Genomic DNA, 144,179 nt, shown 5'->3' with positions numbered 1-144,179 from the left:
CTCAATTGGCAAAAGATAAGTACATGAATCTAACCTACCATGTGAATCAAAAAACACCCCCTTTGGGAAGAATCTGTCTCCCATTTACCTGCCCCCTCCCTGGTCTGCACTGTGTCCCAGACCAGCTTCAGCAACTGCCACATCCCCTGGGCTAGAAGTAGGACCCATGGCATGTCCTGAGCCATTCTCCTGGCTTTGGAGAGGGAACAAATTAACAAATGGGAAAAAATAATCTGCTAGTTTCCCTAAGCCAGGAAATCAAGGCAGGCACAGCCCTTTTGCCTGGGCACAGGCATAAGGGGTCCATGGACTTTGAATGCCTTTCACCCCTGCAGAGACCTTTGTAGGCCCATTTAAACAACCTAGGCCCTCATTAGCACAGTACAACAGGGTATATACCTGAAGCCTATTTTCAGTTGTATCAGCTATAAGGTGGAGTGGCAGATTCATGATGTTTGACACTGCTCTGCCCATTAAGCAGAATCCTCACACACCCACATCAGGAGCCTGAGGACTGGTGGCTCCATCCATGCCTCCTAGCCACCCATGACAGGGGTCCAAGAACAAGTGATGCCTCCTGTTCCTGACACCCAACAGCATTGGGCACCCATAGTCCAAGTGCAAAACCCACTCACTTACACCCTCAAGGGAACAGGGACACACTTTCTTCAAAGGCACGGGCTGCCGTCAGCCCCTCGTCTTGATCAGTGTGTGACCCCCTACTGCAGCCAGATACCTGTGACTACTCCAATCACCCCTGCTCGACTAGAACTGTAGGAGGGAGCCTGCACCACACTCTTTGTGACTGACTACATGGACACCTGAGCTGAATCCATACAAGAAAACTAAACAGACTCCTGGGCTCACATACCTAGTAACAGCTCTAACCACCTGAGGACAGGACATGAGAGCTTCAAAGGTGCCAATAATCAAACTAGCTCACACAACCAGCCTATTTGGGCATATCAAAGCAAAACAAAACAAGAAGCTAGGAGGCAGTAAGCAAACATAAAATAAATAAACAATAACTTATTTATGGCTCAGAGACAACAGTCAGTATCAAATTACATAAAGATGCAGACCATGATGGCTTCAGCAAGTGGCCAAAACAAAGAATAAAGAAACTTTCTGGAGGAAGATAAATTTTGGAATTACTGGAGGTAGAATTCAAAAGATTAATATACAGAGTTCTTCAAGAGAGCAGGAAGAAGATTAGGCAAAGTGCAGAACAAGCAAAGGAACACACAAACAAAGCAATAGAAGAACTTAAGAAGGTTGTACAAGAGCATAATGATAAATTTAACAGTCTGCAAGAATCCGTAGAGAGACAGCAAACAGAAAAACAAAAGATTAACAATAAAATTTCAGAATTAGACAACTCAATAGAAAGTCATAGAAGAATTGAGACAATGGAAGTCAGAATTAGTGAAACTGAAGATAAAACACTTGACATCAACTCATTTGAGAAAAAATCAAATAAAATAATTTTAGAAATGAAGAAACTTTAAGAATCATCTGAGACTCTATCAAAAGGAATAACCTACGAGTGATTGGAGTACCAGAACAGAATAACAGAGAATACAAAGAGAATTGTTGAAGATTTGTTGGCAGAAAACTTCCCTGATATTGTGAAAGAACCCCACACAATGTAGACCCCAAAAGAAAGGCACCAAGACTATTATAATCAAACTTGCCAAAACCAAAGATAAAGAGAGAATTTTAAGGCTACCTAAGGATAAACAAAAAGTCATCTACAAAGAAGAGTCAATAAGACTAAGCTCTGACTACTCAGCAGAAATTATGCAGGCAATGGGATTACACGTATAAAGCCTTGATGGAAAAAAGTTGCCAGCCAAGAATTTATATAAGCAGCAAAACTGTCTCTCAAATGTGGTGGCAAAATTAGGGCATTTCCAGACAAATGAAGATTAGGGAATTTGTAAAAACCAAACCAAAATTACAAGAAATACTAAAGGGGGTCCTCTGGTTAGAAAATCAATAACATCAGATAAAATCCCAAGACTAGAACACAGGACAGAACAATCAAATATCAACCAAGATAGGCAAGTCACAAATAAATCAAAGCTAAGACACTGAAAATAGGGAAACAGAGATGCCAGTATACAAAAGATAACAACATTAAAACAAAAAAGAGGAACTGAAGAATGTGGTCATAGATCTTTCATATGGAGAGAAAGTAAAGGTGATATAAAGAAATAAAAGATAGTTTTAAACTTAGAAAAGTAGGGGTAAATATTAAGGTAACCACAAATGAAACTACACATCAAAATAAAAAACAAGAAAGGCATAAAGACTCAAAATACAAAATCAACAACAATGAAAAGAAACTACATAAAGTAAAATGACTCAGTGCAGAAAATTAAGTGGAACAAAGAAACTGTCAACAACACACACACACACACACACACAAAAAACCCTCAAATGGCAGCACGAAACTCGTACCTGTCAAAAACTATGCTTCATATAATGGATTAAATTCACCAATAAAGAGACGAAGAGTGGCACAATGGATTAAAAAGATACAGTCCATCCATATGCTGCCTACAAGACACACACTAGACTTAAAGATATAAACTAAAACCAAAAGGATGGAAAAAATATATCACACAAACAACAATCAAAAAAGAGCAGGAGTGCCAATATTAAACTCTGACAAAATAGACTTTAATGTAAAATCCACCATGAAGGATAAGGAAGGACACTATATAATGATTAAAAGGTCAGTACACCAGGAGGACATAACCATAATAAGTTTTTACACACCTAACGGCAGGGCTCCAAAATACGTAAAAGAAACTCTAGCAGCATTGAAAAGAGAAATACACAGCTCCACAATAGTAGGAGACTTCAACACACCACTTTTGATAAAGGATAGAACATCCAGAAAGAAACTGAAAAAAGACATGGAAGATCTAAATGCCACAATCAACCGACTTGATCTCATAGCCATATACAGAACACTCCACCCAACAGCAGGCAAGTATACTTTGTTTTCCAACACACATGGAACATTCTCCAGAATAGACCAAATACTAGGTCATGAGGCAAGCCTTAACAGAATCCAAACCATTGAAATATTACAAAGCATCTTCTCTGACCTTAAAGCCATAAAAGTAGAAATCAATGACAGAAAAAGCAAGGAAAAGAAACCAAACACATGGAAACTGAACAACACCTTGCTCAAAAACTACTGGTTATAAAAAGAAATTAAGGACAGAATAAAGAAATTCACAGAATCAAATGAGAATGAAAATACATCCTACCAGAACCTTTGGGACACAGCAACAGCAAGGCTCAGAGGTCAATTTATAGCAATAAGTGCACATATCCAAAAAGAAGAAAGAGCCCAAATCAAAACATTAACCCTACAACTCAAACAAATAGAGAGCAGCAAAAGAAGCCCTTGGGCACCAGAAGAAAGCAAACAGTTAAAATTAGAGCAAAATTAAATAAAATATAGAATAGAAAAACAACTGAAAGACCAAACAAGACCAAAAACTGATTCTTTGAGAAGTTCAACAAAATCAATAAACCATTGGCCATACTGAAAAAAGAAAAACAGGAGAGGAAGCAAATAACCCAAATAAGAAATGAGATGGGGGATATCACAACAGACTCAACTGAAATTAAAATAATCATAACAGAATACTATGAAAAATTATACACTAACAATTTTGAAAGCCTAGAGAAAATGGACAAATTTCTAGAAACACCCTACCTATCTAAATTAACACAAATAGAGGTAGAACAACTAAATAAAACTATAACAAAAGAAGAGATTGTAAAGGTAATTAAAAAACTCCCACCAAAAAAAAAGGCCTTGCCCTGATGGCTTCACTGGAAAATTCTACCAAACTTTTGGAGAAGGGCTAACACAGTACTACTAAAACTATTTCAGAGCATAGAAAAGGATGGAATACTCCCAAATTCATTCTATGAAGCCAGCATAACCCTGACACCAAAACCAGGTAAAGACACCAAAAAAAAAAAAAAAAAGAAAATTACAGACCAATATCCCTCATGAACATAGACACAAAAATCCTCAACAAAAGTCTAGCCAATAGAATTCAACAACTTATCAAAAAAATATTTCACCATGACCAAGTCAGATTCATACCAGGTATTGACAGCTGGTTCAACATTAAAGAAGCAATCAATGTAATCCATCACATAAATACAACAAAAGATGAGAACCGCATGATCTCACCAATTGGTACAGAAAAAGCTTTTGACAAAGTCCAACACCCACTCATGATAAAAATTCTCAGCAAAATAAGAATAGAAAGGAAATTCCTCAGCATAATAAAGGGTATTTATGTAAAGCCAACAGGCAACATCGTCCTAAATGGAGAAAGTCTGAAAGCATTCCACTTGAGAACGCAAACCAGACAAGGAAGCCATTTATCACCACTCTTATTCAACATTGTGCTGGAGGTCCTAGCCAGAGCAATTAGACTAGAAAAAGAAAGAAAGGGCATCCAAATTGGTAAGGAAGAAGTAAAAGTATCTTTTTTTTGCAGATGATATGATCTTATACACAGAAAACCCAAAAAAATCCACAAGAAAACTACTGGGTTCCAGCAAAGTATCAGAATACAAGGTAAATGTACAAAAATCAGTTGGATTCCTCTACACCAACAAAGAGAACATTGAGGAGGAAATCACCAAATCGATACCATTTATAATAGCCCCCAAGAAGATAAAATACTTAGGAATAAATCTAACCAGAGATGTAAAGGACCTATACAAAGAAAACTACAAGACACTACTGCAAGAAACTAAGAGACCTACATCAGTGGAAAAACATACCTTGCTCATGGGTTGGAAGACTCAAAATTGTGGACAATGTCAATTTTACCCAAAGCGATCTACAGATACAACACAATCCTGATCCAAATTCCAACGGCATTTTTTAACGAGAGGGAGAAACAAATCACCAACTTCATATGGAAAGGGAAGAGTACCCGGATAAGTAAAGCATTACTGAAGAAGAAGAACAAAGTGGGAGGCCTCACACTACCTGATTTTAGAACTTATTATACTGCCAAAGTAGTCAAAACAGCCTGGTACTGGTACAACAACAGATACATAAAACAATGGAACAGAATTGAGAATCCACATGTAAACTCATCTACCTATGAAACCCCACTGCTGTCAAGTCGATACCTATGAGCAGCTGATATTTGACAAAGTCAATTAAGTAGGGAAAAGACAGTCTCTTTAAAAAATGATGCTGGCCTAACTAGATATCCATCTGCAAAAAAAGGAAACAAGACCCATATCTCACACCATGCACAAAAACTAATTCAAAGTGGATCAAAGACCTAAATATAAAATCTAAAACAATAAAGATCATGGAAGAAAAAATAGGGACAACACTAAACCCATTGCCATTGAGTCAATTCTGATGCATAGCCACCCTACAGGACAGAGGAGACTGTCCCACAGGGTTTCCAAGGAGCAAACTGCCAACCTTTTGGTTAGCAGCCGTAGTGCTTAACCACTATGCCACCAGGGTTCCCAGGGACAACACTAGGAGCATGGCATAAACAGAATATAAAACATAACTAACATTGCACAAACACCAGAAGAGAAAGTAGTTAGTTGGGAGCTCCTAAAAATCAAACATTTATTTGACTTCACCAAAAGAATAAAAAGACAACCTACAGACTGGAAAAAAAATTTTGCCTACGACATCCAATCAGTGTCTAATCTCTAAAATCTACAACCCAAAAAAATCTACAAGATACTGCAAAACCTCAACAACAAAAAGACAAATAACCCAATTTAAAAATGGGCAAAGGATATGAACAGGTACTTCACCAAAGAAGACATTCAGGCTGCTAACAGATACGTGAGGAAATGCTCACGATCATTACCCATTAGAGAAACACAAATCTAAACTACAATGAGATACCAACTACAATGAGATACCATCTCACCTCAACAAGGCTGGCATTAATCCAAAAAAAAACACAAAATAATAAATATTGGAGAGGTTGTAGAGAGACTGGAACACTTATACACTGCTGGCAGGAATATAAAATGGTACAACCAGTTTGGAAATCGATTTGGCATGTCTTTAAAGCTAGAAATAGAAGTACCATACGATCCAGCAATACCACTCCTTGAAATACATCCTAGAGAAATAAGAGCCATCACACAAATAGATACATGCACACCCATGTTCAAAAAGATGGAAACAACCTAGGTGCCCACCAGCAAATGAATGGGTAAACAAATTATGGTATATCCACACAATGGAACACTACTCAACGATAAAGAACAATGATGAATCCGAGAAACATATCATAACATGGATACATCTGGAAGGCATTATATTGAGTGAAATTAGTATCAAAAGGACAAATATTGTATGAGACCACTATTATGAGAGCTCAAGATAAGGTTTAAACGCCGACGAAAAACTTTCTTTGATGGTTACAAGGGTGGGGAGGGAGGGAGAGGGGTATTCACTAACTAGATAGTTGATAAGAATTATCTTAGGTGAAGGGAAGGACAACACACAATACAGGGGAAGTCAGCACAACTGAACTAAACCAAAAGCTAAGAAATTTCCTGAATACAACCAAACACTTCGGGGGACAGAGTAACAGGGTCGGGGATCTGGGGACCATAGTTTCAGGGAACATTTAGGTCAATTGGCATAACAAAGTTTATTAAGAAAATATTCTCCATTCCCCCTTTGATGAGTGGCATCTGGGGTCTTAAAAGCTAGTGAGTGGCCATCTAAGATACATCAATTAGTCTCAACCCACCTGGAGCAAAGGAAAATGAAGAACACCAAAGACACAAGGAAAATATTAGCCCAAGAGACAGAAAGGGCCACATAAACCAGAGACTCTATCAGCCTGAGACCAGAAGAACTGGATGGTACCCGGCTACCACCAATGACCGCCCTGACAGGTTACACATGGGAGAGTCCCTGACGGAGCAAGAGAACTCAAATTCTAGTAAAAAGACCAGACTTAATGGTATGAGACTGGAGGAACCCTGGAAGACATAGCCCCCAGAATCTCTGTTAACCCATAACTAAAACCATTCCCAAAGCGAACTCTTCAGATAAAGATTAGACTGGTCTATAAGACATAAAGAAATCCTGGTGGCGTAGTGGCTAAGTGCTACGGCTGCTAACCAAAGGGTCAGCAGTTTGACTCCGCCCGGCGCTCCTTGGAAACTCAATGGGGCAGTTCTACTCTGTCCTATAGGGTCGCTATGAGTAGGAATTGACTTGACAGCACTGGGTTTGTTTTGTTTTGTTTTGTTTTGTTTTGTTTTGTTTCATAAGACATAAAATGATACTCGTGAAGAATGTGCTTCCTAGTTCAAGTAGATAAAAAGATGAGACTAAATGGGTGGCTCCTGTCCAGAGGTGAGATGAGAAGGCAGAAAGGGACAGGGGCTGGTTGAATAAAAAAAATGGACACGGGAAATCCGGTGTGGAAATAAGGAGTGTGCTGTCCATTATAGGGAGAGCAACTAGGGTCTCATAACAATGTGTGTATAAATTTTTGTATGAGAAATTAATTTGAGCTGTAAACTTTCACTTAAAGCACAATTCAAAAAAAAAAGTCCAAACTAAATAAAAAATGTACCCAGAGAAGCCTTGCCCCTGTATGTTCCCCATCCACTCCACCAGAGGTAACCCTTTATCCACTTCTTGTTTATCTTTCCAATGTTTCTTTATATAAATACAAGCACAAATGAATATATGTTCTCATTTCCTCTCTTTCTTCCACAAAAGACATGTTACTATTTATTAAAAGTCCTGTACCCTGCTTTTTTCACTTAACAAAATAGCCTAGGTGTCTCTACATATCCTTACATGGAGATTTTCCCCCATCTTACCACTACATAATTTTCCACTAGGGAGATGTACTATCACTTATTCATCCAGCTCCCTGCTGACAGACATCGGGTTGTTTCCAGCCTTTCGCTATTATAAACAGTGTGGTAATGAATGACTCTGTACACGTGTAATTTCATACTTGTACAGGTGTGACTATAGGATAGATTCCAGAACTGGGATATTTGTGATGTTGGTTGATATTGACTTAGTCGCTTCCATAGAGTTATTCCATTTTACACCCCTGCCAGCAGGGGCGGAGGGTGCATGTTTGCTCATAACTTTGCCAACACTGTGTTTTGTCAAGATTTAGGATTTTGTCCAAAGTTGAGAGATGAGAAATGGGCTCTTTTAGAGTAGTTTTAATTTGCATTTCTTTCATTATGAATGGATCGAGCATCTATTCAAACAGTGAAGAACAATTTGCATTTCTCTTTCGTGAACTCAAGGTTCATGTCCTTTGCCCATTTTTCTACTGGGTTATGAATCTTGTTCTTCTCAATGTCTAATTCTTTTTATATTAGAGAGATTAGCTCTTTGAGATTTGAGTTGCGAATACTTTTTCCTCAGCTCATTTGCCTTTTGACTCTTCTTATGGTATCTTTTTTTTTTTTTTGACATGCAGATTTTTTTAAAAATTTGTTTATAGTCAAATTAACCCATCTTTCATGGCTTCTAGATTTTGAATCATAGTTAGAAAGGCAATCCCCACTTTAAGATGATTTCTGTGTGTCTTTGTAGTATTTTTATGTTTGGGTCTTTTTTTTTTTTTTAATTTAAATCTCCATTTGAAGATTTTCCTAAAAAAAAAAATCTTTTTTTTTTTTTAATGATACTAAGTATGGAGCCAAATTTATCTTTTTCCAATAATGGCCATTCTGTTGTCCCATTATCCTTTATTAAAAATCCCATCTTTATCATGTGGATTTGAGATACCATCTGTATCATTTGCTAATTTCTATATATCTTTGGCTCTACAGCAGTGCTGCTCTTGCGTTTCATTAGTCTATCTACCCGTGCCAACACCACACTGCTTAAATTCCTGAGGCCATGTAATGTGTGTACGTTATCCGATAGGGCTGATCTTCCCACATCACTCTTCGCTTTTTGGGAAATTCTGGGGGATTTTGCTTGTTTATTTTTCTGTACAAACTTAGAAATACCTTGTCTAGTTCCAGGAAAAAAAAAACTGTTGACATATTTATTAAGGTGCTGTTAAATGTATAATTTATAGAGAAAATACTGACATCTTTATAATATTGGGTCTTCCCATCTAAGAGCCTGGGCGGCAGGGGTGAGAAAGGAAAGAAGAGAGAATCAGTTCCAGCTGCCAAGCTTTTGGAGGCTGAGGCAGTTGTGTGATGGAGGCGATGTGGTCATTGTTAAGTCAGACCAGGCTCCCCCACCCACTCCTGCTTCAACAGTACTTGAAGTGGCCAAAGTTTGCCCAATTGTTTCAAGTTCATTTCTGTATTTGAGACTTTTTGAGAGGACATGAGGAACATTGAGGAAGTTTAGCAGTACATGCTGATCTAATTTCATAATCCCCTGAAGATCCAATTTAGGACTAGGATTGCACAATATCGTTGAGGGGGAGGGACACAAAACAAGATACATGTAAATTTAGTGAGCACTTCCTAGAGGCTAAGGCTGGAGAGGGAAGTTGTTATTGTTGTTAACTGTCATCCACTTGGCCCCTGACTCATGGCAACCTCACGAACAATGGAATGAAATGCTGCTGGTCTTGCATCATCACCATGATCAGTTGCAGATCAGACTGTTGTGACCCATAGGGTTTTCACCAGCTGTATTTTGGAGGTAGATTGCCAGGTCTTTCTTCCTAGTCTGTCTTAGCCTGGAACCTCTGCTGAAGCCTTTCAGCATCATTGTTGTTTGCGGTTGAGTCGATTCCGACTCATAGTACCGTAGCAACATGCAAAACACCAATGACAGATGGGTCGTGGCTACACGTGAGGTGCAAGGAACCCAGGTCTCCCACATGGGAGGTGAAAATTCTACCACTGAACCACCAGTACTCCCAGGTTTACGCAAGGTATAGATTCTCAGACACCCCAGCACATGTAGCTGAGTTCAGCAGTTTGCAACAGCTTCATGCAAGCGGTGGAGCTCTATGACATTGACACCAAAGGGGGCAAGCAAAATGGGTTTCAAGTTTTAAAGGTTATAGAGAGAGGCATTTTTGGATACCAGTGATGGCTCTCAGCAAAACGGCGAGATCCAAGAAATTTCCCTTTGTCTCCCATCCCCCGGATATATGAGCCCCATGTTAGCTTTAGTATCCATCTCATTCCAGCCACACCAAACAGCTCTAGTTTTCCAGAGGCAGCAGTCTATCTCGCTTGTCTGTGCATTTGCACATGCCCTTCCCTCTGACATTCCCCCTTCCCTGCCTGGCACCTCTTGCCTAGTTTTTCAGGCTCAGCTCAAGCACCCCACCACCACCACCACAAAGCCACCCTGACCCTGTACCCTGACAGTCACACTTAGCAACCTCCTTAGAGCCCCCAGGGCTGTGCCCATTACTCTGCCACATCAGATACATGTCAGACCTTTCCCATTAGGTTCTGAGCTTCTCCAGACCAAGGACTTCATCCGCATTTCAGTGCTGGGCACATAGAATACATCTAAAATGTGTTTATAAAAATGAATGCACAAACAAAGCAATAAGCAGGCAGGCCTGGGTTCAAATCCCATTCTCCCACCTCCACCACCACTACCACCTCTTACCACAACTAAGTGGCCTTGGACAAGTTATTAAACCTCCCTTAGCCTCAATTTCCACACTTGTGAAAGAGCAAAAAAACTAACACCTCCTCACACGACTGTTAAAGGAAATAAGCAAGGTAACAGGTGTAGAATGCCTGGCCCAGTATCTGGGGCCTGGGAAGCCCTCAATTAATGTAAGCTAAAAAAAAAAATTTAGTTCATGGGGTTTAAAGCTTGAGTTTTTCACTGGATGTTTGCATTTTAGCCAAAGGATGCCACCTGGCTCAGGCTGGCACGGGCATTTCCTATAAGGAGAGCCCTTTCTACAGCACTCTGTCCCTTCTCAGTATTGTTCCTCCTCCAGTTGTGGCCAGAGTTCATTGCCAAGTCCTGCCTCTGCAGATGGACTCAAGAGTTTCCTGAACGAGCAGCTGCCTGAGTAATAGAGAATGCCTGAGTGTGTGTTCAGGAAGATTTCGTGTCCCTGTTAGCACCCCAGTGGCCCACAGAGCCCAGCAGGGCAGAAAGCACGATCCCAGCAGAGTGGGCTTTCTGCAGCATTCGTCAGAAATGCTTAGTGAGCAGCAGCCCCAACTTCCATAAGGTCCCATCGAAAAACCGCTGACAAGGGCCCGATTATGTAACTGAGACGACAAATACTTAGCACAAACGTTGCCCAACAGGAGTTGAAGAAACACCCCCTAAGGCCTGAGTCATTCTCTAGAATGAGACAGCACAGAGGGCTATTTGCATGAACCCAAGTTTTGAGGAAGGAATTTCCCCTCTAGATCAGACTTTATTTAAAATTTTCAGAGAAGAGCCTGATTGAGGACCCAAGGAGAAGAGGATAGACCAGGGCTTGGGGCTCTTTCCAGGGTAGTTGCCAAGTCTTTCCTCCCTCTCTGGGAAGGGTGTGGGGAGAAGGCCGAGGTGTGAGATTACGGACAGCCATCACCCACACGCTGGACAGGAAAGCTTAGGCTGCTGACCTGGCCTCATCAGGACTTTTGGGAGGTAGATCCTCTCGGTGTCCTCAGGGGCCAGCACATAGTACCAGTGGCCATCAGATTGATTCCTGCTCACGGTGACCCCGTGTTGTGTGTCAGAGTAGAACTGTGCTCCATAGGGTTTTCAATAGCTGATTTTTCAGGATTAGATTGCCAGGCCTTATTTTGGAGGCACCTCTGGGTGGACTTTAATCTCCAATCTTTAATGCACATTAACTGCACCATAATAGACTCTGGGTATGTTATCGAGTGGATAAATATGTTTCCCTGCATCTCAGGCTCCTGGCCATCAAGAGCTTTCCAGAAGACCAGGAGAAGTAGGCCATCCGGGCAGAGGGGAGGCTGGCAGGCGGGACACTTCCCCTATCCTATGTCCACCTGCCGGTGCCTCCTTGACTGAGTAGCATCTCCCAGGCCTTTTTTGTCTTACAGCCCTGGGAGCTGAGACTTTCTCTCTAGGGAGAGATGTATCTCTTCTCACTAAGGGTTAACACCCGACTCTCTTGGCAACGTAGAGTGAGTTACCGCATAGATTATAAATTGGTGAGGACTTCATAAAGAGATGCTGAATAAATAGGTTGTGCTTTAAAGGCCCTTAAACGTAGATTTAATTTTACACTGCGATTCGCCTTTGGAAAATTGCTAAATGCAAATCCATGCTCGTGTCTGCGTGCCTGCTCAGAACGGATGTGTGTGTACACATGATACAGCTTCAGAGGCAAACTTCAGAGCACTGCTCTCTGCACGCTGTCCTCCCCCCAACCATGCCACTAATACCGTCTTTGGCAGCACTGCCTGTCGGAGCTTTTGACTCTGAACCCAGCCCCAGAGACAAATCAAGGCCCTCAAAGTCAGCCCCCAGTCTCCCTGATGCCAACACATCCCGTAAGCCATGAGCAAAGGCGGCCTCACTAAAAGGCCATGCCCCACCAGCTTCTGCAGGCTGTGTGGTATGGGCTCGCTCAGCCCTTCTTCAGAGCAGACTTCAGAGATGGTGCCAACTTCCAGATACAGTCCCTTCTGGCACTCCTGCTAACACAGGGCCAAGAGTATGGAACCGGGAGTCCAGGCTGCCGGTCTGATCCCAGCTCTGCCGCGAACTGGCAGAGGGATCTCGAACCCATCACTTAATCTCTCTGGCCCTCAAGCTTCTCACATAGCATGCAGATGAAAATACCTGCACAGCCTACTCACATAGTCCCTTCAAGGATGAAATGAGATAATGGCTGTGAAATAGCACTTTGAAAGCATCAAGCTCTATGCCTGCACCACAGGGTAATTACTACAACCTGGGGCTGGCCTGGCTCTCCCGCTATCGTCACTGTTGCTGCTCTAGGGAGCTCTCAGTAGCCACATGCTTCTGAGGGCCAGTGTCCTTGTCCAGGCTCACAAGATGCCCCTGGTGAGCATCTCTGCTGACAGCCAGGTGGAGCAGCACGAGGGGAGGTTGACTTGTTTGATGTCAGGAGCCAAGGTTCCTGGCCTGACTCGGGTACAACCCAGCAGTGCAGCCTGGGGCCATTGCTGCACCTGCCTCGATTTCTCAAACAAGGAGGAATTGACCCCAATTTCTGCAACCGTAAAATGGAGAGTCAGACCACTCAATTTCAAGACCCCCTCCCAGATCTATGTGCAGCAAGGCTAGGAACCAGACTGAGAGTTGCCTGCACCTTCTCGCCAGTGAGACTCAGCCATTTATTCAGAGTCAAAGTGCTAAGCGGTCAAGATTAAATAAGAGGAGGGTCAAGTGAGGAGCTTACATTTACATTAGATAGCAAGACACAGGAGCCACATGCTGTCACTGGCCGGGGACTTTCTTTAGCTCATCGTAAAGTAGCCAGTACTTGCTGAGCACTTACTATGGGCCAAGTGCTCTGTTACATGCTTCACTGGCATGGTCTCATTTAATCGTCCACAGCCCAATGAGGTAGAAGTCATGGCTTCCACTTTATAAATAAGGCAACTGAGGGCCAGGGAGGTGAAGTGGCTTGTGCAAGTTCACGCAGCTGTTAAGTGACAGAGCCAGGACAAGAATGCACAATCTGCTGTATTCCAAAGTCCATGCCCTTGAGCACTAAGAGGCTCACTGCCTGGAGTGGGCAAAGAAGGGCTCATGAAAGAGATATTTAATTAGTCATTTGTTTACACCCTCACCCCACATAACTCTGAAAAGGTTTAAAGATGTGCTTTTAATAAAGGTGTGCAATAAGGTAAAATACCAAATTGTACAAGAATGAAACCCGTGGAGTAGACAGAGAAGACACATAATCATGCCTGAAACCTAAATTAAAATGCTTTCTTTCACCATTTGTTCATTCGTGCATCTCTTCATTTAACATTTATTAATTTATTGAGTTTATCATACCGGTTGCCATCGAGTTGACATTGACTCATGGCTACCCTGTGTGTATCAGAGTAGAACTGTGCTCCATAGGGTCTTCAAAGGCTGATTTTTCAAAGTAGATTGCCATGCCTTTCTTCTGAGGCACCTTCGAGTGAACTCAAATCTCCAACTTTTTGGTTAGCAGCCAAATGCATGAACCGTTTGCACTACCCAAGGACTCCAAGTATATCATAAATTCCAGATACAGAGTGTTGCTCTGTGCTGGGTGCGCTGGGCCAAAAGACCCACACTCTGACCACAAGGAACTTAAAGTTGTGTGTGTGTGTGTGTGTGTGTGTTGGGAGAAATGGAATGAGACGATCAGCCTGTTAGTGTCCTGATGGGTGATCAGAAGCATTGACATGGAACCCTTCCCCAGATTTGGGGAGTTACAGGAGGCTTCCTTGAGGCATGTGTAAAAGAAGGTTGGGTGGAACAAGTATTTCAGGCATTACAGCTCCTGAGCACAAAACTTAATTGAGTTTTCTGGTCACCAAAACAAAAAGGGGAAATACAATTTGTTTCATAGTGGGCTAACATCAAGGAAGGCTGTTTTTCCTGCACCAAAGTCTAAGATCACATCTACCTTTATGTAAGGGACATTGCCTATAATGGACAATGACTTCTAGAATGGGTTTGTAGCCAATGCAGAGACCTTCATCAAGTGGCTGTGACTTATAGCAATCCTCCAGTAGAACCAAGAGTAAAATACTAGAATGTCCTCCAGTGAACACGTTTCTACAAGGAGTTGAACTAGTGCAGCCCATCTACGTGCTTCCCAATTCTCAAGCTTGGTTCAACAACTGAATGAGACGAGTGTAGGAGTAAGCAGTGAGCCTATGCCTTAGGAAAAGGGAAATAAAAAAGAACCTTCATTTTTTTATTACGCACGAAGACCTATGCTAGGCACTTTATGCACATCACCTGATTTAATACCCATAACCCTTTGAAGTAAATGTCATTTAACCCCATTTTATGGGTGACAAATTGAGACTTATAGAAGAAGTTAAGTGGCTTTCCAAGGTCACACTGCTAGAGCTTATTGAAGGACCTGAAAATTGAGCTGGTCTGCATTGACACAGCCCATCTTCTCGAGTTGGCCTTCCACAGCTCTAACCGATTTCCATCTTTTGCATATTTCCTGAGCTGCCTGCCCATCACCTGGTTCAAACCACTCATTTGGGAGGGGAATAAACTGAGAGATACAGAAAGTAAGTGACCTGTACCAAGACTTGCTTTCCTGGCTCCCAGGCAGACATTCTCCCTCACACTTTTCCCCAAGGGCCTAGTAGAAGACGTTGCTCATCCTGGGGGAGCCACCAGCCAAAAGGCCCCAACTAACAATTACTTCTCAGGTGGTGAAGAGCTCATTAGCACTCCTCAGTGCCTTAGCCTGCCCTCAAGGACACTCCACTTCAGTACATGCCATGCACAGAACTCTCCAAAGGATGAATACATCCTGGAGCCCATCCAATGGGATTTGGTGTTAGAAAGTTCATCCATCTCTTACAATGAGGCAATCTCCAGCATGTGGAGGGAAGCCAGACCCAAGGAAGGAGCCAAGAAAGGTAAGAAGGAAAAGTGACAGAGAAAAGCTGTCCTCCAGCCTTCTCTGTGAATGCTTCTCTTTCTGGCCACTCTTCCTGTGATTTCTCTCTGAGTTCATATGCAAAGTTAATGGCTTTTTTTTTTTTAAGCCCAAACGAAGGAGTTAGAGAAATCCTTTACAAGTTGCAAATTACCCCAAGAAGAAGGCCATAATGGGGGCCACTGAGGGAAATGGCCAGGAGTTCGCAGGTTTTCTATGGGGTCTAAGGCAGGAGCCAGCAGAAAGAGCAACACCCCTGACCCTCTGGACCCTCTGTCAGGCCCACTCGTGGCTCAGGGGGTCACTTTCAGAGCACAAGCAGCTGGAACAATGCAGGGCCAAGCCGAGGGGACACCACTATATGGTTCAGTCACTTTTAAGCACTCTTCCCTTTAATTTGTTAGTCAACCAGCTTCCCACAAAGGAACTCAAGGTTTGGTTCAGAGGATTTTAAAAGAGTGAACAATTCCATTCACCCTTGATGTTTTGTCAGGGAGAAATACAGGCCTTCTGTGTGTGTGTGTGTGTGTGTGTGTGTGTATACATATACATGTATCTCCACCACTCATCTGTCAGTTTGTCATTCTCATGGATTGAATTGTGATCCCCCAAAATATGTGTCAACTTGGTTAGACCATGATTCCCAGTGTCTTCCATTTTGTGATAGATTTAATTTTCCTGTGTTGTAAATGCTAATCTCTGTTTGTGGTTAATGAGGTAAGATTAGACATAACATCCTTACTCAGGGTGCATCCCTGATCCAATGTAAAGTGAGTTTCCCTGGGGTGTGGCCTGTATCATTTTTTATCTTACGAGAGAATAAAGGAAAGGGAAGCAAACAGAGATCTGGAGATCTCTTACCACCAAGAAAGCAGTGCACGGCACAAAGAGGGTCTTTTGGACCTGAGGTTCCTGTGCTGAGAAGCTCCTAGACCAAAGGAAGATTGATGACAAGGACCTTCCTCCAGAGCCAACAGAGAGAGAAAGCCTTCCCCTGGAGGTGACACCCTGAACTTAGACTTCTAGCCTACTAGACAGTGACAGGACAAATTTCTCTTTGTTAAAGCCATCCACGTGTGGTATTTCTGCTATAGCAGCACTAGATAACTAAGACAGTCCTATGTGGTGGCTTTTGTGTTGCTGTGATGCTGGAAGCTATGCCACCAGTATTTCAAATACCAGAGGGTCACCCATGGTAGACAGATTTCAGTGGAGTTTCCAGCAAAGAGACATCTAGCAGCCTACTTCTGAAAAAAACTGGCCAGAGAAAATCTTATGAATAGCAGCAAAATATTGTCTGATACAGAGCCAGAAGATGAGGCCCTCAGGTTGGAAGGCACTCAAAATATGACTGGGGAAGAGTTGCGTTCTCAAAGTAGAGTCAACCTTAATGACATGTATGGAGTAAAGCTTTTGGGACCTTCATTTGCTGATATGGTACAACTCAAAATGAGAAGAAACAGCTGCAAATGTCTATGAATAATTGGAACACAGAATGTATGAAGTACGAATCTAGGAAAATGGAAGTTGTCAAAAATGAAAAATTGATATTCTAGGCATTAGTAAACTGAAATGGACTGGTATTGGCCATTTTGAATCTGACAATCATATGGTCTTCTATTTCAGGAATGACACATTGAAGAAGAACGACATCCCATTCACCGTCAAAAAGGTCTATCCTGAAGTGCAACACTATTGGTGATAGGATAACATCCATACGTCTGCAAGGAAGACCAGTTAATATGACTGTTATTCAAATTTACTCACCAACCACTGAGGCCAAAGATGAAGAAATTGAAGATTTTTACCAACTTCCACAGTCTGAAATTTATCAAACATGCAATCAAGATGCATCAATAATTACCAGTGATTGAAATGCAAAAGTTAGAAACAAAGGACAAGTAGTTGGAAAATGTTGCCTCAGTGATAGAAACAATACTAGAGATCACATGATAGAATTTTGCAAGACCAATGACTTATTCATTGCAAATACCTTTCTTCAACAACATAAACAGCAACTTCACACATGGACCTCACCAGATGGTATAAACGGGAATCAAATTGACTACATCTCTGGAAAGTGACAATGGAGAAGCTCGATATCATCAGTCACAAGGCCAGGGGCTGACTGTGTAACAGACCATCAATTGCTCATAGGCAAGTTCAAGTTGAAGCTAAAGAAAATTAAAACAAGTCCACGGGAGCCAAAGTACAACCCTGAGTATATCCCACCTAAATTTAGAGACCATTTCAATAATAGATTTGACTCATTGAACACTAATGACTGGAGACTAGACGAGTTGTGGGATGACATCAAGGACATCATACATGAAGAAAGGAAAAGGCCATTAAAAAGACGGGAAAGAAAGAAAAGACCAAAATGAATGTTAGCAGAGACCCTGAAACTTGCTCTGAAACATAGAGGAGCCAAAGCGAACAGAAGCCATGATGAAGTAAAAGAGCTGAACAGAAGATTTCAAAGGGTGGATCAAGAAGACAGTAAAGTATTATAATGAAATGTGTGAAAAAGTGGAACTAGAAAACAAAAAGAGAAGAACACACTAGGCATTTCTCAAGCTGAAAGAACTGAAGAAAACATTCAAGCCTCGAGTTGCAATACTGAAGGATTCTATGAGCAAAATATTGAACAATCCAGGGAGTTTCAAAAAAAGATAGAAGGAATACACAGAATTACCGTACCAAAAAGAACTGATCGACGTTCAATCACTTAAGGAGGTAGCATATGATCAAGAACTGATGGTAAAGAAGGAAGAAGTCCAAGCTGCACTGAAGGCATTGGTGAAAAACAAGGCTCCAGGAATTGATAGCATACCAATTGAGATATTTCAACAAACGGATGCAATGCTGGAAGCTCTCACTTATCTGTGCCAAGAAATTTGAAAGACAGCTAGCTGGCCGACTGACTGGAAGAGATCCACATTTGTACCCATTCCAATGAAAGGTCATTCAAAAGAATGCCAAAGTTATCAAACAGTATCATTAATATCACATGCAAGCAAAATTTTTCTGCAAATCATTCAAATTGGTTGCAGCAGTGCATAGACAGGAATCTGCCAGAAATTCAAGTCAGATTCAGAAGAGGATATGGAAGAAGGGATATCACTGTTGATGTCAGATGGATCTTGGGTGAAAGAAAAGAATACCAGAAAGATGTTTACGTATGTTTTATTGACTACACAGAGGCATTTGACTGTGTGGATCATAACAAATTGGTTAGCACTGCAAAGAATGGGAATTCCAGAACATTTATTTGTGCTCACATGGAACCTGTACATAGACCAAGAGGCAGTCATTTGAACAGAACAAGGGAATACTGCAGGGTTTAAAATCAAGAAAGGTGTGCATCAGGGTTGAATCCTTTCACCATACTTGTTCAGTCTGTATGCTAAGCAAATAATCCAAGAAGCTGGACTGTATGACGAAGAACACAGTATCAGGATTGGAGGAAGACTCATTAACAACCTACGATATGCAGATGACACAACTTTGCTTGTTGAGAGTGAAGATGATTTGAAGCACTTACTGATGAAGATCAAAGACTACAGCCTTCAGTATAGATTACACCTCAACATAAAGAAAACAAAAAAATCCTCATAACTGGACAAATAAACAACATCATGATAAAGAGAGAAAAGATTGAAGTTGTCAAGGATTTCATTTTACTTGGATCAACAATCAATACCCATGGAAGCAGCAGTCAAGAAATCAAACGATGTATTTATTGCATTGGGCAAAACTGCTGCAAAAGACCTCTTTAAAGTGTTAAAAAGCAAAGATATCACCTTGAAGACTAAGGTGCACCTGACCCAAGCCATGGTATTTTCAGTCGCCTCATATGCATGCAAAAGCTGGACAATTAATAAGGAAGACCAAAGAAGAGTTGATGCCTTCGAATTATGGTGTCGGCGAAGAATACTGAATATACTGTGGACTGCCAGAAGAACAAACAAAATCTGTCTTGGAAGAAGTACCCCCAGACTACTCCTTAGAAGAGAGGATGTGAAGACTTCATCTCATGTGTGTTGGATATGTTATCGGGGGGAATAGTCCTTGGAGAAAGACATCATGCTTGGTAAAGTGAAGGCTCAGAAAAAAAGAGGAAGATCCTCAAAGAGATGGATTGACACAGTGGCTGCAACAATGGGCTCAGACATAGCAATGATTGTGAGGATGGCGCAGGACCAAGCAGTGTTTTGTCCTGTTGTACACAGAGTTGCTAGGAGTCAGAATCCACTCGATGGCAACGGGCTTGGTTTTTGGATATACATGTATACTACCATTGTCCCCTCAGTGCAGAATGGAAGTTTAGGAAACAGAAAATGCATCAGGCCCACTCAGTCATAAGACCCAGTGTGGCTGAAGTGTTCAAATCCATGAGAGTAGGTTGTAGACTCAATCTCCCCAGAGAGCATATATCACAGTATCATGCACACACTAATGATTTTTAAAGCACACGATTGTTAGGAAATTTAGAAAACTTAAGCCTCTGGGCTTACCATTCCTGGTCTCTCCCTTTTCCCTTGCCTTAAAAAGTCAGCAGCTCTGTTGCTCCTGACAAGAAGCCAAGGAGCTTGAAATTTCACTCAGCTTTGTTTTTTCTCTGACCCCTGACCTCTGGCTCCTGGCAATGCCCCACTCCCCCTACCCCCCATCCTATCATGGATAGCAGGGGAAGATAGTTATCATAAAGGAGGTTCACCCAAGTAGGATTTTTACGAAGTTATGTTTTTTCACCCAGGCACATTGGAATCTTTCAATTTTATCATCCCCCTGAGATTGTATCTATTTCCTTTCCATTTCAAAAGGCAGCTGTTAATCTCAGTTATAATGGCCTGGTGACCTCTAACAAGCTCTTCAGCCCTCTGCTGATGGCCTTTCTCAATCACATACCTGAACAAGTAAGCCTTGATTTTCCCCTTTTTTATTATCATTATCTCTTTCCTAGTAAATAAAACCAACCTGCTCCCCTTCTTCTCACTCTCAAATCGAGGCTCTTCTTTAAACCCTCCAAACTCAGACTTGAGCATTGGGTAGAATTTTCCAGGCTAATTTTCCAGCTTATTTACCAAGACAACTGGCTGCAATGCATCGCAAGCACAAGCTCTTGGTGCAAATTCAGAAAGAGACTCATAGACGTATGGTATTTTTGAGCTGGAACATCATTTTTTTTTTTTTTTTTAACTAGGAGGGTGAGGCTGGATAAAGCAGAACAAGCAATTATTTGGAGGAACAGGATGGAGAAATCCAGATGACTGCCAGCTTGATTATAAGATAAGCTTCCTGCAGAGGAACTCAACTGAACTTACTGAGGCAGATGTCCAAGTCTCCATCAGCAACCAAGACTTTCTCCCCACAGGGTTCTCGGCAAACACCCTCATTCAAATCCTACTGGCTCTAAATCTATGGCCCTTCTCTGGTTCAGTTGCAGCTCCCTTTGTTCTACCCACAAAAAGAGTTTGCTAAGCAAATTAAGTACTGTAAAGGAGATTTCAGGGTATGTTTTTTTTATTTAACCACCTAAGAGAAGAAATCATTTTCTGGGACGAAAGAAGGAGGCCTGCACTAAGAAATAGAACCCAGAGTTCTAGTCTCAGCCCTGATTTTAATGACATTCTGTGTGGTCTTGGATAACATGCAAGTTGTAGACTTTCCAGCAATCAGGAAAAAACTCCTAGACCAGCACTGTCTGGGCTTGTTCCTGGATGTGCTAATTCAAAATCCTTCTCTGTTCCTCTGCTGATATCCATTGAAACTCCATACCTGCTTTTACTCATTCAACCAACAGATATTTACTGAAGGTCCACTCTGCACTAGGCATGTTCAAGGCGCTATGGATTGAGCAATGAAAAAAGACCAGATGAACATCCTACGCTCTTAGAACTTACAGTCTAGTAGACAGAGGTAGATCACAAACAAAAACACGCACATAGGAACACATATGTATGTATATATATATGCTGTCAGAAGGTGATATGGGCTTTGGAAAAATAGTGTTAAGGAGTAGGAAGTCTTGAAGTAAGGGACAAAGAAGGGTTTCCTGGACAGAAAAGATCTCTTTAATTAGCTGAAATAAGTGAGAGAGTTTGCCATGGCTAGGGGAACAGTGTCCCAGGCAGATAGAACAGACATGACAAAGACCCTGACGAGGGAGTAAGCCAGCGTTGTTCAAGGAATGGAAAGGAGGTCAACGAGCTGGAGGAGGGTGGGCAAGGGGAAGAAGAATTGGAGAAGGGATTGGAAAGGTACCTGGGGTCAGATCATGCAGGGTTGTATAGGCCATTATGGGGGCTTTGGCTTACTATAAAGAGATCGTGCTACATTTCTGTGTTGAAGCAAAATTTTATAATTCAGATTTTTAATGCATTTATATGAGTCTCCCTTACCCTCCCTATTAGTTCAAATCAGGGGAATTTTTCCCTAGATTGATGGAGTAATGTAAGAAAATGCACAGCAAAATTTGAAGACACTAATACTGGAAAAAAAACCCTGGTGGCGTAGTGGTTAAGAGCTCAGCTGGTAACCAAAAGGTCAGCAGTTCCAATCCACTAGCCACTCCTTGGAAATCATATGGGGCAGCTCTATTCTGTCCTACAGGGTCACTATAAGTCAGAATCTACTCAACAGCGACAGGTTTGGTTTGGTTTTTTAACACTGGAAAAAATAGTGCTTGGGCAAACCTTGTGGATGGAATGAGGCTGCCCAACATATTAATATGTACCTAGTAGGCTTCTGCACTCAATTCCATTCCCCCAAGTAGGAGAGAGGACCTTACAAAGGGGCTAGCTAGACTTGAACAGTGGGAAGAATGCAGAATGGGATGAGCAAGAAGGAACCAAGGGTGGCTAGCTCAGGGACTTTTGGTGAATGAATTCCCAGGATGATGCTGAGCTGGAGTCCAGACAGCTGAGAGGAAGAGCAATGCCGATCTAAAGCAGAGGACGCAGAGGAACAAAGCCCTTACTTCGCCAAAGCCTGCAAATGCAGAACAAAATGCCTGCACCAAAAGGTGAAATCAGACAAGACTAGGCAGGCAGAAGAAGGGATCTAAAGGAGGATGAAAAAGGAAATTCCTGGAAGAGAATGACTGTGATTCCATGTCTATGCCAAGCTGAATTTCCAGGAGTCACCTTATCTACACCCACATTTCATATCCAGAGCCCCACACCTGCTGTTAAAAGCCCAATTTTATGTGCATAAATACAGCAGTGGGTGGGTGAGGAGAGGGCTGAAGGAAAGGAGAGAGGAGACAGTGTTTGGAGAAGCAGCTCCTGGGTAAGGAAGTCAAAGGTCCTGCAGAGAACCAACAGATACTGAGGGGATCCCCATGTGAGAGCTTTCTGTTAGGACAGCCCTGGGAACACCTGTCTTGCACTGGAAATCAATCACTCGATCAATCATATTTATTACAGAAGGAGGTAGCATTCCCCCTCAAGTTCTCCCACTGTCTTGCCACTATTCAAGTTTCATTCTGTAGCTTTGGCTTACTTTAAAGAGATTATACTGCATTACTTTGTTGAAGCAAAATGCTATAACTGAGAATTTTTATCCATTTAGAGAGTCTCCTTACCCTCCCAATTGGCCCAGATCAGAGGAGTTTTGCCCTAGATTGATGGAGGGATGCAAGAAAACACACAGTGCAATCTGAAGATGCTAACACTGGAAAAAAGTATAGCAAGACTTGGGCAAACCATGTGGGTGGGATGAGGTTGCCGAACATGTTAATGTGTGCTTAGTAGGCTTCTGCTTTCAACTCCATTTCCCCATCGAGAGGAGAGGACCCCATGAGTCCAAGTGACGATGCCCCGGATCTGGGCCTAGGCTGAGCTCTCCCCAGGGTGGCTTGGGAAAATGGCCCCAGACATGCTCTCTGAGGAGAGTCCTCTGCCTGGTGGAGACTCAGGAGGCAGATGTTGGGGTGGTGTAGGAAGTCCTGTCAGCTGATGCCCAAAGAGGAATGAGGCTCACAGGACTAAGTCAGTCCCCAACTTTCCACCAGCTGCAGGGACACAGCAGTTGTGGCTGCACGAATACTCCTCAGACTGCCTGGACTCTCTCTAAAGTCCACGCTTCTCTCCAAAGTTGCCCGGGGACCGAGCAGTGAGATGTAGGAGAGTAATTTCCAGGGCTGGGGTGGAGGTCATCTCTGTCGCTCGGGCAACAGTACCTCTGGACAATTTCCAGCTGTGGCTAAGGCCAAGTCTCCTGTTTTTAAGAGAAGGTTATTTCAGCAACTCCCAACCACCACCAGGCACCCTGATAGAAATGCTATATACACCCTTCCCAGAGCAAGGCATTTAATATGGTGCCTTCATGGCATTGTGGCCTTACACTCGCCCAGCTCTCCAGCAAAATTAGAATTCAGAATGATTTCAGTTTGCTGCAGGCCCTAAAAGAAGACCTTTCATCTTCCATTGAAGATAAAAGTGAAGGATGTACTGGGCAAGGAGGTGTCATCCCACAAGTATTTGTTTGGCCAACCAGGCTGGACTCTGATATTTACATGGAGAAGGGTGAGAACTATGTCCTTTATTTTCAATTGTCGACTTCTTTTGTGTTGGTGAGGCAGGGAGGGAAGGGGAGGAGCCAGTCGACTGTGCAGGCCCAGGAAAAGTCAAGGAAGATTTTTTTTTTTCCTGGAAGCCTTCCTGATTGCAAGAGCTTCTTTCCGTGAATCACACCAGCCATGGTGGTTGCACATACTTCTCATGCAGAGATTTTTGACAAGAATTAGTCAGTTCCTGCCTTGGTGGCCCAAATGTAGGGGACTAGATGGCCTATGACTGTTGAGCAGTATCCAGGTCACTCAAGTGTGCCTTCCCCCTGGGAGGCAAGTCAGGATGGGGTGGTCATTGCCCCATGCACCCAGGACAGGGCAGTCATTGCCCCCTGTGACATGGATGGGGCAGTCATTGTCCCATCATATGGCCTGGGTGTTGCCTTCCAGAGAGGAAACAGGGAGAGTGTGAAGTGCATAGTAGTTACCATATCGGAGTGAGCCCCACAGCAGCAGTCCCTGGAAATCCCCCTCCTGCCTCTCACTGCTCAGTCCCCAGGCAGCTTTGGAGAGAAGGGTGGACTCTAGAGAGAGTCCAGGCAGTCTGAGGAGTATTTGTGCAATCACAACTGCTGTGTCCCTGCAGCTGGTGGAAAGTTGGAGGCTGACTTAGTCCTGTGAGCCTCATTCCTCAGCATCAGCTGACAGGACTTCCTCTAGAAAAACAGGCTGACAATGAGGTGAGAATCTGACGACATGAGAAAACCGTTTTCTTTCCTCAAGAATTCTAGCATATACTGGGGGCAGTCATCCCTGTCACTCTGGATAACAGTACCGCACCTCATTGTCAGCCTGTTTTTCTAGAGGGAAAACACAGAGGAGGGGCTCCACCCAGAAAACATTCAGGTGACTCAGGACTCCTTCTCAAATGCAGGCTTTGAACTGCCTGGGGCTCCCTCCCTGCGGGAAGTTCCCAAAAACCTATGGCAGCTGAGCTTGCTCTGCCCAGAGAGCCACACCAGTCTGCTTCCCTTGGTGCAGACACTCCCCCCAGACCTACTGTCTAAGGGATGCTCCCTGTTCTCAGTTTCGAGCTGATGCACTCCCTCTAGCAGCATGTCCTCTGCCTTCATGCATGGTTGAGGGGGAAGGCAATCAAAGGACTCCAGAGAATGTGACATTTGGATGTTCTGTAGCCACTGTCCCGGGTGACACTCAGATCAAATCAACTCTGTTTTACAAATACAAGGAAGTTGCCTTTTTTCTCTCTGCCTCTCCTCCTGCCCTCTCAACTCTCACTTGGCAGTACATCTGAGAGCTTAGTCCAAGTGCTTGATAAACAGTCGTGTTGTTTTGTTTGCCACAGGAAATCTGTCAACGCTTCTCAGAGCGCAGTGATGAGGAGGTGGGGAGAAGCAACAAGGATGGAGTCTAATGCAGACTCTCCTACTGCCCAGAGGAGCCTGGGAGGCCCGGGGTCATGTGTGGACTGGGTGGAGGGCACCCACGTGGCTGAGCACCCACTGTGTGCCCATTTAAACCATTCCTGTGAACTGGACACTACAATCTCCATTTTAGAGATGGGAAAATTTCAGCTCTGAATGGTCAACGTCACCAAATCTGGAAATCAAACAGAGGCGTGCCTGATTCCTAGTTGAGCCCATGCTCTTTCCACTCAACCACTGTGCCCCTCAAGGCAAAAACACGGTCCAGATCCAAGCTAGCGGGATTCCAGCTAGCCAGTCTCTTTCCTGGAAACGCCATCTTCTAGCCAAAGTCATTTCCAACAAGGCATCAAGTATCAATCCCAGCAAAATCAGAATGGCAAACACTGAAGGGGAATCTCCAACACACCCTCCCTGCTCCTCCAGAAATGCCTTGGCAGGGGTCCGTGTTGTTGAGCATCTTCCTTCCACTTTTCTGCCTTCTCCCAACTCCATGCCACATTTGACTTAACAAAGTCATTTACAGAATTCCCTCCCTTGTGGGGGTCACAAAGATACAGTCAGTGCTGCAACTGCTGATGGTCTGTTCCTGTTGAACCTCACAAGGCGCTGTGCTCACGGCGTTGGAGAGAGAGAGGGGAGTGTATCAACGAAGCCCAGAGTAAATGGAGCACTGCCAAGGAACTGGCTGCCTTCTTGGGGCAGCTGCAGGACACACACTGAAGGCTCATTCAGGACAGCAGCACAGACTCTGGAGCCAACCCTCCTGGGTTTGCATTCGAATGCTGCCACTTGGTGGTGGTGGTGGTGGTGGTGGTGGTACCGTCAAGTCAACTCCAACGTCTAGTGACCCCATGCAACAGGGAAGAACTGTCCCATAGGATTTTCTAGGCTATAATCCTTATGGGAGCAGATCGCCAGGTCTTTCTCCTGTAGAGTCGCTAGGTGGGTTCAAACCACCAACCTTTCAGTTAGCAGCTGAATGCTTAACCATTGAGCCACCAGGGTTCCTTGCACTGCCACTTACCAGCTTGTACAAAAGAGTAATTTCTGAATGCTTCAGTTTCACTCATCTGTAGAATGAGAATAACAACACCAGCCTCATTGGATCCCAGTGAGGACTAAACGAGTTAATATCCATAAATTCTAGAACAGCATCTAGCACATGGTAAGGGCTACTACATAGGCATTAGCTCAGTCTTCAATACATATATATATTTTTTAACTCCTATATTTGGTTTTGTTTTTGCTTTCAGTAAGGAGTTTTTGACATCCTTCTAAACTGTTTGTTTCCATTTTTCTGCTCTAGGAATCACAGCACAAAAAACTCACTTCACTCTAAAAGTAGAACGTGGCAAAGAATGTTCTGGTTAATTGATGCTCTCCACGGCCTTGACTTTGTAAACAACATCTCTGCAAAGATTTCAAAGTCCTTTCTATTTACTCACTGACTATAATGTAGGAGGTGTAACTACAAAGTAGGATGTCTGGGGTTTTACAAAACACATCAGAACGTAAAAATTCAAAGTAGTCACCATGGCAGACTGTGCTTGCTGCCATCGTTCCAGCATTGGAAGCTCTCCTCTTGGGAATGTGGGTGTGCTGGGCAAGGACACCAAGCTGATTGGCGTCAGTCTCACTGTCGGCCTCTGCCTCTGCCACTGTCCCTCTTCTTTCTTCTTCTCTTCCCTCTCTCCCCCTCCTCCCTCTTCCTCCAGAACTTGTTTAGAATCACGAGGGACATTGATTATCATTTAATACAACTTTGCAGGTGAGGTAACCAAGGCTGAACAAGATTTCCCTAAAGCTGCCCACCACCAAAAAAAATAAAAACCAAACCAGTTACTGTCCAGTCGATTCTGACTCATAACAACCCTACAAGATAGAGTAGAACAGACCCACAGGATTTCCAAGGAGGCTGGTGGATTCGAACTGCCAAGCTTCTGGTTAACAGCCAGGTTCTTAACCACTGCACCACCAGGACAACAAACCACCCACTAAATGACTAGAAACCAGTCTTTCCACCACTTATATCCATCCCAGAGAATGCCACCATCCTTATTTACCAGTTTTGGCTCCAAATAACTCTGGCTTTTCCAAAAAAATTACATTTATTTTTAAAAAATGAATATCTACCCCCACTGACACTTTAAAGCAACGGGCAACATTAACAGATAGTATGTGACCAGTTTTATTCCCTAGCGTCCTAGCAGACTTGGGAGAGGCCTGATTGAAATTGATGTCACAGATTAGAAAATATTGGCAAACAACGTCCCCAGCCAACAGGCAACACTGAGCCTTTACCCTTCTGTAAGTAAAGTCTCTGTCTTATACAGGCATCTGGCAGTCAGTGGAACAAGGCTGAGAACTAGCAACAGGCAAACACACACACACACACACGCACCCGTACTTGCACGCATATATGAGACCCTTTTGGCACAAAATCAAGCCATTGTAGGCAGACCATCACACTGTGGGGGCCTGAGAACCAATAGGCAACAGCACAGGGGAAATTAAACCAGGGCTCCTGGGGCAGGGGCGTATCTTTGTGAGCAGGTGAGCTGTGAGGGGAGTCTGGTAGGCAGGTGAGCTGTGAGGGGAGTCTGGTAGGCAGGTGAGCCACCCTGGCAGGCCTGGAGATGGCTGGCATCAGGAAGGTCTGGTGGAGGTCCAGGCAAGACTGGTGGATCCAAGTCAGGATTTGTTTCCTGGAAGGACTAGCAGGAGCAAAGTTAGACCCTGTCCCAGAAAACCTGTGTTGCCAAGAGGTTATGAAGGCAGGGGCTGGGGTGCAGAAAACTGACATGACGACCCTGTGTCTGGTCTTGGAGCAAGGCAGAGACCCAGGTATGAGGAGCACCACCAGGTCAGAGCAGGACCAGCAGCGCTACACACTTAATGCTGCCAGAGGTCTCTGCTGGGCCTGTGGTCCAGTGATCCTAGCTGTGCTGAAGAGGATGGCAAGAGCGAGGCAGGAAACCAACGTCTGGGTTGTCGCTGAGAAAAATGTTCCCATGCTAGAAGCTTCCCCAGCAAGGCGAGAAGCATCTACTACGTAGTTTCAGATTTGGCAAGGTACCAGAGCCTAGAAAACATGGCTAGGCCAGCCTTGCAGACACATACATGCCCCAGATCAGGAATCCTCAGGGAGCTAGCGGCTAAGAAGCTAATTTCATATACTTTGCTGACGTTGGGGTAAAGGCACAGTGGACCTACACTGCATATGCCTGCAGTCTCTCCAAAATAACTCTGAAATAATTTAAAATCTATCCCTGGTGCTTCCTAGCACTCCTTTCCAATTCTTTTCCTGTCTGTTCCCCAACCCCAATCTCGATGTCCAGGCCCAAATGTCATTATTGTTCCTAAAATGCATGCTAACTGTTAAACTAATTGACAATAAAAAAAGTAACATGTTATTCTTTGCAGTTTTATTTGGTTATTGTAAAAGGATCAGAGGAACAGGAATTGTCTTAGCCAAAGGAATGAATATTTAATAGTAAAATTAGAGTCACTGTGATACCTCAATGGGGAGACGCTCTAAGGCAGAGTAAAGCTGCCCAGCATCCATTCCTCCTTTATAATAGTATGTCAAAATACCGTTTGGGGTATTTTTTCTCCCCCATTATGCAGTCCAAGGGACCACCAAGCCTTAGGGATACCAGGTAGGAAATACTCTCCCCTCTCCCACTCATGTACGGTAAGGTAGGCACAAGGCCCCAGCTCAGCCAGCTGGACAATGGTTGGCAGTTGTTCATCACAGAGGCAGTGGCTCTTCAGATGTCCTTTCATGCCTGTCCTCACGTCTCCTGGTCCTACCATTTCCCATAGATTCTGTGAGCCACTTTCCTCCATATCCTTCCAGTAACGAGTTTTTACGTTAACCAGAGTATTTGCTGTTTGCAAAGAACATGGATTTCCAAGTGGACTCTAGGGCCACCTCCACTGGAAACAATAACTGGGGGAGAGAGCTGGCTGGCTCAGTGTTCCTTCTCACATGCAGAGTCGGAAAGGATCCCAGCTACATTCCAACAGTGCACACCACAGTGATCACCACTGTGAGCCACTGTTCCTAGGATGCATGCAACCAGAAATAAGAGCCATTTGGGGGGATCCAGGAGTGGAAAAATGACATTCTATCACCCAGTGGTGACATGATGGGACCATGTACAGCTGCTGAAGGCCATGCTGACAGTGGGAACATTCTCTTGCCTTCCAGCCTCCTCTCCTTCCTCCTCCCTGTATGCACACACTCATGCATGCACATGGACACTTGCAAGTCTGCACATGCACGCTCATGCACACACACACACACTCTTAGCCAACAAGCAGCCGCCTGGTCTTCTCCAAGGAGAATATGACTGCCCAGTGTTTGGGTGGTGTGTAGGTGGCAAGTGGAGGAAGAGGGAAGGAAAGGGTGAAGAAACAGAAAAAATCTTTGCTCTTTTGGGACCTGACCCCAGAACACACACAGTTGTTCTCTTCCTGGGGCCCAAGAGACAAGGTCATGGCCTTCACAATCACAAACTTCAAGTAAATTCAAGAGTCCTGGGTGAGAGCCACCCCTCCACTCCAGATAAGACTAAAAGCTACACCTAACAGGTCCAGGGTCACCCAAACCAAAAAACCCGTTGCCGTCGATTCCGACTCATAGCGACCCCATAGGACAGACTAGAACTGCCCCGTGGGGTTTCCAAGAAGCAGCTGGTGGATTCAAACTGCCGACATTTTGGATAGCAGCCAAATACTTAACCATGACACCACCAGGGCTTCCCAAGGCCACCCAGGTCATCCTTAAAACAAAAATAGACCAGAGGTGTGTCACCACACTGTTGTGCCCCTCCTCTATTCCCACGTCTGCTTTCAGTCTCATCCAGTGTGGGACCAAGGCACATTTGTACTGACTGGGAAAGGGAGGCGGGAAGGGGAGGAGTTAAGTGAACAGCCAGCAGACTTGGCACAGCCGGGAACCTCACACCCACCAAGTGAAAACACTCTCCCAAAGAAGTTCCATCTACCCACACCCACAGACAGACACAAGGATGGATACACGTGTATGCATACACACGTGTGCACACGCACACACACACACACACACACACACACGCACACACTTCCTAAGGCACACCAGGAGCCCCAGGTAAGCAGCCAAGTGGTGGCACTAAGTCAAGAACAAACAAGGGGAAGAAGGCACAATCTTAGTGAGGCAGAAGGCAAATTGCTTCCTAGTAAGTTTATTGAAGCCCGGGTTAAGCAAGAATACTGATCAGTCACCCCCTTCCACAGCCCAGCCAGCCCGACTGGAGCAGGGACACAAGGGAGTCAGCTTCCTTTTTTCTTCCATTATAGACAACATTATTAAAAAAAATAAACTTTTACAATAATACATTTTCGCTCTTCTGTGGGGGTATTATTCGGATAGTTTTGTTTCTTAAAAAAAGGAAAAAAAGGAGAAACCACACAATATATGTATATGGATGTGTATATACATATATGTTGAGAAAGGAGCCTTGCTATGTACATACAGCTGATGTATGTCTCGGAAATGAGGAAAGAGAACATGAAAAAGAGGAGGCAGGAGAAGAGAGAGAGAACCAGTCAAGAGGCCAGAGTGCTCCAGGTCCACATCCGGCCGTGGTCTCCTCTGCCACTCTTGGTGGCCCCTCTCCCTGAAGAAGACCCACCAAATGGACCCACTAGCAACCAAAAAAGCCAACAAATTGTTATTCCTCTTTGACTTCAAAATTCTTGCCACCAAGAAGGGAAGAGCCACACTTGAGCAGGTGCCCAAGTTTTGTGACCTCCTCCCGCGGGGATATCCCAGGTGGGCTGTGCTCCCAAGCCTTGGTGGAGCTGTCCCCTCTCCATGTGATGGTCAGGGGGAGCCCATGGTCACATCCCTCCACAGGCACCCGTGGGGGTCCACACAACAGATGCAGACCCGCCAGGACCTGCACTGCCTGGCCTGGGGAGGGCAGAGAGAAGGGTGAAACCAATTCCATCTTTGAAGCCAAGAAGAGGTGCTGAAGGAGTCCACCTGGAACCCACAGTGGCCAGCCTTGCAGCCTCACTGACCACTCCCCTCTGCCAACCCCGGCAGGTCCCCAGAGTGGGCAGCTTGAGGAAAGCAGCTGCAGCCGTCCTGCCCCAGCCTACATCAGGCACAGCCACAAGTCCCCTCAGCCACAGGGGTCACATCTTGATCTCTTGCTTCAGTAGGGTCCAGAGAGGAACCACCAGGAGAAAGTGAAGGGCATTTCTGGACCCTCCCGCCCTCCTCGATGCTGGGTTTCCCTTGCCTGGGGACCTCGGGTGCCTGCTCTCAGGCTGCCCGCCTGCTTGTCTGTTTGGTTTAGAAAAACTTCTCCAGAGAAGAAACCTGGGAGGAGACAAGTTCAGAGACAAGGTGGAGAAAAAATCTTTTTTTGCAAGGTGTGTGTGTGTGTGTGCGTGTGTGTCTGTATGTGTTTCCATTTTGTCAGGCGGGTATTTCTTGTTTGTGAAGCTTCCAGATATCTTCCAATGAGGTTCCCAGGGCCTACAAGGCCAGTTTCAACATCAGCAAGGACAGAGCGGTCAAGGCAGCCGTCGGTCTGGCTCTGCTGGGACCTGAGTTAGGTTTTATCACCTTGTTACTCCCTGGGATGATGTTTGTAGTGAGCTGGGTCCATAGGAGAAGGGGAGACAAAAACAAAGAGAACAACAAAACAAACACAAGTCAGTAGGGCTGGGACTAGAAAAAGAACAGGACTCGGGGATTGGATCCCTCAAGCTTCTGCCTTCTCTGTTACCCAGAGAGATACTCCTTTGCCTTCTGAATGAAGAGCCAGGCATCCATGGAACTGGGGCAGGTGCAGGAGCCAGAGGATGCACACCGTCCCTTCTGGCTCCAAGCCCCAAGACTTTAGGAGGCAGGCCAGCAGATCCCAGGAAAATGGGCTGCTCATCTCTTTCAGCATTAGGGCTGATTCGACCAAATGAGGGAGAGGATCTGAGTCCCACTGAGTTGAGAGAGTGGAAAGAGATCTCAAGAAGGAGAAGCACCAGGGTCCATAAGAATCCACATCTTGAGAGAAGAGAAGAGAGAGAACAAGCTCTCCCTGTTCTTAAAACCAAAAAACCAAACCCATTGCCATCGAGTCGGTTCCAACTCATAGCGACCCTATAGGTCAGAGTAGAACTGCCCCGTAGAGTTTCCAAGGAGCACCTGGCAGACTTGAACTACCGACCTTTTGGTTAGCAGCCGTATCACTTAACCACTATGCCACCAGGGTTTCCATAGCTTTGTTCAAATCCCTCCTCCTCCATGAAGCCTTCCTCGCACATTTCTCTCTGGACCTCTCTCTCCTTCTGTAGAATGACAATGCCTTTTCTTCTCATCTAAGTTACTGTCTTAGATCTATAAGTCATATCTGTACTCCTACACTGGGGGCTTCTTAAAGAAGAGGCTGTCTTTTTCCATGTCTGTATCTCCTAAACATCTTGAGAACAAGCACATGGTAGGTGCTCAATAAATTTGTCTTAAAGAATAAGGAAGGCATGTGAGGGCCTCTGGTCAAAGCAGCCACTCACATCTCCCCATGGAGACAGCCAAGACCCAGGTGCAGCCGGCTGCCCCTGCACACCTTCCCAGCACACCCCACCCAGATCCAGGTGGGCCAGAAGCTCAGCTAGGAGCAGCCCTGCAATGAGATGTGGGAGCTCAGAGACTCACCTGGGACAGCCCCCCGGCCCAGTCTCCTGCACCCCCTCCCCTTACCCCACCACTCTGCTCCTCACTCACCTCCGTGAAGCACATGCTTAACTCTTTGGAGTTATTGGCCTTCAGGCCCTGCTCCTGTGGGAGAGAAGGCACTGGTAAGGATGGGTCTCTGCCCAGGCTTTGTCCAGTGACCCAGATGAGATGAGACATGCTGTGGCCCTGACATCCATCTCTAGCATCTCTAGGCACAGGGTATGAAGTTAACGATGCTGGCTCAGTTCCCATGCAGCCCAGTGGGCTCCTGCCCTTTTCTAACACCCTCAGCAATTACGTTCTTTCTTCTTCGGGCTCCTGGAGCACGTAATTCAAGACTCTGCTCTTCGTCGTATGGCACTCTGCAGTAATAAGCTATTCACTTGTCTATCTACCTCACTCAGAACTCCTCAAACGCCAGGGACCATGCCTTCTTATCCTTGCATTGAGTAATGTCCAGCTCACAACAGTAACTCAGTAAATATTTTACTAGATGCATGCATGCATGAATGACTGCCACAGATCAGAAAAGGCATCAGAGAGCCAGCTCCAGTTAAGCTGTCATGGCTGCTGGAGGGCTATATAGAGAAAGATCACGAGCCTTCATCTAGGCTCAATGCGGAAGAGAGCTGTGATTGATTGGTGATGTCTGCCACAGGTACACATTAGGCAGACATCGGGCAACTGTGCCAGGTTTTGGCCATTCTTACCCTAAACAGATGTGCAGCACCTGGGAGCTCTGCAGGCAAGGGAAGGGATGAGAAAGGAAGGCTAGCTTGGTGCAATTGTTCTCCACCCATGGAATAAGCCACTTGGATGAAGGGCCAGAGGGTATACATGAGAACAGCCCTTTGTTGTCATCATCAAAAGAGTGATCCATGGGGACCACCTGGCAGATGCAGTGTTTCTATCCTGGCTTTAAATGGTTTCGTTTCCAAGGCACTTACAGTGAAGCTCTAGCCACCACAAGCAACTGGACAGCCAAGAATTTATGCCGAAATCACTGTGTTTGGCCAGAAATATCAATAATCCCTCGGAAATTATAGGCAACCTACAGCCGAAGACATCTGGTCAGCTAAACAAGGCCCCAGCTGTCACACAGAGACCCCAGCCAAGAGCAGAGTTACCACTGATGATGAGATATGACCGCAGTGATTGGTGCAGCAGGGATGGAATCATAAAGATCCTGTTTAAGACCACAGCACCAGTTTCTCCAGGAGGCAGGATACGGCCCGACCCACCCACCAACCTCCTTCCCTCTGCAGAAGGGCATGTGATATAACACCTGAAGGCCCTAAGAACTGGATTCTACTCCCCAGGACCAAGCACAGCTCTGGCCAGTGCTCTCAGAAGCCATGCCCGTGGCCCTGTTAGAGGCTGTACTACCATCATCATCTTCAATCTGAATGCCCTCCCTTCTCCCCATCACCAGACCTCACTCAGTCTCACCTCTCTGCCCTCCTCATACATCCTGCAAGATCTGTGCTATCCTGAGGACTGAAGGGGTCCACATCATAAGCCCATCCTTATTTGCCCCTAGCATCATCTCTTGCTAATAATTATTTCAGGTATGGCAGGTTTGTAAGTGCCCCCCTTTGGGGATCTATGTCTTATTACTGTGTCCCCATCTCACCACGAAAAGAAAAAAAAGTTGCCATGGAGTCAGTTCTGACTTATCACGACCCTACAGGACAGAGTAGAACTGCCCCACAGGGTTTCCAAGGAGCAGCTGGTGGATTCGAACTGCTGACCTTTTAGTTAGCAGCTAAGCTCTTAACCACTGCTCCACCACTAAATATGTAGCCTGATATATAATTGAGTCCCTGGGTGGTGCAAACATTTAACGCCCTTGGCTGGAGGTGGGAGTCCATCCAAAGGCACCTCAGAAGAAAGGCCTGGCATTCTATTTCAAAAAAATCAGCCATTGAAAACCTTATGGAGCAAATAAATGGTCTTGACACACACGGGGTCCCCATGAGTTAGAGTTGACTCGATGGCACCTGGTCGTGGTAATACATACCATCACCAAGGGTACAGCCTGGGTAGGATTCAAGGTTTATACCCCCATTTCAACCAAAGCAGCTCCATTTTTGTTTTATATATTGGAGTTACACATAAAATTATTTTTAAAAAAGACCCTACTGCTTTAAAAAAAAATAAGGTTTACAAAAACAACTAACCTAAATGACCTCTAAATCCTGCTGCAACGACATTTGGTGACTGTCAAGTGTCTTCATCTATTTGAGCCTCAGTTACCTCATCTTCTGGAGCCCTGGTGGTGTAGTGGTGAAGAGCTCAGCTGCTAACCAAAAGGTTGGCAGTTCAAATCTACCAGCCACTCCTTTGAAGCCCTACGGCTTCCTACTCTGTCTTATAGGGTCACTATGAGTCAGAATCAACTCAACTGGACAGCAACGGGGTTTTGGTTTTGTTTTCCTCATCTATAAAACTGAGATGGACAAACTTACCTCACAGACCTACTGTGAAAATTAACTAAGATATTGCATTTGGCATAGCAAAGCTCCATACAAATCTAAGGGCTTATTAATTCCATATGGCATAAAGCAGAGCCATGCTTAGTTTGCATCCTATGGCAGGACCTACGAGAAAAGCTTTGAAGGGGCAGAGAAGGAAGCTGCAAGCGGAAGTCTAGGTAAGCTGGTGGCCTGCAAGCCAGAGTAAGGCTTAGGTGCAGGTTCGTGTGCCCTACTTGCCTCCTGTCGCGACTATGCAGCAGATGAGAGCTGGCGAAGCTAAGTGCAAGAATCTCTGCCCCAGGCACCCCTCCGCCTGATTTCCAGAAAACAGAGCAGACAACGAAGCTGCAGTCACCTCGCCTGATGGCAAGCCTGAGGCCCCTAGCCCAGTCCTGGGCACACAGCGTCTGGGATGATTGCCCATTTGCTGACCTTGTCTTAAAGTAGAAGTGCAATGAACTATAGAAATGATCCCTGAAAGTATAATTCTAAGAGAGAAAAAGGTCATTCACATTCACGCCTTCATTTCCGGGTCACTGCCTCCTCTCTCCCTCACCCTTAACTCTGGGACAGCCAACTTCCTGCCGCCACACACACACATACACTCACACACCTCCTCCAGGAGTTTCAAAGATAAATAAGTCACAGCTCTACCCTTGGGAAGCTCACACATCCACACAATCACCTCCACACCAGTCAAAACATCTGAAGAAGGAGAGAAGAGGCGCCATCTTTCTCTAAAACTCCCAGGCTGCAGGCTGTCCTCAGAGGCCATGTTCCCCCTTAAGGCTGCCTTTGATATCAACCTCACCTGGTTTTCCTGGGCTTTGATGGAAGACGTCTGTGGGAACAGTGTGGCTTACTCCAGCCCCTGTCCCTGCCCCTACTCTGAGCATCTCAACCCTGAGGTAAGCCCAGGGTCTGTGGATTCCCACAATTCCAAAGGGAACAAGCCTAAGCTGCTAGCATGGCAGGAAACAGGGCTTCTAATCAGCAAAGCCTCCTGACTAGGAGGTGGGGAGAGGGACTCTGTGGGGAGAGTGGGCTGCTTGGGCTGGCCTGTGGGACACCATGAGAAGCATTAAAAAAAACAGCTTGTGCACGTGGCACCAGGAGACATAAACTGGGAAGGGGCACAGACACAGAAGGAGGACAGTAGCAAAGGAAACGGTCATCCTTTTAGAAATGTCTCCCAGGGAGGTCCCTGTTCCCAGAGAGTTGGAAAGAAATTGTCTTCCTCCTCTGCCTTACCAAACTCTGACTCCATCCCACCCCTAAACCCCAGGGGTGGCAGTTTCCAGATCCTTGCTACTCTGGCCCAAGCGCTAGGGACTAAGTCTGGTGTTGTATCTATGGGAAAATATTGACTCTCTCCTGTTTCCCTGTTTCTGTTCCTGACCCCACACTCAAACCCTGAGTCCCCATGGACTCTTCCCACACTTGTGCCCCACCAGCCAGTCACCGGGGCCATCCCTTCTGCACCCACTCCAGTAACCCACACCTCTTCCTCCCCTCCCTCCCCGCCACTCTAGCTCAATCCCTCATTTCTTATCTCCCACTATCGAAAACATCTCCTCACAGGTCTCCCTGTCTCTCCAGCCTCTCTCCTTTGTCAAACAATCTCCACCTGCTGTCAGATTAATCTTCCTAAATCACAGATTTGATCATGACTTTCCTGCTCAAAAGCCTTCCGTGGTGTCTCAGCATTCACCATGTCAACCTACTCATCAGGTTTCATTGCCAACTCCTCCCCTTCCCATATGTGTATTTTGTGTTCTTCTACATCCATACTTGCTGCTCCTTTCCATTAGGTTTCAACGAACTTTTTCTGCAAAGACCCAGGCAGGTCATACCGTTCCTGTCAAAACTACTCAATTCTGCCTATAGCATGTAGGCAATACGTAAACAATAGGGTGTGGTTGTGTTCCAATAAAACTTTATTTATAAAAACAGAGAGTGGGCCAGGTTTGGCCAATAGTTCATAGTGTGCAGACCCCTACTCAACATGCTCTACACTTTCCTGATACCATGCCTTTGCTCCCACTTGTCCCTCTGCCTCGGACACCCCTCACTTACTCCAACCCCAATTCCACATCTCCACATATTCCCTCAAAGACCAGACTTAAGTCACTAGCACCTGGGTCAGACCAGCAAGGCTCTGTGAACTGGGAACTTTGCAGGTGGAGTGCAGTCAGAGGTGGGCAAGGAAGAGGAGAAAGACAGCTTGCTCCCAGCTCCCTGGGCACAGGGGCCCCTCTAGGAGACATGTCTAAAAGGATGACCCTTGCCTAGTCTCTCACACCTAGCAGCAGGTTTTACCTTGTCAATGAGTCCTTTGCTTCCACTCCCAGTCCAAAGCAGTCCCTCCCTCCTGTGGACCCCCATGACACTTTATTGTTCCTTTTGGTGTGCCAATTATTTTTTCCCTCGTAATTATTGAAGCTCGAATCCTGCCCGCCCTACCTGTAGGAGGACCAGGGTACTCAGCTATTAAGCTTGATAGCCTCAGTGCCTAGAATATAATAGAAATGCAACAATGATACATGTTGAATAAATGAATGAATGCAAGGATGGATGAATAAATGAACGAGAGAGCTAGAGGAAGGAAGGAAAGAAGGAATGCATTCCAAGTTACAAACAATTGTATCTCGAAGCTGTTAAGCAAGCCATATTTGTAAATCAGAAATACATGCCTACTAGACATCCCAGTACAGTAACTGACCTCTCAGTTCCCACACCCTGAAGCCCACAGGCTTATGTATTGGGTCAGAGGCTCATCAAGGGACCAGACAGGGTGAGGGAGGAGATGGAGGTGGTTGCCGAATTTGTTGCAGGCTTGTGATGAGGAGGCCTTGTGGCAACCCCTCCTAAACTCATCTTTAGCACCAACAAGATGTGACTGGCAGTGTCAAGGGTGAGAGCAGAAATTGACTGGTAAATTGACTGGTAAAAACAAAGAGAACAAAGTAGAATAAGTGCTACTAGGGCTTGCCGTGAAGTTCTGGTGGCACAGTCGTAAAGAGGTTGCATGCTAACCAAAATGTCAGCAGTTCAAATCCACCAGCTGTTCCGTGGATACCAAAGAGGCAGCTCTACTCTGTCCTATAGGGTCGCTATGAGTCAGAATCAACTCAATGGCAATGGGTTAAAGGGTTTAGGGCTTGCCAGTACCACTTAGTAAGCACCACAGGAAAGCTGGGATTCAGTTGATCTGATGGGACCATGCACATTAGCATTCGGAGCCCAAAGGGAATGTCAAGGATGCTAGAAACACTATGCCCAGGGAAAGCACTAACCCCCTGCCAGTCTTCCTCCCCATCCCCACTGCATGCCCTAGTTCAGGCCCTGTCATATTATCAAACAGCCTTCTAACCAATCTTTCTACATCCTTGATAGAAATACTCCTTCACTATGCACACAGCGGACCTAATAAACCTCTGTGGGATGGAAAAAAGCTGAATAAAGAGTTGCCTGCAAGCAATAACACAGACCCTGTTCTAGAATGGAAAGCAGCATGTTCCAATAAATCAAATGAATTAGGGGCTCTGGATTCTTGCCCTCAACTTTTATGGACCACCTACCAAGTGCTATGAATCACAGTGCTCTAATCTGAAACGGGTCATGGGGATGACACAACACCAGGCAGCGTTTTGTTCCATTGTGCACGGGGTCGTCATGAGTCAGGAGCCAACCTGAAGGCAGCTAACCACAACACTACCACTAGTGCCAGGCTCTGTGCACTTAGTTATACAGGGTCACAAAAACAGTGGGATGTGGCCTCGTCCTTGAGGGACTCTTGCGCGGTATGGGTGAGTATAGCACATGAGGCAAATGCTCAAATGAAGCAAAGTGGGAGCCCAAAGGTAGGAGGCACCTTTGCCTAGGAGAATCTGGGAAGATCACACAAAAGTATGATGACATCTGAGTAGGATTCACCAGGTAGAGGAGTGGGTGGGCCAAGGGGCAGGAGGGAGGGGATGAAGAGGCATTTCAGTGAGAGGGACCAACAAATGGAAGGGCCTAGCATCCTGCTGACCCCATTCCTGAGGCCCTACAACAGGACTGCCTTGTGGCTTCAGAAACAAAGAGCCTTGGATGAGTGTCCAAGACTGACCTGTCTCGTATAGATGCCCCCACTCCCGCGACCAGTAGAAAGAAGGGAAAAGAAAAGGGAACCCACATGAGGTGTATGGGCACGGTCAGAAGGCCCAGGAGAGACCATTCTGCAGATCCTGCCTGGCCCTCTCCAAGTTCCATACAGCCCTAGGCAGGCATGGCTGCTCCGGGAGGGAGCCACAGCCAGGAGTGAATGCACAAGAACAGAGCTAGAAACAGCATCAAAGACACCAGCATAGCCCACCAAGCAGGCCCAGGTACAGGGCCACTCAGGGGCCTCCCCAGGTACTAGGTTCTCTGTGGTACCTACAGACACCCATATCTCTACTCAGGAGCCCCCAGTGGAAATGCCCTGCCCTTACATAGGAAAGTCCTTTGGGGGAGGAAATTGGAAGAGCAGGCAGTGCAATAAAGCCAGAAGAGAATGTGCTGGGCGGCAGGAGGCCTGAGTTCCTGGCCCTGCTGAGCCACCAATTGGCCATGTGGCTGTGGACAAGTTACTGCCCTTGCTGGGCCTCAGGTCCCCAGGGTTTGAGAAGGAGATCTCTAGACGCCAGACGCCACACGGAGACTGTGGAATCCGACCATGAGTCCCATGTTGGCAGAATCTCTTGGTCAATGAAGGCGAGTCCCTAAAGCTTCCCCAAGGGTCCAGGTAGTATGGATGGGGGCAGGAGAGAGGACAAAGATAAGTAAAATGATCTCGACTCTCTCCAGGGGTATCCAGTGTACACAGCCTCCCTCACCCTCCCCCCCATCTAGGCCTCAGCTTCCTGTCTCTGCCCTCACTTGGGACTCCCTTCTTAGCCATGAGCTCTCATGGGTCCCCATAATTCCCAAGGGCTCCACAACAGACGCCAGAGACCCATTCAATTAGAGACACTCTACACTAGTGGAGCTGAAGAAGGGGACAAAGCACCCCCACCAGCCTCTGGATGAGGACAGAGACTAGGGCTCATTCACTCTGCATTCCTGGCGCCTGGCACTAAACAAGCGCTCGTTAAAAATGAAAACACAATCAGGGGTCTTGCCCTTCCATTTCTGTGTGCAAGGAACTGGGGGGGTGACAGTGGATGGGGCCCTCCTTTAACGGTCTGTTTCTCTTCCTTTCCTCCTGGGATGGCTGTCCCTGGCTGTCCCGCCCACAGAGACAGTGCCCCAGAGTGACTTAGTTAATAGGCCTAGAGTGGCCAAGCCTGTGGGGGCCACCGGCCAGGCAGCCTCCTCAGGCCCTGGGGGTTAATAAAACCTAACATTTGTGTAGTGGTTTTTAGTTTACAAAGCCCTTTCACATACATTATCTCACATATAGATCATCCATTATCTCCACTGGAATGAAATCAAAATTAAGCCAAGTCCCTAGACAGTGAGTCTGCAGAAAACCAGGCTGGGGCTAAAAGAAACTGAGTGACAGTTCAACAACCTGCTGAGGAAAAGAACAAAAAAGACGGGTCTGCAGAGTCATCAGCACTACAGAGGGTTAGGTGGGGAGGGCAGGCATGAAGCCACAGCTGTGAACTTTTCTGTGCCCACAGTGAATCACAGTAAGGGCCTTGGGAAAGGTCTAGTAGCTGCTGAGTCAGCATCTCCCCAGGTAACCCCACCCAGGGAGCTGGCGGGGGAGGAGTGACATAGGGGAGGCTGCTGGGGCCCGGAGGGACATGTGAGCCACTCTGAATAGCCGACATGGTCACCAGACAGGTAGCATAGCCCTGACCAGCCAAGCTGTCCACCACTCTAGCATGAAATTGAGCTGGTGATTGTCTGTGGACCGGGACCCCAAGTCCCATGCTGGCACCTACTCAAGCATGTCCAGTGTAATTAGAAGCTGCCCAAGGGTGACACTGGCATCTCACCCTAAATCAGGAGGGGTCGGTCTAACTGACAGTAGCAGGGCATGGAAAGGCTGCAAGCTGAGCCCTACATGAGGGCACTTGGAGGTCAGCTGTTACAGAGCAGGGGATCCCACAAAGGAGGGGAAGTGGGAAGAGGGCTTCTCTGACTGGGCCTGGCACCAGCACATGAGCCTATAGGGCAGTGGGTGGTCAGGAGGAACCTGAATCCCCCTTTGAGGCCTGGTCCTTGCTGAGACCCTCATCCTGGCATTGTGAATGCCTACTGTTGACACCCAAACACCCATGAGCCTACCATTTCATTTGGGCTGGTGCCTTCATTGCCTCACACACATCCAGGCCTTGCTCCCTTCCCTGCACCTATGCTTAGTCTGTGCCCCTACTGACTGTCTTTCAAATCACATCAATCTTTCTTGGGCAATTCAAGTCCCAGATCCTGCCTAAACCATTCCCCTAACCCCCACCACCCAACACCCCATTGCTTCCCCCCTCCTCTGATCTCCCTGATATACTCTATTATATTCCCTTTTAAATTCTTTGTACTAGGGGGTATGACTGTGTCTATGCATGTGTGTGTGTGTGTGTGTGTGTGTGTGTGTGATCTGCTTAGAACCAACCTCTTAAACAGAGGACCTACTGTAGCAAATGGTTTGATACAAGGCAGGGATGCTCAGCAGAGACAGAGGCTGAGTGGGCGCCCTATGATGTTCCTCCACAGTGCCACATGTATCCCCTGTCATAGCACTGACCACAGTCCATGCCTGATACTTGTTTAATTATTGATGCTCCACAAGACCATAAGGACCATAAAACCCAGGACTGTGTCCACCTCATTCACCAATGTATCCCTAGTATCTACAATAATACCTGGCACAGATAGGGTATGTAATACACTTTGGATGGATGGGTGGGTAGATGGATGGGTGGATGGGTGGATGGATGGGTGGGTGGGTGGATGGATGGGTGGATGGGTGGATGGGTGGGTGGGGGGGTACATGGATGGATGGGTGGATAAATGGACGGATGAATAGACAGGGGGTGGATAAACAAATGAACACCATGGGCTTTGGAGCCATATGTAGTTTTGAAATCTGAATCTACCACTAACTAGCTGTGTGACCTTGGGTATGTCACCTAACCTCTGTGGAACAGTTTTCTGTGTATAAAACAAGAATACTAATACCTCAGTATTGTGAGGATTAAATGAGATACGTAGGGAGTCTACTAGCACACTACCTGGTGATTATCAGATGGTTAATAAATGGTTAATAAACCATTACATTTCTCTTGCGCCCCCTGGTATCTAGTATAACACTGTGATAGGCAGGCATTTAACACTTGTAAGATGCAGGCCTAAACTAACAAATATATGAAAAACTACCCCCACTAGCTCTCCCATGTCTCTTGGGTCCTTGCTCCCTCCCTGGCCTCCAGGTTAGTAGCTTCTCCCACCTACCTCTGGTATCACAGTGCTCCTCTAGGCTCTCAGCCTGCCCCTGCCTCCATTTCCCTTGCTGCAGATCCAAGCCTCCTCACCTGGACAGAAGTGCAGGTGGTGATGACACTGGTCCCCAGGCTGGTGCTATCACTGAGGTCATCTGGCAAAGAAGGAATCTTCTCCACCCGAGGGGCCTGGGTGGCCTGGAATGAGGGGTTCTTAGGGGACAGGTTCACATCTGTTCCATTGCCAAAGGCCTGGATGGCATTTCCTGTTGAGGGGAACGGGGCAAACAGATGTAGAGAAATCAGAGGCCACCTCCACCATGTCTCCCCCTGCTCCCCACTCTGACCACTAGCCTCCCTGTAACAGTCTAGAAACTGGGGACAGGGTGTATCATGTCCAAAGTTAACTTTGCTGAAGCTCCCTCTCAGGTACCTAAAAAAGTCTCACATCTGGAGAAGGAAATAGCAAGAGGAAGTTGAAAAAGACAGAAAACCCAGAATAGAAAGAAATGCATGTGGTGAGGAATGTAGAAGAGGAGGAGAAAAAGAAGAAGGTGGGAGGAATGGGAAGCCTAGAAGGGAGGAGCGGATCACTCCAAGGATGGTGAGAGCCGCCATCTCAAAGGCATCGTGTGCTGCAGACCACATCCTCCTTCAGGGCCTTCCCCAACCCCAGGTCTGTAGGGACAGATTCTGCTGACTCCTGTGCCACCTCAGAGGCATCCTGCTGCATGCTCCCATCCTCTGCTGGCACTCCAACAGCCCCAGACTTAACTCTTCCCCTCTTCCCATCATAGACTTTCCCTACCTTCTCTAAACCACTCCCGTGTCCTCAATTAGCACACTGATTCACTGAGAACTAACTAATCGAACCACCTGGACAAAAATCTCCCCAAGATTCAACCCTATGACCAAGTGCCTAGAGAAATCTCTACCTCCGTGTCCCATACATGCCTCAAACTCATGATGTCTAAAATTGAACTCAGTATCTCTCCCTACCATTTCCAACAATGCTTCCCCCTTCCCCTGTATTTCCAGTCTTGAAGACGTCATCTCTATCTAGCCAAGTCACCCAAGTCAGAAACCTGGGGGTCACCCATGACACCTCACTAATCACCCACTTACAGTCAATGTAGCCTACTATCCACCACATCTCTCTTTCCATCCTCCTCTCCACAGCTCTGGCTCACAGTCTTTACCGTCCTCTCCCCAAACAGCTACAGCAGCCTCTGACTGGACTCTCTGTGCTGGGTCACCTGTCAGGCTCACATCTCAACCTCCACCCCTTCCACACTACAACCACAGTGAGCTTTCTGAAATACAGATTTTATCCAAATACCACCTGCTTAAATCCCCTCAATGACCCCTACACACCCACCGCCACCACCTGCGGAACATAAAATCCAAACTCCTTCCGGTCTGCAAGACCCTTCATGAGGACTCTATCTGTCCAGGTAACTCTCTATGATCCTCTTCAGTACTATAAAAACCAAAAACCAAACCCACTGCCGTCGAGTCAATTCCAACTCATAGCGACCCTGTAGGACAGGGTAGAACTGCCCTGTAGAGTTTCCAAAGAGCACCTGGCGGATTCGAACTGCCAACCTCTTGGTTAACAGCTGTAGCACTTAACGACTATGCCACCAGGGTTTCCTTCAGTGCTATAAAAAAAGCAAGGCTAAAAGGTATGCAGTTCCCTCAGCCTACCATGTTTTCTGTGGAACCCTGTACTCTGTCCATGGTGGACTGGAGTGCCCTTCCTGCCTCTTCTACTGTTGATCAATGCCCAACTATCTATCCACGGATGCTCCTCTGAGCAATGCACATGCCTGTGCAGAACCTCCTTCCTCCAGGTTGACCTGGTCATCTCCACCCTGGGTTCCTGAGGCACCCTGCACAGACCTCCATTCCAGCACTGCTTGCCCCAAACTGTGATTGCTGACCAGCCTCCTGATGGCCTACCTCCATCAGACTGACAAGGATTGCAACTTATATCTCTGAATCCTCAGTGTCATACAGAAAGGAAGGATAGACAAATGGGCAGGAGGAAGAAAGGGGGTAAGGAAAGAGGGAAGAGGTCTTCAGGTGGGTGGGGTAGCAGTGAATATCAGACTGGAAAGATCAAAGATAGACACAGCTTGACTGTGGCTAACCTCTCTCTCTCTAGACTTTGCATTAGGAGCTTGATGACTTGAAAAGAACTTCACTGATTCCAAAAGGGAAGAGACTCCTTAAAGGGAGAAGTGAGAGATCCTCATGAGAGGGCTGAAGCTCTCAGGATAACAGACCAGAAATCTTCAGCCAGAAACAGAAAACTTGACATAGGTTTAAGTCCTCTGGTGGTAAACTGAGACTGGCATAGTGAGAGTTCTGGTGTGAATCTCCAAGAGCACAAAAACCAAGAGCCCTGTAGGCAACACACATGGTAGAGAAACCATGTATATACATATAATATACATATCATATGTATACATATATATGTATGTATGTGTGTATATGGAAACCCTGGTGGCGTAGTGGTTAAGTGCTACAGCTGCTAACCAAGAGGTCAGCAGTTCAAATCTGCCAGGTGCTCCTTGGAAACGCTATGGGGCAGTTCTACTCCATCCTATAGGGTCCCTATGAGTCAGAATCAACTCGACAGCAGTGGGTTTGGTTTTTGGTTTTTTATGTGTGTATATATGCAGATATATATACATACACATACAGATATATATAGTATGTATATATCACTGGCCATCCCAATGGAGGAAGAAGGAATAACTAGGGCTACGACTAGACTCCTAGGGTCCCTCCTGGAGCAGGAGGGGCACGAGTGGCTTCTGGGGATGAGGAGAAGGTTCCAGGACTTACGGAGGCATGGGTTCTCAGTGAAGTCCCTGAGGAACTTCTCACACTCCTCCTCCATGTTGCCACTCCCACGACAACTGCACCAGGGGGACACCACAATGCCAGTGGGACTGGAGTCCACGTAGTTGGGTGTTATGTCAAACCCTGGGCAAGGAGAAAGGGGAGGGAAAGGAGAGAGGCGCAGTCAGTTTTTCCCTTTGGGCCCCCAGATCCCAGGCACAACAGGGCAGAAGCTTGGTATCCCCCTCCACTCCCGCTGCCCTCCAAACACACCTACATCCCAACTCACAATCCTAACTCTGAGCATTACTATCCCAATAACCATAAAGGGCAGCAGAGGGCAAGGGGCCAGAGGCAGAGAGAACACTGGGTTCCTCATCACAGGAAGGCAGAGAAGATACTCAGGAGCCCTCCTCCAAAGCAGGGACCCTTGCTTTCTCCTTTGCTAAAAAGAAGAGAGTGTGTTCTGGAGTCTGGGAAAGTTAGGCTCACATCCTGGTTTGGGTCCCAGTGCCAATATTTACTAGCTATATAAACTTGAGCAAGTTATTCAACTTTTCTAAGCTTCAGTTTCCTCATCTGTAAAATGGAGCTACCAATAAGAGCTGTTGTAAGATTAAATAAGACAGCCCATGTAAACTGCTTAACACAGAACTTGGAATGCCACAACCATGCAATAAATGTTACCTTTTGTTATTATTTCAACAGACTTTTAAGGCCTCTGGGGCTCTCCTACCCCTACTATAAAAAGCTGGGACCCTCTGCCTCGATAAAGATCTAGCTTATCCTCTGGTTTCCCATTGGAGTTCTGTCTGAATCTGCGGCAGAGACAAGGGCAAGCTCAGGCTGCCTCCATCTGCCGGCCCCTACCTGGGCCTCAGTTCTGTCCCACTCAGACAGGGGCAGCAAGGAGCCACCGTGGCCCCAGGCATGCAGGGAAGATGCTTACCAATCATGCCAGCGTAGGAGCCCAGACACGCCTGGTAATTGTCCGCAGGGCAGCTGGTGAGTGTCTGGTAGGAGGCTCGACAATTGGCATGGAAGTCTGCCAGCCGGGACCTGATGTCAGGGAGAAGACCCAAAGGAGAAAACAGAAGTTGAGTCTGGTGGCTTTCCCGCCCTTCTCCATGCATCCAGGGGCACAGTATCTTCTCTCTGCAGCTTCCAGGGGTGATAGGAAGCCAGGAAGCGAAAAGGGAGAGTGCGGATAACCAAGTCTTGAGAGGACAGGTGGCTTGTCTCCTCTATCAAGCTGTGAGCTCTCTGAGGATAGAGACCTCCCAGAGTGCCAGGTACATTATGAGTCTTAAGAAGTACCCACAGACTGACTGGCAAAAAGGACTCAAAAGCATGGAAACACCTCACTCAAAATACATCTTTTAGTCAAAAGAACATAAAAAGGACCCAGGGTGGGTTTGCAGAGATGCCTGGAAACAGGCAGGGAAGTGGTCTCCACCTTCTGCTCCGTCACACTTCTGGGATGACCTTGCCCAAGTCCTTCAACACATCATTCTTTTCATCAGCAAGATGGGCCCAAAAATACCAGCCCCACCTACCTTCCAGGTTCCATCTGAGGGTCAAAGGAGCTAGCCCCAGAAAGGAAAAAGAAGAGTCCCCTTAGTATGAGACATCCCTATGGGCAAGGGGATCCTTCTGGCACTTGTCACCCTTCTGCCATCTTTCCCAATCCCACCCAGGCGGAATTAGTCTCTTCTTCTTGAGAGCCCATAACACTCTGCCACCCATTCCTCTACGTTGACACTTACAATGCTGCCTCATAATGACTTGTTCACAGCTCTATGCCCCCCGCCCACCAGACAATGAGCTGCTTGAAAGCATTCAGTGTCAGGCTCAGGTTTGTCATCCCAGCCCCCAGCACAGGGCCTGGACATGGAGGGTTACGTGGATCACAGGGCAGCCAAGTATAATATGCATGGCAATCCCTTCTTCCTCCCACCCTAGTGGCCCCTACACACAGACTGTTACCATCAGCCTGGGCAGGGGCAGGATGCTACCCCTCCCCACCATGTCAAATAACAATAATAATCACCCCTTACAGGTTACTGGAAACCCTGGTGGTATAGTGGTTAAGAGCTATGGCTGCTAACCAAAAGGTCAGCAGTTCGAATCCACCAGGCACTCCTTGGAAACTCTACAGGGCAGTTCTGCTCTGTCCTAGAGGGTCACTATGAGTCAGAATCGACTCGATGGCAACGGGTTTGATTTGGGTTTTGGTTATAGGTTAGTGCCCTTTGCCAAGTGTTCCTCATGTATCTCAGTATTTGTGTCTCACAGCAGTTTCAAGAAGTGGGTACTAAGGTCTTACTCACTGATATTTTCCCAATGATTGGTACATAGTAGCACCTCAATACATATGTGCTCAGTCAGAACTCTGTGATAACCCAACAGGCTATCAGTGGAGAAGGACCAGAACCCAGGACATCTGACTCCCTTGCCTGTGCTCTTTCCACACCATTAAGATGCATCGAGAGCACAATAACCAAGGTCCCTGTAGGCACACCCATGGTGAAGAATCCCAAAGTTAACCACAAAGTCAGCTCCCCGTAGTTCTCCACTGGAACGTCACCTCACTTGAGAAAGCAACGGGTATAATGTGACAGTGGTAGTGTCAGACCTCATCTCACTTCAGGGGGAATGAGATTCACCATCAGGATCAGCCCAAGGCTGATTCCCATGAGGCAGAGGTTAGACATACCTCCACTCTCCAACCTTTACCAATTCTGACACCAGCCGTCCTCTCCACAGCACTCTCTGATTCTCTGCTGGGTTTGATAATTCATTGCAATGGCCACACAGAACTCAGAGAACAAAGTCAGTTATATGGTTTATTAGAGAAGAACATAGGATCAGGATTAACATGGAAGTAACAGAAACAGCATCAACGTCAGGAAGCCCACAGGCAAGGTCTGGAAGGCTCCCCCAAAGTGAAGAGCACACCCCTCCCTTCTTTAGTGTAGGACAGCTCTCTCTCCCTCTCTCTCTCTCAGCCATGCACACCCACTCAGGACAGGCCTCCTCTTGGCCCCTGCCCTGCTCAAGCAAGTGTTACAGCTCTTTTGGCTTCCCCGTAAGTTCCCAGAGGTACCTAATTCTACCAGAAAGCCCCTTGCCTGAAGACCCTCAGTACTCTTGCTCCATGAATCAGCGAACCCTGTTAGCTCCATGCCCAGAGGCACCCCACTCCACCAGAAAGCCTCCTGCCTGAAGGTGCTCAGCACTCTTGCTCCGTGAACTGGCAAACCCACTGTAGCCACCTCATTCCATGAGTTGGGAAGCCCACTAGGACGTCTAGTGCCAGTCTTCTGGTTCTGCTGCCACCATTTTTTTCCTGCGGGACTCTGCCATGCTTGCCACCACTTCTCACCATCTCGTGCCATCTCCAATGTTACAGCTCTGTCTGTCTCCTGGGTCTGTGAGGTTCTTAGCACAAGGACCCCAGGTCCAAAGGACACACTCTGCTCCAGGCTCTTCTTCTTGATGGTAATGAAGTACCCCCTGCCCCCGACCGTGGGGTGGCTGCTTATATAGGCATGTGGCTCAATCTTATTGGGAGAATTTTATGGACCCTATTTGCATAGTAGACTAACCAATCCTCTCACTGGACTAAACTAACCAATCCCCTCCCAAGTGGCTCCATCTATTTGCATAACAACTGATATTTTCTGCCCGCAGGGACTGGCTTGTTCCCTGGGCAAAAGCAATAAGTTTCTCTAAGGGACTAGGGTAACTGTAACAAGGACTACTGTAACAACTCCTCCGGACCCAGGGAAAAATCTTCCAAACTGTTTTCTTTTTCTCCCTTTTTCATAGAACCAAGGCAAAAGGCCACATAAAGGAATTCATTTCACCAGAGGGAGATAAGACAGAGATTGAGAGAGACTGGGAAAGCCTGAGAGAGGAGAGAGAAGAAAGGCTTTCCATGGGAAGGAAACTGGTACCTGCGGAGACAGGAATAAAGTAGGCACAACCGAGTCACGAGGGAAGATTCTGGACTGTGCCCCACCAGACCCGCACCCTGTCCCCCGACCATCAGAAAAATTCTGGTTTGCCTGGAGGCCCGTGGTCCTAGGGAATGGAGATCTGTGAGAGGGAGGAAGACCTCTGGAGGAACTCCACCCCAATGAGGTCTCCTGTGCCCCAGGCCCCTTGGGCCCACGAAAGCAGCAAGGCACGGGAGATGTAAAACCATGAGCACCAAACTAAAAGTCAGAAGATGAGAGTTCTCAATCCAGCTCTGCCCTAACTCACCAGGTGACCTTGGGAGACTCCCTTGATATCCTGAGATCTGATGTTCTCATTTATCAAGTTAATAAAAAGTACTCTTTGTTGATAGTTTAAAAGGTGTTTTCACATCCATCTTTTATCACTTAATCCTTACAAAGCCTCTGTGAGATCTAACGGGCTGTTGTTATTACTATCCCATTTTACAGATGAATAAGTTGAGCCTTAGAGACACTAAATGACTTTCCCAAGATCACAGAGCCACTTAGCAGTGGAGCCAGGACTCAAACTCAGGACTTCCAACAACAAGGTGGATGCCCTTTCTGTCAGGTCCCACTGCTCCTGGCAAAGGGGTGAGTGTAGAGGACTTTAAAGGTCCTTCCAGAGCCCAACATTCTGTACCTCTGTAAAATTCATTTTGCCTTTCATAGAAAAGAGAAGGAAATCTACAATTGTGCCCACCCTTCCTTCAGCTCATAAACGCACCCTCTATCTCTTCACCTCTAAGCCCAAAAACGGAAAAAGCAGCACTTCCAATCAAGTCTTCACCTCCTGTAGAAAAAAACTTGGTCTCCTGTGGCAAAAAACAGTGTCTTGCCCACCCTCCAACCCAGCCTCGTGTGTGCAAATGAGAAAGAAGAAAAAGAAGAAGGACAGGTCATTCAGGAATTGAGAAGGTCCAGTGAAAGGAAAGATTGAGGGCTGGGGTGGTAGGGGTCAGTTTCTGCCCAATTCCCAGACCTCTAGAGACCTGAGAGGTGGGCTGAGACATTCTAATAGGTAGACAGCATTTAGAGGCACAACAAAACAAAGTAAAAAATCCCTAAACTGTTTCAGAAACTTCATTGTTCATTTTGGTTAATGGTCTACCTCCAGAAGGAGCTAAGGGGATATAGTCAGGACCCAACACTGAGGAGGGCTGCAGATGAGCAGTGTAAAGCCAGAGCTGAGCTCCTGCAGGATGTAAGGCAAGAAGGCAGAGAGATTATGAGCAAAGCCATAGAGCAGCATCCTCTCCCTCCAAACAGCTTCTCTTAGCTGAAAAAACAGGAGTCCATTCCAATACTGTATGATCACACATACAGCCCTCCTCCCTCTCACACCTCCCCAAGGCCCACCTCCAGTCCCTCCCCATTAAGCCCTTTCTGACCGCCCTCTCACCACATTGATTTCTCCCATCTCTGTATTCCAGCTACACATACAGTCTGAACCAGACAATTGAACACTTAATTGCACAGGGACTTCCTGATATTGCCCTGTTTGGTCTCTCCTACTGGAATAGATGCTCCTAGAGTGAAAGACTCTATTTTTTTCCTCATTCATATCCTCCACAGTCCCTTTGGGAAGGGATGAGGTGGTAGACACCCATTCATCCATTCCTCAAATACGTATTGAGCCTCTACCGTGTCACTGACAGACTAAGGATGGGAATAGCATGCATGCCAATGCAAAGCCAGAAAGGAAACCCCAGGTAATAGGCTCAGAACAATATGCCTGCCACCCCAGGGGTCACGGCGTGAGTGAAAAGTCACTGTTGGTTTGTCTGTCTGAGAGGAACACACAGTCTACTACAGCAGACTCCAGGGCCTGGGCTCTATCTGCAGGTGTTGGAAGACTCCCAGATGGCTCCAGCTCCAGCTCAGCACACAAAAGGCCTTGCTTCTCTTCTGCAAAGTTAGTCTCCGATCACTGGGCATTGGGCACCTTGAGGATTCTAAGTGGCCTCACCATCCATCAAGCCTCTCAGCATGTTGTGAAGCCCCATGGGCTGGAGAAACAGTGAACAAGGAGAACATGGTTTTCTGCAGCAAAGACCCTTTGGGGCTTCCAAAATATTTCCCTAATGACCCACAAAGAGAGGCAAGGCAATCTGGAGGAGAGAGGGGAGTGGAGGAAGCAGGTCAGGAAAGAGAAGGTGAAAGAGTTCAGAAGCCAGGTGGAAGTGGCCGGTAGGATCCTCAGGACTGAGGGGAGAGGAGCAGGGTCCAGCTGCTCACAAGGTCAGCAAGTGTCTGCCATGTACGTGGTCAGAGAGCCCTTGCTCCGCACTGTCCGCTGGCTGTGTGGCCTGGGGCAAGCTTGCCATGTCTCTGGGGCTCAGTGTCCCCAGTCATCAAATGGGAACAGCTATGCAGGTCTATCTACTTCACAGGGATGCAATGAAGAGCAAGCCAGATAGTGGCTGTGAGAGAGCTGGGAAACAGCAGACACCACAGACAGATAGGAGGCATGGTCCTTATCTGGCTTCTCTACCAAGACTTCTCATCCTGCCCTTGGTGCCTGCCACCACCAACTGCAAGCAGGAAACAGCTTTCTTTGATGTCTGATACTGGAAGGAAAAAAAAACATCTGCTTGCCCTGCCCAGGTGTGTCTGGGTCCCACACAGGGCAACGTGACCATATCAAGGAGAGATGGCTTCCTCTCCCTCTCCTTCAATGACAGGCTCAGGGGTCAGCCTGGTGGGCCACAAGCAAACAATGACCTCCTTACCCCACCCTCCCCTCCAGGCAGCGGGAAGAGAAGCGGAGGCCCTCAAAGGCAGGCAGCATTCCCAAAGCTCCTTTGCCAGGCCTGGGGTGACTGCTGGGTAAAGCACCATCTCTCCTATGCGGCTGTGGCCTACTTCCTTCAGCAGCAGGCCCTGTCAGTGCCAGGGCCTCAGGAGAGGAAACTCTATTCAGAGTAAGGGGAGGGGAGTCAGCCTGAGACCAGCAGACAGCAGAGGGGAAGGATGAAGCAAAGGGAAGCAGCTAAGCCTTCTGTTCTTCCACTGCTCCATTCTAGCATCAGCGTGGCCTTGGCAAGCGAAGGCGACAAATGGGGCCATTTAGGAGGATGCTATGTCCAAGTCACCAGGAGGTCTTTGATTGCTCAAGTTTCTCTCCGCCCCTCAGTACATGATAAAGTCTAGGGCTGCCAGCTCCCTCTGTCAGCATCAGAGACCAAGTGGTGTCGATTGCCTTCAAGTCCATGACAAGTTCCAACTCCAGCCAAGACATGAACCAGCCGCGTGAGTGCTTCCAACTCCAGCCCTGGTAGGTAAAATTCTCCAAGGCAAATGTTATCCTTTTCATAATAGATGATGAGCCAGCTGGTAATCTCTGCATAATCTCTGGGCCAGATGTCACTCTTCACCTGCATATACCGTGAGTTCACTGGCTCCTTGGGCTCCATTCTTCCTGCCAGGAACAGACTTTTCCTGGATCAGCCCCACCACATCTCAACTGTCTGCCTTTAAGAGTCCCAGTAAGGGAGATGGCATAAAAGAAAGCATGAGGGTGACAGGCAGATAGAAAAACAAAGAGCCAGCAAGAGAAGCAAAATGAACACAAGCCAAGTCCATTTCAGCCAGAGATCTACTGAAGACTGCCAAATGAGCTCAAGGCAGCAGGTGGATCTGTCCGAAAAACACAAACCCTCTCTGGGCTTGTTTCCTCAGCAGCTGTAGCCTATTCAGTCAAATGCAAGCAACAGGCAAGGGAGAGGTCCCCAATTTGATGATGGGGTTACCAGATTAAATACCAGACGTCCAGCTAAATTTGAATTTCAGATAAACAGCAAACAAAATATTTTCTTTATTGTGGTAAAGATAAGTTGTTGTTGTTGTTGTTGTTAGGTGTCATTGAGTCAGTTCCAATTCACAGCAACCCAATGTACAACAGAAGGAAACACTGCCCGCCCAGTCCTGCGCTATCTTCACAATTGTTGCTCTGCTTGAACCCATTGTTGCAACCACTGTGTCAATCCATCTCGTTGAGGGTCTTCCTCTTTTTCAGTGACCCTCTACTTTCCCAAGCATGATGTTCTTCTCCAGGGACTGATCCCTCCTGAAAACATGTCCAAAGTATGTGAGACGTAGTCTCACCATCCTTGCTTCTAAGGAGCATTCGGGTTTTACCTCCTCCAAGACAGACTTGTTCATTCTTTTGGTAGTCCATGGTGTATTCAATATTCTTCGCCAACACCACAATTCAAAGGTGTCAATTCTTCTTCTGGTCTTCTTTATTTATTGTCCAGCTTTCACATGCATATGATGCAATTGAAAATACCATGGCTGGCGTCAGGCACACCTTAGTCTTCAAGGTGACATCTTTGCTCTTCAACACTTTAAAGAGGTCTTTTGCAGCAGATTTACCCAATGCAATGCGTCTTTTCATTTCTTGACTGCTCCTTCCACAGGTGTTGATGACGTAAAGATATGGGTAATGATATCTGCCATTTCAACTATCTTCACATGTATAGTTCAGTGACATTAATTATGTTTAACAATCACAATTTAGTGTAAGTATGTCCAAAAGAGGAGCCCCGGTGGCACAATGGTTAAGCGCTCATCTGCTAACTGAAAGGTTGGCAGTTCAAACGCACCAGCCACCCCACAGGAGAAAGACGTGGCAGTCTGTTTTCTTAAACCCTATAAGGCAGTTCTACTCTGTCCTATAGGGCCGCTATGAGTTGGAATCAACTGGATGCCAACAGGTTTTGGTCTACACTAAAAAAAATTTCATTGTTTATCTGAGATTCAAATTTAACTGGGCAGACTCTATTTTTAGTTGCTAAATCTGGCAACCCTATTTGATGCAAATGTGCACCCAGTAAAGGGAAAAGGAGTCAAAGGTGGGTGTTCAGAGACCAACCCACACGAGCCAAAATTATCCAGATGGGACAGGTGGACTTCCTAAATCATCCAAATAGGGGATCAGTGGTTCTCAAAGTGGGGGCCACAAACCAACAGCATCAGCATCACCTGGGTACTTCTTAGAAGTGCAAATTCTCCAGGCCCCACCTTGGACAAATAAGATCTGAAATGCAAGGGGTGGGGCCCAGCAATCTGTGCTTTTACAAGGCCTCCAGGCAATTCTGAGGCACACTAAAGTTTGAGGACCTCTGCACGGATGGCACAGATTTCAGAGCTGGGGTGGTAGCTATCCTTTAGACCTCACTTAGCTTTAAATAGCACTACCATATGGCTGGCCCAGTAATGGGAAGAGAACAAAAGCTTCAGGCCATAGCCCAAGCAGGCTCATGCCTACATGACAAAAAAATACACATGTACACATACATATACACACACATGCATGCAACTGTTCCCACACAGATGCACAATTTCACTCGGATACATGTGTCTCAGTGCTATGCTTTGGTCTTAGCCAAGAGGAAGTACAACCATCTGTTATCAATGAGATCTTTCCTTGGTCCATGTCTTAGTTATCTAGTGCTGCTATAACAGAAATAAAAGTGGGTGGCTGTAACAAACAGAAATTTATTCTCTCACAGTTTAGGAGGCTGGAAGTCCAAATTCAGGGTGCCAGCTCCAGGGGAAGGCCTTCTCTCTCTGACAGCTCAGGGGGAAGGTCCATGTCATCAATCTTCCCCTGGGTCTAGGAGTTTCTCAGTGCAGGGACCCCAGGTACTAAGGATGCACTCTGCTCCTGGCTCTTCTTTCTTGGTGGTAGGAGGTCCCTTCTCTCGCTGCTCGATTCTGTCTCTTTTTGTCTCTTCAAAGATAAAAGGTGTGACTCTAGCAAGGGTGCTGCAAACCCACCCTAATCCTCATTAACATAAACTATCATGTCTCATGAGCTTAACCAACAACTCACTTCCAAATGGGACCATAACCACAGGCATACAGGTAGGATTAACAAAACATAGTTACATCAGATCACAAAATGGAGGAAAACCACACAATACTGGGAACTATGGCCTAGCTAAGTTGACACAAATCTCTAGGGGACACAAATCAGTCCATGACAGTACAGGTTATAAACACCTTCCCAAATGCATATGTTTTCCCAAATTAATCTGACCTAGGTTTCTCAGGGATGAAACTTCTCCTATTGAACTCCCAGACTTTCCAAAGCTGGCCACTGTGGCCCAAAGCACTTGTAAACTTCTCGAAGTTCCCATTTATCAGGCTATACCTGTGATGCTGCTGCCACGGAAAACAACTGGTGTCTACTGGTTGTCAAAGTGGAAGAAGGAGAAAGGAAACTAACATTGATTGAGGACCTACTACATGTCAGATGCTGCTATCTGATTTAATTTTCTAAACATTCCACAAAGTAAAAATAGTCCACAAGGAGGACACTATAGCTCAGAGAGACTAGATCGCATGGTCACAGACCCCACATCAGGGTAGGCACCTGCCAAAAAGGACAGGAATTTATCTTCCACTCTCTGCTGCCATGACCAACCACTGCCAACCATAACTTCCAGGGTCAGCCGCCAGCACTGCCAGGTGCAAATGAACAGGGCACTTGCATATTCATGGGGGGAAAAGAGGGCTCCTAAGAAGTACAAATTACTCATGATGGGCTTCACAGACAATTCTTGGAAATGCAGAGAAAATGGCTTTAATGGACCCAAGTGCCTGTGGAATGGCTTTCTGCGGTTCCCTCCAGCAGTGCAGGGCTTAGTTATGTGGGTTCAATGTTATGTGACACTGAAAAAGTGAAAAATGGATTTCACCCACATGGCTGCTTGCTGACACCTCCAGGGCTCACTGTAGACAGCCTGGTCCTCCGTCCTTCCCTGCCTCCTCCAAGCCACTACCACCAGCTGTTTCATGAACTCAAGAATCCACTTGGCTTTCTTCCCTCTTGTTTATTCTTTAACTGTACAGTAGATACTTATTATTTTTCTGTCCAGAACAGCAGTGCCCATAAGGATGGAGCAGGGGAGGGGGATTTCTCTTCCTCTCTCCAGGTAGTTCTAATAAAGGTTGCCAATCAGTACTCCTCCTCATGGGCCACAGCATGGACATGTGGCCCAGCCTGGGCCAATCACAGAACCCCATCTTCCTGGCCACACTATCTGGTCTAAGAATAAGGAAACAACACAAGCTAGACCAATCAGGGTCCTTCTCTGAAGTTTTCCTAATGGATAGGCAAAAAAGATCATTCTTTTCTTCCTGGTTATAAGACACCATGGATATGAGCCCAGATATACAGAGTTGTAGCCTCCTTGTCACAATAAGAATACACATGCAACTAGCCTGCAAAGAGAAGGAGAAACAAAAGACATGGAGATAGAGACAAAGTCCTATTTCAAGTTCAGCCCTTAGATAAACCCTGCCTTTTCTGTATTTTATCCTGTAAGCTAATACATTCCTTTTTTATTTTACTTAAGCTAGTTGGGTCTCCATCACTTAAAACAGAAAAATTCTTGACTACCACCTAGCTTCCCTCTCAGATGTTACATGATTTTATCTATCCAAGTTCTAGGCAAGCCAAAAAGACACACATTAAAAAGGACATAGACCAAAATCAAATCCACAAAGGGTCTGTCTAATCCATGCAAAAGAGCCAGACAGCAGGAGCACCGTCATAATGACAGCAACTATGAAAACAGATGATGATAAAATTCATGAAGGAAGCCAGACCTGGCCTTGGACTCTTTCTCTAGCTCAACTACAAAGGGATGGCTCCAACAGATTTCAACACCACAGAAAGCTACATATGAATTCAAAATGACAAGGATGTATATTGTGTCAATAGATGAAAACTCAAAACAGGAAATCATGTTTAGGGAAAAAAGCAGAAAGCAATACAATGTATGCACCTTGGTTACAAACAGGGGAAAATGTTGGTTGTATGAACCAGTGAGATGCAGAGGTAAACTTCAAAGATGTTAATAGAGTTTACTGTTCATTATGTTCCTTTTTAATAAAGTTGCTTTAAGATTGTAATTTTTTTTTTTTTAGTTTAATTGAACTAGGCTTCGAAAATCCTAAGTTATTATAAACAGTGATTTTCTAAGCCTTCAGTTAGAGAAAATATCATTAGTTCGGAAGCATCTGCAAATTGAACTGACCTTCTGTCCCAAGACAAAGAGGTTGAGGGAGGAAAGCCATCATCTCGGAGGAGAATTGACTACATAGTACCAGGAAGTTTCAATGGCTAGGAGCTTGCAGGTTGGAGAAAGGACTCGGTGCCACCCTGTGAAATGACCACTGAACCTTTTTGTACGTGACCGAGACCTCCATGGAGGCTGCCTCAAGTAGAAATGTTTGAGTCTCCTCCCACAAGAGACCTTGAACTCCATGAGTCCTCCTCTTGGTCCTGGGGAAGCATGCTCAGTCACGCAGACCTGATTCTGGGGTCACACTGACTGGGCTTGAACTGTGGCTCAGCTTCTCATAGCTGTGTCACCTTGAGCAAGTCATTAAACCTCTCTAGGCCTCAGTCTCCTCATCTGCAAAATGGAGGTAATAATAGTGCTTACCTTATATGGTTGTTGTGAGGGTTAAATGAGCTACCCAATGAGCAAATGTATGTAAGTACTTAGACAGTGCCCAGCACATAGTGGGTGTTCCATCAACACTTACTGTTGTGGCTATTAATAGTGGGGGGCTCCGCTAAACACTCCTTATCACAAAGCACTGTGTAAAGGGCCTGAGCTCTTACCCTTCAGGCCAAAGGGACATAATATGTCTGTTCTCCTAATCAGCACCCCTTACATTTGTACAGTCATACAAAGTGCTTTCATAAACACCGCCATGTTTTACTCTGACAACGATTCTCTGAAGCTGGTACTAGTACCCCTGTTTTACAGATAAGGAAACAGAGGCCTGCTTTCTGGCAGCAAAGCCAGAAGACTTAGGTTCAAATCCTAGCTCCAAAGCTAGTGGATTTGCCCTTCCACCACGCTGCCCCAGCCGTTGCCCAACCAAAGCCACTGCCGTAGAGTCGATTCTGACTCACAGTGACCCCACGGGTTTCCAAGGCTGTAAATCTCTACGGAAGCTGACTGCTGCATCTTTCTCCCGCAGAGTTGTTGGTGGTTTCAAACCACCAGTCTTTCCGTTAGCAGTCAAGTGCTTTAACCATTGCGTCATCAGGGGACTCCCAGTCCTTGCCCCGCCTTCTCTTTTTCCAAGTCCCTACTCCCTCCTCTCACTCAGCATTTTGAAGTCATAGACTGAGGGAGGTTTATTTCTCTTCTGGCATCATCCAAAGGAATTGATGAGTGCTGCCTTTCTCCTTGCCTCCCCTCCCCCCCGCTTTTCCATCTGGCCTAGAACTCACCCAGCATTTACTTTCTCCTCAGCTGACCCATGAGGGTGTCTGTGGGAAATGACCTGGACAGTGCTGTGGCTGGAGCCACTGGACCCCTGCTGACCAGAAGTAATCAATTAGACCCAGGCCACCACCAAGACACTAACAGGCCAACCATAGCAGCTGGCCCAAACCTGCTTTGGGAGAGGGGTAGGAGGGTCTAGGTATGGTAGAAGCCAACCCAAGCCCACAGGGATCTCCCACACAGAGCCCAGAGGTTGGAGGATCCGGACCATTTCCTTCCCCAAGAGACTACCACTGGATATACTCCTTCATTTCCTCCAAAAACACAGGCAGATGGGCAGGTACCCTTTTCTCGATTTTTCCTCAATCCCTTCACCTACGTTGCAAACCTATTATTACCCAGTAAGAAGAGAAAGGAATTAAATGTATGCATCATTTGATTTTAATTGAAGGACTGTTCTATTTCACTGAACTGCTAAGTAAGCTGAACAAGAGATTGTGTTTACATAAGCAAACCCTGAGTCACTATAGACTTGCTGTCACATTAAGTCAATACTTATGAAGGCTCTCTATTTAATTATTCAGTGAGGATTGACTTATTATTGTGTTAAGAGTGTGGTTAGCCTTGAGCTAGGTAGCCAGCCAACTGAAAGATTCCAACTTTCTCTGAATGCTGATATTGTTCTTGCTGGTGGTATGAGGTTAGGTTTCTTCTCTCTCTCTCTCTTCTCACCCCTGCCCTCGCTCCTGCTCCAGAGCAAAAAGCTCCACATTAACTCCCTTAAATCAGGGGCAGCAGGTGATCCTGGGAGGCCAGGGTGTGGGCAAGGTCCAATCTGCCAATTAGTTGGCCTCTGAAATGGTCTTCCTAACACCAGCCATTAGTCCCTAAGAACCTGACATCTGAAGTATTCTTTTTTTAGTTCTTTTGTCCTAACAATCCCTGCCTTTATTTTTCCCATCACTAACTCCAAAGACCTCCTACTCAAAGTCCCAGACCCCTCCCCATCTTTGTTATTTCCAACATTTTCCCTCCCTTCAAACCCCACAGAACGTGTTTCTCAGCTTTTGCAATTCATCCAAATTCTATTATTCCATGGCATATTGTTACAAAGATTCATATAAGTTCTTACCTCAAATCACATTTCCTGAAATATACAGAGAAAAAAAAACTCAGAGGTAGATACTTAGCCTCAACTGCAGACCAACTGGCGAGGCAGAACGGCATGGTGGTTAAGGGCAAAATCCCTGGCACCAATCCCCCGGTTCACACCCCAGCTCTGACAACTGCAAGTAGAATAACCTTGGGCAAGTTACTTAACCCCTCTGTGACTCAACATCCTCAGCCATAAAAAGGGGTTAATAGTTTCTGGGAAGAGAAGTGAGAATACCGTAAAGTGTCTGGGACAGGGCCATCATGTTAGGACACATATGTTAGCTTCTTTCGGGGGCCACTGTGTTTCTAGTCTCTGACTCTGATGACCACAGCCCCCACTAACCTTACTAAAGGAGAACACCCTAGGTTTCCAGAGCCATATCATTTGCCACCCTGATCCTCACCCATAACCAGGGCCCCATTGACCTCCATCATCCCATCTCGTCACCCACCACACCCTCTTCTCTCCCTCCCCAAGCCCTTGTAGCAATATCAAACTGCACACACTCCCCAACCAAGATGTTCCATATGTCCTTGGCCTGCGTTGCTTCTCCTGCCAGGAATGCTTTCCCCCAGCCATGTTCTCCTTGAAACTTCCTCCTGTCCACCCTCCAAAACCCAGTTCAGGTACCCCTCTTGCAGAAATCTCTGAATGCCTTGCCCGAAACTCTGAACTCCAATTATTGTGCTTAAATCATCATATCATAATTTGTATTATTTTCACATATGTTTCTTCCATTAAACTATGTGTTCTTTCAAAACAGAAGTCACCCAATTCATGTTTGAATCTTCAGTGCCTGGCATAGTTTCTGGCACCTAATAGGGACTCAACAGCCATTGGAAAGAGGGAGGGAGGGATGGAGGAAAGATGGAAGGATTAGATGGATGGATGGATGGACGGACAGACAGATGGATGGACGGATGGGGACTGTATTTGGGGGCATAGAGGACTTTTCTTTAAGCAACAGGAGATCCTAGAACTCTCCTAACACCTCCCCCTGAAAAACAAAATTATAGACAGATCTCTAGCTGGCATTGCAGCAAAAAGTGTCAACATTGCATTAACTGGGGCTTTGGAGCTCCAAGACAACTCTGGCCCTAAAAATGCCCTGCAGTGGATCTGCCTTCCTCCCCCCTCCTCTGATCCTGCTAGGCAGTTGTTAGGAACTTGGAAAAGTATCTTCGCTATCTCTGGTTAACAGCCATTCACTAAAGGAGGCCCCAGTGGCCTGCAAGAATTAACACACGTCCTTAAGCACCACTCTTAACATGAAGAAGTACCTCCGGGATGTCCCTGTGGAGAAGGGCTGGGTGAGTGTCCATTCTCAAACAAGCAGAAAGGCAAAGGGAGTGAGTGATAGGGCAGCATATTTGGGTCACAAAGTCCATTGCCTACAAGCCGTAGTCCCTGGAAGTGCTGTTTCACCTCCCTGTGCCTCAGTGGCTGTAAAAGCTGCATACCTTAATGAAACCACAGATACAAAATTGCGTCTGAAAAATACAACTCATTCCATAAATGTTCATTATTTTTTGGGAAAAATAAAAAGAGAATAAGGCAATCCTATTACACCCAAATTCTCCTCTTCAGGTAACTCAACAGACAAGCCCCTGGTGAAGAGAGCCGAGACTGAGCAGGAGCCGTGGAGGCTGGTGTGGGCAGAGTAGGTGAGAAGCCTGCACACTAGCGCCCAGACCCGCCAGGATGTGAGAAGGCCCGTGCGTGCGGTTGGGGTCTGCTCTAGAAAACCACAGGGAAAACACAACTTCAGAGCCCACAGCGTCCTCAGGGAGACCTGACCCCCAGCCCCTCCCCACCACCCTCCATTTCAGGCCCTCTATAGCAAACTGCATAGAGAAATAGTTTTCCCATCAGGCAAATATCTGGGCAGCTATGCCACCAGCACTAGGAGTCTTTCTCATTATATAGACTAATGAGAACGCTGTGCTTCTCAGGAACAATTTATCAAGGCAACATCCATTATAAATGACATTTTTTCTGAACTAACAAAGGATATGAGGCTTGGGAAACTGGTTAAAAGGAAATGTTTAGCTGATTCCTGAAACCATTCAGAAATTAATTACCCAACCCCTTGCTGGCCTGTGCTCCTTCCCCTCGGTGCCCCTCCTCCGCGCTCCGACTCCCTCCCCTGTCCTTCCACCTCCCCACACCTGAGCCAGCTACGTTGGGGAAGGGGAGCTGCTGGCTCCCGGGAAGGAGGAAAAGTCTTAAGTGGCAGCATCACCGAAGCATACAAGACCAGATTATTTGTGGTCCCAACTTGCTGATGCAAGATGAAAAAATACAGCAAACTGCAGCTGCTGAACTCAGCTTTTTCTTCTTCTTCTTCTTTCTTTCCCCTTCGCTGAGGTTAGTGTTTTACAAAAAGGGCTTAAAAAAATAAAATCTGTAAACTAGGGGTTTCCAACCTGTCAGCTCAAGGTCAAGCACACAGAACGCGGCATCCAGGGAGGACGGGACACAGGTACTTTGTCTCACCTACATGCAGTACACTCGTGCACACGAGTCCCCCCGTGTCCTGCAAAGGCCCTGCCACCTGACAGGCACACGCAAGGCTACATACCCCCTCAGTCTCCCAAATCACAGGTCCCTTCCCTAAGCCCTGAATCTTCTGTCCTCTCTTTCTACTCTCTTAAAAAAAAAAAAAAAAGTTTGTTTTTTTTTTTACTCCACAGCAAATGACACTTGTAGGCCCCCCTTTGACATCAGAGGGATATGAGCCTGGGAGACACTACCCTGTGCTGACAAGTGTGTGCATCAGCCCTTACTATATGGAGCTACCCGCCTCTAGAGAAGGACATCATGTTTGATAAGGTAGAGGGTCAGCGAAAAAGAGGAAGACCCTCAACGAGATGGACTGACACAGTGGCTGCAACACTGGGTTCAAGCATAACAATGATTGTGAGGATGGTGCAGGACTGGACGGTGTTTCATTCTGTTGTACACAGGGTGGCTATGAGCTGGAACCAACTCGACAGCACCTGACAACAACGCCTGCCTTACAAGAGTCCTTTGGTGGTGCAACTGGTTAAGCACTTGACTACTAACCAAAAGGTTGGTGGTCCAAACCTTCCCAGAGGTACCTCAGAAGAAAGGCCTGGTGATCTGCTTCCAAAGGATCACAGCCATGAAAACCCTCTGGTGTACAGTTCTACTCTGAAAAATACAAGGCTGTCACGAGTCAGAATTGACTCAATGGCAGCTGGTTTGGTTTTTTGGTTTTGCCATCTTACAGCGGGGCATCTTCTACCAATGTGCCTTACCATGTGTAGGGGGCTGAATGGAAACCAGAGGAACATAGCAGACAGCTCCAGCCAAGCGGAGCAGATGGCTATTGGGTCCCACTCAATTAGGCACTAGGCCTCTGGAAACCAACTGAAATCCTCTACTATAAAGAAATTAAATATCAGGACCCTGGAGCTCCTGAGAATTCGAACTAGAGCCTCTGACTTCAACCAAGGAGAAGAAAAAGTATCCAGGTAGACTATTCCCATGAGACAGGAAAAAAAGATGGGAATTCCTTTGTAGAGACAGAATGCCAAGCAAGAAGGAATGAGGAGACTCTTAACTAGCTCATCAAGAGTTTGGATGTATTTATCTTAGAATAAGCAGATTTGGTCTTCACTGCTTCTACTGGGAGTCCCTCGCAGATATCTGTCTCTCCTTCTTGCAGGGGTCTGCCAAGGCTGAGGTTCAAGGGATGGGAGATGGAACATAGGAGTGCGGCAGAAAGGAGAACTCGAGTCAAAGTCCCAGACAAAGGTGAAGGCAGATCCAGGAGGAGGGATGGTCATCAAGGTCAATGCTGTAGCACAAAGTGAGAAATAGATCCAGCAATGGTAAAGTGTGAATGAGTGAGTTAAGGCAGAATTGAGAGAGATTCCCCCAGAGAATCAGGATGCAAAGAACAGGGGCCTTCACAGGGCACCTATGGTCCTGCCTTTGGCAGGAAGGATGCCCCTGAGCATTCCACCACCAACCTTTCATTCTCTCCAGTGCATGTAAGGGACAGGGCTTCCTAGATCCACCTGGAAAGCTTTAGGCCTCTCAAGGAAATTCGAAGTGGGAGGTAGATTCCCAAGACCACTCATTCAATCCTCTTCCCATGGGCTAGAAAGTAGGTTGGCCATGATACCACTGAACAACAGCACTTCCTATAACACAGACTCCAGTTCTTTAATCCTGTTCCTATGACAGGCATCTATCGGGGTACAAGGTAGGAGGCAGCATTTCAGTGTGTCAGCCATGGTAAATCCCCATGGCAGGTAGCAGAAGACAGGTGCTGACTCAACAGACAAGGCCCCAGTAAAGGGAGCCAAAAAAGGCAGAAGAAATGGAGGTTGGTATGGGCAGAGTGGGTGGAAAGCCTCAAACCACAGCCCAGACCCACCAGGAAACAAGAGGAGCCATGTGCAGTTGGGGTCTTCTCTAAGAGAGTTGCAAGTAAACTACAGTCTCAGAGCCATAGAAAAGTAAATCAGCCCTGGCCAGGAGGCCAGGCTGATGACCTCTGGCCCATTAAGGCCCTAGGGAGCAGTCCTCTAACTTCCTGCACAGGTAGATAACATGTCCAAGCAGGAGAGCTTGATGGTGTCTCCCACAGGTGGTCTTCCCTGGGGAACCTAGTGTTCCTTGGCATTCCTTCTTGCTTTCCCTTGGCCTACTGGAGGTATACTGGATACCTTTATAGACAACTTGAATTTTAACCGGATATTGCTGGTGGTAGGGATGTTGGTGTTCAAAGGAAACAGCAGAATCTACAGTTGCTCTGGAATGGGGTATGATGAGTTTTGATACATGTAAATCTTGTGGCAATGAGGAAGGTAGACCAGTTATATAGGTGATAGGAGGTATAAAAAAAAAAAAATAGATACACAAATATTCTTTGAATACCTACCTGATAAACTCGTTTGTAGTAGTAAGTCTGCAGAAAGCAAACAGTGGACTAATAAACATGCTGTTGGAAGGCCTTAAATAGTGCCTTCCTAAACCAGGAGGCAAACTGGGAATGGCAATTTGAGATCAGGTGGCTGGTAGACTTCACAGTCAGAGGATCTGCAAGGGGTGAAGTCTGCTATTTTGATGAAGGTATTCTGGACCCCAAGACAATGGTAAGTCTATGTCTGAACATAAATGAAATCAAGAATAATATAACCCAGGAACATGCAGGAGTTGGCAGCAGGTGAAATAATCCCCTTGTTCCCCTGGCCCATCCCTAGGCATAAATACAGGTACCACATGTAATGGCCTCCCACCTTCACTCCTGGCGGAAGTCCCTAAGGAGATATTCAATGTCTTTAATAGGCTGCAGTGGCTGGCAGCAACGGAGTCCTGGCCCGGGTACAGTCCCTGGACATTGGCCTTCCAGGCTAGGACTTGCTCCTGCTCACCGGCATACAGCAGGCCTTCTCAATATCCATCCCTCCTGACCCAACCTACTCTGAAAGGTGGCAGAAAGTAGAGTGGCAAGAGCAGACACAAGAGAGTATAATATGGTACCCAAGGCTGCATCTTCAAAGCAGAGCCAATCAATTTGAAGTTGGGGAGTTAAGGATTAATACCAACTCATCCCAAAGGACATTCCTGAGTTCCTCTCAAAACTGAGACATCAAGCCTAGGTCATTCCAATCCAGCTCCTGACAAGGAGCAAGAGCTGCAGGTCTGCACAATGTCATGGGCTGCTGGGTCAGCAACAGAAGACTGAAGAGACTCGGTGCGTTCAAGAGGTATAGGCTGGAAGGATTCCCGTAACAACGGGGCAAGGAAGAAGCCTTTCATGGAAGCCCAACACCCAGCCCAGGGAGAGGGAGAGCCACTAACAGTGCTGAGCCAAGCCAGACACTCAGGATCTAAAGCCTGTACTTTGAAACCTGTATTTTTATGCTGCTTATGTTTTCTATCCACTACCTTTTCTATAATTATTTCCTTTTAGTCCTGCCTTTGCATTTACTGAGACCTACCAAACTAACAATAACAGCTAACAATTTTGAGTGTTTAGTATGTGTCTGCTATGCACCTTTAAAAGCACTAACTCATTTAATCCTCACAATCACCCATATAAAAAAAAATTTTTTATATAAGTACCACAAATTCCCCATTTTACAGGGAAGGAAATCGAGGCTTTGAAAAACAAAAAGACTGTCACACAGCTGAGAAGTACTGGAGCTGGGACTTGAAGCCAGGTCTGTCTGTGATAAGCCTGAGGCTGCCAGTCCTCCCAGAGATGATGACAGACATCAAGAACAGGGTTTGGGGCATGGATCCAATGTAGGATGGACATGGTCCCTTTGGGGCTGGGTAGGATGGTGACAGCAGAATCCGAGAGAGGACCCCAAGGTGGAGGTGACAGCCATGAGGGCAGAGCCAGTGCTGCCTGACAGCCTTGAACCCTGCCTCTCCCTCTCCCCATTACAGTCACATCTGCACCCCACCGAGAGGGTTCTGGGCTTTGTGTCCATGAGGGAGACTGGCCCCCTACAAGGCTACAGTCTACCCTGCCCACTCTTGTTTCTGCCCTTATGATCTTTCTCCAGCTCCTCTCTCTGCCTAGAAGACTACAAGATTCTCTCATCCCAGACTAGCCCCCACCCCATCTCTCCCAACCCAGAGCTCTGACCCCTACTATCCCTACTCCCTCTCCCTGTCCTTAAAAAGCCTTCTTTAGTATTTCCCAGTCTTTCTTGGGTAGCACTTGCCCATCAGTGCCCCTTCCTATTACACTCTCATGATATATTAGCTGTCATAACGTTTGCCAAGTCCAGTGCAACGGCTGCTAACCAACATGTCAGCAGTTCAAATCCATCAGCTGCTCCTTGGAAACCCTACGGGGCAGTTCTACTCTATCCTGTAGGGTCAGTATGAGTCAGAATTGATTTGACAGGAATGGGTTTGGTTTTTTTCTGGTTTGACCAGCCTCGGGGATCACAGTGACAGCAACAAACAGTCTCCCTCTGGCAGTGGCACACCCTAGAAAAGTGTAGGAGGCCCTGCCACGTCACTCCCTTTCCACTTCCATAGCACCTGATTTCACTCCTCCCCAACTTGATTCCAGTGCAGGCTGAGACCCTCTGTGTGTCCGGCCAGGGTGGTCACTCTTACAAGGACAGGCTTTTACTCTCCAGGGTCACGTTCTCTGCTGCCCACCTAGATTGAGCCCAGGCTCCGTGGGAGACAGGCAGGGCCTCCCTTGCCTCTGCTAGCTGGCCTTCGCTGCCTAGAGCCTCTCCAGTGTCAACTCCCCGGACCTGGACCCTGCAGGGATGCTCGGGGTGAGGGGGGACAGCGATTCCCACTGTGCTTCTCTCCCTTCAGGAAGTTCCAGGGCAGGGACAGCTGTGGGGGCTTCTGCCTCAGGGCTCCATACCTAGATACCTCCCTCAACCACAGCCACCTGCAGGAAGAAGGCAGAGGACCATGTGCACTGCCTTAGATTCCCAAACTTCAATGTATGCTTTCCCCGGGCCAAGATCGCTCCAACACAGGGGTCAGAGAGGCCAGGCAGGGATGTGGCATCTGGCACGGCCTCAAGGCACTGATTTGCCATAATGTGGTCAGCCGGAGGAGTGGAGACAGCGCCACCCTCTGTCTGACCACAGGCACTAGCCACCACGCTGGACCTCCCTCAGCCTTTGAGGCTTGGGCCAACCCATCTGTTCTGTTGACTCCACGTGGTCTCTTTGAAAGGACATCCTATTTCAGTGACTGTCTGGAGTCACGGGAAATAACTTTGCTTTCCAAAGGATAAGCAAATGGGTTATTTTAATAGTTAAAATGTCAGCTGGCTGTTAAAACAAAGGGTTTTAGATGCTAAACACAGGTGAGTGGCAGGTAGATCTGGACCACTCTCCAGCCCAGGTGTATGCCATCCACCACTGGAATGGTTGAGAGAAGGCAGAGAAGGTAAAGACAAGTAAATAAACTTCTGATCATATGTAGATAAGAAGGAATTTAGGTTGGCAGGCTACATGTCCACAGGGACCTGCTACACAGGCATCAGGGAGAGTTTCCATTCCAGGCATGGGCCCCACGCCCAGCAGGGCGTGCCTGCCTGCAATGGTTCACAACCCTCACCATGAAGAAAGCCACCCAGGGAGCCTGGGGAAACTGGACTCTGTTTCAATAGGTTCTAGGAGGGACCTAGGAATCAGCATTTTAACAGCACCACAGTTAATTCAGATGGTTGGGGTCTACAGACCACATCTGGTGAAACAGTACAGAAGAACATTAAAAACACAGCCTTTAAAGTCAGCCCTGGTTCAAATTCCTGTTCTACCACTTATTAGCTGTGTGACCTTGAGCAAGTCACTTACACTCTCTGGTCTTCAGTTTCCTTATCTGAATATAGAGGAATAATAACAGTGCCTACCTCAAAGCATTGTTGTAAAGATTATATGAGTTGGGACTGAAAATCTCTAACACACTGCCTAGCACACAAGCTCAATAAATGTTACCCAAAAAACCATCCAACCCAGTGCCATCAGCCTTAGTATTATTGTTCGCCTACCTTGGAAGGCGACATCCTTTTAGGCATGTCTGGCTTCCCTGAAGGGATGGTATTCCCAGTGACAACTATAAGGGGCGGAGGCAGGTCCCCTCGCCAGCCTGGCTATCTTGGGTCTGGTACTTAGGTCAGTGCCCCAGGGTGGTAGATTCTATGGACACGTCTGCTATGTTGGGCAAACTGAGACCAGAGCAGGACAGGGCCTACCAAGCCCAAAGGACTAGCCAGGCCTTGTGAAAACAGAGAACCTAGACACAGGTTACCCTTCATGTTAGCTCCCTTTGGCCCTCTATCGAGCATTAATAAACGCCTCGGCCTGGTCTCAGCTGTACTATGGGGTAGTAAAAGGTGGACAGGCATTGCCACTGATGTCTGAGTGTTAGACAGGACCACAGGGAGTGGTGGTGGTCACAGAGAAAGATCCCCAAGGGAAAGTGGGGCCTGGGAGATAAGAGTGAAGCCTGGGAGGTCCACCCGCCCTTGCTCTCAACTGCAGGTTTCCTCTTTATACAACCTTGGAGAATCTGGGCTTTGTTATTATTAAAGAAGATGGCAATTTCCTTACAGAAGTAGTACCTACAATTCAAAAACACTTTGGGGAGGGTATGTGGACACAATGCCTAGACAACACACACACACACACACACACACACACACACACACACACGGAAAGTCCCTCTCTCATGCCTACACCCACACTCATTCGCTCACACACCCTCATATAAATATACATTCATCACACCCCAAAGAATACTCACATGGTATCTTTCCTTCCTCTCACCACCACCCGCAAAGGGATTTAGCAACCCTGGTCAGAGTCACCAGAGAACCCCACTCCTTTTTGCTCTGACACTCCTATGGGAATCAAGAGTCCACATTCCACCCTGGCCTGCCTGGTTCCAATATTTCTGGGTCTGGGAAGTCCAAATGCTACAGGGGAAAACCAGCAGGTCCAAGGACCTGCTCTCAGATCTGGAAAACCTAGCTTTACAGCTGCAGTGGCCCAGGGACTCTCTGGAGGGATGTCCTGTCCCAGACTGACCTACCCCAGAGAGCCCAAGAAAGTGGCAGAGCTTCAGGACAGTCCCATGCATCCTACCCTGGCAGAAGGCAGGGCAGGGGGGGCGGGCAGCTGTAAAGATATTTCATGGATTCTCAGAGTTTTAATTGCACAGAAGGGGCTTAGAGATCAGTTGACCCAACCCCCTCCCTTGGGAAATGAAGACACTCCCTACCTGGAGGGGGAATCGGCTTACCCAAGGTCAGGCTTTCAGCTGCTGTCCGCATTCCATAGCAAGCAGGAGCCTGAGTCTTGCATACCACAGCAAAGTCAAGAGTCCTCTCCCAACAGCCACGCCACTCCAGCACTGGTTCTGCCTACCTGTGTATCTCTTCTCTGTCTCCCCACACCTCACACATATACGCACACACACAGCACTCATAAATGCACTCTCTGCATATTTTCATGCAAACTTACATAATCGCAAGAGATGCAGAGTGACAACAAAATGCAAAGCTTTTGGCTTTTCAGCCTTGCTAGGTGGCAGGAAATTAATGACCTGAGGCTCATGATTCTCATTGGATTGTACACGCCCTCCTTTCTTCTCCCAAACTCTAGAAATAAGGCAAATCAGTTGATGAAACACAGATGTTGGGATAAGTTCTATTTAATTCATCCCCTTTCTTTTCAGATGGAGGAAAAAACCCAGAGAGGTTACATTATTTCCCTGAGGTTTCATAGTGAGATGGGGCAATTTAGGGTTAAAAACCAGTTGCTGTGATGTTATGGATTGAATTGTGTAATCCAAAAATATGCATTATACTGGGTTTATATCCTAACCACTATACCTATGGGGTACTTCTACTCTGACCTATAGGGTCACTATGAGTCAGAACTGACTCCACGGTACCTAACAACAACAATATACCTGCGGATGTGATCCTATTTGAGAACTGGTTTTCTTTGTTATGTTAATGAAGCCATGTGTGTCTTAAGCCATCACTTTTGAGATACAGAAGAGCAGATTAGGCACAGAAGCAAGCAAGGACAAAAGGGGGGTAACAGGTGCCACACAAAGATTGCCAAGGAACCCAGGAACAGAAGCTGAGAAGAGACAAGGACCCAGACATGAGAAGGAGAGAGACAGAAAGCTTTCCTCTAGAACCAGTGCCCTGTATTCAGACTTCTAGCCTTCAAAACCGCTAGAAAATGCATTTCTGTTTGCTAAAGCCACCCGTTTATGGCATTTCAGTTATAGCAGCACTGTTGTTGTTGTTAGGTGCCATCGAGTCCATTCCAACTTATAGCAACCCCATCTACAACAAGGAAATCCTGGTGGCTAGTGGTTAAGAGCTACCGCTGCTAACCAAAAGGTTAGCAGTTCGAATCCACCAGGTGCTCCTTGGAAACCCTATGGAGCAGTTCTACTCTGTTCAATAGGGTTGCTATGAGTTGGAATCAACTCAACAGTTTTTTGGGGTTTTTTTATGTACAACAGAACAAAACACTGCCCAGTCCCCAGCCATCCTCACAATCATTGTTATGCTTGAGCCCATTGTTGCAGCCACTGTGTCAATCCATTTTGTTGAAGGTCTTCCTCTTTTTTCCCTTACCCTCTACTCTACTAAGCATGATGTCCTTCTCCAGGGACTGGTCCCTCCTGATAACATATCCAAAGTATGTGAGACAAAGTCTAGCCATTCTTGCTTCTAATGGGCATTCTGGCTATACTTCTTCCAAGATAGATTTGTTCATTCTTCTGGCAGTCCATGGTATATTCAATATTCTTCGCCAACACCATAATTCGAAGGCATCAATTCTTCTTTGGTCTACCTTATTCATTGTCCAGCTGCCACATGCATATGAGGCAAATGAAAACACCATGGCTTGGGTCAGGCACACCTTAGTCCTTAGTCCTTGCTTTTTAACACTTTAAAGAGGTCTTTTGCATTAGATTTGCCCAAAGCAAAGTGTCCTTTGATTTCTTGACTACTTCTTCCATGGGTGTTGATTGTGGATCCAAGTAAAATGAAACCCTTTACAACTTCAATATTTTCTTCATTTATCATGATGTTGCTTATTGGTTCAGTTTTGAGCATTTTTCTTTTATGTTGAGGTATAATCCATACCGAAAGCTGTGGTCTTTGATCTTCATCAGTAAGTGATTCAAGTCTTCTTCACTTTCAGCAAACAAAGTTGTGTCATCTGCCTATCAAGGTTGTTAATGAGTCTTCCTCCAACCCTGATGCCATGTTCTTCATGTAGCCCAGCTTCTCAAATTATTTGCTCAGCATACTGACTGAATAAGTATGATGAAAGGATACAACCTTGACACACACCTTTCTTGACTTTAAACCATGCAGTAACCCCTTGTTCTGTTCAAAAGACTGTCTCTTTGTCTAAGTACAGGTTTCCCATGAATACAGTTAAGCCTTCTGGAATTCCCATTCTTTGCAATGTTATCCACAATCTGTTATCCACACAGTCGAATGTCTTTGCATAGTCAATAAAACACAAGTAAACATCTTTCTTGTATTCTCTGCTTTCCTCCAAGATCCAACTGACATCAGCAATGATATCCCCTTGTTCCACATCCTCTTCTGAATTCGGCTAGAATTTCTAGCAGATCCCTGTCAATGTACAGCTGCAACTGCTTTTGAATGATCTTCAGCAAAATTTTACTTGTGTGTAATATTAACGATATTGTTCAATAATTTCCACATTTTGTTGGATCACCTTTCTTTGGAATGGGTACAAATATGGATCTCTTCCAGTCTGTTGGCCAGGTAGCTGTCTTCCAAATTTCTTGGCATAGATGACCGAGCACTTCCAGGGCTGCATCCATTTGTTGAAACATCTCAATTGGTATTCCGTCAATTCCTGGAGCCTTGTTTTTCACCAATGCCTTCAGTGCAGCTTGGACCTCTTCCTTCAGCACCCTTGGTTCTTGATCATATGCTACCTCCTGAAATGGTTGAACATTGACCAGTTCTTTTCGGTAAGTGATTCTGTTTATTCCTTACATCTTCTTTGGATGCTTCCTGTGTCATTTAGTATTTTCCTTATACAACCAAAAAACCCATTGCCATTGAATCAATTCTGACTCACAGTGACCCTACAGGACAGAGCAGAACTGCCCCATAGAGTTTCCAAGGAGTGCCTGGTGTATTCAAACTGCCAACCTTTTTTGGTTAGCAGATATAGCTCTTAACCACTACACCACCACGGTTTACGTACAGAATCCTTCAATATCGCAACTCCAGACTTGAATTTTTTCTTCAGTTCTTTCAGCTTGAGAAATGTCGAATGTGTTCTTCCCTTTTGGTTTTCTATGTCCAGGTTTACTAGATAACTAAAACATGTTGAGTTCATTCTGACTCATGGTGGCCCCGTGTGTATATGCAGAGTAGAACCACAGGGTTTTCAATGTCTACGACCTTTCAGAAGATCACCAGGCCTTTCTTCCCAGGTGAACCTTTTGGTTAGTAGCTGAGTACATTAACCATTTGCACTACCCAGGGACTAACCAGCTACTGTTGAGTCGATTCTAACTCATGGAAATCCCACATGTTGCAGAGTAGAATTGTGTTCCATAGGGTTTTCATGGATGCGACTTTTCAGAAGCAGTTCACTAGGCCTTTCTTCCGAGGCATCTCTGGATGGCTTCAAACCTCCAACCCTTTGGTCAGTAGTCATGAGCTTAACCATTTGCACCCCCAGGGCCACGCAGGGACGCCACCCAGAGATTGTTGTTATTGATGTTGTCATGTGCCATAAAGGTGACTCTGACTCAGAGTGACTCTACAGGGCAGAGTAGAACTGTGCCATAGAGTTTCCAAGACTATAAATCTTTACAGGAGCAGACAGCCAGGTCTTTTCTCCCAGCAAGGCCAAAGCCAAAACCAAAAAGCCAAGCCCAATGCCGTGGAGCCGATTCTGACTCATAGTGACCCTATTGCCAAAGGCTTTGCATTTTGTTGTCATTCTGCACCTCTTATGATTATATAAGTTCTCATGAGAAGATGCAAATTGGTGTGTGTGTTTATGAGTGCCGCATGCGTGTACATACACATGAAGGATGAGAGGACAGAGAAGTACCAAGAGAGGTGCAGGTGGAGTGGCTGGTTGGTTCAAACTATTGACCTTTAGGTTATCAGCTGAGCACTTTAACCATTGCACAACCAGGGCTCCTTACCCTGGGACGAGGACCCAGGAATTCTGTTCCAAGAATCTTTCCCTTACATCATGCTGCTGACACTAACTCAGCTTGCACTTACTTCATATTTGAAAAGGGCTTTCAGTTTTTAAGGCCCTCACTGTATACTATTTCTATATGATCCTCACAGCACCCTTGGTTAGGACAGATGTTACTGTCACCAGTATCAACCAGCATCAACTTGCTCAGCATCACATGGTGAGGACATGACAGCTCCAAGAAGACAGCCTCATCCTCTGAATGACTATTGTGCTGGTGCCACAATCCCACCCACAGGGACCAAAACCGTCTTCACCCAAATCGCTGCACCCTCCAGTCAGTAACAAAAAGGGTAAAAATTTTCAAAGAAAGCTGAGGACAATACGGATCTGTCCTAGTTGTCTAGCGCTGCAATAACAGAAATATCACGAGCGGATGGCTTTAACAAACAGAAATTTATTTTCTCACAGTTTAGAAGGCTAGAAGTCTGAATTCAGGGCGCTGGCTCTAGGGGAAAGTTTTCTCCCTCTGTCAGCTCTAGAGGAAGGTCCTTGTCTCTTCTGAGTTTCTGCTCCTGGGCCATCTTCATGTGGCTTGGCATGTGTCTTCCCCCAACTCTGTTTATTTGCTTACTTGTTTAATCTCTTTTAGGATCTGGTGATATTATTTTGCAAAGAAACAGAGAGGAATCCTACGAGGTCCACTAGCCTTACCCCTTTCAATAAACCAAAAAAAAAAAAAAAAAAACAAATCCAGTGCCGTCGAGTCAATTCTGAATCATAGCGACCCTATAGGACAGAGTAGAACTGCCCCATAGTTTCCAAGGAGCACCTGGCGGATTTGAACTGCCAACCCTTTGGTTAGCAGCTGCAGCACTTAACCACTATACCACCAGGGTTTCCACCCCTTTCAATAAAAAAAAAAAAAAAAGCCAACTCTAATTCCAAAAGACCTTAATATGCTATCTTGTCCCTTTTCCAAAGTCATCTTAAAATATATATATTTTTAATCTAAAAGGGCTCCACTGTAACAGCAGATTTGTAGGTCACTGATCTGGCAGGCTGCCAAGATCGAGGAAGTATCCTGAATAGACAGTATAAAGTTCGTACACTAAAGCAGATATTTTATTCCTAAGCAGTCCTTTATCTCTTTACTTAAAGTCTAATAACTCCCAGTGAATACAGAATTCTAATGCACTCGGTTATCTAGTTTTCTGTTCCACGGAAAACCAGCCAAAAAGAAAGGGTGACAGAGGAAGCTCCCAGGAGTAGACAGAACCTTCGGCAAAGAAGTGACAGCAAACATAATGTAGGAGACAGAAAGATGAGAAAAACAAAATATGGTGACTCACAAGTCACATCATCTGGGGCTGATTAATATAGGGGCAAACAGTTCTATTTAAGTCAGTAACCCCTGAAGGTGTCACCCTACACATTCTGTGCAATACAACTGATAGTCAAGTTAATACTGTGTCATTAAAAAAGGTTACATTATCATCTACATCTCTGTTTAAGGAGACAAAGAACAGTCACGAATTCGACAAGTATTAATTGCACTCTTACTTTGTGCCAGGCCCTGTGCTAGGTGCAGGAGTAAATGAACAAGCCACCCAGCCTAATTGCTCAGGGTCCGAGCACAGAGAGAGGTGCAGGAGAACCTGGTGGAGAACGGGCCATGTCTTACCTTCCTAAAAGCACAGTGGAATGAGAAAGAACAAAAAACAACTGAGAGGCGCTTTCCCTCCCCTTCTCCCTTCCCTTCCCCAAACAACCCTTCCAAAGGGTGAGCAGGAGTTGGAAGCTGGGAAACCTGGGTTTCCTTGCTGCTAAACGCTTTGTTTTCAGAAGCCCCAGTGAAGGCATGCAAGAGCTGACATCCTGAGTAAGAGGTCCACAGAGCTTGGGGAGTGGAGAGGGCAGAGAAGCCTAATGGGGAGGGAGGGAAGGCCACTTCTAGAGGCTGGAGAAGGAAACTGTGTGTGGTTTTCTGCAGGTTCTGGAGGCCTATGTTCCTCTGCCCCACGGCCCAGATGAGAAGCTGCTGTAAGCACTGAACAGTGAGCCCCAGGGTCTGAGGAAGGGGTTGGGAGGTGTCTTTGGGCACATCTGGAGTCAGTGGGGTTTACAGCTGTGGTGGGAGCCAGGGATCCACCCAGAGCAGAGCACCCAGCAGACACAGAACGACCCCTGGAAGCCCCTCTGTGAGGATGGCAGGAGGAGCAACACCACGGACTGCAGATCAAGCCACCCACCCCCCTCCCCCATCCTTTTTCCAGGACCCTATGAGCTAGGGAGTCCTGCATGGAAGTCGCACATGCCACAGATGAAGAGAAAGCTCAATTAACTGAGGCTGCATTTCCTGCTGGCCAGGTCTGGGTGGGGGAAACCTGCAGCAGATTTAGAAAAATCAGGAAATGTGATCTGACCCCAGAGCATTGTGGAGTAAAATCTTCACACTTTACAATTCCAACGCATCCTAAGAATAGCTCTGATAACAGATTTGAACAAAGTGGTACTGGAGCACAGGAAACAGAGAACACGACTCTCTGGAAAAGCTAGAGAAATGTCAAAGAGAACAGCCTGATGAGATGAATGGGCATTGTCTTAGTCATCTAGTGCTGCTATAACAGAAATACCACAAGTGGATGGCCTCAACAAAGAGAAATTTATTCTCTCACAGTATAGTAGGCTACAAGTCCAAATTCAGGGTGTCAGCTCCAGGGGAAGGCTTTCTCTCTCTGTTGGCTCTGGAGGAAGGTCCTTGTCATCAATCTTCCCTTGGTCTGGGAGCATTTCAGTACCGGAAACTCAGGTCCAAAGGATATGCTCTGCTCCTAACGTTGCTTTCTTGGTAGTATGAGGTCCCCCTGTATCTCTGCTTGCGTCTCTCTTTTATATCTCAAGAGATTGGCTTAAGATGCTATCTAATCTTGTGTATCTCATCAATATAACTGCCACAATTTTTTTTTAATCCATCTCACTTTATCATAGTGATAGGATTTACAAAACATAAGGAAATCAGATAAAATGGTGGGCAACCACACAATACTGGGACTCATGACCCAGCTAAACTGAGATATTTTGGGGGGACACAATTCAATCCATGACAGGCATTTTCCATTTACTGAGGAGGGTATTCCAGGCAGGGACACTAGTTCATGCAAAATTCCCCTCAGCAGAAAAACCAGGCACAAGTTAGCTGTTCGGGTGGCCTCAGCCAGGGCACCTGGGATGGAGAGCCAGGAAGCAAGGCTGGAGGCAGGAAGTGAAAACCAGGGGCAGAGATCAAGCAGAAGTTCTTAGACCTCAGATTCTTCTGAAACCAGAGTCAGGAGGGCCCTAGGGTTCGAATGCTTTAAAAAGTTCATTCTCAGGACTTATCTGAGGGCTGCTCACTGCCGGGCTGTTTGATTGCAAAATCCATTTCCAAATGGCCTGCTCGTCTGTGAGAAGCTACTGGGGACTGTATATCAGGAAGAACCATCTTCCCAGCATTCCGCATCCCCAGCCACCCCACTTCCACAGCTGCTGCCGCTCCTGTCCCACAGAGACCCAGCTGACAGGACCTGACCTCCTCTACCTTCTCCAAACTCACCTCAAATTATCAAACACCTACACTGTTTGTGGGGTGGCCGGGGGGGGAGTAGTGGTGGTTCATCAGTAGAATTCTCACCTTTGATGAGGGAGAACCACGTTTGATTTCTGGCCAATGCACCTCAAGTGCAGCTACCATCCATCTATCTGTCAATGGAGGCTTGAGTGTTGCTATAATGCTGAACAGGTTTCAGTGGAGCTTTCAAAGACAGACTAGGAAGAAAGGCCTGGTAATCACAATGACTCTATGTCATTGTACATAGGGTCACCATGAGTCCGGGGCCAACTCAACGGCAACAACCACCCTATGCCAAGCCTCTGGCCTGTCCTAAGCCTGAGAATAGACAGAGGTGGGTCATTTGTCATTAGAATGAGAAAATTACAACTCTCTGCATTTATCTACAGTATCTGGCTAGAATAAAGAGTAGAAATCTTACCACTGAGGCCTCCTCCCAGCACCCCAAGCCTAAGGAACTTCCCATTCAATTCCCTAAGGGAGAGACAGCAACAGGCAGTCCCTCCTCCATTTTAACCACCTGGCAGGTTATCCCAGACCCAGCAGGGCCCACGGCTGAGCTAGGGGCCACTGGAAACCCTGCTCTAGTTAAAATACAGCTATCTGCAGCATTCAGAAAATAGCTATCTACAGTATTGCTTTCAGCTATAATGGAAAACTGATGGCTTTTATCTCCCCAACTTTATGACTATTGATGGGATAGAGGCTGAGGTTTGATGACCATTTAATAGCCGACCCTGTGCAGTTAGAGGAGCATCAGAAAGCAATGAAAGTGCCGAGATGATTGTCTGGCAGAGAATTCTCCGCTGAGGTCCAGGAAGCAAAACAACCACCCTCCCCGGGCTCCGATGGAAAAAAAAATCAAAGTCATCATTTCTGTTTCTTCCCCCTCCTTTCTGCCATTGACCTCTGGGAAGTTGATCCAGAGGGGAGAAAGGGGTGCGGGGAGAAGAGGAATGCAAGCCCAAGCCCTTATGGAGAAAGGGAGGGGACGCTAGACTGGAGGCCCTGATGGATGGATATCCCATGCCCCCCACCCCTTCCCGCCCAGGCTTCAGTCCTCCATGGACCGGCTGGGCTCCTCTCATGCAGGTACGAGGCCTTCGGACTGTCTTATGGGCTCTCTGGGAAAGAGCTGGAAGGAAAGACAAGGAAGCAGAGGCGATTTCCCTTTTGCCAGGCCTGGTCTAGCCCACAATCCAACTGATCTCGTAGGCCTTCCACCTACAGCCAGAAGCCAAAAGCCACCTCCAGGCTCTGCATGTACCCAAACACCAAGGCTTCCCTGGCATTCTGCCCCTTCCCTCTTCCGGCAGGATCTAGCCAACAACCTCATCGCTGCCCCACCTTTCTCCCGCTGGTATGGAGCCAGGTCTGCAGGCCAGCACTGTATGCTGGGAGACATCACACTTTTAAACATGGAGGGGTTCTTTGTGGCATTCCAAGTATCTTGACGAACGTCCTCATTTTCTACAACAACTCTGTGAGGTGGACAGATTTGATTTTTTCCATTAGTTTTTATAAGGAAACAGGCTCAGAGGTGTTAGGTCACCCTAGTCTGGGACCCAGGTTTCTGACTCATTATCCAGTTTGCTCTCTGCCATGCGAAGGTACTCTGCAGAACAAGGAACCACCCAGGGAGACAAGACCTGACTAGTCTAGGTCCTGCCACTCCCTAGCTGTGTGACTTTGGGCAAAGAACTTCACCTCTCTGGGTCATAGTTTCTTCATCTGTAAAGTTTTGGTTGAGGTGATCTTTCAGATCTCCTCTAGCTCTGTTTCAAGGTGAAATCGTGGATCCTTGGGGTCCCATCCAGGCATGTTTTCAGGCACAATGATGTCTTCTCTGGCCCCACAGCTGTCAGCTTTCCAGATATCACACCTTTCTCCCATCATGAATAAGACTGAGAGACACTACAGACGTAGAAGCCAAGGTCAGAGTCTTACTAGTCTCTCCACTTCCCTTGATGCAGCCCTCCCCTCACTACTCCCGCCAGACACCCTTGTTATGCACCGTCACACCAAGGGGACTTTCCTCTAAGCCAACTCTCCTTCAGACCTGTGCACAGGACGAGATAGGGCTCACAGGTCAGTGGACAGGAATCTCCAGAAATCGCTGCAGGACACAGACAGCAGAGTGGAGACCACCCTTCCCACCAATGTGCCCATTACAGATGCTCTTGCTGGTATTCTTTCTGGGGCCCCCCTACCAGACCAACCTCCTTAAAGACACAGGTTCAAATTAAAGCAACAAGAACACAATGAGCCTGCAAAGTATGAGATTTCTCCAGACTGTGGCTCTGCAGAAACATGCAGAAGAGATGGCCAGAGCGGCCTTCTCCTCACTGGGCTTCTGTGAAGACATTCCCAGCCAGATGGAAGGATGAGGCACAGAGGGCCAGGACCTGCTTGCTTGTATCAGCTTTCTTCCTGCCCTGCCCAGCTGCTGGGATATAAGAGTCCATGTCTCCAATTACAGCTCTACACCTCTTTCCATTAGCAGGGGAAAGTTGACAGCTTAATTACCTCACTGCTGCTGCCCCCAAGTCTTAAGAGCTTACTGGTTGCCACTTGGTAGCTACTATTTGTTGATTTCTTAGGGATTTGAAGTCATCCCTGCTAAAACTAGGGGAGGATTAGCAAGTAGCAGGCAATGATCCTTGCTTGGCTTATTTAAAACTTCCCCAGAGAAACAAAGTACTTAGGAAAACTGAGTGCAGAAAATGTGCCTATCCCAAACCTGGAGACAAGTATCAGGGCCAAAAAACAAAACAACAGTAACAAAAACCAGTTGCTGGTGAGTCTTTTCTGACTTGTGGTGACCCCATGTATGTCAGAGTAGAACTGCACTCAATAGTATTCTCAAGGCTGTGAACATTTCAGAAGTAGATTGCCAGGCTTTTCTTCCAAGGCATCTCTGGGTGGATTTGAACCTCTAACCTTTCAGTTAGTAGCTGAGCATTTAACTGTTTATGTCACCCAGGCGGCCAGAGCCAGAAGGGGGAGGGTAATAAGCCTTGAATCCCCCTTCCTTCTCTACTTTCGAGGGCCCCACATTCAAGAGGGGAGAAAGCATACCCTCACCAACATTCCCCAACCTCCTCTAATGTGCCCCACTCTCGATATTACAACTTAGCTTATTTATTCCTAAAATTTTCCACCTTGGGCATCATCTTCCCTTGTGTCCTTGAACAATTGCTAAAGATGTTCTAAAATTCATGGCCCCATTACAGTCTTCACCTTGAACACTGACTTAAGTTAGAGGGAACAGCCAACACTCTCCTTAATGACCCACCCCATCAGAGAACAACCTTAATCCACAAATGGAAACTACCCAGAAACACTCCCACCCACTGTGAAGGCTTCTGGTTCATTCTAGCTCCTTCTTCATCTCCAGAAGTCCTGAGTCAGGGACCCATGAGCTCTCTGAAGGTCTTTTTGCCTCAGTGTTCCCTTCCCTCCAGAGGGCAAGAATATGGCTGTCCCTTAACATCTGGCAAGGGGGCATGTTTCTTAAATGACAGGAGTGAATGGACAAGTGTACAAAGAAAGACAAGATCGTGTCATCCATGGCAATGCGAACCCGTAAGAGAAAACTAAACTAATTACCTTTAAAAACTAGTATGTAAACTTGTACACTTTGAGATGAAAAAATGTTAATATATTTAGAGGGGGAAAATAATTGCTTGCAAAATAGCATATGTGTAAAACATGTGTATTCATATAAAAAAGTCTGCAAGTGTATATTTACACTTAATGTAAAATGTTAGCCATGCTTATTTTAAGGTGTTAGGACTCTGAATTATTTCTACTTTCTTTAATATACCTTCCTGTCTTGCCTGCATTATTTTTTATGGTGAACACCTATTGGTTTTATCATCAGGAAAAACAGTATATTTAATTTCATTTTGAAAACTGGAAACAAAAGAGAGAACAGGGAAGAGAGAGGGGGGAAAGGAAAGAAAAGGAGAGGAGAGGAGAGAGCAAAGGAAGGTAGGAGAGGGAGGGCAGGGGAGGGGAGAGAAGGGGAAGGGATAAGAGGGGAGGAGAATAAGCCTCCTGGATCACATAATCCATTCCATTCACTTGATCCCATGAGACATGAGGTCTGAGTTACACATGCTCAGAAAGAACCTAAAAAGTCTGTCTAACCTGACCCTCCTCTGATGCCTGGCAAGGGAGCTCCCAACCTCTGCTGTGGACCTCTGAGGATAGGGAGCTCACTACCTAACAAGGGAACTCATTCTAATTTCCAACAAGATCCTAGGTTAGTTACAGGCTGTCATGGATTGAATTGTGTCCCCCAAAAATACCCATCAACTTGGCTAGGTCATGATTCCCGGTATTGTTATGATTGCCTACCATTTTTTCATCTGATGTGATTTCCCTATGTATTGTAAATCCTATCACTATGATGTAATCAGATGGATTAGTGGCAGTTGTATCGATGAGACCTACAAGATTAGATAGTGTCTTAAGCCAATCTCTTTTGAGATATAAAAGAGAGAAGCAAACAGAGAGACATGGGGACCGCGTACCACCAAAAAAGAGCAGGAGTGCACGTCCTTTGGACCTGGGGTCCCTGCAATGAGAAGCTCCTAGTCCAGGTGCAGATTGATGACAAGGACCTTCCTCCAGAGCTGACAGAGAAAGCCTTCCCCTGAAGCTGACGCCCCGAATTTGGACTCCTAGCTTACTGGACTGTGAGAGAATAAACTTTTGTTTGTTGAAGCCATCCACTTGTGGTATTTCTGTTTACAGCAGCATTAGATGACTAAGACGGGGCACAAGTAGTATTAGAACTGAGGTAGTAGTAGTATTAGAACTTAGTTTAACCCCTAATCCAAGACTCTTCTCACCAACTATATTTCTTTTATTAAGCAACAAGTTTAGAAAACCATGAGCCTGCTGGATTTGCAGACTGACAGATAGGAGACCATGGATGGGCTGGAGGAGACCCTATCTGCTCAGAGGCCTCCAGGATATCTTAAAGCTCCAGTCTCACACCACACACACACACACACACACACACACACACACACACACACCTCCCTCAGCTACACCTTCTGCTCTGAGCAGGACAGTCCTCCTCTGCCTCAGACAAGCCATGCTCAGTCATGCCTCAGCATTCTTTCCTTGTCCTGTGCCCTCCTCCTGGAAGACTTCAAGGGCTGCGTCTTCCCCTAGGAAGCCCTACCCTCCTTCCAGCCCAGCTGCAGCACCCTGTCTCTATTTTACCTTCCCTGCTTCTTCCAGCCACTCTGCTCTCCCCTCCTCTGAGTGCCTACAGCAGGTGGTTTAATTCTTACAACACTTAATTAACCAGGGCCTCATATTGGCATTGAATGTTTTCACACGTGTGGGTCTTGTCTCCCCCAAAAAGTTCATAAACTCTTTGAAGAAACTAACATTTACCATGTGCCTATGTGCCAGGCCCTATGCTCACTGCTTTTCATGTGTTATTTCACTTAATCCCATAATCTAGATCTCAGACCCCTGCCTCTTCTCCTAAACTCCTGTGTATACAAATGCTTCACTGACATTCCCACTTGCACGTTCCAAAGGCTCTCAAACAGCCAAGCTCAAAATCCAAATGTCTTCCCTCTTTGCCTCAGACCTCCTCCTCCCCCTGCTGTCTTTTCTCAGAAAATGGCACTGCCAGGCAGACGGCCTCCTGGGGCTCTCTGGACTCCTCCCCCTCCCTTACCCTCTGTGTCCCTTAAATCCTCAGGAACCGGCCTTTGAAGATCTCTAAGGCATCTCTCTCTCAGATCTGCCCTTGCCACCCCACTGCCTTGACCTGATAGAGGGTCCATCACAGTGCAGTCTCCTAACAAGACCCCCCTGGCCTCCAGCGTCTCTCCTCCAAGCCATTCTGCACATAGCTGCCAAAGGGATCTTTCGAAAACACCGATTTGTTCGTGTCACTTTTTTGCTCAAAATACTTCATGTCTCCCCATTGCTTTCCAGATAAAATCCAAACTCCTCGGCAAAATGTGCAAGGCCTTGGTAAGCTGGTTCCCCCTTGGCTCTCTCAGGTGCCCCCTCTTTTAGACACACATTCCCTCTGCAAGGAATAGACAAGACCTCCTCCTAGTACATGCCTACTCCTCCTCTGAGCTCAGAGATCATCTCCGAGAAGGCTCCCCCAAGAGCCCCTCCATGCCCAGGTCAGGACGGGCTCTACCTCACAGCCAGTGCTAGCCTGTGGGCTCCTTAGGTCAGGGTCTGGGTTTTACCCAGTGTCTTCAGTGCTAAACACCTCGAAATGGAGCTCTGCAGAAGTCCTGACGCAAAGCTTCAATGTAGGTATTTCTATCCTTATTTTTACAAGGAAAACAGAGGCTCCGCCATGTTAATGTACTTGCGCAAGCCCAAGCAACTGCTGAGGCCAGGATCTGAAGCCAGTACTGTTCAACCCTACCTCATCTGCTGCTCTTTGAAGAACACACCTTAGGATTCTTTTCTCGAGCACGTCACAGTGCTCACTCAGAAAGCACTCCCCGTGGACTGACCAGTAGAGGAGTCACAGGCTCAGGAGGATACCTGCTGGACTAAAAGCAAGGCATCTTGGGCCAGGGAGGGTGTGGGCAGCTATACCAAAATTCCCCTCCCGTTCTATATAAGGAGCAATTATCTTACTCTTCCTTTGTGCCTAACTGAATGTCCTGGTTCTACTCTAACTAGAAATGATAGACAGACAGATAGACAGGTAGATGCTATCCAGTTGACTCCAACTCATAGCGACTTTGTGTACAACAGAATGAAATATTCCTGTTCTTGTGTCATCCTCACAATCACTGGCATGTTTGAGTCCACTCTTTTGGCTATTATGCCAATCCATCTCACCGAGGGTAGATCTCACCATTGCTGGCCCTCTACTTCACCAAACTTGATGTCCTCCTCCAGTGATGGATCCCTCCTGATGATGTGTCCAAAGAAAGCAAATAAAACAATGTTCTATTGTGATCCATAAGGCTTTCATTGGATAATTTTTGAAAGTAGATTGCCAGGCCTTTCTTTCTAGTTTGTCTTAGTTTGGAAGCTCTGCTGAAATCTATCTACCCTGGCTGACCCTGCTGGTATCTGAAATACTGCTGGCGTAGCTTCCAGAATCACAACAATGCACAAGCCACCATGGTACAACAAACTGACAGATGGAGTGCCGACAGTGGTCTAATGTGCTTATCTACTTCAGAGACCCTGGGATAACAGGGCTACCTGCAAGAGCCCCTGAGCCTTTTGAGAGAGCCCTGAAAGGTCCTGAGGCTGACAGCTGTCTCAGGACACCAAGGTCAATGCTACTTAAAAAGAACGGGAGCAGGGCTGCCTCAGCTCTGGGAATACTGACCCAGGAAGGTAAAGGGCACATCCTGAGGTTGTCCACTGAAAAAGCCACATACCATACCCTGAATCACCAGAGAAAGGAATCAGAATGTGGATAACACCAGGGGCTTCTCTCCAACACTACTCAGCCCTGTCTACATTCCTCCCCAATGAAGAAAACTGAGAAAATAAAGTTCCTCTGGGCAGCCCAAAGAGCTGTACCCACTGAGAGGGTGGTCCACCTAAGGTCATTCACAGGAGCACAATGGCTTGGAGAAAAGTCACTTCTCACATTTTAAGGATTCTTTCAGCAGTGGCAGGAGAAATTGAGTCAGTGGCAACCATAATCCACTGCCCCTCAGAGCCCAGAGAGGACATGGGATATGGAGATGTTTCGGAGTCCTAATCCCATCACAGCATATGGGGTCAGCACCAAAGACTATCAGTACTGACCATTCCATGAGCTATTTCCAAGGCTGAGGAGCCACAGGACCACAGAGAGGCTTCAGCACTGACTCTGGCCAAAGGTGTGGTCCCAGGGGCAGGCCCATCCCTACAGGGTGCCATGGCCGAGCACCGGGAATTGCGGCCACCCAAACTCTCCAGGCCATCTCAATCACACCCCCACACTTCCCAGAACAATGCCAGTGTTTGTTTCTCCTCAGCCTTTGCTCCATTAAAGTGACAGATGAGCAACTTCTCCACACTGGGTGCATTCCCTTTCCATCAGGATCTTTCCCGGGAAGCTCTGATCAACTGACAAACATTTCTTTGGTTCTAACCAGGCCTCTGTAATCTCCACTTCTTCTAAACTGCTGTGGAAAAGTCAACAAAGCCCTCCACTTTGCCAAACCCAATAGTTACCTTTCTGTCCTTATCTTACTGGACTTCTCAGCAGCATTTCGTAGATCTGCCCACTCCCTTTTTCAAAACATGTTCTTCTCCTCACTGCTGGGGCACCATAAGAATGACAACAAACACTTACTGGGCACTTTCAGTGTGCTCAGCATCTTCTAAGTGCCTCCTCTCATGCTATGCTCTCCCTAGGATGAGAAGTACCATTTCCCTAGTTTTAAACACCATAAATGTGCTAATGGCCCTAAAATGCATAATTCCAGTCAAGATCCAGATGTGAATGTCTCAAAAGCATCACAAAATTAACATGCCCCAAATGGAATTCCTGATTTATCTCCCCACCAAGGCTTTGTCATCTGAAAATGGTGCCATCATCTACAGTTGCTCAAGCCAGAAACTTGTGAGTTTCACCCTTGAGTTCCGCCATCGCCCTCACTTCTACATTCAAGGTGTATCATTTCCATGTCCAAAACATCTCATATGTATTTATTTATCTCTATCCACACGGCTACTACCCTGATCTGAGCTGTCATCATCTCTGAACTAGTGATATTAAAATAACCTCTTCCCTGGTCTTTCTATATCCATCCTTGCTTCCTCCCCTTAATTCTCCACACAGTAGCTAATCATTTTATATCATAACAGTAACGATGTCACTACTTAGCTTCAGAAGCTTCCTTCCAACTGGACTCAGAATAACCCCAAACTCCTTGCCATGGCTACAATGCCCTGTGTGGTTTGGGCCCTGCCTACCTCCCAACCTCACTCAGCACCGTGCTCCCCTTGCCCACTCTGCTCCAGCCATGCCAGCCTCTTTCAGTTCCTTGGCAATGCCAAGTTTTCTCCCTGATCCAAACTTGTGCACGTGCTATTGCCTCCATGTGAAATGTTCTTTCTCCCATTTGCTTCATGCCTGGCTCCTCACTCTTCAGGTCTCAGTTTAAATGTCATCTCCTCAGATACACTTTTTCTGACCGCTTGTCCATGTACGTGCTGCCAAACAGCCCTAATATTCATTATTTCTGCCTCCTGATCATTTCAAAAAATTTTAATTATATACTTGCCTGTTTACACGTTTATTGTCTATCTCCTCCTTCAGACTTTAAGTTCCAAGGCACCAGGTACCTTTCTACCATGTTTTTTCAGTATATATCTAGTATCTCACACAGTGCCTAGCACAGAATAGGCAAACAATAAAATGCCTGTTAAATAAATAAAATCAGCACAGTAGGCATATAAGAATATGAAAAGTAGTGGTCTAGTTGAGAAGTAAGAAAAACATTAACATGAAGCTATGTGTTAAGTGTCACATAAAGGATACAAACAAGCTCTAAGAACATCAGTAGAAGGAGCGGTCAAGGGAAGGTTCCAGGAGATGAGAACCAAATAAGCTTTGAATGAAGGGTCAAATACCAAGAGGTAAAGGAGATGAAAGTATTTGCCATGAATAAATCATTGGTCTTGCAAAATTCTATCACTCAATTTCTGGCATTGTTTTGATCGCCAAGGCCACATTTTCCAACTATCCATCCTTCTTCTCTGTTTTCAACTTTCTCATTCCAATGCCCAGTAATTATCAATGCATCTTGATTGCATGTTTGATCAATTTCAGACTGCAGGAGCTGGTAAAGATCTTCAATTTCTTCATCTTTGGCATTAGTGGTTGGTGCGTAAATATGAGTAATAGTGGTATTAACTAGTCTTTCTTGTGGGCCTATGATATTATCATATCGCTGACAGTGTTGTACTTCAGGATAAATGTTGAAATGTTCTTTTTGACAATGAATGCGATGTCATCCCTCTTCAATTTGTCCTTTCCGGCACAGTATATCATAAGATTGTCTGATTCAAAATGGCCAATACCCGCCCATTTCAGCTCACTAATGCCTAAGATATCGATCTTTATGTGTTCCTTTTCATTTTTGATGACTTCCAATTTTCCTAGATTCACACTTCATACATTCCACGTTCTGACTATTAATGGATGCCTGTAGCTATTTCTTCTCATTTTGAGTAGTGTCACATCAGCAAATGAAGGTCCCAAAACCCATCCACATCATTAAGGTCAACTCTACTTTGAGGAGGCAGCTCTTCCCCAATCATATTTTGAGTGCCTTCCAACCTGAAGGGTTCATCTTCTGGTACTACAAAGGACAGCGTTTCCCTACTATTCATAAGGTTTTTCACTAGCCAATTTTTTTCAAAGGTAGACCTCTAGGTCCTTCTTCCTAGTCTGTATTAGTCTGGAAGCTCCACTGAAACCTATCCACCATGGGTGACCCTGCTGGTATTTAAAATACAGGTGGTATAGCTTTCAGCACCACAGCAACACACAGGCCACCACAGTATGACAAACAAGTGGTGAATGAATAACAACTTGTACATTGCAAATACTCTTTTATCACAACATAAACAGTGACTACACATGTGGACCTTGCCAGAGAGAATACACAGGAATCAAATCAAAAGAAACAATGGAGAAGCTCAATATCATCCGTCAGAACAAGGCCAGGGGCTGACTGTGGAACTTGCTCATATGCAAGTTCAAGCTGAAGCTGAAGAAAATTAAAACAAGTTCACAAGAGCCAAAAATATGGCCTTGAGTATAAACCACCTGAATTTAGAGACCATTTCATGAATAGATTTGACACACTGAACACCAATGACCAAAGACCAGACAAGTTGTGGGATTGACATCAAGGACATCAAACATACAGGAAGAGAGCAAAAGGTCATTAAAAAGACAAGAAAGAAAGAGAAGGCCAAAATGGATGTCAGAAGAGACTCTGGAACTTGCTCTTAAATGTACAGCAGCTAAAGCAAACGAAGTAAAATAGCTGAACAGAAGATTTCAAAAGGAAGCTCGAGAAGACAAAGTAAAGCATTATAATGAAATGTACAAAGACCTGGAGTTAGAAAATCAAAAGGGAAGAACACACTCAGCATTTCTCAAGCTGAAAGTACTGAAGAAAAAGTTAAGCCTTAAGCTGTAATATTGACAGATTCTATGGGCAAAATATTAGACAATGCAGAGAACATTAAAAGAAGATGGGAGAATCATTGTACCAAAAAGAATTGGTGGATGTTCAACCGTTTTAGGAGGTTGCATATGATCAAGAACCAATAGTACCGAAGGAAGAAGTCCAAGCTGTACTGAAGGCATTGGTGAAAAATCTCTAGGAACCGATGGAATACCACTGAAATGTTTCAACAAAAGGATACAGCACTGGAGGTGCTCACTAGTCTATGCCAAGAAATTTGGAAGACAGTTACCTGGCCAACCAAATGGAAGAGATCCATATTTGTGTCCATTCCAAAGAAAGGTTATCCAACAGAATGTAGAAATTATCCAACAATATCATTAATATCACACAAGTAAAATTTTGTTAAAGATAATTCAAAAAACAATTGTAGCAGTACACTGACAGAGAACTGCCAGAAATTCACGCCAGACTTAGAAGTGGACATGGAACCAATGTCAGATGGATCTTGGGTGAAAGCAGAGAATACCAAAAGGACGTTTACTTGTGTTTTATTGAATATGACTGTGTGTGTCATAACGAATTATGAATAACATTGGAAAGAATGGGAATTCCAGAACACTTAATTGTGCTCATGAAGAACCTGTACATAGACTAAGAGGCAGTCGTTCGAACGAACAAGTGGATACTGCGTGGTTTAAAATTAGGAAAGGTGTGTGTCAGGACTGTATCCTCTTACCATAATTATTCAATCTGTATGCTGAGCAAATAATCTGAGAAGCTGAACTAGAAGAAGAAAAGGTCATCAGCATTGGAGGAAGACTGATTAATAATCTGTGATATGCAGATGACACAGCCTTGCTTGCTGAAAGTGAAGAGGACTTGAAGCATTTACTGATGAAGATCAAAGACCATACCCTTCGGTATGGATTACACCACAACATAAAAAAAAAAAAAAAATTTTTTTTTTTTTTTTATAAAGAAAACAAAAATCCTCACAACTGGACCAGTAAGCAGTGTCATGACGAAGAGAGAAAACATTGACGTTGTCAAGGATTTTATTTTAGTTGGATCCACAATCAATGCCCATGGAAGCAGTAGTCAAGAAATCAAATGATCTATCGCATTGGGCAAATCTAATGCAAAAGACCTCTTTAAAGTATTAGAAAGCAAAGATGTCACTTTGAGGACTAAGGTGCACCTGATCCAAGCCAGGGTATTTGCAGTCACCTCATATGCATGGCAAAAGCTGGGCAATAAATACAGAAGACCAGAGAAGAAATGATGCCTTTGAATTATGATGTTCATAAAGAATACTGAATATATCATTGACTGCTGGAAGAACTAACAAATCTGTCTTCGAAGTACAGCCAGAATAATCCTTAGAAGCAAGGATGGCAAGGTGTCATCTCACGTACTTTGGACATGTTATCAGGAGGAACCAGTCCCTGGAGAAGGACATCATGTTTGGTAAAGTAGAGGGTCAGTGAAAAAGAGGAAGACCCTTAACCAGATGGATCAATGCATTGGCTGCAATGATGGACTCAAGCACAGCAACAATTGTGAGGACGGCACATGACTGGGCAGTGTTTCGTTCTGTCGTACAAACGGTCAGTAAGAGTCACAACTGATTCAACTGCACTTAACAACAAAGGAGACAAAGAGTCCCTGAGTGGTGCAAAAGTTTAATGCGCTCAGCTCCTAACCAAAAGCTTGGAGGTTTCAGTCTACCCAGAGGTGCCTCGGAAGAAAGGCCTCGTAATTTACTTCTGAAAAAAATAAGCCACTGAAAACCCTGTGAAGCGCAGTTCTCCTGTGACACACATGGGGTCACCATGAATCAGAGTTGACTCGACAGCAACTGGTTTTAAAAGACAGAAAGTGGCAGTCTAGGCAAGGAGAGAACCCATGTCAATGAGTGGAAGCAGAATTAATCAAGGAGCCCTGTGGGAGCAATGCAAAATCAGTGTAACTGAAAGTGGGTCTTGTTTTTGTGTAAGAAAATACACACAATTGTAGGTGATGCCTCTGGTATGAACAAAGCTTACCAGCTTTTATTCTGATACCCTGTGCATAAATGGCATCTCCCCAAGGAGGTCATTCCTTCTTACAACCACATAGAGAAGAAGTGGGTCCTCATGCAGAATTCAACAAGTGGGAGCACTAGCTAGACAGTGGTGCACCTTGTCTCTCAGGGGTGTGAGCTTTGTGGAGCTCAGGTACCTTGAGAGCAGCCTAGATGGTGAAGGTTAAAGACACTCTCTGCTCAGCAGTGCCAACATCCCTGTACTGGCCATAGAAAGAAGATGAGGAAACCATATCTTGTAAGCTAGGATGTCTAGGTTGGAGCTCCTTTCTGTGTGTATTTCCCCAGAGCCATCAGTAATATTAAACATTCCAGCCTTGTCTTAACTTGCCATAGGAAAGTCAAGAAAGTCATTTAGATGCCCTTGGCCCAGAGTTAAGGGTGAGCCAAGCCCCTGCTGAAGCCAGCAACAGGAACCTGCCTGGGATCCCCAAGGGAAAGATGGATCTGAGTGTCTGGTAGGACTAGGATCTCATGGTTCCCCTCCCCGCCACCACCACTAGACAGTCTCCCTCCACTACCAACCTTGGCAAAAAAAAAAAAAAAAACAGTTGCCATTGAGTTGGCTCTAACTCATGGTGACCCCATGTGTGTCAGAGTAGAACTGTGCCCCATAGGGTTTTCAATGGATGATTTTCCAGAAGTAGACCACCAGGCCTTGCTTTAGGCAGTGCCGCTGGGTAGAATGGAACCTCCAACCTTTCCGTTACCAGCCAAGCACATTAACTGTTTGCACTACCCAGGGACTCCTTCAACCTTAGCAAAAAAGGTTTTATTCAGAAATGTGGTGATTTCTTTACCGCCTGGCACTCCTGAGCACGGCACTGCTCTGAAATGGATGCAGCCACTGGATTCTGAGCTCTTCTCAAGGCCAGGCAGGCTCCTCAGTGAGGTTTACCTGTCTATTGCCCATGAAGGGGCTGCTCTCCAGTGCCACCAGAGACCTGGTACTAGCAGAAAAGAATTGGGATTTCAAGAAAAACTGAGGGAAAATGCTATCACTTAATTTATAATATGGCTCTATTTCCATTACAGAAGAAATAAACACAGAGTCTTACCATTAGACTGTAAGTGCCATGAGGGCAAGGACCTCTACCAGGCCCCAGCAATGACTGGCTGGCTTCCATCTGGGTATGTATTCTGCCCCTCCCACACCCATGGCAGGCAACATTACTCAATCACAGCCCTCTTTGCTACTGATCCAGGAGGTTGGTTCATAATCCCTTCTCTAGGCAGCTACTCTGAGCTGGTCATTTAGAGAAGGCAGAGGTTCTTAAGATTTTGAGGGGATCAAGGAACGCTTTGCAAATCTAATGAAAGCATTGAGTTTCTCTCTAGAAAATACACACAAAACTGAGTATAATTTCAAGATTTTTAAGAACCTCTTCTTTACAGGAAGTGAAGGTTTGGAAGCCCCACAGCCCATCTGTTGTTGTTAGTTGCCATCAAGTAGATTCTGACTCATGGCGACCCCATATGTGCAGAGTAGAACTACACTCCCTAGGGCTTTCAAGGCTGTGAATTTTCAGAAGCAGATTGCCAGGCCTTTTCTTCTTCGATACCGCTGGGTGAGTTCAAATCATCAACCTTTAGGCTAGTAAACAAGTCAAAACATTTGTGCCCTCTTGGGTTTATGCAAATAAGCATTTGCTGCCATTAGAGATAAGCTGCTAAAAGCATCCATCACTGTTCTCTGTAGAATCAAAAAGAAGTTGAGGGACAGCCTCAAAGAGCCAAGAATCAAAACCCAGGCCTGCTCACCCACGCTGTCTAAAGATAGTGGACACTCACCAAGCCAGACAAGCATTTGCTAGAAGGACTCCTTCCCACTCTGAGGACAGCCTTGCAGGGAGGGGGAGCCCAACTCCTCCTGCCTTGCTAACAATCCTCTGGACGAGGACCTTGTCCACAGCACTAAAGGACCCAGGCTGCCAGGGTAGCCCCAAGTTGCATCTATTTAAATACATCCTCAGCACCCAGAGGTTAAATTACAACCCAGAATATGGCACTGGGCCAACAAGGAGCTATTTATACACTATACGCTCTCAGCAGACCAAAAGAAATAAGGCATTTCAGTAGGCCTCATCCAAACGAGGCCTTGAAGCGACACAGTTGACAACAGGACAACAGAACTACCCTTCCCACAACCCTCCAAAAACCACTTAAGAAAAAAAATTTTAGGTCATCCTTGCAATGAGTGTAACCTGAGAGGGTGGAAACTAAGAGATTGTGCTTTAAAGAAAAAAAAGTAGGTCGTGGCCCACTGGGGGGCTAGGGCGAAAAAATTCGGCCAAATTCTATGGATCCATTCCAAGAGGTTCTCTGGGGTTTCCAGACTTCTTGTCAGAAGACTTTTAAAGGAAAAGCCCTCTCGGCCTTCCCTAGATCCTTCATTAGCTTATTAAGCCTATAGCTCTAAAGGCTCATGGAATATGAATCAGAGCTTGGTCTCTGGGGATGCAACTTCAAAACGAGTCAGAACTATGGGTAGAGAAGGGAGCTTCCAACCACTGACTCCTTCAGTCACTGACTCCAAACTGATCTAGGTCCAAAGGGTGAATGGAGGATTCAGAAGTGCTTCCAATAACCCCCAGGACCCAGCAAGGAAATATCCTTGTTTAATTGAAGGCTTCTGCAAAACCCAGATCAAAGAAAGCCTCGAACACTTTATCGTAGTGACATTTAATAAGACAGCACAACGGAGTTTGTTAAATATCACACGGGTGATGTATTAGCCTTGCCACTAGGTGTGCCTCATAGCAAATCAATGGACTTGCTTTAATGCAGTGCCAGGTTAGGTAAGCTCTGATGGAGCTGCCCCCCAAGAATCCTGGGCCAAGATTCACTCAGCAAGAAGCAAGAAGCCTGAGCACAGCTGGGCCAGCTACCCAAGCAGAAGGAGGTTGTAGAGGGGGATCGTGGGCCTGGCTAAGTCAGGACTGGGCACTACAGCACTGGACCACAAGGCATGTTCTGGTGCAATGCCCAAGGTTGAGGGCCCCGTTCCCAAAGTTCAACTCCAAGAGAGGCTTTTCCATGACCTTCATCAAGGCCAGCTTCATTCAGTAAAGATCCAGGAAAGGAAGGTCTGGGGGGTGGCTCTCCCATTTTCAAAATAAAGATCACCTGTGACACTCACCCTGGCCAACTGGCAAGAAAAATGTAAACGAGGAGGAAGCCAGACCTGGAGATGGAAAGATGAGCATCCCTTCCCAGGGCAGGATGGAGTGCCCCTTCCCAGAGCAGAGGCTTCTGTTCTCCAGATGCCCCTCTCAAGCCACCCGTCAGCCCCCTGGTACTGACAATAAGGACCCACAGGGCCACATGGGCTCTACCATGTACATTGGGGAGAGAAAAACATGGGTCAGGAAGTCAGGCCTGCAAGAGCATAAAAAGAAGGCAGCTCCTCTCCTTCTGGCCTGCTCCATGGAAGAGACTGGGAGAAAGGTCTTTCAAATACACCCTCCCACACAATCCAACCTGAGAGGCTTCTCTGGTCATTTCCTCTTATACCAGAGCTCATCTTTCCAGTAATTTAATCTCAAGTGGAAAAGGTAGGAACAGGGGGAGAAGGCAGGCTGGAAAACTACTTCAGAAGAATCAGAACCATAGAACTGGAAGGGTCCTTGAAGACAAATTGATGGAGTATACTTGCTTGAGCAATGAAGAAACTGAGGTCACAAGGAGTGAAATGGGCCATCCAGGGCCATTTGGGAGACCAGGAGCAGAGCAAGGAGACAAGACAGGTCGCTTGGCTCCAGGGCTACCACAGTGAGCACCTCCATTGGCCACCTGTCATCTCTGTGTGTTTGTCTCCACCACATCTCTCCCAACCCGTCCCAAACCTCATCTCTAAGCCACAGGCAAAGCTCTCTAAATGGCACTTCACCATGCTGTGATACTTCCCCAGGCTCCTACCAGATTCATCCTAAACACAGGTTCCACCCTAATTCGTTTCCTACCACTTCCAGGATCATACTTTAAAATTGCATGTGGATGAGCATGATGGGTGGGATAGGAGTTAGGAGGAGGTGGGATTGGAGGAATACCCTGGTTCTAGATCAGGAGCTCACCCAGCCATATCCTGGAGCAACTGGAATTTCCTACTCATGACCCCAGGCCTCACAAAGTGAATCATGCGCATAATTCAATGATCTAAGAGACACAGCACTTTTTATAGGCCTTGAAGTTGCTGTTGTTTAAATTCATATCCCAAAGCCTGGAGCCTGCTGCTTGACTCAGTGCCTCTCGGAAACTATCAACCCTTCGCTCCCAGGATTCCTCAGTCCTTGACCCTCCAATTACCTGGCCTTGTTTAAACACTTTTCTGGTTCCATGATGTGAAGTTTATCACTTAAGTCTCCTGTTCTAAGCTTCTACCACCACTAGGCTAAAAAAAAAAGTAAAAATACCTCTATCTGAGGATTGGACTGGACTAAAGGACTATAGGATAGAAAATGATACTGGTGAGGAATGAGCTTCTTGGACCAAGTAGACACATGAGGCTATGTGGGCAGCTCCTGTCTGAAGGGGAGATGAGAGGGCAGAGGGGGTCAGAGGCTGGCTGAATGGACATGAAAATAGATGGTGGAGAGAAGGAGTGTGTCTCATTAGCGGGAGAGCAACTAGAAGTATACAGCAAGGTGTATATAAATTTTTGTATGAGAGACTGATTTGATTTGTAAACTTCAACTTAAAGCACAATAAAAAAAAATTTTTTTAAATACCTCTGTCTCTTCAAACAGACCTTCTCTAAGCCACTGTCTTAGTTATCTAGTGCTGCTATAACAGAAATAACACAAGTGGATGGCTTCAGCAAACAAGTTTATTCTCTCACAGAGGCTAGAAGTACGAATTCATGGTGTCAGCTGCAGAGGAAGGCTTTTTCTCTCTGTCAGCTCTGGAGGAAGGTCCTTGTCATCAATCTTCCCCTGGCCTAGGAGCTTCTCAGGTGCAGGGACCCAGGTCCAAAGAATGCACTCTGCTCCCAGCATTGCTTTCTTGGTGGTATCTCTCTCTGCTAGCTTCTTTCTTCTATATCTTCCATATCTCAAAAGAGATTGGCTCAAGACACAATCCAGATCTTGTAGATTGAGTTCCACCTCATTAACATGACCTGTTGCTAATCCCATCTCATCAACATCATAGAGATAGGATTTACAACACATAGGAAAATCGCATCAGATGACAAAATGATGGACAATCACAATACTGGGAATCATGCCCTAGCCAAATCGATACACATATTTTTGGAGGACACAGTTCAATCCACGACAGCCACCAAGTTCACCTACTCCAAACTCTCCTATTTCACTCAGGGCCACAGACCCCTTAGAAGCCACACTATATTATTCCTTCTTAAAATGATGCTGTAAAGAAAATGGAAATCTTCACAACTGGACCAATAAACAACATTATGGAGAAAAAAATCAAAGCTGTCAAGGATTCCATTCTACTTGAATCAATAATCAATGTCCATGAAAGCAGCAGTCAAGAAATTAAATGACGTACTGCATTGGGCAAACCTGCCACAAAAGACCTCTTTACAGTTTTAAAAACCAAAGATATTACTTTGGAGACTAAGGTGTGTCTGACCCAAGCCATTCTCTTTTCAATCACCTCATATGTATGCAAAAGCTAGATGATAAAAAAAAGAAGACAGAAGAAGAACTGACGCATTTGAATTGTGGTGCTGGTGAAGAATACTGAATATTGGATGGATGGCAAGGACTCCCAGGAGAACAAACAAATGAGTCTTAGAAGAAATACAACCAGAAGGCTCCTTTGAAGCAAGGGTGGTAAGACTTCGTCTTGCTTACTTTGCATACATCATTAGGAAAGACCAAGCACTAGAAAAGGACATCATGGCTGTTCAAGAAGAAGGTCAATGAAAATGAGGAAAACCCTCAATGAGATGGACTGACACTATAGCCTCAACCAAGGACTCAAACATGCCAATGATCATGAAGATGGTACAGGATCGGGCAACACTTCACTCTGTTATTCATCAGATCATCATGAGTTGAAGCTAACTCCGTGGCAACTAACAGCAACAAAACAATGCTGATTAAGGGGGTACTGACATTCATGCCCTTCCTTTGCTCAGTTCTCCTAGTTCAGACATCTGAGGGGTGCTTGACTCCAGGATTCCCGTTGCCAGGCTCCCTGCAGTCATCTGGCTGTTGGGTGCTCCTCGCCTACACAAATTCATGGGTTCCTGAGAGCTCCAGGCTTGTCATCATTCTTCGATTTGGACTCATTGCTGGATCCTCACTGGCTCCTGTAAAGGCCTGGTTCCTTGTCCATGCATGCTGTCATTCCACGCACACTGGGTAAGAGCCGCCCTGACAGAGTCATGTTACCATCAGAACAAGAAGGTGACCAAGTGTTCCCAATTGCCCATTTCTTACCCTCCTTTGTCTTGACCAGACTTTAATCAGGCTCCTCTCCTTCCGACCTCTGCTTGCCTCCGGCCTGAACAAGCCAACAACTAAGAAAGTACAATGTGCCCCCTCATCAGCTTCTCCTGGGAATCAGCTGACCACAGCCGATTTTTCCCATCAGACCCTCAGTGGTCATTCCCCTTGCATATCCAACTCCTGCCTAAAAGGTCCTGCTAATCTCTGTATGCCCCTCCTCATCTTAAAAGAGAAGCTTTTTTCTGTTTGATTCTGAGATACTTGCAGATTTTGGAGATCTCTGAGATCAAAGAGTTCTCCCTGTTGTAATAGTCTTTCTTTCTGAATAAAGCCTCTCCCTATCTAAGTGTAAGGAGCCTGGGTGGTCCAAGCAGTTTGCGATCCACTGCTAACCTAAAGGTTGGCAGTTCAAACCCACCCAGTAGCGCCATAGAAGAAAGCTTCCTTAAAGATTACAGCCAAGAAAACTCTACAGAGCAGTTCTACTTTGTAGCACATGGGATTGCCATCAGTCAGAATTGACTCAACAGTTACAGGTTAAGCTTGGTTATTTAAGTCCAAATTTTTGTCTGACAGAGAGAACGTGTCCCGATATAAGAATTACTATGCTCCCTTCTATCATGTTTTGGGAATCATGTGGACCATGAAGTTTCCCCTTTATCCTCAGCTACCAGGATACTCAGAGCTCAAGCTCAGTAACTCTGCTCATTACACTGTTGCCACATTTGCTACCCCCTCCTTTTTAGGGCTCAGCTTCTATTTCTAGCCATTCCATTGTCATACACATAGTTTTATTTCAAATTGCCTCAATCAGTTTTTGTAAGCACCAAGTTGTATTTTCAAGTAAGCAAAAGAGAAAAGCCTACCTTCTTCACAAAGCTTTCCCTGAGCCCTGCAGCTAGCTCTTGGGGATCCGATCCCTTCTCTGAACTCTAGCACCATGTGTTTTCCAAACCACAAAAAGAAGCATTTCCCCTTCAGGGTACATGCAGGCGCTAGTTCTCCCATATTACATAGAAACCCTCCTTCATCCCACGTTGCTCTGCTGTCACTGTCCCCTGTCTACTTTCCTTCTCAAGAAGGTGACTTATACCCATTGTCTCTACTTCTGCCCTCCCTGATACTCCTTGGTCCTCTGCAATCTGGCTTCCACCCTCCACTCCACTCAAAGTGGTCACAGAACCATCACCAGAGACTTCCAAACTGCCATACTCAACGCAATGCACACACACCCCACACAATGCACACACCACACACACACACTCACTGGTCCTCTGTGAGGCACCATGTCTCCACCACTCTCTCCTCCAGAAACCCCTTTCTCTTCTGGTTTCTGGGCCTACTCTCTCCTGGTTGTCTTTCCACTTCCCCAGCATCCTCTCTCAGGCTCCACTTCCCGTGCCCATCCCTTAAGCACTGGAGTTTCCTGTTGAGTTCTGCCCTTTCTGTTCACACCAATGGGTTCACTTATCACCAAACACAGAGGAGGCCCAAATCCATAGGTGTCTCCAGCCTAGACTTCCTCTTGGGCTCTACCAACCCTCCATAACCATTTCATTCACTCCTGCGGCTTTCATCACCAACGAAGTGCCCAACAACTCCCAAACTCATCTCTCTACTCCAGCCTCTTTACTGAGCTCCAGAGCCACATGTCCAAATGCTCTCCAGACCTTGCCATGGGGATGCCCCACAGGCACCTCAAATGCATCACATCCAACACCACCCCTACTGAATGGCTCATCACCCCATAGTTATTCAACTAGGAAACATGGCGGTCACTATTAACATTTTCCATTCAACTAAGGTTTACAGAGTGCTCACCATGTGCCAGGTTTACGTGCAGAACTAGGATGTGGAGTTAACAAAATGGAAATGGTCTTGCCTTGAGGGAGCTTTTAGCCAGTCACCCAGTCCTGTCAATTCTACTGACCAATCATCTCAAAAATGATCTACTTTTCTCCACCCTGACAGGCACTACATTTTGTCCAGGCCAGTATGCAATAATGGAAAGAATGCAGTGTTAGACTGAGTGATCTTGGGAGAGCATCACGTTTACCTATGATTTCCAGGGATTAGAACTGCGCATTACACACAATAGGGGCTCAATATATGCTTAACAAATAAATAGGGAAAAAATGAGGATTACAAAGTAAATTTCAACTCACTACAACAAAAACAAAATTTAAAAAAATAAAACTTTCCTAATACTTAGGCCAGATTTATTAAGCATTTAATATATGCCAGGCTCTGTGCTAAACTTTTCATGCATATTATATAATCTAATCCTCACAATAACCCTGTGAGGTAGGTTATTTTACTCCCATTTTACAAGTTAAGGGATGGAGGCTCAGGAAACTTTTTAAAAACTTGCTCAAGTCATCTAGCTACTAAGTGGGGAAGTCGGGTTCAAATCCAAGACTGTCAGACTCCAGAGCCCATGCTTCACCCAAATGCTTGCCTGACTCAGCTCTCACTTTGGAATGAGCTGCCTCTTTGATTAACAAGGGCCACTTCCCTGATAGCCACATGACCTCTGTTGGAATAGTAGGTGGGGATTCCTTTAGAAGTGGAATTAAATTGGTTGAAGGTCCCTTCTTACCCCAAGGTTCTTTTGATTTTAAATTAAAAGCTTGGGTGTTCATCTCAGTTTCCCTCACAGTGCTTAGCATAAGGCTGGGCGCATAGGAGGCAAACAATCAGTGTGTGCTGAATGAATGAACGGACTGATGAATGAGTGAATGGGTGGATGGATGGATAAATGAATGGATGATAACTGAGTTTGCACATGCCCAAGTTAGTTTTAACTCTTTTTGACACTCTTTTTCCTGGGTTGAGGGTCATAATCCAATGTACCCCAGAGAAGGAAGAACACCACCCAAGCAACAAGGTCACCTGCCTGCCAACACCTTTCAGAGCTGAGCAGGTAGCGGAACAGGGGGCGGCGCTCTTACCGGCACAGGTGGTCAGTCCGGCACACACTGCGGAGGTCCAGGCAGTTAGGCTTCTCCTTGTCCTCATAGGAGCAGCTAGGCAGGATGGTCTGCCGGCGGCGCTCAGCACACGCCTGGTCTTGGCAGGAGCAGAAGAGCATGCGGTAGGTATACTCGCTGGGCACACGGTCGAAGAACTGGCGCAGGGCCTTGTGGCACTTGCGGCGGTTGCAGCGCTCAGTGGGTGAGATCTCGCGGTTGCAGATGGAGATGTACGAGGAGCGCAGCTTCTTGCAGTTGTCGTTCAGGTTGCAGGCCTTGGCAGCATCCAGGCAGTGGTTGCTCTTGGCGCTGACCACCGGGTCTGCCCCTGTCCCTGGAGGAGGAAGGAAGAGAGCAGTTCAGAAGCCCGCACAGGCACAGTGGAGAACACAGCTGCCCACGTGCTGGGGGACACCTCCTACTCTTCAACATACTTTCAGGGACTGCTCTTTGCCTCACTCTACTCATCTGTAAAATGGGGATAATTTAATAGGACCTACCTCATAAGGTTGTGGTAAGGAGTAAATGAGTTAATGTACAGGTCCATAAAGTGCTTAGGACAGTGCCTGGCACAAAGTAAGCTATATATATGGTGAACTATTATGATGATGATTATTAATCCAAAGTCTTAATTAAAATGTACCACAAGCCTAAAAGGCAAGCAGCTAGGTATGAATGGCCCCATTTACAAATGTGAGAAATGGGCAAATAAAGTGACTGGCTCAAGATCACACAACTAGACAGCAGCTGAGCCAAGACTGGCCCCCGGGGTCCCTGAGCTACTGCCCTGTTGCTCCTCAGACTGCACACACTGCACCTCCAGCAGCACGCTGGAGAAGCTTAGAATGAGACAACTCTTCATTACAGGATCTTCAGCATCCCGGGCCCCAGGGTACAAAATGCCAATAGCACCACTACCACCATCCTCACCCCCACCATTGAGATACCAAAACTGCCCCACATGGCTCAAAAAACCCCCTCAGGGTGGGCAGGAAGGCGCCCTGGTTAAAGCAATCGGCTGCTAACCAAAAGGTTGGCAGTTCAAACCCACTAGCTGTTCTGTGGGAGAAAGATGTGGGGTCTGCTTCCACAAAGATTTTCAGCCTTGGAAACCCCATGGAGAAGTTCTACTCTGTTCTAAAGTGTAGCTATGAGTTGGAATAGACTTAACGGCAGTTGAGTTTGAATTTTTTTTTTTTTTTTTTTTTTTGGCCGGGGAGGCAGGGTACCACTGCCACCTGTGGAGAAGCACTAAAAACGAAGCACTGGGCTAGGAGTCCCAGCAGTGTCCCGGCAAGGCTAAAGCACAGCCAGAACTCTAACAGGGCCCATCGCATAACCAACCAAAGGGCAGGGACGCTGGGACTTTGGGGCCAGTGCCATGACCTCTGAATTCTGTGCCACTGCCCTTGAGCGTCGAACAAGTAGGATTCCCAGCAATCACGTTCCCTCTGTGATGGCTGCCTCCACCCCACAAGTCACAGTTGTTCTCGGCGGGGCGGGGGGGACATGGCCCAGGGACCACCCAGTCCCACCACCAGCCAATGTCCACCTACAGTGCACCACTTGGCTGTCCTGATGACAGGCAGAAGAGAGGGAGCAGGAGTTCAGCCTGCAAGTGCCTTCCTGAGAGGTTCTAGTAGAGCTGGATGGGAGCAGCATCAGGACATCATCTAATTCAGCCTCTTTATTTTACAGATAAGAAAACTGAGTCCTGGAGTGGGCAAGTGGTTTGCCCAAGGTCACCCAGACCACTGCTAGCAAACCTGAGCCAGCACCAGATCCCAGATCAGCACCACGGTGCACCAGGGAGAACCATCGGCTTAAGATCTAGGCTGACCTATAACCCTTTTATTCATTCTCCATCAACCCAACAAAGGCTTTTCAATATTTACTGAGCCACCCTCCATTCAAGGTCACAAAAGGTGGCAGGAAGGACCCAGTCAGAAACCATGCCTTCTCTCCCACCAGTTAGCCCAGGCGAGGAGCTAACTGATTCAGCCAAGGTTTTGAATCAGTTCAGAACAGTTCAGTAACTACTGATGTAAATGAGGCCAGTATGCATTCACTGCATAGCAACCAAATCTGATGCCCTTCAGATCTTGATCCAAAGTAGAAAATAAACAGCGGGGCCCTGCTCAAAGATGGCGGCTGACTGTGCCACTTTGAATGTGTGTCACTCTCCACAGTCCTGCCAATAATCCAGTCTCCCGCTTCAACTCCTGAAACTTTCAGAATCCATGCGGGAGACTGTATTATTGGCAGGACTGTGGAGAGCAACACAAATTCAAAGTGGCGCAGCCCACCGCCATCTTTGAGCAGGGCACTGCTGTTTGTTTCCTAAACAAACAAACAAAAAAAAAAACCCAGTGCCGTTGAGTCCGTTCCAACTCAAAGCGACCCTGTAGGAAAGAGTAGAACTGCCCCATAGGGTTTCCAAGGAGAGCCTGGTGGATTCGAACTGCGGACCCTTGGGTTAGCACCCGTAGCACTTAACCACTGCGCCACCAGGGTTTGTTTCCTACTCAGGTCAAAATCCTACTGGCAACAGATTTGATTGCTATGCAACAGTACCCTGCCCTTTATGTAATTTATGTCGGCAATTATTGAGCCGTTCTGAACCAGTTCGAAGCCCTTTTTTCCAGCACACAGTTCCTCATGCTCTGATCTCTTGATTTAAAGAGCTATCAAGCCTCACCTCTGCACAGTCCTCTGCTAGGTGTTGTGTTGGATATAAAAGTGTATTCTACCCTCAGAGAGCTCACAAATCTAGCTAGGAAACTAAGAGGCAATACAGCAGAGCGGTCAAGGCTGGGCCTTCTAGAATTGAATCATCTGAGTTCAACTTCTGGCTCTTCTACTAAGTAGCTGTGTAACCTGAGGAAAGTGACTGAACCTTTGCAGCAGTTTCCTTGTCTGTAAAATAGTACCTACCCCATAGAGTTGTTGTGAGCATGAGTGCAACAGTTCATAATCCTTTTCTCTCTTCCACATAACAGTTTTGCCCTGTCTACTGGACCGTTCCCATATGCTATTATACTGCCACTCTAAAAAAAAGACCTCCTTGTGACCATACACTCCCCTCAACATACCACCCCATTTTTGCTGCTCCCCTTTAAAGTAAGATGCCTCAAACAAGTTGTCTGTCAAACAAGTCGTCTGTCCCAGTTGTCTCATTTTTCTCCTCCCATTCTCTCTTCACCCCACTCCAGCCTGGCATTTGCCCCCACCTCACCACAGAAAGGCCTTTTGTCAACAGTCGGAAATCCTCAGGTCTCATCTTACCCAGCCCATCGGCAGCATCTGACAGTCGATCACTCCCTCCTTCCTCAACCCCTTTCCTCACTTACTTCCCACTTCTTTTACTTCCTGCTGCCTCCCTGGGCTCTCCTTCTCAGCCTGCTTTGCTGTTTGCTCCTCCTTTCCCCAACTGCCCGGCACTGGGGTGTCCTGGGCCTCTGTCCACCTCTTCTCTCTCTGCACTCACTCCCTAGGGATCTCATCATGTCTCACAACCTGAAATACCACCACCATGCTGTTCACTCCCACACTTATATCTCCAGATTAGACCTCTCCCCTGAACTCCAGATGCTTCCATCCAACTGCCCACTTGACAACACTACCTGCAGCTCAGACTTAACATGTCCCAAACCAAACCCCTATTTCCCCCCAAGCCTGTCTCCTGCCCCACCACCCCCAGTCTTCCCCACATCCTTCCAGTTGTTCAGGCCAAAAATCTTGGTGCTTCCTTGACTCCTCACCCCTACATGCACCATGTTGGAAAAACTTGGAAGTCCTACCTTCAAAGTATATCCAAAATCCAGCCACTTCTTACCACCACCCCTGCTACCACTGTGGTCCAGGCTGCCACCATTGCTTGCCTAAACTATTGTAAGAGCCTCCTTGCTGGTCTTCCCACTCTGTTCTCACACCCCAACCCTGCCCTACGACATCACACAGCAGCTGGAGTGGACTTTCCAACACCTAAGGCAGATCTATCACTCCTAGGCCCCAAATCTTCCCAATATCATGCAGAGCAAAGTCCTCAGCAAGGCCTACAAGGCTCTACATCTGCACTGCCCGTGACAGTCACAGCTCGCCATTCGTGGCTACTGAACTTGAAATGTGGCTGGTCTGAAATAAGAGGTTCCAACAGATTTTGAAAATCCACAGCAAATTTTGAATCTTAATAAGAAAAAGAATGGAAAATATCTCATTAATCATTTTTTACCTTGATTTACATGTTGAAGTGATAATATTTTGGAAATGTTGTATTAAACAAAAGTATATTCCTAAAATTAATTTCACCTGTTTTTCTTTGTTAATGTGACTACTAGAAAATTTAAAATTACACATACAATGCATATTGCATTTAAATTAACCAGCACTGCTCTATGGCTGAGGCTCTATGACCTGATCCCCTCTACTTCAGATCTTTTTCTCCTACTACTTTTCCCCTGGGTCACTCCATTCCAGCCACACTTGCTCCTCCTGGAACATATGAAACATGGCCTGACCCCAGGGCCTTTGTACTTGCTGTTCTCTCTGACTGGAAGGCTTCCCCGAGCCCCATAACCACCGTGCTCATTTCTTCCCTTCTCTCAGGTCTCTGCTCAAATGCTACCTTATCTGTGAATCCTTCCTGACCACCCCACACATGATAACAACCACCTCCCCTCATTCCCTTTGCTCCTCACCCTGAGTTATTTTTCCCACATGCTCACTGTCATCTGCCACACTGGATATTCATTGATGTGTTTGTGTTTATCAAATATAAACTCTATGAGAGCAGGAGCTTTGCCTGGTGTGCTCACTGCTGTATCCACAGTACACAGTACAGGATCTGGCACAAGGTAGGTACTCAATAAATACTTGATGAGTGAAAGAATAAATGTACTTAGAACAGTGTATAGTTTATGCTAACTGCTCAATAAATGTTAACAAATATTATTAAGGAAGCAAAGCTCATACTGAGGAGGCAACCTCAGTCAATATGGAACTATATACAGTGAAACCTGTGAAAGCCAGAATTCGACAGGACCTGCCTTGTTATTGAATATGCCTTGAATAACTGCAAGTTATTCACCTCCGACAGGGTGCAGTCTTACCATTTTTTTATCAGACGCTTTAGTGGAAAATTTGGGCTTAGTGGAAAATATTCTAGTTTTCCTTCTCTGATAGATTTCCCCCTCACACAGGTTCTGGGTTTTGCAGGTTTTACTGTATAATCAAGTATTGATATGGGGCACAGTCCAGAAGTGGAAGATGGAGGATGATCGACAAAGACTGAGCCACCCATCCCAACACCTTGCCTAGCCAACAACAGCCCATAAAGGCAGAAAGAGAGAAGTTCCCTCTTTTGTTGTTCTTAAAATAAAAGAGAAATTAAGGCCTAACCGTTCAATTAACAACTCTTTATCCAGAGCCTATTAAGCACGCTGGTGGCCCAGTGGTTAAGGGCTCCACTGCTAACCAAAAGGTCGGCAGTTCAAATCTACCAGCCACTCCTTGGAAGCCCTATGGGGCAGTTCTACTCTGTCCAGTAGGGTCACTATGAGTCGGAATTGACTCGACAGCAATGGGTTTGGTTTTTTGGTATTATATGCCTGTGGAAGAAAGGCCTGGTGACCTGCTTCCGTAAAGATTACAGCTCAAGGAAAGGGATCTGATGAAGTCCAACACCCATTCATGATAAAAACTCTCCACAAAATAGGAATAGAAGCAAAATTCCTCAGCATAATAACGGGCATTCATACAAAGCCAACGGCCAACATTGTCCTGAACGGAGAGAGTCTGAATGCATTCCCCTTGAGAACGGGAACTAGACAAGGATGCCCTTTATCCCCATTCTTAGTCAACGCTGTGCTGGAGGACCCAGCCAGAGCAATTAGGCTAGGAAAAGAAATAAAGGGCATCCAAGTTGGTAAGGAAGAAGTAAAAGTGTCTCTATTTGCAGATGACATGATCTTATACACAGAAAATCCCAAAGAATCCACAAGGAAACTACTGGAACTAATATAAGATTTCGGCAAAGTATCAGGATACCAGATAAACATACAAAAATCAGTTGGATTCCTCTATACCAAGAAAAGAGAACTTCGAAGAGGAAATCACCAAATCAATTTAAAAAAAAAAAAAAGATTACAGCCAAGAAAACCCTATGGACTAGTTCTACTGTGTAACACATGGGTTACCATGAGTTGGGGGCTGACTTGATGGCAGCTAACAACAACGTCATCTGCCTGGGTAGTACAAACAGTTAACGCACTCAGCTACTAATGAAAAGGTTGAAGATTTGAGTCTACCCAGAAGTGCCTTGGAAGAAAAGCATGGTGATTTATTTCTGAAAAATCAGCCACTGAAAACCCTAGGTAGTACAGGTCTACTCTGACACCCATGGGGCCACCATGAGTTGGAATTGACTTTACAGCAACCGGTTTTTGTTTTGTTTTGTTTTTACTGTGTGCCAGGTACTTCCTCAGACAGTGGGATTATAGCCCTAATTGAGACATAGCTAGGGACACAAAGGAGTAGGCAACATCAATGCAAAGCTCCGTGTCGGGGAGGTACAGTGTGCTGTAGGGGTACAAAGGAAAACATTATGCCCAGACTTGGGGGGACAAGGCAGGCATCGGGGAGGCAGTGGCATCTTTGCTGAAACCTAAAGGATGAGTAAGAGGAAGCAAAACAAGCAGAAAAGGCGTGCTGGCAGAAGGAACAGCAGGGACAATGGCTGGGAGGAACTGAGAGCAATTCAAGATAGCTGGAGAGAGAGACTGAAAGAGGGGATGTCCAGAGATGCCAGTGGGAGCTAAACAAGGGTTAGATAAATGCAGAGCCCTGTCGCCACATTAGGGCGTTTGGCCTCCCAAGCAGTTTCCACAACTGCTGCCCAACCATTTTGCAGACTCAGGCTAGGACCTACGGATGCCTGTCTACCCGCGGGCTATTCTGGGGAGACTGCCTCTGCAGGAAGGGCTCTCCCAGCCAACCAGGTTGTTCTTTCGCATTCAGCACACCTGTCAGGCCGGCTGGCTAGCAGGAGGGAACGAGAAGCAGCTTAAGGCCGAGAAGCAGCTTAGGGCCGAGGTGGAGGAGAGAGGCTGCCGGAGAAGGACTCCAGAGAGGAGCAGGGTGACAACAGCAAACGGGAACAGCAGCTAATTTAGGCCTGTGGCTGCTTTTAGGTTCCCCAGGTGCTCTGTTCCCGCTCCTCTCAGCATGTTCCTGAGCTAATGCCGGTGTAATTATAGCCTCAGTTGCTTCCATTTGGAGCTTGAATAGTGAAAGCTTTTGCTAGGGGGTGGGAAATGTAAACCCCTAGGCCAAAACTTGGTAAATTTCCTAGGAAAAAATCAAGAAATGCAGCAATAGTAACAGCAATCGCCTAGTTGCCAGGAAGATGCCCCCTCTGGTACCACTGAGTGAGAACAGTGGGCGAGTGGGCCCGATGACAGCCCCGCTCCACTGTGGAGGAAGGCCCAGGAGCTTGCCTGCATCCTGGCTCTCTCTCCAGGCCCCTTCTCCAAGCAGGCCTCCCACATATGGATTTCATCGAAAATGAGGCAGTACTGTAAGGGCTCAACACAGAGCCTGGCACATATAAGCAATCAGTAAAATGTACCTCACACAACATGCTCATGGGTGCGCTGGTGGGAAAGGGCTGACTGAGTGGCCCTTTTCTCACTCCATCCCACTGCCTGTCTGTCTGAAATTCAGGCTCCTCTCTCAGGTGCTGAAGGCTTTTGTTTTCATCTTCCACAATCCCCGCTGAGGAAGGGAAAGAAAGTGGGGATTTCCAAGCACAGACCCCACCTGACAGGATCCCTCACAACTCTCACCTGGCCACAGTTACTGGCCCCTGAACTAAGATGCCCAAACGGCAGGTACAAGGGGTTCAAGAAGCCTAGACCCCATCCCTTCCCACACAGAGATCTGAGGCCGACAGACCTGAAAGGGACTTAGGAGCTACAGTCACCCCAGGTCTGGGCTGAACTGGGAGAGTGTGTCCCACCCTGGCCCTCTCTCCAGACACATGTTCCCTTGCCTTCTCCTCTTGAGTCTCCCAGGCCCGCTGAAGGGAGGCTCAATGGGCCAGACCTGTTCAAGGAGTAAATGGTAAACAGCTGCCCCAGGGAGTGTGACTAGGGACTTTACAACACTTGGCACTTTCCAAAGCCTTAGTGAATTCAACCTCTCAACCCCTAGGAACACATTTTGGCTTCATTCTACCCTCCCTTTTCCCCATCCCACCGACGCTGCAAGGGGGAGCACAGTGAGAGGGGGCGGGCAAGGCTTCACAAACACAAGTTCCAACCTAGCCTCCCACATTCCTTCCACCCCCACTCCCACCCCAGCCAAGACTCCCCCAGTCTCTCCTCTTCGCTCCTGGTGTGCTGCTCCCTTGAGGCAATGCCCCATCTATACCATAAGACTGCCTGAGAGTATGTGAGTATCTCGTCAATCTGATATTCTTTAAATATCTGGTTGACATTTATATTGGGCTGGGTTTACCAAAGAGCTGTCCCTGGGTGGAGCAAACAATTGAGCACTCAGCTACTAACCGAAAGCCTGGAGGTTTGAATCCACCCAGAGGTGCCTTGGAAGAAAGGCCTAGCAATCTACTTCCAAAAGATCACAGCCATTGTACACTCCATGGAGCAGTTCTACTCTGAACCACATGGGGTCGCCATGAGTTGGAATCAACCCGATGGCAATTGGTTTGGTTTTACTAAACAACCGGCACTAGAGTACCACCTATATAATTTCGACCATATTCCAAGTACCACCTATCTATATATTTGATTAATTTTTCTTTAAATTCTTTAATTCTTAAATGAAATTTTTTAATTTCTTAAACTGATTCCCTTAAAAATTTCAATACTGGCCTATTTGTCTTAAGTGATAGCATCTATGCCAGCTCTGTATTTTTGAACATTAAAATGCATTGCTATTAAAATATAAGTATCCATATGTCCCATCTCCCATTCTGCCAGCAGTGTGCATGCCAGTCTAGATGCATGATTTAAAGCAGTAAATGTTGGTACACTTGCGAATCACTCAAAAAGCCTACTACATACAGCTGCACAGGCCCCACCCAGACCTACTCAATCAGGATCTCTGTGGCTAGGGCCCAAGCACCTGGATTTAACAAGCTCCCTAGGATTCTGGTGCCACCTTGAAAGGTATGAGGGCCAATGACTTGGAGCAGAGGCTGAGCCGCCCATGGCCCGCTCTCCGCACAAACACATCCCACCCAGCACACACCTTACCAAATCCACCCCCAGCAGTTTGCGGCCCCCTGAGCATGCCCCTGGTGGGTTAACACCCCACCCAACCAAGGGGCTCATCAAACAGGCCTCTCCCTGGGGGAAGAGGAGTAAGGTACTAACGGTTTTGAAATACTTCCAAGCCAATGGGGTTTCAGCTTCCCTTCTTGCCTTCCAGCAATTTCAAAGCTGGTCACATGCCTCTAATCCCATCTCTGGCTGCAGAGCCTACACTGAGCCCCTGTACCAAGTTCTAGAGCGCCACCACTCAACTGGGAGTTGGAAAACCTGGGCCTTAATTTTGCCTCTGCCTCCAACCAGAGACCCAGACAAAAATCTCTGTCCTCTCTGGGTCTCATTTTAACCATTTCCTCTCCTGAAAAAATGAGCGGTTTGAACTTAATGGTCTCCTACATTTTGTAACGCTCCTGCCTACTCCCTAGACACACAGTGCATGGACTCTGGGGACTTGGTTCCTGTTGTTAGGTACCATCAAGTCAGCTTCAACTCACAGCAGCTTTATGTATAAAGAAACGAAACATTGCCCAGTCCCACGCCATGCTCACAATCTTTGCTACGTTTGAGTCCATTGTTGCACCCACTGTGTATTTTGAGTACCTTCCAACCTGAAAGGCTCATCTTCCAGCACTACATTGGACAATGTTATCCATAAGGTTTTCATTGCCTAATTTTTTGGAAGCAGATCACCAGGACTTTTTCCTAGTCTATCTTAGTCTGGAAGATACATTGAAACCTATCCACCATGGGTGACTCTACTGGTATTTGAGGTACCAGTGGCATAGCTTCTAGCATCATAGCAACATGCAAGCCACCACAGTACAACAAACTGACAGACACGTGGTCACCGAGGGCTTAGAGGGACTAGAAAATCTCCCCTTGTCCCACCCCACTCCTACAAGCCAGAACCACAGGCCAATCATCACACTCCCTGTGAAAACGCACACAGCATGGATTTACCCAGCAGCACACACGTACCCACAGTGCTTTCGACCACACCTGCCTCATCCACCCCCAGCATCCATGTCCCTGTCTGTTAATAGTCAAACTGTCAGTTGTCAGTCAACAAATATTTTCAAGCACCAACTACATGCCAGGTCCTAGAAATCTGGCTGTGAACTAGACAGAGTCTTTGATCTCCAGGGTCTTTTATTCTGGTGAGAGGAAGACTGGTATTGAACTTATAAACAAATAAGGTAATTTCAAGTATCGGTAAATGCTTAGAAGACAATAATATAATGGAATTCAGAAGAGAGGGACAAAGAGGAGGCCAGTTATAAGATGGTTGCAGTAGCAAATGGAAGATGGTGGTGGCTTGGACTGGGGTGCTGACTGTAGACATGGTGGAAAATGAGCATATTCTGCCTATCATTTAGAGATAAAGCCGACAGGATGGGCTGGATATGGAATAGTAAGAAAGATAGAAACCAAGGAAAACTCATAGGTTTTCAGCCTAAGCAACCAGGCGAATGGTGGCATCATTTCACAAAATAGGAAAGACATCAAGTGAAGAAAGAGGGGCAGAACTAAATCAATAGTTTAGTTTTCAATTTAAGTTTGAGATGCCTATTAGCTATCCAAGTGGAAATGTTGACAGGCAGAAGAATAAATGAGTCTGCAGTTCAGGAAAGAGATCTGGGCTAGAGACATAAAATTGAGCATAATTAATATCAGAGGCTATTGAAAGTCACGACTAAATGAGGGTGCCTAGGCTGAAGGTGAAAATAAAGAACAGATGAGGAGCTAGACAGAGCTCTGTGATTTAGTGGTGCCTGCAAAGGAAACTGGAAAGGAGTAGACCATGAGGTGGGAAGAAAATCAAGAAAAGGTGGTTTCATGCATGCCAAGAGGAGAGCTTCAAACATGAGGATGGTCACGTAGCTCAACCATGTATACAAGACTAAACAGGCACATTAGCCCGGAGGCAAGGACAAGAAGGCAGGAGGGGACAGGAAAGCTGGATGAATGGAAAGGGGAACCCAAGGTCGAGAAGGGGAGAGTGTTGACACATTGCAGCGTTGGCAACCAATGTCACAAAACAATATGTGTATTAATTATTTAATGAGAAACTAATCTGTTCTGTAAACCTTCACCTAAAGCACACACACACAAAAAAAGAACACACACACACACAAAAAAATGAGGATGGTCAACTGAGCCCAGGTTGTTCCAAAGGAGCCAAAGAGTGAGCAGGGAGGCAATTAACAACGAGATTTAGAATAAACAAACCCTAACCGGCTGGATGGGGAAGACAGGAAGGGCAGGTACACAAAGGGAGGGGTCAGGAGAAGAGATTGCCGGACACTGTCCACCCCAATATCACCTCCACACCTCTGGCACCTATCAGGTCATCCCCAGGCCCTCCCTGGGGATTCATTCACTTTTACAACAAATACTTAACTGAGCATCCACCATGTGTCAAGCATTGCTGGAGAAATGAACAAAACTGGCAAGGTTCCTACCCTCCTGGAGCTTACATTCTAGTGCATGTGAGAGATTATAATGAAGTAACAAGTGAAAACTTTCCCCTTTGTCTGAGGCTCTTGAGATTGACAAGTCTCCCTGCTCACAACTGGGCTGCTGAATAAGAGCAGGGCACTCTGGTCCAGCAGTGGCTTGGGAGCTGGAGGACCCAGCAGGGTCACCAATTAGCAGAGCAAGCTTGCACAAGTTATGTAATCTCTTTGAGCCTTGTTTTTCTCATCTGCAAAATGTGAATACGACACCCCTCACTCTGCCTACACACAGAACTAAGCTAAAGATTAAACAAGATAATATAGATGAAAATGCCTCATACGGTCCCTAGCCCATAGTAAATTTTCAATAAATGCCTGTTTAAAAATGTGTTACCTGGCTGGGAAGATCCCCCTTTCTCCATTCTCCCACCTTCACACTGCCCCGCTAGTAGAAGAGGCCATCCTGTGTGCCCCTTGCCCCAGCCTGTACAACACTATGCCCCCCCACCAAAAAAAATAGAAGAGTACACAGCTTCTCCCTCCATGAGCAAGAGGAGAACTTCAGAGGACCCTCTGTCCATTTAGAAGGCCTAAGAGAGCAGGCGTCATGGGACTGGCCTCAGGGGATCCTTTTCACTAGGAGTGGTGGCCAAGGGTCCCATTCCACCTAGCTTGAAGCCATACCTCAGGTTCCCAAAGAGGTAATCAGGCCAGTCACTGCATGCCTAGCCTCTCAGTCCTCTCAGTCACCACTCAAAACCCAGGGATCTAACAGGGCCCAAACCCTCCTTCCCTACTGCTCTGTATGTCCAGGAGCTCCCACTGCTCCCACCCTCTCAAGCCTTCCCCTGGCAATCCTAGTCCATTATCAACAAGCTCCCTGTATCCTCAACTGTCTCTCTGAACTCTGCGCTCACCTTCCTGCCCTTACCAGAACCTGGTCAGCCCTAACACAACACGGTGGCCACCATAACACTCTCCAGGGGAGGCCATATTTTTGGAAGCAGGCCAACCATCCAAAAATCTGTTTGATGAGTAGCAAATTCACTGAAGACCAATTTTTAAAAAATCAATGTAGGTGCTTCTGAATATTATTTTCTATTTTGTCAAATTTTAACCACTTTTAGAATTTTTTCTCCAAAGGGCTTATTAGCCTTAAATTTGTGGTTCTAGCAATTAAATTTTTCATTTCATTATTTCGCATTTGAAGGGATGTTTTTCAGCACTTTTGAGTGCTCTCACATCCTTTTAAAGGTAGTTTTTATTTTTTCACATGTTTTAGGATTTTTACTATTCTACACCAACTCCCACAATGGCACATCAGCTTTAATTTTGTATTTACAACTAATAACCAAGATTGAAGCATTTAATATTGATGTCATTGACCTAAATCCTTCCTCAGCACTTTTTATTTATGGGGAATGGACAAAGGATTTGAGGTATCATAAGCTAAAAAAAAAAATTTTCTAATTGTGCTTTAGATGAAGGTTTACAGAACTAATTGGTTTCTCATTATTGTTTTGTGACATTGGTTGTCAACCTCAGAATGTGTCAACACTCTCCCCTTCTCAACCTTGGGTTCCCCATTTCCATTTGTCCAGTTTTCCCTGCCCCCTCCTGCCTTCTCATCCTTGCCCCTGGGCTGGTACGTCCATTTAGTCTCATATATATGGTTGAGCTATGCGTATTACTGTCTGTTTTGTGGACCTGTCTAATCCTTGGTTAAAGGGTAAACCTCAAGAGTGACTTCAGAACTGAGTTAAAAGGGTATCTGGGAGCCATACTCTCCGGGTTTCTCCAGTCTTTGTCAGACCAGTAAGTCTGGCCTTTTTTTTGTGAGTTTGAATTTTGTTCTACATTTTTTTTCCAGCTCTGTCCAGGACCCACTATTGTATTCCCTGTTAGAGCAGTCAGTGGTGGTTGCTGGGTACCATCGGGTTGTGCTGGACTCAGTTGGGTGGAGGCTGTGGTAGTTGTGGTCCATTAGTCCTTTGGACTAATCTTTCCCTTGTATCTTTGGTTTTCTTCATTCTCCCTTGCTCCGGATGGGGTGGGGTCAATGGAGTATCTTAGACGGCCACTCATAAGCTTTTAAGACCCCAGACACCATTCACTATGGTTGGATGTAGAATATTTTCTTTATAAATTATGTTTTGCCAATTGAGCTAGATGTCCCACGAGAGCATGGTCCCCAGCCTAGACAATAGATAAGTGGTAACTCTGGTGAAGAGTAAGACATTAAACAATACTGGGGAAGTCAGCACAACTTGACCAAGGCAAAGTCTTTGAAGCTTCACAGACACATCCAAACTCCCTGAAGAACCAAATTACTGGACCAAGAGCTGGCAACCATGGTCTTGGGAGACATCTAGCTCAACAAGCTAAAATTTTGTTTGCTAATTGTAAAATATGTTTTTCTTACTGTAAGAAGTCTAGATCGACTCATAGCCTCCAAAAAAAAACTAGTATTTCTTTCATTTCATGTCTGAGGACCATTCACCAAAATCTTGGATGACTGACCTCAGGGCCCAGGGGTGGTGGCATGGCCTTCTTTCTTATTACCATTTCTGACCCATTTCTCCTGCCTCAAACACCCTGGCTCCTATGAAATTCGTGCCACCAAATCTCCCTCTTCCTTTTCAGGGCTGTCATCTGCTGACCCAACCATTCTCCTTTCTCTGTAATCATTTCACACCTGGATCACTATCCTCCTTTCCACCCCTGTCCTGGTATCATTCCTAGTGATTTCCATGCCAACAAGGATGATCTGTGCAACACAGGACCTTTAGGTTCATCTGCCTTCTTGCCTCCACTGATCTCTTTTGTTATACCTCAGCTCCCTACCACCCTGGCCATACCCTTGTCCTTGCCTTCACTGACAACTACATCACCCCTGAAATACCGACATGAAACGTCCCAAGTTCTGACCACCATACCTTCGTTTTCCAGCTCCCGCTCTGATACTCCCACTCAAGCAATTCCCCAGCCTCACCTACACCTCTAATCCACTGACCCAACCACTTGCTCCCTCTCAATCATCCTCCCCACCCCCATGTCCTCATGTCCCTCCTCACCCAGCTTAGACTTCCTGGCTTCCGTTACCACCCCTCTCATGCAAATACCCTTAACTTCTCAGCCCCTCTCTCCTTCTACCATACTCACCAACCAACAACCCTAGTTAAACCAAACTACCCTCCAATCCTGGGCCTGCACCTGAGCAGCTGAATGTCACCAGAGAAAAACACATGACCAGGCTGCCTTACCTCACTTTAAATCCCCAACTTCAAGTCTCAAATGCCATTTTAAAATGGTCGTTTCACATTTTCTTCTCCCTCTGTCTCCTTTCCTCTTGTTCTAAGCTGATTACTTTACCTCATACTTTTGGAGGAAATAGAAGGTTTGGGCAGATACTCATCTTCCCACCAAGGCAGTGACCAACCAGTCTCACCCACAGACCCAGCTCTGCCTTTTCTATGTTACTAGGAGGAAGGGTCCCTGCCCCTCTCAAAGGCCAACCTGCCACTTATGCCTTGGACTCATTCCTTCTCACCAGCTCAAGGACATCACTCCTGCAATTACCCCTTCTCTCCTCCAAACTTTCAAATCTCCCTCTCTAATCAATCATTCCCAACAGCATTCAATTGTGCCCTGTTATTGCCTACCTTAAAATAAAAAACAAAACTTCCCCTTGACCCCACATCCCCCTACAGCTGCCACTCTATTTCACTGTTCATAGAAAAACTTGAAAAAGCTATCTATGGTTGCTGTTTTCACACTCTCACCTCACATTCTCTCACTGATCCTCCCCAAATTAAGCTTCCAACCCCATCACTCCACTAAAAGATATTCCAGTCAAGATCATTAATGACCTCCATGTTGCCAAATCCAATGGTCACTTCTCTAAACTTATCTTACTTAACCTCTCAGAGTCATTTGACACAAATGACCACTTCTTCTTCCTTGAAAGCATACTGCTCTTGTCTTCCCTGACTTTCCTCACATGGTTTTTCCCTACCTTTCTGTCTTAGTTCTCAGTCTCCTTTGCTAGCTTTCCTCCTCTGCTTGGAGAGCCTCGGCCTTCCTCTCTTCTCTGTCTATACATTCTCCCTAGAGTACCTTGTTCAGTTCCAGGGCTCTAAATACTATCTATATGCTGATGACTCTCAATTTGTATTTCCTTGACCCCCACCAGAACTCAGGGTTTACTTCTAACCTTCTACTTGGCATTTCCAAGTTGAGGTCTAATTGGAATCTCAACCCGAACGTGGCTGAGAACTCTTGATTTTTGCACTCCCCCCCCCCCCCGCCCATTGCCAAACCTGTTCCTTTCCTCTCTCCATCCTAGTAAATGGCATCACTGTTGTTCATGCCCCAAACATCAAAGTTATCTTTAATTCTAGCCTCCAACTCAACCTCCAAAATATATCCCAAATCCAACCATTCCCTCCATCTCTCCTCCTATCATCCCTTGCCTGGACCACTGCAACAACCTCCTAACTGGTCTCCCTGCTCCCACTCTTACCAGTATTTCTTCCCTCCCCATGATCCATCCTTTACAAAGTACAATAGTAATCTTTTTAAAAGTATAAATCATCCTTTGCTACTCAACTGTAAAATCCCCCAAAGGTTTCTCATCACTCTTAAAACCCAAACTCCTTAACTTGGTCTATAGCGTCTTGATGATCTGGCCCCTGCCACCTCTGCGCCCATCTCCCATAACACCCCCTCCACCTCATTCCCTGGGTTCTAGCCACAATGGCCTCCCTTAACTCCCTCCCTCTACCATGTGTGTCCCTACCTGGGGACTCTTCCCTCTGTCATACCCCTGATAAACACAAATTTTGTTTTTTTCCAGTGGACTCGACCTTTGTATGTATGTGTTTTGGGGCTTCTTTCAGTCTGGAGGTTATTTCTTTAAACTCTAGACATTTAGGTGTCCTCTCTGCAGAAGGAGTGTTTGAGAGTGAGTGTGTGAACCAAACCAAAACCAAACCCGTTGCCGTCAAGTCAATTCTGACTCATAGTGACCCTATAGGACATGGCTAGGTCCTTCTTGTGATTCATATTTTGGCTAAAAGTCATTTCTTCCAGAGGCATTCCCAATCGAAAGTTGCCACCAGTCACCTTTGGATCACCATCTTATTTTAATTCTCTACTTAGCATTCATCACTATCTTACATTTTAAATTGTCTGCTGGCTTGTTTTCTGTTTTTTATTCTGTCTCTGGCCAATGGAACATAATCTTCATAAGAGTGCAAACTCCTCTGTCCCATCCACTGGTGTAGCTGCAGCACCTAGAACAGGGCAGGGCATACAGGGGTGCTCAGTGAATATTTGGAGATGAGTTGATCCCTGGTGGTGCAGTGGTTAAGCGCTACAGCTGCGAACCAAAAGGTCAGCAGTTCGAATCCACCATTCACTCCTTGGAAACCCTATGGGGCAATTCTACTCTGTCCTATAGGGTCACTACGAGTCAGAATTGACTTGATGGCAACGGGTTTGGTTTTGGTTTGGTTTGGTTCACACACACACACTCAAATACTCCTTCTGCAGAGGGGACACCTAAATGTCTAGAGTTTAAAGAAATAACCTCCAGACTGAAAGAAGCCCCAAAACACATACATACAAAGGTCGAGTCCACTGGAAAAAAACAAAATTTGTGTTTATCAAGCAAAGATGGCCTTCCCATCTTCTAGTGGCCCCTCTGTATTCATCCCTGTACCACTATCCCCAGAGCTTCCCTAAGAGATGAGAAAAGAGGACTGAGGGTGGTGAAGGGTAATGGCTGAGACTCTGTTCTGAGACAGGGAAAAGCCACATCTCCCTTCTACTTTCTCACTCAGGCTTTCTCCCTCCCTCACTTCCTTCCTTCCCTATCCATTTGCAGACAGGATGTCACTACCAAAAACTCATAACCACATCCACAATATACCACCCCCTACACACTTTTTTTTTACACACAACCACCATGCCCCCACACCACACACACACACACACACACACACACACACACACCCCACATGTACCAGGCACACTTGCACTCCCCACCTACACATACACACACACACTCATCCTCACAGATGAGAACTCTTGTCACAGACATTTTCCTTTCCACACACTCCCATGGGGTTAAAGGAATAAGTTGAGAGTTACGGTTAGAGGAAAATTTCTAGTCCAATTACTCAAATCCTGTTTTATATCAGGATAAACCAGAATGAGTACAGTTAATGGTTAAGCCAGGAAAGCACCCTGCAAGAGCATCATACACCAAAAAAAAAAAAAAATGTCTTCAAGTCACTTCCAACTCATACCAACCCTACAGGACAGAGTAGAACTGCCCCCATAGGGTTTCCAAGGACTGCCTGGTAGATTCGAACCGCTGACGTTTTGGTTAGCAGACGTAGCACTTAACCACTCCGCCACCAGGGTTTCCATCAAGAGAATCACAGGAGCTAATAAAGAGCAGGAAGAGTCTGGCCAAGAACACCCCACATCCCGGTTGCTGGCAGAGCTTGTCTTACAGGAAGAGAAGAAAGTTCTGACTCCCTAGAAAATGTTATTTGTAGGGTTCCAGAAAATACCCTTGCAAAAAAAAAAAATCTCCCAACCACGGCACCTGAAATTCCACCATTAAAAAGCCTTTCTTGGGGTTCAATTTTGTTCTCTTGCTGTTCTTTTTTTTCCATAACAAACCTTTGTTAGACACAAAGACAACCAAACATGAAGTCACTAACACCCTGCTCACATCTTAGTGTGAGTAAATCCTGCTCCCCGCTGACAGGAGCCTGAGGTCACTGGCACTGATCGGGAGACAGAAAAACAAAATCAGAAGAGAAGCAATGCCAATTTCTCCAGTTTCCCTACAGATGCCTCGGCATCCCTTGAGGGGGAAGCTGGTTCCTACCATGTGACAGTTACTTGGTATCCTGACTCCATGCACCCCGACACCCCGCCTCTCTCTTTCCCCAACCCAAGCCCATACCCTCTCCTTGGCCATCAGACAAATTGTCCCTGAAGGGAAGGTATAGGAGGTGGCAGAGCTGCAGCTAAAGCCCAATTTTCATTGACACTCAGAGTCCCTGACAGCTGTTAGAAGAAGAATGTGATTTTGAAATTTAAATAACACGCTTCTGCATTCGGCTCAGGGAGACAACCTGAGGATAAGCAGTTTATCGCCTGAGCCACCATGAAGGGGGGCAGGGAGCAAGGCTGCCTGTTCCTTCAGTTCTCCCCCTCCCTCCACCCTCATCTCCCTCCCTCCCTACTTATCACAGGGGCTGCCTCAGAAAGAGGTCTCTGAGGGGCACCAGCCTGAACCCCCAAAATATTAAAGCCCCCACCCTCCATTCCTCTGCTCAATGACCCAGGAATGGGGGGAAAGGGCTTCTTGATGGAACAAGGAGTGAACCAGGGCATAGGCCCAGGAAAGGGAGGGGATTCCCTTGGCATCCAAGAGAAGCCAAAGGATGAGGCCAGGGCTAAGCCAGGCCCGATCCCTGACCCAGTCCCCAGAAAGGCCACTGAGGTGATTTTCATGGAGGGATTGACTGATTCTGGAGCCCAGGGATAAGCCTCTCTCCCACCCACAGCACCTCATCCCCTCCCTAGAGACCCAGGCCCTCCAAACCAGGCAGTCACCTGGGGTTCCATCACAGAAAAGTCCAGGGCAGGAGTGCCCAAAGGTCCAGCCCAAAGAGGAGACTCCAGAGAGGCCACTCTCCCATCTGCCAAAAGGTTCTCCATGCACTGTCCTTTGAAACCACCAGGCCCTGGGCTCCAGCCACAGAGCTGCTCGTGGTTTCTTCACCACCCCAAGCTCAGCCAGGCCTCTGAGCCACAACCCTGCCAGGAACATCGTCCCAGATCCCACCTTCTCCTCCTCCAAGATTTCCCTGACTTCCCTGGCCACTGCCAGTAGCTGCCTCCCCTGTACTCTACAGCAGCCCTTGGTGTACACCTCCTCCAATAATAAACCACCTAGTAGGTTTCTAAGTCGGCCTCTCCCACCAGAGAGTGAGGAACGTAGGTCTGCTTCATTTTAATATACCAGCGTCTTACACTGTATCTAGAAGACATTAAGCACTCAATGTTTATTTAACAGAGCAATGTTCCTCCAAGGTACAGCTCCAGCCCCACCTCTTCCATCAAGCATTTACTGAGCATTCCAGCCCAGGATCTACCTCTTCTCTGGACCTCAGGTGCTCTTAAGATACAGCACACATGTGACACCTCACAATTGTTTGGACCTCTTAGTTGCCTTTCCTTGTGCAGGTCTAACATCTCTACACTGACCCACTGGCTCCTTCCAGTCCCCAGTCAGTGTTACCGATCACCACCCCTAGTGTGCTCCTGCACACCAGGCCCTGTGTGAGGCACTGTGTATGTATCATTGCAGGGCAGGCTGAAGAGTTCTATTGTACAGATGGGGAAAATGAGGTTCAAAAGGGTCAAGTGACTTACCCTGAGATCATATAGCTGATAATAACAATGCTAGGACTCAAAATTTGTTCTTGCAGGCCTCAAAGTCCTTGTTACATCCATTATTCCTGGATTTCTTATGGATATGTATTAGGCACCAGACAAAGTACAGAGAAGAATAGATGCATTACACAGCAAGAAAGCAATACCCACGGTCACGCACACAGCCAGCACAGGGGAGTGAGCACCATGATAGAGGACCAAGTGCTACGGCACCAGTGGGAAGGGTAGGTTTATCTCACAGGGGCCATCCAGAAGGCTTCTTGGCAGTGATAGGGTTTAAGCACTGGTTCCCTACTCTTTGAACCCCTAAAAAAGGAGACCATTAGAGCCTCTAACAAGAACATCCCTGACCCTCTCCTGGCTCTATCCAGATAGACGGCCCAAGCCAGAAGCTTGCTGGTCAACCAAAGCAAACACTGACCATCACTTATATCTACAAGTACCTCTCCAGTCCATGAAGAGCCAGCAAGCCCAGGCCTCCTCACCAGCCTCTGTATATTACCACCCAGTCACAGGGGAGCACACTAAGGCCACCACTACCCAGTACTCCTGCTGAGCCCTGGGGTCCCACTGCCATCTGAAAATCACAGTCGCTTCACACTGCAGCTGCCTGTACCAAGCAGATTCACACCAAAAGAGCGTCCAGCCATTTCCTGAATGCCAGGCTCTAGACTGGCTCTGCCACAATGGTCATTTGATCTTGGAGATATCACTTAATAATTTTTAAATAGCTAACATATTTTAGGACAATATTCCAGGCACTGGGCTAAGCACTTACCCACATTACCTAATTTAGGCCTTACAAAACAACCCTAGAAGGTAGATGTTTCCACAAGCCTTGTATTGTAGAAGAGGACACTGGAGCTTAGAGGTGAATCTCTTCCTTAAGGCCACACACGGGGCAGTGGTGGAACCAGGACGTCTATGTATCTCCTCCCTTCTTTGTAGGCCTCAGTTTCCTTTTCTGCCAGGTGAAGGGAGTGGGCCTAGTTTCTTTACAGCTACAGAAAAAAAAAAAATGTGTTTACATAAATATCCCCTGTGCCTATGCCTCTGGCAAGGCTGACAAGGGATGCCCGAGACCCTGGAGGCTACCCCACCTCACACCAAGAATAGAGAGGTAGCACCTGCTGACAGCACAGGCCATCTGCCTGTGGCTTCTCCTTGTCACTTAGGTATGGCTCCAGATGCTGTGAGGGAAAGTGCTGCCTGGCCTGCCTAGTTCCTTTCATCCTCACTTTGATCTCCCTCAGCCTCCCTTGCTGTGAAGGAGCACCCCCTCTTCCCTGCTCTCCACTCAAGCGCATCCCTGCTGTCTCCACATCACCCTGCCCTCAGCAACCTCTGCCTGAAAAACCTCTTCCTTTTTATTTTTTTAATTGCGCATTAGGTGAAAATTTACAGAACAAATTAGATTCTCATTCAGTAGTTTGTACATAAAGTGTTTCATGGCCTTGGTTTCATTCCCCACAATGCATCAGCACTCTTGCCATTTCTTCCCTGGGTTTCCCATTTCCCTTCATCCTGATTTTCTACCCCTTCCTACCTTCTTATCTTTGCTTTTGGACAAATGTTGCCCTTTGATCTCGTATAATTGATTGTTCTAAGGAGCACGCTCCTCTCAGGTATTATTGTTTATTTTATGGGCTTCTCTATTGTTTGGTCGGAAGGTAGTCTCCAGGAATGGCTTCAGTTCCAGCTCAGAAGGGTGTCTTGAAGCCATAGTCTCAGGAGTTCCTCCAGTCTCTGTCAGACCAATAAGTCTGGTCTTTTTTGTGAATTTGATGTTTTGTTCTACATTTTTTCCTGCTCCGTCCAGGACCCTCTGTTGTGATTCCAGTCAGAGAGGTCAGTAGTGGTAGTCGAGCACCATCTACTTCTTCTGGCCTCTGGATCGTGTAGGTTATGGCTCATGTGGTCCATTAGTCCTTTGGACTAATTGCTCCCTTGAGTAATTGGTTTTCTTCATTCTCCCTTGCTCCAGATGGGAAGAGACCAATAGTTCTATCTTAGATGGCTACTCGCAAGCTTTTATGACCGCAGACACTACTCACCAAAGTAGGATGCAGAACACTATATTTATGAACTATGTTGTGCCAAGTGACTTAGATGTCCCCCAAGTCTATGGTCCTTTGCCTTTGAGTCTAGGAACTTCATCCCACAAAGTGTTTGGTTATGTCTAAAAGGTTTCCCTGACTGTGCCCCTTGTGCACTCCATTGTCTATATTAATATATGAAAGGAGCACCTAAGTCATGTATGTAGCAATGTCCACCATTGAACCTGTATCTGCCAGTTGGTGTGTTCCCTTACACCCTCCCACATTCTTGGCATATCTATCTACCCATGTATCTATTTGTAAATTATTATTTGTTAATACTATTGTTGCAGGATTGTCTATTCTACAGTAGCTACCGTAGTTGCCCTCTACTCTTGTGATGCTCTCAGTGTCCTCTCTTGCCTTGGTCACGTTGTGCTGACTTCTCCCATATTGTGTATTGCCTTCACCCTCACCAATATTAACACATGTCTTCTACCTATTTGGTAATTTTCCCTCCCACCCTCTCCCATGCCTGGTAACCATCAAAGAATGTTTGGTTTTGAGTTTTTTTCTGTTTTTTTTTTTTTTTCTGTGTAAACCTTTTCTCGTTACTTTATAATAATAGTCTCCTACAATATTTGTCCTTTTGTGATTGACTTATTTCACTCTACATAACGTCCTCCAAATTCATCCATGTTGTGTGATGTTTCCAGGATCCATCATTACTCTTTATCATTACATAGTATTGCATTGTGCGTATGTACTGCAGTTCATTAATCCAGTCATCTGTTGACAGGCATTATTGTGAACAATGCTACAATGAACATGGGTGTGCATATGTCTATTCATGTCATGGCTCTTATTTTTTTAGGGTGTATACCTAAGAGTACCTAAGAGTAGGATTGCTGGATCATATGCTATTTCTATTTCCAGCTTTTTGAGGAAACGCCAGACCATTTTCCATAGTGGTTGTACTATTCTATGTTCCCACCAGCAGTATATAAGTGTTCGAATCTCCCCACAACCTCACCGACATTTGTTATTTTCTGTTTTGTTTTGATTTGTTTTTTATTAGTGTCAGTAATGTCAGGGTGAGATGGTATTTCACTGTAGTTTTGATTTGCATCTAATTGCTAATGATTGTAAGCCTTTCTTCATATGTCTGTTAGCTGCCTGAATGTCTTCTTTGGTGAAGTATCTGTTCACATCCTTTGCACCTTTTTTAATTGGATTGTTCATCTTTTTATTGTCGAGGCATTAAGGTTTTCTATAAATTTTAGAGATTAGACCCTTGCTGGATGTGTCAAAGCCAAAAATTTTTTCCCGGTCTGTATGTTCTCTTTTTACTTTTTTGGAAAAGTCTTTTGTTGACCGTAAGTGTTTAATTTTTAGGTGGCCCCAGGTATCTAGTTCATCTTCTGCCGTGTATGCATTTTTAGTTATGTTTGGTATTCTATTTACGTGATATATTAGGGTTTCTAGCTTTGTCCCTATTTTTTCCTCTGTGATCTTTATAGTTTTAGCTTTTACATTTAGGACTTCGATCTATTTTGAGTTATTTTCTGTGTATGGTGTGAGGTACGGGTCCTTTTTCATTCTTCTACAGATCGATGTCCAGTTTTGCCAGCACCACTTGCTGAAGAAACTGTCTCTTCCCCCATTTAATGGACCTTGGCCCTTTGTCGAAGATCAGTTGTTCCCAAGCAGCTGGATTTATGTCTAGGTTCTCAATTCTGTTCCATTGGTCTATGTGACTGTCATTGTATAGTACCAGACTGTTTTGACTACCATGGCTGCACTGAAAGGTCTCTTTCTTGCCCTAAGAATCTTTTCTCTCTTTTCTCTGCCTTGTTCTATCCTCTCCTGCCTCCCTAGATGTGACCAGCTGGGACTCAATATTCACAGTTTCATAGAAGTCTGGGGATGGGACGGACTTTAAACTTTGGTTCCTCCAACTCCTGCATCCCCTTTAGAAGACATCCCACTTCTACTGAACATCCCCAGGGGAGAGAATGAATGACTGTGTTAAACCTAGTATAGACTCTGCCACATAGCAGGCACTGTGCATACATCCATTCTCACTGAATCCTCTTTATCAACCCTACATGTGAGTATCACATCTGCATTCTACAATTACAGGCACTACAGCTCTAAAAGGCCATAATAAGGCTCAAGATTCACACACCTTTAAGTGACCAAGCCAGGATTCAAACTCAGTACCATCTGGCTCAAGGCATTCCAGTGCATCAGGCAGCCTCTGTGCTAGAAACAGGACAAACCTCAACTCTTCTCCATGAAATAAGCTCTTCTCACCTGTAAGGCTGGGACAGGACATCTGGATGCCTCCAGCATCACTGTCCCCGAGGTTGAGGATGGAGCCAGACTTCTCTCCTCCTGGCCTTGGACTCAGAACTAACTGGACACAGGAATCCAGATCCTACTGAAGCCAGGGCCTGTCAGATGGGACCAGGCAGAAAGAAGGGGAGGATTCGCCTTTTCCCCAGGGCCTCTAGCTGTCAGAAGGTTTTAGAGGAATCCTGGCAGCTTTCTTTACCAACATAATCCTAGTGGGAGTTTCCAAGAACCCCAACAAGAGAAAAGGCAAGAGATAAAGAACAACAACACACTCCAGGAAGCCCCCACAACAGGGTCCCAAATTCTCAGATATTAGATGGAAAAGAGACAGTAGCAACTGAGACCCAAAAATACAACAGCGTGCTTCTCCTCCAAATCCCTGGTGCCACACTCTGGGGGTACTACAGGCCAAGAGAAGGGCCACCAAGAGTCCTTGCCTTTTCTACCCAGGAACAGTGAAAGGGGCAGTATATAGCCAAATACAGTGTGTGGAAGTGGAGAGGGGCTTCCCACCTGATTTCATATAATCCTACAGGACTGCAGCCTTATCAGCCTTGTAATTCTATACCATTGGAGCAGGATCTTGGATCTCTGAGGCCAGGACTTCCCAACCACTGTATCACAGATAGGTTCTATGTATGCCCAGATATTGATCATTTAGCCCATAGGCCAGTCAGGCAGAGGGTCTGCAATGGCCTGAGCTCCAAGCTGGTTAAGCAGCCTCCCCTGTCCACCCTAGTATGCTACACAATATTATTATTTTCTGATGAGAAAAAGGTTGGGAAGCGTTGGCTGGAGCAGGGAAGTAACCTGCCCAAAGTCCCACAGGTGATTTGTGGCAGAATCTACACCGGCACCCTGGTCTTTCTGGTTCCAGCCTTCTTTTTCCTGCACCCCCCACCATGACCCACTTGGTTTCCTGGTGGCGAGGCTAGGTCCTCTCCCCACCCAGTTATGTGCCCAAGTTTCCCCATACAGAACCACCCATTCATCCAACTCTAGGGCTGTGTTGGGTGAAGCAGAATCATCAAGGGTTGCAAAGAGGGAACTGACACAGACCCCAAAGCCTTACTCTCACGGTAGAAAGTGGTCCCTAGAGCACAGGAATTGAGGGCTGTGTGGGCCCAGTTATCTCTGGGCAGCATGTAACAGAGCTGTTCAGTGACCTACAGACCTAGTAATTTCCTCATTTGTCTTGTCAACATCCTTGTCCCACAGAGTGTCAAGTCCATCAAGTAAAGATTTTCTGCTAGCAAGATACTTAAATGTGACTCCAGAAAGCAGCAGGGGCCTGGGCAAAGGTGAGGGCCTCTGATCTCCAATAGGCAGAGGGCAGGGCAAAAGTTATTTATTTATTGGTAGTAACCACAATGGCACCTGTCCATATATTAGTACCCAGCCTACACCTAAGCTACAGTGGGGTAGGAAATGGGTACATTTGAGGCCACCAAGGCATCCCCACCAGAGCATCCACATGCCAGTGATGTTCTTAACCTGCATATCAGTCCCAGAACACCGCATCAAAAGGAGCGTAACATAGTGGATTTCCATTCAAAACTAATCAGGAAATCTGAGAATCGGAATATCTGCACTAGATGGGACCTTAGCCAGCCCATTGATTGTCTTGTCCAGCCCTGTCAGATGGGCAAGACTTGCCTGAGGTATCATAGTAACTACAGGCAGAACCAGGATGGGAGCCTGCTCTGAGCCCAATGCCTCTGCTATTACATCATTGAGGGGTTATGATGGTAAGAGCCCAGGGCAGGCTGTTCAACATTCCTTTTACCCCCATGACCGCCTAACAACCAACAGGACCCAAAAGCATGTCCAGATGGCCACCCTCTGCCTATGGGTCCAAGATTTCTCCCACCAGGACACACGTGTTGACCTCATCTCAATCCTTTAGAGCATTCATCCTCAACAGTAGGGGTGTCACCCCCAAGGGAGCAGAAATTGGTTCTTGGGTGGGCAAAAAAAAATTGCACGTTACAATGGTAATGGCCCTCCAAAATTCAACCCTACTTGCAAAATTTTATTCCTTAGTATTTCCTTTCTTTCATTAAGGAGAATTCATTTTTCTCCTTAGGGGTGCATGATAATGGAAAAAAAAATTGAGAAACACTGTCAAAGAAAGTGTTCATTTGAAAGGGTTAGGGTCGCGGGCTTTACAGTTTAGAGCAATAGTTCTCAACCAGCAATGATTTTGCCCCCCAGGGGACACTTGGCAATGTCTGAAGACATTTTGGTTGTCACAAGTGGGTGGGAGATGCTACTGGTACCTAGTGGGTAGAGGCCAGGGATGCTGCTAAGGAGAGCCTCACATAACAAAGAATTACTCAGCCCAAAATGTCAATAGTGCTGCTGTTGAGAATCATTGCTTTAGAATAGAGACTTCAGAAGACTTCAGGATTGCCATAAAACTCCTTGTAAACCTAGGAGTCAGGGCCCTGTACTCACAAATCCTAGAGAACAAGCACTGCTCTGGCTACCCTTGAGCACCAATGGTGATTCCAAGAAGAGCTCACCCCGACCCCCATGTGCGAAGCCCCTCCCCAGTACCCAAGCATTGAGAGGGCTGCCCCCAGCCCACCGGTCTCCCAACAGCCAGAGGGAACAAAGCCAAGAAGGAAGAACCAAAAAGCTCACTTATTCCTCTACATGGGGCTCAACATCGCTCCTTCTCATTTCTCAGAGCAGGCCAGGAGTGGGGAGTGGCCTGCGGATCAGAGACTCTCCCTCAGAGCTCTCCCTCAAGGCGGTTCAAGATGCAGAACCCTCAGGGAAAGGAGAGGGCTGTGAGGGGGACATGGCGAGGGAAAACATAGAGCAGATGATCAGTGGCGATAGTAATACCAACAACCACAGTTAACAATTACTGAATGCCTACATGTGCACGGCAGCATGCTGAGCCCTTTACAGTACATTGACTTATTTGGCCCTCACGACAAGCCAATGAGGTAGGTACTATTATTCTCTCCCATTTCATAACTGAGGAAACTGAGGTACAGAGAGGTGAAGCAACTAGACCAAAGTAGAAGAGCTCCAAAGCGGAAGAGTCAGGGAACTGGAGAGAAGGAACCAGCAGGGCAAGACTGGTGACAAAATAAGAGAGTGACATCAGGTTTCAGATTCAAGAACCTCCTACATGACGGGCATCATGTCAAACAATTTCCATAAATGATTTACTCCATACAGCTACCAAGGGAGGCAGGTGTCATGGTCCAGTTTTACAGATAAGGCTCAGAAACATTAAAGGACTTCCTTGTGAGAGCAAGGCCAAAGTCCAGGACACCCTCATCCGAGCCCAGAGCTCTATCTGCCAAAGGGATGAGAGGAGGGCCTGGGTACTCAGGGCTAACAGGCAAAGTCACACCACAGACCACTTACCTGAGAAGATTGAAGCTAGCCTGAAGATATCCGAGAGGCGGGAGGTGACCGGCTCGTAGGGTGAGGCTTCGTAAAACTCCTCACCTGGAAGAGGAAAACAACAGTAGACACAGGCTTCTCCTGTCCAGAGCACTCCCGAATACACAGCAAAACTGCCCGGGGAAACTTCCACTACTGGGGTTTGCGCTATGAAAGGATGGGGTAGGTGGGGAAGCTTTTCCCAGAGGGAAAAGTGCTAGGCTAGGGCAAGTTATGAGCAAAATGATTAACATTTCATATGGGAAGGTTTTTTCTCTCCAACTACAGTAAACATTCTCCCAGAGCAGTTCAGAACTTATATTTTTCTCTCACGACTCCCTGAGAATGACCAGCCCTCTTCTAAGGACTTCCAAATGCTCTGGAAAGAAGGCACAGGAGAGGTGGAACAATGATACCCTGTGGAAGACCAGGTACATCACAGGCTTTGAAGTTGGGAGGGCCCTCCAAGATCATTCAGTACAATTTCCTCATTTTCTAGGATAGGACTCTGAGGTGGCCCAGAGAGGTGAAGCAACCTGCCTGAGGTCACGCAGCTACTCATGGAGGAGCTAGAACTAGATTCCTGGCCTCCTCACCCTCGCACAGGATCTTTCCTACCAGACCATACTTTCTCTGCCCAGGCAACTTAACTCCATTGCCGTGGAGATCACTTAAGGGAGGCAATATTTCTTCTTTGCTTCCAGTCATGCCACCAGAAGAATCTGGCCAGAGGGGCTAAAGGCCTGCTGACTGGGATGTCTGCTCCCCAGTTTCTGTCTGCCTGGCCCCTCCTCCTGCATACCTTAGCTGTCCTCCCCTGCTGCCTGCAGCTTATCAGACCTTCTCTCCCTGGCTTGGGGGTGCATCAGAGGCTCAGGAAAAGGAAAAGCAAGTGAATGACAGGAGATAAATAGCACACAGGCTGCCCTAGAAACCCCCACCACCACCTCATCAAGAATCCCGCCCCCTCTGCCAAGGCCTCAACAGAAAAGGAAATATCCTCTTGAGACAATACTGTGAGGGAAAATCAATGGATGATCGCTCGGACTGTACATGTGTGTTGAAGGGGTGGGGGAGACAGGTGATGACCCGTAGCCTCACACATTGATCTTCCATCCATCCAGAGCCCAGAGCCTGTGGACAGGCATACTCCCACCTGCAGGAAGGGACCACCCACCCCTCCAGAAGAGCAGCCTTGGAACCTCCTGTAAGAGGCTCCTTGAGATGAAACTAGCCCTCTGCTTGTTCACAGAACAAGGAGTCTGTCTGCTATACCCAGCAGTCTCCCGGAAAAGGGTACAGGCCTCCAGAGGACAAGGAGAAAGTGCCCTTACTGCTGAAGAAATGGCTTCCACTCTTCACTTTATCTCATAGGCGCACTCCTTACGGCCCACAATGCCCAGCACAATGGGTGCCTAACTGGTATTTTGCCAAATAACCTAATTCAAATCCTACTCACTCGTTAAGGCCTATCTCCAATTCCACCTTTTCCCTGGGGCCTTCGGGGTTACCACAGGCCATACAATCTCAGTGTACCCCACTCCACCCACTGGCACTTATACTCTCCTGAGAAACTCCTTGTGGTGGGGCTACCAACCACTACTATTTGCTGGGGCCAAATGTATTTTATGTTATGTAAATATATTGCCTTAGGGCACCATTTTCATAATAAAAATAATTTTATATTGTGTTTTCTATGTGCTATTGAAAACATTATTAAAAATTCTTTAGATATATTAGCTCATTTAATCCTCAAATACTCTACATAATAGGTTCTATTATTATCCCTACTTTTCTGGTAAGGAACTGAGGCACAGAGACACTAAGGAATCTGCCTGAGGTCACACAGGTGGGAAGTGGCAGAGTCAGGCTTTAAACCCAGGCAGTGGCTTAGAGCTCAAGTTCTTAACTGCTATGAATACTATCTCCAAAAATACAAAGTGCTACTGAAACCAAGTTGTTCTTAAACAAGATGCCATTGTTGTTTAATTTTTCACAGCTCAAATCTTCTCTTCCCAACTGGGTGGATCCTCCCAGAGCAGGGTCTGTCCTCCCTCTTGCATTTAGCACATCTATGCGACATGGTGACAGATAAGTCAGTATGATTGACTAACGGGTCTCTGAAGGGAAACACCATCTTCCAGGGCCATCTTGAAGGGTCCATTCTCTGTAAGTCAACACGTGTCACCTGTTCCTGTGGCAAGATTCACCAGTGGGAAATCTCAAGGCCAGGGCCACTCACGCGCCCCAGAAGCCAAGCCAAGGCCAGATCCAGGATGTCAGATTCCAAGGCCACAGCCTGGAAAGGATCTGGGAGAGGCCTATGCTCTTCCACGTTCACAGGACCAGGTGATCATGAATTTCAGTGTCACCAAGAAATTTGGTCTCTAATACCCCATGCAGCCAATAGCAACAGCCCCGCTGTGTGAATACTGCTGGTTATGATGGCGGTGATGACAGAGGAGGAAGACATATCCAAGGCCATGGTGTCTTCACCAGTGCAGTAAAAAGAGACCTGGATAAGGGGTTCGGGAGTCCTGGGTTCAGCCACCAGCTTGCTGGGTGTCCCTGGGCAAGCCACTCCCCTTCTCTGGGCCTCAGATTCCCCACCAAACAAGGGGGTGGGACCAAATGACCTCTAGAACCTTTGCAGTTCAGCCTGTCTAGGACCTCAGCAATCACATCTTCCAAGGCCACATTCCTGCCGCAGCCCACGCCCCTGCCTCCACTGTCACCCACCACACTCTGAGGCCCTCAACATGTATACTATGAGCTTAGACTCAGATAGACAGAGCAGGTGGAGCAAAGCCCAAGGGTGAATCTCTCACCAACAGCGGCCAAGGAGAAGCCAAGAATCAAATGAAAAATCCAAACCTATGGAAGCCTCTCTTCTCAGTGACTCTTCCCCTCCCCTCTACCCCATGCCCAAGCCAGGTTATTAAGTGTGATTAAGAAGTAGGGAGGAAGCACTAGAAGCTCCCCCAGGGAGACTGCTCAACCCTGGCCATGAATAATTAACTCTCAAGTAGACCCTGTCACTTATAGGAGCATTAACTTCTATCCAAAGGCCTCCTGGCTCCCCCTGCTCAGCTCTGGGCTCCAAGACCCAGTCAGAGGGGAGATTTTGGAATCCCCCAGGGAAAGAGACAAGCTTCTGAGGAAGCAGAAAGGCAGGTGGTCTGCTTTCTTAGAGGTGGGCCTAGGAGAAAGGTCTTTCAGCCTGTAAGCTGGCCAGCATAGGGACTATGGCTTCTTCATTCGTAGTAGATGCTTTACACGCATTTGTTAAAAAAATGAACGAACAGATCATCTCAAGACTTGGAACCAGAAATGAATCCTCTCCAGTCAGGTATCCCATAGGCACTAGGTTGAAACCAAACCAAGAGCTTGTTGCCATTGAGTCAATTCCAACTCTTGGCGACCCCATGTGTTACAAAGTAGAACTGCTCCACAGGGTTTTCAAATGTTGTAATCTTTACGGAAGCAGATCACCAGTACTTTTTTCCACTGGGTCGTTGGGTGGGTTTGAACTGCCAACCTTTAGGCTAGTAGTCAAGTGCAAACTGTTTGTGCTACTGGGGGACCTTGAAAATTACACAACTACACAGGGCCTTATGGTTATTGTGATTTTCAGAACACCTCATTTCTTCAGGCTCAGATCATCACGGCCTCTGTGCTCTGACACAATGATTTAAGTAAGAGGGAACAACTGAGATGGGAAGGGCTGTTTGTGCTAAAAGGCCTAGCCTTCCCACCCGGCTTTCCTTTACTTCTATCCTCTCCCCTGTCTTTCCTGCAGCCAAGAGCAAGCCCACCCAAACCTGCTGCCCAATCTCCCCTGGGTTGAAACTGAAGGCTGCCAGAAAGAAAAGAAGAAACAAAATAGCCAAGCCTTAATTTTTTGTACAATACAGAGCCAGGGTCTAGGTAAAAATAGCTCCTTGTCTCATGTAGAATGAAGCTGGTGTGGTTCATGACAGCATTCCCCTCTCTTTGCTCACTTCTAGTTCTAGGGCTCAAGGTGGCGAGAAACGGGAGAAGTGGCCACCTGATTCATGAGGAATTACTTTGCTACTAATGGTGGTAATATTATTAATAATCATATGCACATCTTATTCCTATATTCAGGGTGTGTTTGAACCATCTTAGCCCCAGGTCAGGAAACCCTGGTGGCATAGTAGTTAAGCACTATGGCTGCTAACCAAAAGGTGGGCAGTTTGAATCTACCGGGTCAGGAATCCCTCTCTCTCCTGTGTCCATACCTGCAGTTGCATCCCAGTCTCCTCCTTCTTTCTAGCGCCCTGGAGAGACTGTTCCTTCTCTGATCTAAGGCTAATCCCTCTCCATGCTCTAGGTCCATTCTCTCCTGTTCCCCAAGGACACTTTTCCACAGAGAACCCCTCTTTCTTCTCCACGTCAGTATCTCCATCTCTCCTGTCCTTCCTCCAGAATTTAAACTGCTCAAGCCACTCATCTTAAAAAATAATGCCATCCATTGCTATTTTTCCCTTTGTGAGCCAAAATTCTAGAACTAGTTGTCCATATTCATCATTCCTAATCCCCACGCTCTTGTTCTCTCCCCAACCAGACTTCTGCTTCCACCAATCACCTAAGAAGCTCTTCCCAAGGCCACTGGGGACACTTCTCAATCCTTCTGCTTGGCCTGAAGTTACAAAACAGTTGACATTTCTTCCTTCTGAGAATGAGTTCATCCTGTATTTTCCTGGTTTTCTTCCTACTTCTCTCCGGTGCCTCCTCAGTCACCCTTGCAAGTGTCCTTCCTCCATCTATCCCTTAAATGTCAGATGATCCTCGGGGCTCTGCCCCTGCCTCCTCCCTCTCACTCTCCACAACTTCCCTGTGTGATCTCACCCACTCCCTTGGCTCCAGTTACTGTTTATAGGTGGATGTCAACTCCCAAATCTCTATCTTCACCCCAAATTCCTCACCTAAGCTCCAAAGGCGCATGTCCACTGGCTGCAGGGTACGTGCCCCAAAGTAAGTTCATCATCTTCCCTGCCCTCCCTCACTCAAAATCTTGACTTCTTTTGGTAAATGGCACCATAACCCACCCAGATGCCTAAGACAGAAAACACGGAGCCCTCTTTGACTCTTCTCTCCCCCTTACCCTCTCACTTTCAATTAGTCATTAGACCTGTTGATTCTACCTCCTAAATAGCTCTTAGATTCATCTTCTCCTCTTCCCACCACTGTCCTGTTTCATCCACCATCATTCCACAGCAGTGCCCTCCAAGCAGTCCTTCTAACAGTCCCTCTTCATTGGAATTAGATTAACTTTTTTCTGAAGCATATATCTGATCATCTCACATCTGATGTGAACATATCTGATCATCTAGCTTTAACCTTTCAGGGCACCCTGCTGCCCACCAGACCTTGTACCCCTCCCACCTCTGCTCACTTCATCACCACTTCCAACTCTACCCTCTACTCATATTGAGTTACTTGCAGTTGTGCAAAAGAGTTCCACTCTCTCACATCGAGGCCTTTGCCCATGCTGTTCCCTCTACCTCACACACTCTTCATATGCCTCTTCACCTACCTAACTCCAACAGTCTCAGCTTGGAGGATGCCTCTTCCAGGAAGGCTTCTGAGATTTCCTGGGAAGGGATTAGATGCCCCTCCTACATGCTACCACAGCACCCTGTGCTGTCTTCATCATAGCTCTCACGCCACCAAACTATAGAAGCCCCTGTTTATCTGCATTCCCAGACAATGAGTTCCACGAAGGCAGAGGCTACACGCAGCTTGTTCTCCACTGTTCCCACAATGCCTCACAGATGGTAAACTCTCAGCAAATACTTGTTGAATTAATAAGTGAACATTTGACCTAGGTGACCAATCCTCCTAAATTGTGTGCAAGCCTTTCACACCCCAGCTGAGGAGGGAAACAGATGGGGTGGAAAAGTCATTGCGGGGAGGGATTTAGAGGTTTCTGCTTTGGGATATGAAGGCAGGTGCACCAGGGGATGTGGGACCCACTGCCTATTCCCAGCTCAAAGGCATGGAGAAGGCACCTAGAGCAGCCATGAAATCAGGAAGCTGCCTGAAAGGGTGGGTCTCCTGGGAACAAGAAGGCAGGAGCAGGAGAGACAGAAGCAGGACAACCAGCCCCTCGTCTCAGCTCCTTGGGCAGCAGGGAGAGCAGGGGCTTGCTTCCTCTGTGCAGCATGGCCTCGCGCACACATTGCCTTCCCCTTCTCTCTTCTCAGTTCTCCCTTCCCCATCTGCCTGGTTACTCTTGCCTCATCTTCTCCAGCTACCTTGTCACACCGTACTTGCTTTACTTCCTCATCCCCAACCTCTGCTCCTCTCCCCATTTCTCCAGCCCTCTTTCTTCTCTTCCCACCACCATGCCCTCTCTGCCTCTCCCACTGTCACTCTGCCTCCTTCTTTGTCTCTTTTGGCCTTCTCCAAAAACAGCGGCCATCTTGGGTCATGTGGTTATTTCTCCTGGGTTTTAGGTTCCACTGGCAGGTAGAGACCTATCTAGTTCATTCCATGACCAAGTGCTCGCTCTGAACCCCTGGCCCACCGTATGGCCCACCTCAGTCCCCTCACCACCTCCACCACCATCACCACCGCCTCCCCTCCGAGGCCCCACCCTGGCTTACCCTCGGTCAGCCCCAGGTGGATGCTCCAGTAGATCTGCAAGCACTGCAGCTCCTTCTTCATGCCCCGCTTGCAGCGGCAGTCATACAGTGGGCTCTCCTGCAGGACCTCCAGGGCTGCCTGGCACTCCTTGTTGGCCAGCATGGTGTTGCGGTCCCGGCCTGCCAGGCACTGCCGCAGTGTACGGTAGCGGGAGCTGCAGTTGGATTCAGCTGCACACAGCTCATTGGCCCGGACACAGTCCACTGGGGGGCGCCAGCCGTGGAGCTCGGGGCCCTGCAGGGAGGAAGGGCTGGCCAAAGAGCGGAGGGTCTCGTCTGGGTAGCGGGGAGGGAAGACAAGCATGAATGAGGGCCGCCACAATCTCCACCCCAAGATACAGGCCTGGGGGCTTGGACCCTTCTGGGAACTTCACACCCATTTTACACGGAGGCACACACAAAGGCCAACTAACGTTGCCTTCCCCAACACAGACTGGACAAGAGGAAAGGCGGTGAAAGGATCCCAAGACACCAATATCTTTCCCCAAACCCAAAGGAGAACTCAAGCTGTCATTCTCCCCTGTCTCTATTCCCTTCCTTTTCTGTGTCCACTCCATCACTCCTCAGCACTGGCCCTGGGCCTAGGAGCACAGCACAATAAAGCCAGCAAGGCTGTGGGCTCGGCCTTCACTGGAGACCACAGACGGCCTAAGATGCCAAGAGTGCAGCAAAGACTGCCACAGCCTCAGTGAGGAGCCAGGCCTGCAAGGCTTGCTGGCACGTGCAAAGGGAGGATTTCACTTTAATACTTCCCAGTCCTCCATAAACCTCGGTTCCAGCCAAAGGCCCATCTGAGACAGCGTGGTAAGCCTTGAAACCAGCAGAAAATAATTGAACTTTCACAGCCTGTTAGGACCTCAGAGACCATAGAGTCCGGCCCCTGAGGAAACTGAGGCCCAAAGAAGGGAGATGACACTCTAAGGTCCCACAAGAGGTAGAAAAGCTCCCTCTGACTCACAGCCTATTTATTCTGAGCTCCTGAACTTCAAGAAAAGACAGGGAGAGACCTATACACCTTCCAATTCAACTCCCACCAGACAGAGACCTGAAGTTCTACCCCAGGCCCCTCCATAAGAAAATACTTTTGTTACGCCTGGAGAGCAACTTGATTGACTCCTTCTGCCTCTCTCTTCTACCCGTCCCTGGACTATCTGCCCTTTTCCCCACCTTTCTATCTCCCTTGCTTCTCTTTCTGATTTCCTCCTAGGAGGTCTGTGTCTCCACCACCTTTTCTTTTTGGATGGCCTTGATTTCTCTCCCACGCCTCCTCTTTTTCTTTCTTCCCTCTGCTCTCTGCCCTCCCCTAGAGCCCTCTCCCTCATCTTTTTTTTCTCCTCCTAAAGAGCCAGATAACAAATGAACTGCAAAAGGAAAAGAGCTTCCCTCCGTCAGACCTCAAAGTGGCCAAGGGCCAATGACCCCACCCTTCATATCCATTGCCCTAGAGTGTTCAAACCCACAGGGGCACAGTGCCTGAGAAGGGAGGGAGTTAGGGAAGAAGAAAGGGAGGTAAAGGGCAGAGAGAGGCCCACTTCATCTTTTCAAAGCCATGCTCCAAAATGGTTTCCTCTACACACATATGTCTGCTCCCTAGTCCCCCTGTCCTCACCCAAGCTCCTAAATCCAGCTCCTGCCCCTGGACACAGCCCAGCAGCCAAGTCTGCCATTTCTAAGGCCAAAGTCTTCCTCTATTTCATCCAACCCCCAAATACAAGATCCTGAAGGCCAGAAGTCCCCTCCTCGGAATACCACAGAATGAGCTCCCCCATCTCTACCCAAAACAACCACTTCTCACTTGTTCCCCCAGGAGGCCCTGCTCACGGGGAGCTACCGCAGGGAGACAGCGGCACCTAGAGGCAGAGCTCAGGACAGCAAGATATCGCTCCAGAGAGAGCTGCCAAGGGAAAAGGAATCTGCTCCTAGAGGGACAAGGGACACAGGAGGCCTACATCACAAAAAGGAAGAGAGGAGCAGGGGCGGCCTGGAGTGGACAAAGCCTCAGGTGCCAAAGCAAGAGACATTTCCTTCTCCCACTGAACACACCTCTGCCCCAGAACAGGAAGAGCTAATAGAGAAGAAATCAGCGTGGACTGTGGCCACGGGCATGGGGCGCCAGCCCAGGTGCTGGCTGGAGAGGTGTCCTCCCGCACAAGCCAAAGCAGCATCTTTATTTCCCAGCTTCAGCAGGTCCCTAGATTCCTGAGCATAAATCTGGTGCATCTGGGGCACCTGGGAGCAGCTGAGCAGACGCTGCCTCGCTTTCACCTACTGCCACCACCCAGCCAGCCTGCTGAAGCCTCAGGAACAGCCCAATCCTGGGCCCTCCACTAACTTCACCCTCAGCATCCCGTTGGCTTCTCACCTCCCACTTTGACTAGGCCTAAGGCTGCTCTGCTGGAAGTGGACTGAGAAGGTGATGCCCTATAGCATCTTCATCCTAGGCTTTCTGTAAGCTCAGAACTCACAGCATGTCTAAAGGTCAGGAAATTTGGCTCAAGAGATTGAGGCCACAGGGACACTTACCCTGCCTGCCCTACAGTTGGGGCCTAGAGCCCCAAGGGATGATTCTTACAGATTCCTAGGTTCCCATGCCAAAAGTCAGGGCTTCCCCGGTCTGTAAACTTGTGCACATAACCATGGCGGAGAGACACCCTGCAAAAGGCCAGGATGTCCTTTCACCAAACTGGGCCTGATTGCTATCTGTCCTTGACTCTTTTTGTTGGTTTCATGACCCCCTGGAACCAATCAAGCCTAGTCAGAGAATGGAATCATTGCAACCTGGAGACGTTAACCAAGACTTCTAAGAGGAAAGGTCAGAAGGTATTCTGGTGACGTGTCCAAGTTCTAGATCAGGAGATAACTCAGACCCATCAAGACACATGGAACAGCTTCTGTAGACAGGGAGACTGAGAGACTACACAGAGCTACAACTGCTCTCCTGCATCAAATGTCCGTCCCCACAAGAGCTAGAATGCGGGTTGGTCCTCAATTCCCTTCTCCCCACCTCATTCTCTCCCTGGGTACATCAGAGTGGAGGTCAGGATGGCTGGGCAAGGAAGGCCTCTCCACCACAGGATGTCCTGAGAACCCACATCCCCGTACCCCAGCCAAAACCTATCTCTCAAACTCCAAAGAAGCCGCTCCCTCCCAAGTTGAATTTCCAGTCCACACCCAAATAGGGGCTTCTTGCCAGGAAAGGGCCCCTGGAATTGAAGTTGCCTTAACATCAATCTATTCCTTCCGCTTTACTGACCTAACCCAGAGCCTTCAATATTCTGTAGTCACTCAATTAACTCATCACACCCAACTTTAAGAAAGGGCTTCTCAACGAAAGGAGAACTGAAGGCCAGTGATCAAAGGAGAACACTGCTCTCACCCCCTTCTCTCACCACTCAGCCCCTGGGGTCACAGACAATGTCTTTGTCGTTATACCAGAGTGGGCATCTATGACATGATACTATACACACACACACAGACACACACACCCGAGCATGATCCGTATGACACTTCTGGGAAGGAAAACAGAGTCAACCTCTCAGCCTCCTCCAGCTAGGTCTAGGCCCTGAAGCTGGCTGAGGGGCCCCAGGTTCCCCACTACTCACCCCACCTTGTACCTCAGCAGGTGCCCACACTTAGAAGCCCTGCCTGCCCAAGGTCTAGGCAGCTTAGTAGCCAGCAATCTGGCTGCTTTTCCTGAAATACAATTTTCTTTTCTTCTTGGCCCTGACCAGCACCAGGAGAGAAGGTCAGGTTTTATAACAGAGCCTTCTGAATGAAAGTCCACTTCCACAGGGTTGCCAGGAAGGGTTTCAGGATGACAGTGAGCCCTAAAGCACCTTCTCAGCTTTCTCCCTCAGCCCCTCCCACTCAGAAGAGAAGCTGCATCTGGCAGGGGGAAGCTGAATGGTGCAGACCACACCCCAGATTAGGGCAATGCCCCCCTGGGGACTTCATGGGGAGAGGAGGTTGGCAAAGGATCCCAGGGCCTGACCAACACTGAATCCGAATCCCCTGTCCTGGTCAGGGGAGCACTTACCAGGCCCACAAATCTCCAGGGGCCTTGTGTAACGAGCACCCACCTCCCCACAGCCTTCCCCAGGCCCCTCCTGTAGGAGGGAGGAGGGAAATGGTACATTCAGAATCAGTGGCAGCCTGGCTCACAACTGGCTAACATAGTGCCTACACTGAGCAGACGCTGCTCCCCTTCTCTGGAGCATCTAGACCCTGGCAGGAGCCGGGCCTAGGACTTCTGGTCAGCACACAGCCTTGCAGACACCCTCTTTTCCTCACCTCCACCCCAAAAATTCTCGCTCTAGACCCGTTTCCCAAGTAGCTGAGATTTCACACGGCATAAATGGGGAGAGTGGGTGGGAAAAAAACTGCCCTGGCTCAAGGGGTCCAAGGCAACCCCTCCTCCTGCCCTTGGGGAAGGGGGTTTACAAAATGAGCAGATCTGTTTTTCCGCCCTCGCCCCCACCTTCTTCACCTCAGGAAGCAAACTTTGGCCTTCCTCACTCCTCTTCCCACCTGGGAGAAGAGAAGGCAGTGAACGTTGTCGGTTCACAGCCCTCCACTCCCACCACCACCTGGCTCGGGTCTGGGAGCGAGAGGGGGGACGGGGGGGTAAAGGGTGGGGAGAAACTTGAAAAGTGTTTCAGGGAGTGGAGCTGTGGGGAAGAGCTCCGAGCAGTAGGGAAGAGGGGTGCATTTTCCAGCGGCTGATTGGCACTTGGGGGGTGACTGCCAGCGCTCCCCCACGGATGCCCAACCAGGAGCTCCAGGAGAAATCCATGTCCTCCACCATGATCGTACCAAGATCGACCCCAGGAGCCCATCCGGAAAGGTGGGACTGACGTGACTTTCTCTCCCTCCACTGAGCTTCTCCCCTCCTCTCTTCTAGATCAAGAGTTGGAAATTTTTTTTTCTTAAGTTGCCTCAATTTAAATCCATTATTTTGCAGGAAATCAGTGCTATCATTGTGGTGTGAAGGAGTGACTGTGTGTGTGCGTGTGTGTATGCGTGCGTATGCGCTGGGATGGTTTGGGTGTTTTAAGTCTCCTTTCCGATCCCCCCCGCATAAGCAGACAGCAACAGCTCCCGTCACTCTGCCCGCGTCCTCGCAGCCCAGGCTCCGCTCGGGTTCGACCCGGATCGAGCTCGGGCTGTAGCTCGGTCCGCGGCGCGCTCTCCCCGCCGATCTCTCGCCCGCTCGAGCGGACTCCGGCTCCCGCCCGCGCCCTCGCCCGCCTGCTCCCAGCTCGCTCCCCGCGTTCCCGGCTTCTCGCCGGCGCCGGAAGGCGCAGCCCACTCTGCCCCCCAGGCTCCGGCGGGCTAGCTGCTCTCACCGCCCGCAGGTACTCACCTAAAAAGAAGAAGAAGCAGAAGGCGTTTGCCAAGATCATGTTAAATAAATCCCACAGCTCTTTTCTTTTTCTTTCTCCCTTGGGTTAAAAATTAATAGTAATAACAACAGTACTAACAGCCAAGCAGTGATAATCAGCCCCAAATCCAATGCGGAGATCCCAGCTAGTCCACCCGATGGAGATCCTGAGTCCTGCGATTCTCGCTTCTGGCTGGAAGGGGTGGGGTGAAAGGAGGGCGGTGGGCTGCCTCTCGACGCCCCCGCCCCGACTTCCCCACTAAAATAAAATATATACGTATATAGTGTACATATGCGTGCGTATTTTATGAGCCAACAGCCAGTCCTGAGGTCAGACCTCGTCTCAGTTCGTCCGGGAAGGCGTGAGTCCCCGCGGGTCCGATTCCCCTGCGTTTCCCAGGAGGGGTGTGGGCAGGTGGGGAAGAGGAGATTTGAGAGTGAGGGCTAAAGGAAGAGGCAAGGGTGGGAGTCAGAATAAAATGCAAAAATGAAAGAACTCCACCAAGGGTGAGGAAGCCGAGAAACAATCCAGTGAGAGCTTCGAGGACGACAGCCTGGAGTCGCTTCTTTCGCACCAAGACGAAGAAGATTCAAAAAAAAAGAAGAAGAAAATCTTCTCCCGCTCACCCTTGCTGGTCGCACTTTTTTTCTAATGGAATTCCAGTGCCCGTGTGTCTCTGCGTGTGTGTCTTTCTCGCTCCTCTCCCTGCTCTCCTCTCCCTCGCTCTTTTGCTCTCGCTCTCCCCAGCTCTCCCTCGCTCTCCTCTCTCCCTCCCCCTTCTCCCTCTCTCCCTGCTCCTCCCTCCTCCCGCCCCCTTCCCCCTTCTCGGCTCCCTCGCCGCGGCTCGCGCGCCCGCGCCCCTCTTCTCCGCCCGGGGCTCCGCGCTCGGGCTCCCAGGCGGCTGGCGGCGCGGGGCGCGGGAGCGCGGCGGAGCAGCGACACTCTGCAGCCGCGGCGGCAACCCGGCGGTGGCGGTGGCGGTGGCAGTGGCGACGGGGAACGCCGGCCGAGGGAGCTGCGCCTCCGGCTCCCTCTGCTCAGCCGCCTGCCCTTCCCCGGACTGACCCCCCGCCTTGGCCGGAAACTGACCGGCTCCCGGCTACGACTCTGGCTCAAGCCCACGAAGGCCTCCGCGCCCCCCTTTGCCCCCACAACGCGCCGCTCCCGCGGACTGGCTTTGCCTTCCAACCCCCACTGCCCCTGCGGCCGCCGTGTTTCGGAGGCTGAGCGGAGGCCGGAGGGCGCGGAGTACGCGGCGCCCGAGCCATCCCGGGGGCGCAGGAGGAAGGGAGCTAGAAAAAACCCGGCCTAGGCCCGGGTGTGGAAAGGGGGCTCCACTCTCCGCGGGCTAACCGGTCGCTCAGCCTGGGAGCCGAAGCAGAGCGTCTCCCCGATGACACCAAGAAAAATGACTCCCTCCAGCGCCAGCTCCCCGGTCCCCCGCGCTGCCTGCTTGCCCCAGGTCTAGCTCCGCGCGCACATACACGTGTGCTTTCCACGCGGAGCTCGAGAACTTTCCCCGCACGCTTGCGGCGCTCTGGCCCCCCAGCCCGCCCCAGCCTTGCAGCCCTTTGAGATTCCCCTTCCCCGCCAGCCTTCCTCCCCCGGCGCGGGGAGAAGGCTGCTGTTTCGGGGCGCGCGCTGACCGCCTCTTCAGAGGCCGGCGAACCTGCCACACCGAAAGGTTCGGACTGGGGCTCACACCCCGCTCCAGCGGGAGCGCCCGGAGACCAACCCAGGCCGGGGCTCCGCGCCAGGCTCGGCGGCCACCGCCCCCCTCGCTCGGGGCCCTGCTCTTGGCGACCGTCTGGGCTGCTGGGTGCTCGTCCCGAGGCAGCTGGTAGCTCCCCTGCTCCTGAAGCTCCGGGTGGGGTCTCCCCTCCCCTAGCGGGGAAGCGGACGATTGATCCATCTGTCGGTGGGCCGGGCTCACCGGCGTGTTTTAGTCACGGAATTTACAATAAACGCCCAGAAACACCAAAAAGGAAGCGTCTGGCTGGGAAAGGACTGAAGGAGACGTGAGATAGCTGACATATTCCGGCGAGTAGGGGCGAGACAGTGGGGCTGCGGATACGCGGGTGCACACGCCGGGGCGCACAGGAAGGCACACACCCACGCATAATGGGCACCCCAGTTTCGCACTCCCTCCTGACAAGCTCTCAGCTACGTTAGAGCTGCCCTGCATCCCCCAACTCTGGCGCTCACATTCCTGCATGCAGCTTCGTGCACGCACACGGTGTGCTGGGGTGGGGTACACACAGTGCTGAGTAAACTTTCTGCGCGGCCCAAAACCGATTTGGGCTGGATCTAAGGTGTCTTATGCAGTGCCTTTTAAGTTGTGTTTTTGTTTTTTGTTTTTTAATGAACAATACTCTGGGAAGAGTAAATGCTTGAAATCGACTTGGGCGTGAAAGGAGGGGTCACTCACAAAACCAGCAAGCAGCCTTCGCTAGTGGAAAAGCTAGAGGGAGCAACTTCCATCTTGCGGATTTAGGCGGGAGCGCAGCTTCTCAGAGCCTTGAAAGCGCAGAGTGCGGGTCTCCTCCAACCCACCTCTCTCACTGGGCCCATCCCAAAGCTTTGGTCATCTGCTCCCTCCATTCTCTCCCAGCCGTGTGGCGCCTGGCGGAGCTGCTGCCTACCGGGGTAGTTGAGATCCTGGGAGAGGGCCTGAGGATAAGAGCTGAAGAAAGCCCCGTTCCAGCCTGCTCACCCTGTCATTTCTAGGCACCCCTCCCGTGCTAGGAAATGACTTCACATCTGACCAGGCCTTCTGGCTTCTTTCCAGAAGTTGGAAGACTTAAGGAACCGTCCTTGGACAAGTGTGTTTCTAAAGGATGGAAAATGATAGGAATTACAGTGCTGGCGAGGCTGGACCGCAGGCCAGACGCTGGGAGCCTGGCTGAAAGTAAACCTTCTGCTCCCTCTTCTAATTCCAAGGGCCTTCTGGTTGTCTGTTCCCCTCACCCCTACCCATTCTGGTGTCCCACGCACTAGCCATGTAATCTTGGGCAATTTAATCTCCCTGAACCTCAGTTATCTCATCTATAAAATGGGAATTTAAAAGAAAAAAAAACTGTTCGTGGGGATTAGATGAGATACTGTATGCCAAGCAGTCAGTAAAATGCCTGACTCATAGAAAGTGCTCAGACACCTGAGAGTTATCACCTCTTCTGTGGAGGATCCAGAAGAGGAGTCAGGGAATTATGAGAAGGCGATAAAACCTAAGTGATGAATGAGAAGCACAGATGAAAAGCTGCAGAGGTTCAAGGGGAAAAGACTATATTCTAGAAGATAAAAGATATGAGTAGATCTTACAAGAGGGAGTCCTGGGAGCAAAGGAGATAGTCTCTTAGTAGGTGCAAACAAAAACCCTTAGGTTCATTGATACAGTTTCACACACCCTCAGGTACCTGTATCTTTTGGACTGCCCTCAGGGCCGGTCCCAGATGCTTCTGAGCTCCTGGACAGATAAGCCACCTGCTCACCCAAGATGGCCTCCCCCCACCGCAGACCCAGGAATTGTAAAGTGCAGCAGGAGGGAAAGAGAGCACTTATGGCCTTTAATTCATTTCTTTTCGCTGGTCTTTCTACCCTCTACTTGTCTTGTGGAGTAGATTCCGCTGATGGTGGGAGCAGTAAAGAAGCAGGGAGAGCAAAGAAGGACTATTGGTGGGGGGGAGGGTTGCCGACCATCCTGAG

General features: G+C 47.0%; 1 protein-coding gene across 2 annotated transcripts; it reads right to left on the bottom strand.

Annotated features, from left to right (window-relative positions):
* Positions 1-30,748: 30,748 nt before the first annotated feature.
* On the bottom strand, positions 30,749-141,205 carry GFRA2 (GDNF family receptor alpha 2). 2 transcript variants are annotated; one of them, XM_049865867.1, is made up of 9 exons: positions 140,459-141,205; positions 135,058-135,372; positions 128,408-128,491; positions 100,382-100,736; positions 46,974-47,083; positions 46,028-46,168; positions 43,268-43,440; positions 33,334-33,387; positions 30,749-32,211 (listed from the first exon to the last, which is right to left on the bottom strand). In XM_049865867.1, exons 1-9 carry the CDS (start codon positions 140,496-140,498, stop codon positions 32,089-32,091), a joined length of 1,395 nt encoding a protein of 464 aa, XP_049721824.1. In that variant the 5' UTR covers positions 140,499-141,205; the 3' UTR covers positions 30,749-32,088. The 2 variants fall into 2 exon arrangements, with proteins under 2 accessions (XP_049721824.1, XP_049721825.1); XM_049865868.1 differs by lacking the exons at positions 128,408-128,491; positions 135,058-135,372.
* Positions 141,206-144,179: the final 2,974 nt, after the last annotated feature.

The sequence above is a fragment of the Elephas maximus genome, chromosome 22 (genome assembly GCF_024166365.1).
Source record: "Elephas maximus indicus isolate mEleMax1 chromosome 22, mEleMax1 primary haplotype, whole genome shotgun sequence".
NCBI lineage: Eukaryota > Metazoa > Chordata > Mammalia > Proboscidea > Elephantidae > Elephas > Elephas maximus.
Note: the sequence above shows the minus strand (reverse complement) of the source record. Positions and strands in the feature narration are given on the sequence as shown.

Excerpts from the sequence above, each read along its gene's own strand:
- GFRA2 (XM_049865867.1), bottom strand. The coding sequence starts at position 140,498 with ATGATCTTGGCAAACGCCTTCTGCTTCTTCTTCTTTTTAG. Across the intron at positions 135,373-140,458 it reads CTGCTTCTTCTTCTTTTTAG|ACGAGACCCTCCGCTCTTTG; the intron begins GTGAGTACCTGC and ends CCCGCTACCCAG. Across the intron at positions 128,492-135,057 it reads CCACCTGGGGCTGACCGAGG|GTGAGGAGTTTTACGAAGCC; the intron begins GTAAGCCAGGGT and ends TTCCTCTTCCAG.